This window comes from Tachyglossus aculeatus, chromosome X1, assembly GCF_015852505.1.
Source record: "Tachyglossus aculeatus isolate mTacAcu1 chromosome X1, mTacAcu1.pri, whole genome shotgun sequence".
In the NCBI taxonomy this organism is placed as follows: domain Eukaryota; kingdom Metazoa; phylum Chordata; class Mammalia; order Monotremata; family Tachyglossidae; genus Tachyglossus; species Tachyglossus aculeatus.
The window spans coordinates 134,224,601-134,346,309 of NC_052101.1; the positions used below are offsets into that span (position 1 = coordinate 134,224,601).

A 121,709-nucleotide genomic window follows, 5' to 3' on the forward strand; every position below is an offset into this window, starting at 1 on the left:
TGTGTGCATAGTACCATACTAAGTGTTTGGGGAAGAGTAAATATAACGATATAACAGACACATGAGTACTGTTCTAAGCACTGGGGTAGATACAGAGTAATCAGGTTGTCCCATGTGGGACTCATAGTCTTAGTCCCCAATTTGCAGATGAGGTATCTGAGGCACAGATAAATCAAGCGACTTGCCCAAAGTCACACAGCTGACAAGTGGCATAAGTGGGATTAGAACCCACATCCTCTGACTCCCAAGCCTGGGCTCTTGCTTCTAAGCCACATTGCTTCTCTGAACCTACCATATCTTGGCCCAGATATGCTTCTTTTATACCTACTATACCGCTTGGCACAGAATAGGCACAGAACTATTGCTATTATTAGTATCAGTATCAGTATTACTATTATTGCTATTATGCAACCCCCAAAAGATTGCAAACTCCTTGTGGGCAGGGATCAGGGCTACTAACTCTACTGCATTCTCGCAAGCTTGCTTGCTATACTGCTGTGCAGAAATGCTCTGCACCATTGCTTTATCGATTGAGTGACAGTGTAGGAGCTGGGCTGCGAGGAGCTCTGGGGCTGGGCCTGCCCCGGGGAGGCGCTGCTCGGGGCGCTAGGGGGCGGTAGGGAGCGCTGGGGCTTCCGAGGGCGGCGCGCCACCGTGCGGCCGGAGGGGGAAAGGCAGGGAGAGGGCCATGGCGGCCGGCGGCCGGTAGGGGGCGGTGGGGCGGCCGTTGTCAGGCGGAGGGCGGAAGTGGCGCGCGGGGGCCGGGCCGGGGAGGAGCCCGTTGCGCGGGAAAAGTGAGGCGACGGTTGGGCCGGCGGAGCTGGGTGTGGCTGAGGCGTCGAGGAGGAGGCGGGGCCCTGAGGAGGAGCCGACACGTCCGGGAGAAGCCGGCGGCGGGGAGCCACCACAGTTAGCACGTGAGGCCGCGGGCGCCGAGGGGCCGGAGACCAGGTGGGCCGAGGGGGAGGGGCCGGACATCTTGGGCGGGAGCCCGCACACTCGAGTTTGGCCCCTCCACGGGGCCGGACATCTTGGGCGGGAGCCCTCAGGGTCGAGTTTGTCCCTCCCGCGGGGCCGTTGGGGTGAGGGGCCGGACATCTTGGGCGGGAGCCCTCAGAGTCGAGTTTGTCTCTCCCGCGGGGCCGTTGGGGTGAGGGGCCAGACATCTTGAGTGGGAGCCCTCAGAGTCGAGTTTGTCCCTCCCGCGGGGCCGTTGGGGTGAAGGGCCGGCCATCTTGGGCGGGAGCCCTCAGAATCGAGTTTGTCCCTCCCGCGGGGCCGTTGGGGTGAGGGGCCGGCCATCTTGGGCGGGAGCCCTCAGAGTCGAGTTTGTCCCTCCCGCGGGGCCGTTGGGGTGAAGGGCCGGACATCTTGGGCAGGAGCCCTCGGAATCGAGTTTGTCCCTCCCGCGGGGCCGTTGGGGTGAGGGGCCGGACATCTTGGGCGGGAGCCCTCGGAGTCGAGTTTGTCCCCTCCATGGGGATCGAGGGGCGCTTTGGGCAGAGCCTATCTCCATAGGTCGGGGGGGGGGGAGATTTGGACAGAATTTACCTCTTCTACAGGAATTAGAGGACTTTCATTCATTCAATCGTATTTATTGAGCGCTTACTGTGTGCAGAGCACTGTACTAAGCGCTTGGGAAGTACAAATTGGCAACATCTAGAGGCAGTCCCTACCCCACAGTGGGCTCACAGTCAAGAAGGGGGAGATAGACAACAAAACAAAACATATTAACAAAGTAAAATAAATAGAATAAATATGTACACATTAAATAAATAAATAGAGTAATAAATATGTACAAACATCTATACATATATACAGGTGCTGTGGGGAGGGGAAGGAGGTAAGGTGGGGGGAGGGGGAGAGGAAGGAGGGGGCTCAGTCTGGGACACTTTGGGTAGAGTTTGCCTCCTTCACAGGAATTGGGGGGGTGGGCGGTGTTTTGAGCAGAGTTTACGTCCACGGGGATTGGGGCTACTTGGGCAGAAGTTAGCTCCACCACAGGGATCGAGGAGCGCTTTGGGCAGTGTAATTCTCCTCCACGGGGGAAGGGGGCGCTGTGGGTAGAGTATCCCTCCCCCACAGGGGAAGGGAGAGCGGACGGGGCAGAGTTGATCTCCACAGGAGAGAGAAGAAGGAGCCACTCGTCACAGTTCGGCCGCCATTACACTACACTACACGTTGGAGGGGCAAGGTGGGCGAGCGGCCCGCACAGGTACGTGAGTACACCGAGGCCTCCGCGTGAAGCCCGGGCTGGGACGATCTCGAGGCCGCATTCTCAGGGCGGGCTCCGTGGGAGGCCCCGGGACTCGGGGCGCTGAGGTAAATTCACCGGGTCTAGCGGGTGAGCCGGCGAACCGACTGGCCCCATACACTGAAAGAAAATCCAGGACGGTTGAAGTGGAAAGAACATTTGGAAGGGGAGTGTGGTAAGTGGAAGTAGTCGACAGAGTTTGGAAGGGGAGTGTGGTAAGTCGTAGTCCTCGTCGTAATGGTGTTTATTACGTGCTTACTCTCTGCAGAGTACCATACAAAACGAATAGGTGAAAATTAGACACAGGCCCTGGCCCTCTAGGCCCTCGCACCTAGTAATTGGGGCGGGGTGAGGGTGACACCCCAAAGGAGAAAATGAAACAGCACAAACAGGAAAATGATAGAAAAGACAAGGACAGCGATATACACAATTTAGGGATGTGGATCTGCAGGAGATAGAAATTAAATTACAGGTAGGGGAGGCTACTGTAAGGATATGTATATGAGTGCCCTGTTGGCGGGGGCAGGGAGATTAGAACCCACATCCTCTGACTCCCAAGCCTGTGCTCTTCCCACTAAGCCTCACTGCGTTTCTTACAAGTATAGTTGAATTCACACACACAGACACACAAACACACACAAGTATTGAAGGAAGGTATAAATAAATACACAAGTCTTAGAGGTGGCTGCTGGGTTGATAGAGGTGTTGGGAGTTAGGCAAGGCTGGTGGCAGGAGCTGAGATTTTAGGAGGACTCCAAAGGTGCCAGTGGCTGAGGCCTGGGAGATTGGCAGGCTTTCCTTACCTTTCCATATGTTGAGCATTAAGAAGAGATGCCCATGGGTAAGAAGGGGAGAGATTAGACCACCCCTAGCCCCGCAGCACTTACATCCATGACCTTATAGTCTCTTGTTTTCCTCATCTGTCATTTATTTTATGGTCCATCTCCTCCTCTATCAATCAATCAATCATATTTATGGAGCACTTACTGTGTGCAGAGCACTGTACTAAGCGCTTGGGAAGTACAAGTTGGCAACATATAGAGACAGTCCCTACCCAACAGTGGGCTCACAGTCTAGAAGGGGGAGACAGAGAACAAAACCAAACATATTCACAAAATAAAATAAATAGAATAGATATGTACAAGTAAAATAAATAGAGTAATAAATATGTACAAACTCCTCTAGACTGAAAGCTCTTTGTGGGCAGGGAACATTTCTTCCAACTCTACCATATACTCCGCCAAGTGCCTAGTCACAGTGCTTGGTTCGCAGTAAATACCACCGAGTGATTGAATCCAAGGAACTTTGGCAGACTGACAGGCGGACTATCCATAAGGGCTTGAAAAATTTTTGGAGCCTATGTACCAGACTGTGGGTTGTGTTTATATTGTGATGTTAGTCATATGTAAATATACAGCACTTATTTGTGTTTTTGTGCTTCTCCATGGGTTAGGAAGCTACATGAAGACCAGAATCATATCTTCTATGTCCTTCGTAATTTCCGTAGGACTCATTACAGTGCTTCTCAAACAGCAAATATATTTTTTTGTTGGGGGGGAGGAGGCGACAATTGTCCTAAACCTTTTTATAGGTCCTAGCTTTCAGAGATGTAAATATTAATCCCAAGACATCGTCACAACAGCCCTATTTGACAGAGAGTTGGAAAATTTCCCCACTCCCTGTATTTTGATGGGGGGAAATTCATCTGCAAAGATGTTTTCCAATAAGCCCAGGATCTAAAGCTAGTCCAGGAAATGAATGGCAGAACTGTGATTAGAAAATAGATCTTTGGTTTCCTGGGAAAACATGACCCATATAAGAGACTGAAAAATCAAGGAACCCAGTGAGAAGTATTGTTTATGAAATTTGCTTGCACCCTTGATCTATATTACTGCATTGGCTATGCTCTGAAACTACCTGATGTGAATAATTTGAAAAAACACTTTTCTTGTAGGTAGGAACTAAGAATACACAAGGAAAAACAGAAGGCTCTAAGAACATGGGACTCACTTGTGGTAAAATCTCTTTGAACCAGTTTTCCTCTTTCTTGTCAATGTATTTTTTGTTTAGTGCCCTTAGGTAGGTTTCCCTCCCTCCAGCCTCTGACCCCTTCAGTCTGCATGGAAGAATCAGAATAACAATTTGCAATAACGTGATATCTTTTAGGCTACCCGGCCAGTCTCCACATAGCGCCTGAATACCGTGTCGGTGTTCGGAGCGAAAAACTATTCCTTGCACCTTATCCTCTAGAGCCACCTACCTGTTCTTCTTTATCCACTGTACCCCTCTCCTCATCCTCACCCCCACTCTGAGTTCCATTCCCCCCGTGCCCCATGTCCCGCTTGGCCTCATTCTCCCCTCCACACACACAAATAGCCATTCCCCCTTCCCAGTTGGCCTCTCCCAAAATCACACTCGGAAGCCTCTATGCTTACGTGCATAAATGTAAAAGGACAGTTAAAGCCATTAGACTGCTCTCTAAATTAATTTTGGATCAGAATGTATCACATGATTTCATAATACCTTTTGGGTAGCAGTTATTTACTTAAGAGTTAGAGTCCCCGTCTTAAAGAGGATTGAATATTTGAGTACTGGCTGTTTCTCTCAGGGAAATTAGGCATGACGAAAAATAACTTCAGATGTTAAAATGTTCATTTTCAATGAGGAAAGCGGGTACAACCTTCATTAACTGTGTTGTTTTTTCTTTACTTTTGTTTTTAAACAGCCGATATCAATGTGGGCTTACTGCTGGAGTTCATCAAGCAGGAACTAAACAACATTCCTGCTGTAAAGAGTGCTTTGCTCGTAATTGTGTCAATTTGTCAAGAACACAGTAAGATGTTTCACTGAAATTTGATCTGGGGTTCCTTTTATTTTGCATCGTGAGATCTCATGATGCAAAAATTTATAATTTTTTACTTCTAAAGACGATGGTGGAGCATGTCATTTTCTTGCCTCTAAAAAGACTTTTTTGAAATTGAATAGGTGGGAATGTAAGGGCTTTTTTTCTGTAGGAACTTGGGATAAGATAGATTGTGAGCCTCGTGAGGGACTGGGACTCTAAACAGTGTGATCATCTTGTGGCTACCCCAGCCCTTCTACAGTGCTGGGCACAGAGCCAATGCTTAGTAAAGCGCTTAGAACAGTGCCAGCACTTAGAACAGTGCTTTGCACATAGCGCTTAATAAATGCCACTATTATTATTATTATTATTCTTATTAAATACCCCTATTATTATTCTCAAGGAGTCTCCATTCCTTGGGGTATCTGCTCCTGTGTTAGTTGGGGACGGGCAACAGTTGAGTCAGCAGTTACAGGAGAGTGAGCCCGATGGCTTGTAGGGATGTCAAACATATGTTCCTGAGGTGAGAACAGGCCCCCAGAGGCTTTCACTCAATGCACAGACCTAATCATGATAATAACGGTCATGATAATAGTAGCATCAGTTAAGCGCTCACCAAGAGGGGCAGCCTGGCCTAGTGGAAACAGCACAGGCCTGGAAGTCAGAGGACCTGGGTTCCAATCCCGGCTCTGCCACTTGCCTTCTGAACAACCTTGGGCAAGACACTTCACTTCTTAGTGCTTCAATTTCCTCATCTATAAAATGGTGATTCAATGCCTGACCTCCCTCCTACTCAGACTTTGAGTCCCAAGTAGGACAGAGACTGTATCTGACCTGGCTGTCTTGTGTCTAACCGAGCACTTACTGCAGTTTTTGGCCAATCATAAGAGCTTAGCAAGCACCACAATTGTCATATGCATAATAATGACAGTAATAGCGATGTCATCACCCACCAAGCACTGTACTCAGATCTGGGATAGATGCAAGGCAATCAGATCAGACCCGATTCCCGTCCCACCTGGGGCTCTCAGGGTAAGGTGGAGGGAGATGTGGGTGACTCAGAGTTGCACTGCTCCACTCCCACCCCTCTTCCTTCTCCAGGCCTGGTGTGCAATTCCTAATGCCCCTCCTCCGCTCAGCCAGATTCATTCATTCATTCAATCAATTGTATTTATTGAGTGCTTATTGTGTGCAGACCACTGTACTAAGCGTTTGGGAAGTACAAGTTGGCAACAAATAGAGATGGTCCCTACCCAACAACGGTCTTACAGTCTAGAAGGGGGGCATCGCCTCTGGGTGCCCCTCTGGGCTGCTGGCCAGGATGAACTGTACTTACTGTGCCTGTGGTAGAAGGGTGCCAGGTGGTAGGGTCAAACACTCTAGTGGCCCGTGCAGAGGGAGGAACCAGGAGCCAGGGTGAGAGGCACGCCCTGGAAGAGCTGCCAGAGTTCCTTGGTTCTACAGAGGAGGTGAGGGAGAAAAGAGAGACAGTAAGGGAGACTGTGAATGAGAGTGAGTGAGTGAGTGACTAGGAGAGTGAGAGACTGTGAGGGAAAGCCCCAATGTATGTGGTGGCTGGAGTAGACTGAGGCTGATGTGGACTGCAAGTAGAGGTGACAGTTGTGGTATTTGTTAAACATTTACTGTGTGCCAAGCACTGCACTGAGCTCTGGGGTGAATACAAGATAAGCAAGATAATACAAGACTGTTCCACATAGGGCTCAGAGGCTAAACAGGAGGGAAAACAGTTACTGAATCCTCATTTTACAGATGAGGAAACGGGGGCCTGGAGGAATTGAGTGGTTTGCCCGAAGTCCCGCACGAGGCAAATTCCGAGCTGGGACCAGAGCCCAGTTCCTCTGTTCCAGGCCACTGCTCTTTCCACTGGACCATGCCGCTTCCCAGTTAGGGCTGGCAGGAGCGGGGCAATGGGAGAATTCATAATAATAATAATCAATCAATCAATCAATCGTATTTATTGAGCACTTACTGTGTGCAGAGCACTGTACTAAGCGCTTGGGAAGTACAAGTCGGCAACACATAGAGACAGTCCCTACCCAACAGCGGGCTCACAGTCTAGAAGATAAAAATGATAATAATGATGGCATTTGTTAAGCACTTACTATGTGCAAAGCACTGTTCTAAGCGCTGGTGGGGATACAAGGTGATTAGGTTGTCCCAAGGGGGGCTCACAGTCATAATCCCCATTTTACAGATGAGGTAACTGAGGCTCAGAGGAGTTAAGTGACTTGCCCAAGGTCACACAGCAGACCCGTGGCAGAGCTGGGATTAGAACCCATGACCCCTGGCTTACAAGGCCGGGCTCTTTCCACTAACCCATGCTGCTTCTCATGAGACCTAAAGGAAGGAAAGTGAAGATGGGGTATTTTCCAAGCTGGGTCAGTTGTGCTCAGAGTCAGGCAGTAGGAGGTAGGGGGCTGCAGATGGAGTGACAAACACTTCAATTCTTGGGTTTGATCTCCCCAACCTTGGTTTCGGGTATCCTCCCCTCCCTGGTGCTGCTGGGCTACTCTATCCCCACTCTGAGGGGAGCCATGGAAGGATACCCAAACTGCCAAATGAAAGGGTTTGATTCCCTGATTTTTTGGAATAATTCAGAAACTTTGTTGGGTCTTTCATTTTCCTTTTTGCAAATCCTATAGGCAGTGCGAGTGTTTATTTTCAAGATATTGGTGGTTTGAAGGTGGTACATAAACTTGCAAGGTCAGATGCGTCCAGCTCATTAAAAGAAATCGCCCTGCAGGCAATGGGATCTCTAGCCAATTGTAATGGTAAGATGGATCGTTTCATCACTTATTCCATACCAGTGCACCTGTTGAACCATTTTAGTCTTCTTTTTTCCATTTTCCCCATTTTTGCATCCAGATTTTAGTAATGTGCTGTATTAATCCCCAAATAAATAAATCAATGTAATTTGAACTAAAGAACCCATCATGAACCCAATATTGGCAGTCAGTAAGTTACTCCTCAGCAGTCTTCATGTGTAATTCACTTGAACTGAAACTGAAGTTTTGACTGGTCAGATCAGATGATCATTAACCTTTAAAAGCATCGTAGGTATTCGTCTAAATACAGTTCCAGGTAGCCCAAAATCTGGATGATTAGAAATGATCTTCCCTCTTCAGCTGTTCACCTCATTATTATGGTGATAACTAGAATTCATTGCTAACTCCCCCTACTTTCCCTTGTATCTGTAAAGTTACTGAAGGAACATAGGAAAACAGTCCCAGTGTCATAGGCCCATTGTTTTCCCAAGTGGCGTTTGGAGTCTCAGCTCTGAAAATGGCTTTTTTCCTTTTGCTTTTCTCTTTTGTGTGGTTTGCTTACCACAGAAAATTGTTTCAGTGTTTACCAGTTTGTAGGATTTTTTTCTATTTGAGGGTGGCTGGGGGGGGGGGGGCAGTTTTCCCCAAGTGACTTTATTTTTGAAGGCAGAAAGACCCATTTTTCAACAAGATTTATGTGCCCCTGATATGTAAGGCACCTCTCAGGGTCGCACCTGGAGAGTTTCCAGTACTCTACCAGTCTTGACTATGGGAGGGAGAGTCAAACAGTGACATACCTATTCCATTCCTAGCTTGGGCAGTGGCTAGCAAGTGGAAGGCAATCTGCTACAAGCCAAAACTCACCTGTGCTGGGCAGCAGCAGCATGGGAGAGAGTGGAGGGCAGAGACTCAGGTTAACTGCACGGAAGGAGGCATCGGTAAACTGCTTCCTTATTTTTACCAAGAAAACTCTATGGATGCGTTACCAGAACGATTGCAGACGGAGGTGGTGTGTTCTGGGAGAGATGTGTCTGTGGCATCGTTTATGGGTCAGACACGACTCAGCGGCATAAGACAACAAGACAGGATATGGAAGGAGTTGCTCAATTATGGTGGAATGTGTTAAACGTGGCTCATATGTTCTGGATTATGATAACATTGGTCTTATACACTGCATAGTTCAATTGGAGCCACACACAAGGAGTTTAGGCCCATTTCTGGACCGCAACTTTTTAGTTAGTTGAATTTGTTTTTTAAAGAATTTGTGTTTTTTATAACCATTCGTATGGCTTTTCTTATTTCAGTCCTGTGTCAGCAAAGTCTCTGTACTCCTGAGTTCTTTGATGAAATGATGACAGTCATAGCTGATGAGGACTCCGGCGTGAATTTGCAGATGGAATCTGTCTCCGTTCTGTTGTCCCTGGTTTCAAAGAACAGTAAGTGCAGATTTTCCATGGAGAATAGACCACGAGTACTTCATTTTCTGTTTCATTTTGTCCATGTTATAGGAGCAGCTTTTCTTGGCCCTTTGAATCCAATTTCCACTTCAGTAACTTGAAGGCCATGTGTACATTTCGAGTTACGTGGCTTAGTGGAAAGAGCATGGGCTTGGGAGTTAGAGGTCGTGGGTTCTCATCCCAGCTCCACCACTTGTCAGCTGTGTGACTTTGGGCAAGTCACTTCACTTCTCAGTGCCTCAGTTACCTCATCTGTAAAATGGGGATTAAGACTGTGAGCCCCATGTGGGACAATCTGGTAACCTGGTATCTATCCCAAGCTTAGAATAGTGCTTAGCACATAGTAAGCACCTAACAAATGCCATCATTATTCTAATTATAATAAAAAGTTCTGGATTTAGTGGGATAAACAAAATTAAGTCCAGGTGTTTTGGGTTGTTCAGTATTTTAGAGCTGTCCATGTTGAGAAGCAGTAAAGTGTGGACCGTGCTGCCTCCAGTCTTTCTCCACTGCAGGCCATACTTCACTTGGCTGCCCAGATAATTTTTTTTTAAAGTTTCATCCATGTCTTTCCACTCCTCAATAACCTCCCGAGAGTGAGAGAACTTGGGTTCTAATCCCAGATCTGCCACTTGTCTGCTGTGTGACCTTGGGCAAGTCATTTAACTTCTCTGTGCCTCAGCTACCTCATATGCAAAATGGGGATTAAGACTGTGAGCCCCATATGGGTCACAGATCGGGTCCAACCTGATTAGCTTGTATCTACGCCATGCTTAGTACCGTGCCTGGAACGTAGTAAGCACTCTACAAATACTTTTTTAAAAAGGGCTTAGTATAGTGCTCTGCACTTAGTAAGTGCTCAATAAGTGCAATTGATCGGCTGGTAATTTTTGAAATGTTTGACTCCCCCAGTAGATTATTAGCTTCTCGGGGGCAGGGATAATGTCTGCCAACTCTATTGTATGCTGCCAAATGCTTAATACAGTGCTCTGCTCATCGTGAGTGCTTCATTAATACCACTGATGGATTGACTGAAGTGCTTTCAAGTGAAACTTTTAGGTGGCTCTCTGCCTAGATTGTTTTCTTTGACTCATGCAATTTGCAAGTAACTCAAAATTCTAAATAGATGAAGAGTTAAGGCTCATTTCCTTAGAAGATCAAAAATTAGTTTCACTCTGATTAAAATATCTACCTTTTGAACAATGTGCAAAATGAGCTTTTCTATGTACTGGAAAATTAGATTTGCTATTGCTGTATCGGTGATTGTTATTCATTCATTCAGTCAGTCATATTTATCGAGTGCTTACTGTGAGCAGAGAGCACTGTACTAAGCGCTTAGAAAGTACAGTGCAGCAACAGAGACAATCCCTTGCCCACAACGGGCTCACAGTCTAGAAGGGAGGAGACAGACATCAAAACAAGTAAACAGTTATCAATAACATCAATATAAATAAACAGAGTTATAGATATATACACATCATTAATAAAATGAATGTAATTATAAACATTCAATCATATTTATTGAGCGCTTACTGTGTGCAGAGCACTGTACTAAGCGCTTGGAAAGTACAAGTTGGCAACATATAGAGATGGTCCCTACCCAACAGTGGGCTCACAGTCTAGAAGGGGGAGACAGAAAACAAAACAAACATATTAACACAATAAAATAAATAGAATAAATATGTACAAATGAAATAGAGTAATAAATACGTACAGACATATATACATATATACAGGTGCTGTGGGGAGGGGAAGGAGGTAAGGCAGGGGGGATGGGGAGGGGGAGGAGGGGGAGAAGAGGGGGCTCAGTCTGGGAAGGCCTCCTGGAGGAGGTGAGCTCTCAGTAGGGCTTTGAAGGGAGGAAGAGAGCTAGCTTGGCGGATGTGTGGAGGGAGGGCATTCCAGGCCAGGGGGAGGACTTGGGCCGGGGGTCGACGGCGGGACAGGCGAGAATGAGGCACGGTGAGGTAAATATGTACATATATACACACAAGTGGTTTGGGGTGGGGAGGGGGGTAGAGCGAGTGGGGGCGATGGGGAGGGGGAACAGAAGAAAAGGGGTTTAGTCTGGGAAGACCTCCTAGAGGAGGTGAGCTCTCAGCAGGGCTTTGAAGGGGGGAAGTATGCATGTTTGGTGGATGTCTCTCCCCACTTCAGTCTATACTTCACTCTGCTGCCCGGATTATCTTTCTACAGAAACGTTCTGGGCCTGTCACCCTCCTCCTCAGAAATCCTCCAGTGGTTGCCTATCAACCACTGTATCAAGCAAAAACTCCTTACTATTGGCTTCAACCTCTCAATCACCTTGCCCCATCTTACCTCACCTCCTTTCTCTCTTTCTACAGCCCAGCCCACACACTCCGCTTCTCTGGTGCTAACCTTCTTAATGTGCCTCGTTCTCACCTGTCCCACTGCCGACCCCTGGCCTGAAATGCCCTCCCTCCTCACATCCTCCAAACAAGCACATTTCCCTCAAAATCCTACTGAAACCTCACCTCCTCCAGAAGGCTTTCCCAGACTAAACCCCCATTTTGTCTGCTCCTCCTCCCCTCCCCATTGCCCTGACTCCCTCCCCCTGCTCTACCGCCCTCTCTGCCCCACAGCACTTGTGTATATATGTACATATTTATTATTCTATTTATTTTATTAATGATGTGGATATATCTATAATTCTATTTATATTGATGCTATTGATGTCTGTTTACTTGTTTTGATGTCTGTCTCCCTGCTTCTAGACTGTGAGCCTGTTGTTGGGTAGGGATTGTCTCTTTGTTGCTGAATTGCACTTTCTAAGCACTTAGTACAGTGCTCTGCACACAGTAAGCGCTCAATAAGTATGATTGAATGAATGAATGAGTGCATTCCAGGCCAGAGGTAGGATGTAAGCCAGTGGGACAGGCAAGAATGAGGCACAGTGAGACAGTTAGCACCATCCATTCATTCATTCAGTTGTATTTATTGAGCACTTACTGTGTGCAGAGCACTGTACAAAGCGCTTGGGAAGTACAAGTCAGTAACATATAGAGACCCAACAACGGGCTCACAGTCTAGAAGGGGAAACATACAACCAAACAAGACATGTAGACAGGTGTCAGAATCACACCAGAGGAGCGGAGTGTGCAGCTGGGATGTAGAAGGAGGGAAGGGAGGTGAGGTAGGAGGGGGCAAGGTGATGGAGAGCTTTGAAGCCAATAGCGAAGAGTTTCTGCTTGAAATGGAGGTTGATAGGCAACCACTGGAGGTGACATGCCCATAATGGCCAATCAGTCTGCGCATCAGGCAGAAACTCCTCACCCTGGGCTTCAAGGCTGTCCATCACCTCGCCCCCTCCTACCTCACCTCCCTTCTCTCCTTCTACAGCCCATCCCACACCCTCCGCTCCTCTGCCGCTAATCTCCTCACCGTGCCTCGTTCTCGCGTTAGGGAACATTAGGAGCTCAGTCTTGGACATGTTGAGTTTTAGGTGGTGGGAGGACATCCAGGTGGAGATGTCCTGAAGGTAGGAGGAGACACGAGCCTGGAGGGAGGGAGAGAGAACAGGGGAGGAGGTGTAGATTTGGGTATCATTTGGGGTTTGCCATTCAGTGTCCTATATGTCCATCCTTATTTTTTCCACAAGAGCTGAGTAAGTGGCACTAGATTATGTAAGGTCAAACTGTTAAGGGTTTGTGAATCACTGAGGATCATATGAGAAGCAGCATGGCCCACTGGAAAGAGCATGGGCTTGGGAGTCAGAGGACCCAAATTCTAATTCCGGCTCTGCCACTTATCTGCTGTGTGATCTTGGACAGGTGACTTAATTTCTCTGTGACTCAGTTACCACACCCACAAAATGGGAATTTAATAACCTGTTTTATACTTTAGACTGTAAGCCCCATGTGGGACCTGATTATCTTGTATCTACCCCAGAGCTTAATACAGTACATGGCCCATATTAAGTGCTTAACAAATGCAATTGTTATTGTCCTTATTGTTTGATAGCTAACCAATTTCTGTTATTTTTAGGAACTGGGCAAATGCTTTTGAGAGAAGTAGGCTGTATTCCCATTCTGCTAAAGTTATTCAGGTAAACCTTCGGGGTTAGGGTTAGGTTAGGGTTAGGGTTGAGAAGCACTGTGGCTTAGTGGATAGAGCACAAGCCTGGGAATCAGAAGGACCTGGGCCGTGTCTGCTGTGTGACCTTGGGCAAGTCACTTAACTTCTCTGGACTTCAGTTACCTCATCTGTAAAATGGGGATTAAGAGTATGAGCCCTAGGTGGGACAGAGACTGTGTCCAACCTGATTAACTCATATCTACCCCAGTGCTTAGAACCCCAGTGCTTGGCACATAGTAAGGGCTTAATAAGAACCGTTATTATTATTATTATTATTACATAATGATGATTATAATGATACTGATAATAACAATAATAATAAGTAATAGGAAACTAATCTTTGGTAAGAAAATAACAAACATTTGTGAATTTAAAGCATTTTGACCATTTTAATTATTTCCTAATAGAGAAACTCTCACAAAATCTGAAATTGAGCCCTCGAATGGAAGCTTTAAGGAGAAATGTTCCCTGTGGCATGCAGTGTGCAAAACTCTGGGTGCAGCTGTCAGTAATCCTGTAAATGGTAAGTACTGTACATTTCCTACTGCATTTGTGGCCATGGAAATGAATATAAGAAAAATGAAAAACTAAGTAAATTATTGATAGCTGAGTTTTTCCAGTAGAGTCCCTGTGCCAAGTCAAATGTTTACCTGATTAAGTTTTGGTTTCTTCTCTTGTCAGTGGAAAATCAGAAAATCTGCGGTTCCACTTTGCAGCATATACAGACCTTGTTGGAAGCCCCTATGAATCAGGAGATAATTTGTCCTCTTTGCTTATTCATTGGACTCACATTGCAGGACAACCGTAAGTATTAACTATTTCTTAAGTGAAATTCGTTTGGTGAACCATTCTGTGGAATAGTGAATATACTGGATTCCCTCCAGTGCTTGAGTTTCTCTATGATAAACCTAACCCAAATGGTGATGCAACATGTCAGCACCATCTAGGCTGTGAGCCCGTTGTTGGGTAGGAACCGTCTCTATATGTTGCCAATTTGTACATCCCAAGCGCTTAGTACAGTGCTCTGCACACAGTAAGCGCTCAATAAGTACGATTGAATGAATGAATGAATGAATGACTCTCTGGGGACAGGATATCTTCTTGCCCCTGAGAAGGCCCCAGGGCAAGGAGGTGGAGTTCCCTGGCTTGGAACTCAGTCTCTGTTAAACAAAACAGATGTCTTTCTCTTCCAGAGAAGCAACTGATTAGCAGTACAATACATTTGTTAGTCATCCTGAGGCTGCTTAGTCAGCAAATGGTAAAGGGACATTCATTCATTCATTGAATCATATTTATTGAGCACATACTTTGTGCAGAGCACTGTACTAAGCGCTTGGGAAGTACAAGTTGGCAACATATAGAGACGGTCCCTACCCAACAGTGGGCTCACAGTCTAGAAAGGGGAGACAGACAACAAAACAAAGCATGTGAACAGGTGTCAAGTCATCAGAACAAATAGAATTAAAGCTAAATGCACATCATTAACAAAATAAATAGAATAGTAAATATGTACAAGTAAAATAAATAGAAAATAAATAGAATAATGAATCTGTACAAACATATATATATAATACATATATACCCCCCCACCCCAGACTGTGAGCCCACTGTTGGGTAGGGACCGCCTCTATGTGTTGCCAACTTGTACTTCCCAAGTGCTTAGTACAGTGCTCTGCACACAGTAAGTGCTCAGTAAATACGATTGATTGATTGATATATACAGGTGCTGTGGGGAGGGGAAGGAGGTAGGGTCGGGGGGAATGGGGAGGAGGAGAGGAAAAAATGGAGCTCAGTCTGGAACAGGGACAGGGATTATTCATTCATTCATTTATTCATTCTGTCATATTTATTGAGTGTTTAATGGTATATGTGAAGTTATTCCTAAGAAGATGTATTACAGTCCCTTCTGCAGGCTCATCCACCCCAGAGAGTATTCATTCATTCATTCATTCATTCATTCAATCGTAATTATTGAGAGTTTACTGTGTGCAGAGCACTGTGCTAAGTGCTTGGAAAGTACAATTCAGCAATAAAGAGAGACTGTCCCTGCCTACACCGGCCTTACAGTCTAGAAAGGGGGAGACAGGCATCAAAACAAGTAAACATCAAAAGCATAGGCTAAAATAAGTGAAATGAAAGAAATCATCCCCATCACTCAATCAGTTAATGGGTGGTACTTATTGAGTTCCTACCAATTCAATTCAAATCAGTCATATTGATTGAGTGCTTACTGTTTGCAAAGCACTGTACTAAGCACTTGGGAGAGTATAGTATAACAATGAACAGATAATTCCCTGTCTACAATGAGTGTACAGTCTAGAGACAGTGAGCTTACAGTTGCCATGTGCAGAGTAATACTAATAATAATGATGATGATGGTGTTTGTTAAGGGCTTATTATGTGACAAGCACTGTTCTAGAAGCACTGGGGAAGATACAAGGTAATCAGGTTGTCCCACGTGGGGCTCAGAGTCTTAATCCCCATTTTACAGATGAGATAAATGAGGCACAGAGAAGTTAAATGAGTTGCCCAAAATCACACAGTTGATGAGTGGTCGAGCCAGGATTAGAACTCAACCTCTGGCTCCCAAGCCCATACTCTTTCCACTAAGCCACACTGCTGTTCTAAACACTTGGGAAAGTGCAGCACAATGGAATTTGTAGATATATTCCCTGACCACAAGGAGCTGACAGTCCAAAGAGGGAGACAGACATTAAAATGAATTATGGCTCTATCCAGAAGAGCTGTGAGACTGAGGGTGGGGTGAATATCCAATGCTTAAAGGGTACAGATCCAAGTGCTTAGGTGATGCAGAAGGGAGGGGGAGTAGGGGAAATGAAAGCTCAGTCACAAAGGCCTCTTGGAGAAGATGTCCTCTGAGTAAGGCTTTGAAGATTGGAAGAGTGGTGCTAGTCTGTTGGATATGAAGGGGGAAGGGAGTTGGAAGCCAGAGTGGGGAATTGGGCAGGGGGGTCAGAGGTGAGATAGGCAAGATCAAGGTACAGAGAGTAGGTTGGCATTAAAGGAGTGAGGTGTGCGGGCAGGGTTGTAGTAGGGAATCAGCAAGGTAAGGTAGGAAGGGGAGACCTGATTGAATCTTTAAAGCTGATGGGAAGGAGTTTCTGTTAGATGCAGATTTAGATGGGCAGCTCCCAGCTCCACCGCTTCTCTGCTCTGAAACCTTGAACAAGTCATTTAACTCTTCTGTGTCAGTTATCTCATCTGCAAAATGAGTATTAAGACTTTGAGCCCCATGTGGGCAGGGACTGTGTCCAACCTGATTAGCTTGTAACTACCCCAATGCTTAGTGCCTGGCATATAGTGAGCGCTTACAAATATCATTGAAAACAACCAACCAAACAAAACTCCCTGGAGGTTCTTGAGTGGGGAGACGTGAACTGAACTTCTTTTAGAAATATGATCTGGGCAGCGGAGTGAAGTAAGGACTAGAGCAGGGAGAGGGAGGAGGCTGATGCAGTAGTCAAGACAGGATGTGTTTGGTCTTTGTCTCTGAACTCGATTGAGTCCTGTGATGAGCACTCAGAAAGCATTCAGTAAATACCATTGATTGATTATGTTGGAATTTAGAAGTCTGGCAGCTTGCTGATTATAATAGTGACTCTATTCCATGGGATTCTCTGTTAAATGGCCCGAGCTGGATCAGTCCATTAATTTGCAGTGATAGGAAAACACATTCTTCTAATATGTAAGAAATATATCTGTGATTTATATATCCATAATTTATAACATGTCTGCCAACTCTGTTATATTGTACTCCCCCAAGTGCTTATCACAGTATACTCTGTACACTGTAAGCACTCAATAAGTATGATCGAGATTGACTGATTGAAAAATACTGCTTTAGTGGCACATGGAAAATTATCATTTTATCACAAAAATTCTGCCCTAGAAATGTCCATGTACTTGTGTCCATTTCGTAGGTGGAATAAGAATCAATTTGGTTGATCAAATGATCAGACTACTAACTGTTCTATAACTTTACTCTTGAAGCCCTGGTTCAGAAATTCTTCATATCTGTTGGTGGATTGGATAATTTGGCTGACATTTTTACCAAGCTGGCTAGAGAGTCACCTCGGAATATTTCTAGTGCTAAGATGGCAGTAGCAGTGACAGTTGCCATGGGTGTCTGCATTGCCGATAACCGTGAGTGATTCAAACATTTGCATGTCTAGTATTCCAGTAATTCCATTTTGTATGATTGTTCCACAGTTCGGTATTTGATTTTCTAGAGACTTGATGTACACACAAATGCTGTGAATGACTTATGATGTTTTACCAGTCTTATTATCGCCCTCCCTCTGGGATCATAGACTTAGTACTCTCTACCTCCTGCCTCCACACCCACTGCCACCCTGGGTTCCAGTTTGGGAATGCAAAATACCCCTGGCTGACCTAGGAACCTTTTGGGGAAGAATTTTAAGCCCCCTGCCCAATGCCCTCACCGACTAACACCCCTCTCCATTTGGCCCTGGAAACCAGCTACCTACAAGTGGAGTCACCATCTGGCGGGTCCATTTCCTGTTGGTTTCTCCCCATCTGTCCAAAAGCCTTGGAAACTTTTTCCCTACGGTCCCAACTCTGGGGTGGGGGCAGCTGCCCCCTTACCTGTCCAGGATTGGTACTTCTGTGTCCTGTTCTCCTGAGCTAATCCTATTCCCTACTTAACACCTCCCACTTTTCCCATTTTGGTCAAAGGCACGAGCTGTCCTTTCTGTCCCCACCTCATTTGTAACATTGAAATCATCTTATTTGCCTCCTTCTCATTCTTTGCCCACATTGAAATTATCACCACGACCTGCTGATTCCCTCTCAGTGTCATATCATGGATTATCTCATTCATCCAGCACTTAGAACAGTGCTCTGGTGCTTAGAACAGCGCTTAGCACATAGTAAGCGCTTAACAAATACCATCATTATTATGATTCACTCATTCAATCATATTTGTTGAGCGCTTACTGTGTGCAGAGCACTGTACTGAGCTCTCTTCTTCCCCTCCATGCCTGCAGTTAATGCTCCAACCACACTACATTTCCAGTTTACGTTGCCAACCTTCTTCTTGGTCATTCATTCATTCATTCTTTCAATCAAATTTACTGAGAGCTTAATGTGTGCAAAGCACTGTACTTAGCACTTGGGAGTGTATACTATAACAATAAACAGACACATCCCCTGCCCACAATGAGCTGGTCAGTCAGGGGAGTTTAACTGAATGGGGATGGTCTAGCTACCCTAGGAAGAAAAGGGAAAAACTCTGTGACAACTAGCCACAACTAAAAGGGGCAAAAAATGAGTTCACAAATAGTTGCACGGAAGGAAACACACTACGGCTGTTGGTAGCAGGAAGATGGAAAGATGGATATCTAAGAGTAAATTACTGTAAGTCGAGAATGTGCCTATGTACCGAGGCGATTAAACATAAGGGCTAAGGGCAGCTGTTGGATGAGCTTGAAAGGAATGAGGAGTGCAAGCTGGGATCTAGTGTACAAAGTGAATGGGTGAATGAGAGGCAGAGAGCCATTGGCTTGCCTCAAAAGCACTCTCTTCTGGGACAAGATGGGGCCTGGTGGTGTCAGTGAGCGTGATAGTACAGGTAGGTGGAGGAGCCCTGTGTGACAGCACCGTTGTATGCCGTGTGGAAGTAGCTCATCGTCCAAAGCTCAATAGGCATCAGCTAAACCCTACCCCTACCCTGGGTAGGAAGAATAGCTTCCCAGACGGTCAGCTGTGTGGTAGCATGTATGTGCCAAAGAGGAATCCATTCTTCATTATCCTGAAGATTGCCATCACCGAACTGACTGGTTCCAGTTTTGGAAGAATTTGGAGATTAGCACAGGGGACAGAGGTCAGAATGCTCACCAGGAGGCAGAGGAAGACCTGAAAAGTCTATGTTTGGATTTCATTTTCCACCCCGATGATTTTTAAAATGTTTTTGTCAATAATACATATATTTAAAAATGTTTTATGCTACTAGCTCCTGGTGGTAGAATTCTAGCAAAGCATCACGTTGTGCCCAAACTTCTGATTTTGCTGCTTCTGGAAGGTCTGAATTCTGAAGAGAAAAATGGTGTTCTGCTTACCCTTGGGCATGCCGTAGTATCATGTGGTGAGTATGGGTATTATTTAGTGGGCTTGACCCTACAGTGAGCAGAATACATTTTCCACGTTTTGTTTATAAACTGAAAGAGAAACTGCAAAGTCCCGTGGAAAGAGTGCAGGACTGGGAGTCAGGGGACTTGGGTTCTAATTCTGACTCTGCCACTTGCCCTCTGTGTGATCTTGGGCCATTCATTCATTCATTCAATCAATCAATCATTCATATTTATTCAGTGCTTACTTTGTGCAAAGCACTGTACTAAGCACTTGAGAGAGTACAGTAGAACAACAAATGGACACATTCCTGACCACAACGAGCTCACAGTCTAGAAGGGGAGACAAACAAATACCATTATTGTTATTATTGTTTTTGTTATTATTATGAATAACAATGATGATACTAGTGTAAGTACTTAAAATACTGATATTATCATTGTCTTTCATTATTGATGTTGTTATTATGATATATTATTTGGACTGGTTGCAGATGTCCTGCAAGAAAAGCATTAGCAGTTAGTGGAAATAGAGAAGTCTTTAACTGTAACTTCATTATATTTTGCAGAGCAAAATCTGATTTTACTGATCCAGAACAATGGCCTTAGCCTTATTGCAGATTCCCTATCTGAGTCTCATAATGAGGTTAAAAACCTCATTATTTTTATTGTGCTGCACAACTGTGAGATTTTGGGTAAGTTAATTGTTATTGTAAAAATAATCTCACAAAAACTCAGTTTCAAAAGGCTGTGGTTCATTTTGCATTAATGACTAATGTAGTGTGCTTTAAGCTATTTATTCATGAGCGAAAGCAAATCTGTTCCAAAGGTGGGTAAGCGAAATACCAACCGATTCCTCTTGTGGCCAGGCCCAGGTGCCCTCTGGACTTGTCCTTGTAGAGTTAGCAGGAGTTTTCTCCCTGGGTAGCAGACAGTCAGACATTGCAGCATTTCTCACCTCTCCAACTCTGAACCACCACTCTCAGGCCAGTAATAACCTCATGGCTTGCCTCATTCATTCATTCAGTCGTATTTATTGAGTGCTTATGGTGTGCAGGGCACTGTACTAAGCGCTTGGGAAGTACAAGTTGGCAACATATAGAGGCGGTCCCTACGTAACAACCGCCTCACAGTCTAGAAATGGGCTCACAGTCCCTCACCTCCCCTACCTCACAGGGGCCCCCAAACCAGCTCACGTTTCCCCGTATTCTGAGAGAAGCCTTCTCTGGATCCCACTACACCCTCCAGCGGTCACCCTATCTCCCTGCTCCAACCTGCATTCAAGGTCAGTGTGGGAGAGTACAGCAGAGCAAGCCAGACGTTCCCTACCCTCAAGGAGCTGATGTTCTCTTCGGGGGAGGCAGACCTACAAAATCTGTACCAGTAGTGGGTGCAGTTAGCAGGATGAGGATTGGAGTGGGGAGTAGAGTGAGAGTTGGAATAAACAGTTGGATGGACCATTCAGTCGGTCAATCTATCAGTCATATTTATTGAGCACTTACTGAGTGCAGAGCACTGTAGTAGGTGCTTGGGAAGAGTACAGTCAACAGAGTTGGTAGACACATTCCCTGCCCATAACAAGCTTACAGTTCAGAGGGGAAGATAGGCATTAATTAATACGAACAAATGGATTACAGATATGTACATAAATGCTGTGGGGCTGAGGGAGGAATGAATAAAGGGTGCCAATCCTAGCACTCAGGTGATGTAGAAGGGAACGCAGAAAGAGAAAATGTGGGTTTAATCAGGGAAGGCCTTTGAGAGAAGTTGTGCTTCTAATACAACGTTGAAGGTGGGGACAGTGATCAAGTGTCCCCTTAACAAGAACTATATTCATTATTAATTACTGTTATCTTTTGGATATGAAGAGGGAAGGCACAGTCCAGTGGTGGAATGAAGGTGAGGGATCGATGGCAATGTAGATATGATGGAGGTACAGTGAGTAGGTGGGCATTAAAGGATGTAAGTTTGCAGGCTGGGTTGTTGTAGGATATCAAGGAAATAAGGTAGGAGGGGGCAAGGTGATTGAATGCTTTAAAGCGGATGGTAAGGAGTTTCTGTTTCATATGGAGGTGAATGAGCAGGAACTGGAAGTTCTTGAGGTGTGGGAAAACATGGACTGAACTTTTTTGAAGCAAACTGATCTGGGCAACAGAGTGATGTATGAACTGGAGTGGGGAGAGACAGGAGGCAGGGAGATCACCAAGGGAGGAGAGAATAATGCTTGTATTAACATGATAGTTTGGATGGAGTGAAAGGGCAGATTTTAGCGATATTGTGAAGGTTGAAGTGATAGGAGTTGGAGACAGACAGATTGTGTGGGTCGAATGAGATAGATAACGCCAAGGTTACGGGCTTGTGAGGTGGAGGATTTTGGTGCTTTCTACAGTGATTGGAAAGTAATGGGGAGGACAGGGTTTGGGTGGGAATATGAGAAGTTATCTTTTGGACATTGTAAGATTTTGGTGTTGGTGGGACACTCAGGTAGAGATGTCCTGGAGGCAGGAGGAAATATGAGACTGCAGAGAAGGAAAGAGATCAGGGCTGGAGAGGGTAGATTGGAGAGCCATCCAGATAGAGATGGTAGTTGAAGCCATGGAAGTGAATGAGTTCTCCAAGGCAGTGGGTGTAGATGGAGAGTACTTGGGGACCCAGAACTGAGCCTTGAGGTACTCGCAGAGTTAGAGGATGGGAGGCAGAGGAGGAGCCCGAGAAGGAAACCAAGAATGAACCGCCAGAGAGATAGGAGAAGAACCAGGAGAGGACAGTATCAGTGAAGCCAAGGTTGGTTAAGGTTTCCAGAAGTGGGTGGTTGACAGTGTCAAAGGCAGCTGAGCGGTCGAGAAGGATTAGGATGGAGTAGAAGCAAGAAGATCATTGGCGACCTTCGATAGGGCAGTTTCTGTCCAGGGAAGGGGGCTGAACCAGATTGGAGGGCGTCAAGGAGAGAATTAGAGGAGAGGATGTGAAGGACGTGGTTGTAGCCAACTTGCTTGTGGAGTTTGGACAGGAATGGTAGGAGGGAGATGAGGTGATAACTGGAGGGAGTCATGGCTTTCAGGGATGGGTTTTGTAAGGTGGGGTGACATAAGCATGTTTGAAAGCAGTGGGGAAGAAGCCAATCGAGAGTGAACAGTTGAACATGGCTGTACATCTGTACATTTTTGGCTGTACCATTGGCTGTATATCTGTATACACATGCTAAGTGTAAACACGTTAGGGCTCAGGAATGGGAATGGGGCTGTAATTTGGTAGAGAATGAGGAAGAAATTGTTCTCATCTGTGTTCTGTTAGCATTTTCAGTTGAAGATAACATGAGAGCTAAACAATTTGATACTAAAATACTGATGGGTTCATGATTGGATCCCAAGTGTTATTCTGCATATGATGGACTCCATAAGGATTACCATTGCAGCATTGTGTAGTGAATAGAGCACGGGCCTAGGAGTCAGAAGGTCATGGGTTCTAATCCTGACTGGGCCACTCGTCTGCTGCATGACCTTGGGCAAGTCACTGAACTTCTCTGGGCCTCAGTTACATCATCTGTAAATAATAATAATGATTATTATGGTATTTGTTAAGTGCTTACTATGTGCCAAGCAGTGTTCAAAGCACTGGGATGGATACAAGGTAATCAGGTTGTCCCACGTGGGGCTCACAGTCTTAATCCCCACTTTACAGATGAGGTAAGTGAAGCACAGGGAAGTTGAGTGACTTGCCCAAAGTCACACAGCTGACAAGTGGCAGGACTGGGATTAGAACCCACAACCACTAACTCCCAAGCCTGTGCTCTTTCCAAATGGGGATCAAAACTGTAAGCCTCACATGGGACAGGGACTGTGTCCAAAGCAATTTGCTTGTATCCACCCTAGAGTATAATGCCTGGCACACAGTAAGTGCTTAACAAATACAGTAATTGTCATTATTATAATTATTTTTACTTTCCCTGTTTCCTTTGTCTTTTACTCCCAACATCATTTTTGAAGGAAGACTGGGGTTCCACGACAAGGAATATGATATAGGCTTAGTGTGTTATGTGATGTTTTTTGAATTGAGATTTGGTGACCTTAGAATGGTGGGTGGGCAAGTTTTGTGAATTCATTTTCATGACAATAAAGTCGTAACATTAAAACATTTGTAATAATGTCCAAACTCTCATTACCTCCACCCCTGTCCCTTTCACATAGTTAAGAATTTGGCCGTTCGACTTCTTGAAAATGCTTCTCAAGAGATTCTTGGACTGTGTGAACAAGGAGAAGATTTTGGCCGCATACAGACAATCCAAAACACCCTGCCTGATGAAACAATTGAAAGAGAAGAAGATGAGGTTTGCCTCTTTCTTTCAAAACTTATAAATCCCCTTCCAAAGATTTTAAAGAAGGCCTGATAATTCTTTGTGTGTGAATCATAATTTAGGCAGGGACAGAAAACTGAATTGCTAAAGCTCAGACTGCCCATTTTATTATTTATTAATTCTGTTATTTTCCATATCAATATGAGGTGAAGGAAGATTTTCAAGGATGGGAATCCAGACCATTTGCTGGAAGGGCCAGTTGGGGCAGTTGTTCCACGTCCCTCCTTCCTCCTGGGGACCCCACCCCTCCTGGGGAATAGAGTTCTGGGCAGCTGCTGTTATGCGGGAGAGGTGGACGAAGCCATGCACCTGAGTCCCCAGTGCCCTTCCTCTTCCCCACCATTCTTCACGCGGGTAGCTCTCTGGGATCCCCTGTCCAAGGAGGGTGGAACCACCTAGGGTGATGGGCCTGAGACCCATCAGAAGAGGTGGGGGGTTGGGAGAGGGAGCACATGTGGGAGGCCATGAGCTTTGCCCCTCCTCGGGTGCCCCTGAGAGGAATGAGGGCCAAGAGGGAACGGTGACACTGCTATTGGTTGGCACCTTTAGAGACTCTATGCCATGATAGCGCATGCTGAAGTATAAGGCAAAAATACTCCAGTGTGAAGGATTTAGTCGTAGGTTGGGTGATAATAATTAGGGCCCCATTAACTTGGAGTCAGCGGCAACCGGGAGAAATTTCAAGAGTGAATTTGCATACAGTAAGCACCCAGTAAATACCCTTGATTGATTTATAGATTGATTTGCAGGAGTTTGAAAGGGCGTCTGTGTAGCTGTTCTTACTGTTGGAAAATGAGATTTTGCCCAGGTGTGTGCAATTGTAGAGTGGGAGCTCCTTGAGGGCAGAGATTACATCTACCGACACCCAAGTGGCATCCCCTCCCAAGCTCCTTACATCTGAAGGAAGCCACTCTCTGGGCCTCTGTCATTTACGTACCTTAGCCCTGCTTTTGATTTGGCCTCTTACTGTTGTCATCTTTCCCATAGTATTTATTGTGAGCCTGCTGATCGATCAATCAGTCATATTTCTTGGGTGCTTACTGTGTGCAGAGCACTGTATTAAGTGCTAGGGAGAGTACCATAGAATTAGTCGACCCGATCCTTGCCTTTAAAACTTGTATTTCCTCTAATTAACACCACTCGTTTTCCATATTGTGTGAGGGCGATGCTATGTGGAGCCACAGGCAAACCTGCTTCTTTGGAATTGTTCCTGTGGTGTCTTGTATTGCAGGAACAAGGCCCTGAAATAGATGACATCATTGGAGATTCTGTGCTGAAAGACAGCGACCAAGAAGAGGCCCTTCCAAACCAATGTTCTGTGTTAAGTGCTCAGATTTGCCACCCATCTGCAAACGGTGAGCTCCAGAGTCAGTTAGAGAGTCCTGGAGGGGATCCCACAAGTCCTTTTTCCAGCAAGCATGAACCTGTTGGAAGGTAAACTGTAACCAAGGGTAACACACAGGTTACATTTAATTCAGAATAGCCATACCTTGTGAATATGAAATCCAGATTAAATGAAAATTCAACGAGTTTTAGCATTATGTGATAGTGGGGATAGGGAACCTGCCCCTTTTCTCCTCAATCTGACATGATTGAGCTTTTGAGATGAGTCTGGCCCACGTAGGATCCCAGAAATGGAGGCAGGAACCTTAGACAGTCACCTGGGCCTGCCCTTTGCCCAAACCCCTACAGTCTTACGTGTATCTCCGCATCAGATGAAAACTTATCCTTGGCTTCATGGCTCTACAGCTTTTGGCAGGCAGTGTGTGTCTTGCTTCTGTTGTACATTCCCAAGTACTTAAGTCAGTGCTTAGCTTAGAGAATGCCAGTGATCAGTTGTTTGACTCTGATTGGTTATGTCTCTACATCCACTGTCTCAAATTCTTCTCCTCCAATTCTCTTCTTGACCCCCTCCAATCTGGCTTCCGTCCCTTTCATGCCACAGATAACCACTTTCTCAAAGGTCACCAATGATCTTCTTGCCAAATCCAATGGCGTCTACTCCATCCTAATCCTCCTCCACCTCTCAGCTGCCTTTGACACTGTCGACCACCCACTTCTCCTAGATACATTATCCAATCTTGGCTTCACTGACTGTCCTCTCCTCCTCTCCTGGTTCTCCTCTTATCTCTCTGGCTGTTCATTCTCAGTCTCCTCCACGGGCTCCTCCTCTGCCTCCCACACCCTAACTGTGGGGGTCCCTCAAGGTTCAGTTCTCATTCCCCTTCTATTCTCCATATACACCCACTCCCTTGGAGAATTCATTCGGTCCCATGGCTTCAGCTACCACCCCTATGCAGATGATTCCCAAAGCCATATCTCCAGACCTGATCTCTCTCTCTCTTACTGCAGTCTTGCATTTCCTCTTGCCTTCAGGACATCTCTACGTGGATGTCCTCCCATCACCTCAAGCTTAACATGACCAAAACAAAACTCCTTTATCTTCCCATCCAGATTCTGTCCTCCCCCTAACTTCCCCATCACTGGGGATGGCACCACCACCCTTCATGTCTCACAAGCCTGTAACCTTGGTTCCTCTCTGTCTTTCAACCCACATGTTCAGTCGATCAGTAAATCCTGTCAGTCCCACCTTCACAATATCACTAAAATCCTCCCTTTCCTCTCCTATCAAACTGCTACCACGTTAATACAGTCACTCATCCTATCCCTCCTGGATTACTGCATCAGCCTCCTTGCTGACTGCCCAGCCTCCTGTCTCTGTCCGCTCCAATCCATCCTTAACTCTGCTGCCCGGATTATTTTTCTACAAAAATATTCAGGACATGTCACCCCGCTCCTCAGAAAACTCACTGGTTGCCCATCCACGTCCACATCAAACAAAAACTCCTCACCATTGGCTTTAAAGCATTCCACCACCTTGCCCTGTCCTACCTCACTTCATTACTCTCCTTCCACAACCCAGCCAGCTCCTGTAATGCTAACCTCCTCACTATGCCTCATTTTCACCTAGCTCACTGCCGACCCCTCGCCCACATCCTGCCTCTAATCTGGAATGCGCTCCCTCCTCAAATCTGACAGACAATTACTTGTCCCCACTTCAGAGACTTATTGAAGGCATATGTCCTCCAAGAGGCCTTCCCAGACTAAACCCCCTCTTTTCTCTTCTCCCACTCCCTTCTCCGTCACTCTGACTTGCTCCCTTTGTTCTTCCCCCAACAGCCCCACAACACGTATGTACATATCTGTACTTTATTTATATTAATGTCTGTCTCTAGACTCTAAGCTCATTGTGGGCAGGGAATGTGTCTGTTTATTGTTATATTGTACTCTCCCAAGTGCTTAGTACAGTACAACAATAAACAGACACATTCCCTGTACTGTACTCTCCCAAGCGCTTAGTACAGTGCTCTGCACATAGTAAGTGTTCATTAAATGACTGAATGAATTAATGAATGAATGACTCTTCCACAGGTCTTTTTCAGATGTTTTGTGCCTGGCCAGCCTTTCCCCATTTGATTGCCTTTTTTCCTCCTTACTTATACTGTCTCACACTGTCCTTTCTGACTTCTGATGTCTTTTTATTGGATCATTTGTTCATGGTCACTTGACCGTGTTAGCCACCCTACTCAGTTTTGTATCGACTGTAAATTTGATGAGCATACTCACAATTCGTTCAGCCTGAGCATCAATCAAAATAACTAGAACCACCTTTTATGTTCCTTTAACCTACTGTCCCTTTTCTTTTCGTGAATGCGTGTTTGATCATGCAGCTCCAGAAGATATAAATAGAGTGCAGGAGCCACCGAAGGAAGGTACAGTAGCAAATTTTTTCTTTCCTCTGTGTTAAGCTTAGCTGGAAATTTGGGGGAGAAAATGTGACCACTCTTCACCACCTCAAATGGCTGTTTCAGCTCTTACCTCCCCCCAAAGGTAGCTCCATCACCCAGAACATCATCATCATCATCATCAATCGTATTTATTGAGCGCTTACTATGTACAGAGCACTGTACTAAGCGCTTGGAAAGTACAGATTGGCAACATATAGAGACAGTCCCTACCCAACAGTGGGCTCACAGTCTAAAAGGGGGAGAACAGTCTAAAAGGGGGAATATTTCATCTTCTGAACTATAACCTTACAGCAACAGGGAGATTGGATTGGTAGTTGCGAGTTCAGAGTTAAGAACTTTTTTGAGGTGAAAAGCCTTACCACAATGGCAAGAAAGTTTTATTCATGGGAACGTTGATGAATTTTGAAGGGGAAATGGTTTTAGTCCCGGTCCAGTGTCATTAAATTCGGTGTTAATCCATCAATGAATGGATTTTTTGAGTTCTACCATGTGCAGAAAGCACTAAACCAAGCGCTTGGAAATGTAAATTATAACGGAATTGGTGAGCACCTTCATTACACACAAGGAACATACAGTCTAGGGGCGGTTACAGACATTAAAATGGCTTAAGGCTACGTACATGAATGCTAGAGTTGGCTAAAGGGATGGTATGACTCAAAGTGCTGGGGATTGAATTGGGGAAAACTGGTCAGAGGAGAAAGGCTATAAGGAGGGACTCAAATGTCAGGAGAGCTGTGGTCTGTCTTATGTAGGGAAGGAGGGAGTTCCAAGCCGAGGTAACTGAGTGACTGAGGGGTCAGAGTTGAGAGCCTCAAGAGTGAGGTCCAGTGAGAAAGTGGCTGTGGGGAAATGAAGAGAGTGACTTGGAAGAGTGGGTTGAGAGAGCAGTTAGGCAGGGCCAGGTGGTGGAGAGCCTGGAAGCTGGTGGTGTGGATGGTCTTGTTCGATGACAAGTGATACAGTGGGCCAGTGGAGGGTTTGGAGGAAAAGAGAGGTGCAGGCCTGGGGGTGATGCTTCGGGAAGGTGATCTGTGCAGCAGTTTGTAGCGGGAGGAGTGGTATTTATTTAATGCTTACCGTGTGTGGAACACCCAACTAAGTCCTGGGGGGAATACCCAGGTGGAAATTAGGCACTGTCCCTGATCCTACATTCCCTCACTCAGTTATCTCGCTCATGTCGCTAAGATGTTGAAGGGAAAGGAGCAGGGGGCAGCCATGCGGTTGCAGAATTGCTGGCAGTCCTTTTTTATCATCCCCTATCAGTGTTGTCTGCACTGAGCTCCTTGGAGAAGGTATTGTCCCTCCTCACGCTTGCTCTGCAGAGGCAAGTGTCTTGCCCTTTATGACTTTTTGGGCGACGAGTGGGGGTAGGTGGATGGCAGACAGATGGGTGGATGGATACAAGGCTCGGGAGGATCTGCAATCACGCCAACTGAAAAAGTCTTTCATCTTACATGTGTAATGATTACAGAATAGCCGGAGAATCTGTAAAGAAGATGCCGAAGAGAAAGCAGCTGACATTTTAACTACAGTAAAGAAACTGGGAAACCACTGGAATTGAACATCATGGTCTTACCTAGGAAGGAAGACCACAGTGGATCTGGCCTATAAATACTACTCGTTAGAGAAATTAAGTGATATATAATTCCCGAAAGAGATTTTTTTTAAGAAAGGTGACCGTTCTTCATTTTAAGCAAGTTGTGACCTGCCAATCCCATTTTGTTTCACTGCATGATATTCAAATGGGGGGCAGTGATGTTTCTTAAAGGGGTTTCTGCTAGCATGAGTTCTAGAGACCTTTGTTTCACTTGTTCAAGAAGTAGGCTGAAAAGGAAGAAACACACAAGTAGTCACTGCTTTTAACTGTCTTAGAATTTTCCTTTTGTTTTTCACAAGACAAATGATTAAGAAAGGTAGAGGTCACTAAATGCTTTAATAGGATTTTTGATGTTTTAATTGAGTTTGATTGTTAAAAAATGTTTTTAGCAAATTCAGTTATTCATGGAATGTTAAAAATATCCTTTTGCCTAAGTCAGTGGGAACCTAACTTACTACAAAGGAGTGAGTTATGTACTAGGGAAGAACGTAGCCCATTGTTCAGATACAGTTGTGTCGTCTCTGGCCTCATACACTGAAGAGAATATAAGACACCTTTGATCGATGTGACATTCTTTAGGAAAGTTAAATGAGATGCCATTATTAAATAAAAAGGTTTCTTCCCTGGAAATCTGTTGAAGTGATCTTACTGAGTATTTCTTCTCTCTTGAAACATTTCTGGCTCACAGAAACTATGTGCTCAACTTGGCCCCACAACATTACACATCACTGGTTCTCTTATGATTGAATTGAATTGAATTGAATTTTTACATTGTCATTTCTTTTATTCAACTGCCCCCCTTCCTTTCTGATGTCCTGGCTTCATCATTGAAATACATACACATGACATTACTTCTTTTACCCAACTTGACAAGGAAGGCTTTTAGTAACATAGGCTCAGGGCTCTTAAAGCTGGACTTGAAAGTTTCACCTGATCCAAAAATACCACAGACTCCATATACATGATTCGCATATATATGATCCTGTCACAAAGATGGTGTGGGACCCTCTTGTATCTCTGAAGAATGGTACACGAATTCCAGTGTTTTATACTTCACTGAGGAATTTAAGAGGTCACATCTTCAGCCCTTCGGTTCATTCATTCATTCAATTGTATTTATTGAGTGCTTACTGTGTGCAGAGCACTGTACTAAGCACTTGGGAAGTACAAGTTGGCAACATATAGAGACTGTCCCTACCCAACAGCGGGCTCACAGTCTAGAAGGGGGAGACAGACAACAAAACAGAGCATATTAACAAAATTAATAGAATAGATATGTACAAGTAAAATAAATAGAGTAATACATACATACATATATACAGGTGCAGTGGGAAGGGGAAGGAGGTAAGGCGGGGTGAATGGGGAGGGGGAGGAGGGGAAGAGGAAGGAGGGGGCTCAGTCAGGGAAGGCCTGGAGGAGGTGAGCTCTCAGTAGGGCTTTGAAGGGAGGAAGAGAGCTAGCTTGGCGGATGTGTGGAGGGAGGGAATTCCAGGCCAGGGGGATGACATGGGCTGGGGGTCGATGGCGGGATGGGCGAGAACGAGGCACAGTGAGGAGATTAGCGGCAGAGGAGTGGGATGCGGGCTGGGCTAGAGAAGGAGAGAAGGGAGGTGAGGTAGGAGGGGGCGAGGTGATGGACAGCCTTGAAGCCAAGGGTGAGGAGTTTTTGCCTGATGCATAGGTTGATTGGCAGCCACTGGAGAGTTTTGAGGAGGGGAGTAACATGCCCAGAGTGTTTCTGCACAAAGACGATCCAGGCAGCGGCGTGAAGTATGGATTGAAGTGGGAAGAGACAGGAGGATGGGAGATCGGAGAGGGGGCTGATGCAGTAATCCAGTCGGGATAGGATGAGCGATTGAATGAGCAGGCTATCAGTTTGGATGGAGAGGAAAGGGCGGATCTTGGCGATGTTGCGGAGGTGAGACCGGCAGGTTTTGGTGACGGATTGGATGTGAGGGGTGAATGAGAGAGCGGAGTCGAGGGTGACACCAAGGTTGCGGGCTTGTGAGACGGGAAGGATGGTAGTGCCGTCAACAGTGATGGGAAAGTCAGGGAGAGGGCAGGGTTTGGGAGGGAAGATAAGGAGTTCAGTCTTGGACATGTTGAGTTTTCGATGGCGGGAAGACATCCAGATGGAGATGTCCTGAAGGCAGGAGGAGATGCGAGCCTGGAGGGAGGGAGAGAGAGCAGGGGCAGAGATGTAGATTTGGGTGTCATCAGCGTAAAGATGATAGTTGAAGCCGTGGGAGCGAATGAGTTCATCAAGGGAGTGAGTGTAGATAGAGAACAGAAGGGGACCGAGAACTGACCCCTGAGGAATCCCTAGAGTAAGGGGATGGGAGGGGGAGGAAGAGCCCACAAAAGAGACTGAGAATGAACTGCCAGAGAAATAAGAGGAGAACCAGGAGAGGACGGAGTCTGTGAAGCCAAGGTTGGATAGCATATTGAGGAGAAGGGGGTGGTCCACAGTGTCGAAGGCAGCTGAGAGGTCGAGGAGAATTAGGATAGAGTATGAGCCGTTGGATTTGGCAAGCAGGAGGTCATTGGTGACCTTTGAGAGGGCAGTTTCCGTGGAATGTAGGGGATGGAGGGGGTCGAGGAGAGAGTTGGCGTTGAATTCGGGGCAGTGTGTGTAGATGACTCGTTCAAGGAGTTTGGAAAGGAATGGTAGGAGGGAGATGGGGCTATAACTAGAAGGTGAGGTAGGGTCAAGAGAGGGTTTTTTAGGATGGGAGAGACGTGGGCATGTTTGAAGGCAGAGGGGAAGGAACCAGTGGAGAGTGAGCGGTTGAAGATGGAATGGAGATGGAAGTTAAGGAGGGGAGAAGGGACAGAGCGAGAGATTTCATAAGATGAGAGGGAATGGGGTCAGAAGCACAGGTGGCCAGAGTAGCACTTGAGAGGAGGGAGGAGAGCTCCTCTGAGGATACTGCTGGGAAGGATGGGAGAGTAGCTGAGTGGGTTGAGAGCCGAGGGGGTTGGAGAAGTGGGGGGAGTGACTTTGGGGAGCTCAGACCTGATGGATTTAATTTTATTAATGAAGTAGGAGGCCAGATCGTTGGGGCTGAGGGAAGGAGGAGGGGGAGGAACCGGGGGCCTGAGAAGGGAGTTATATGTACAGAAGAGCTGACGGGGATGATGGGCATGGGTATCAATAAGGGAGGAGAAATAGTTTTGTCTGGCAGAAGAGAGGAAATAGTTAAGGCAGGAAAGGATAAATTTGAAGTGAACGAGGTTGGCATGGTGTTTAGACTCTCGCCAGCAGGTTCAGCAGCTCGAGCATAAGAGCTGAGGCGGACAGTGACAGTGATCCAGGGCTGTGGGTTAGTGGTACGAGAGCATCGAAGGGAAAGTGGAGCGAGCAAGTCGAGCTGAGTACAGAGGGTAGAGTGGAGAGCAGTAATCTGATCATCAAGATTGGGTAGAGAGGAAAGGGAGGCGAGGTGGGATGTGAGGCGCTCAGAAAGATGGATGGGGGCGAGAGAGCAGAGGTCTCTGTGAGGTAGTAATATAGATTTATAGGGGAAAGGAGTGTGAGTGAGGAGGCAGGTGAGAAGGTTATGATCAGAGAGAGGGATTTCAGAGTTGGTGAGGGTGGAGACAATGCAGCGGTGGGAGATGATGAGGTCGAGGGTGTGACCAAGTTGGTGAGTGGGTAAGGTGGGGTGGAGCAAGAGATTGGCAGCATCAAGGAGAGATAGAAGGCGGGCGGCATAGGAGTCACCAGGGATAGCCATGTGGATGCTGAAGTCTCCGAGGATCAGAGTGGGCATGAAAAAGGAGAGAAGGAAGGTGAGAAAAGTGTCAAAATCGTTAAAGAGGGGCCAGGAGGCGGTAGATGACAGCTACAAGAATCTGGAGGCATGGTAGAGGTGAATAATTTGGGCTTCAAAGGAAGGGAAGGAAAGGGAAGGGGGAGGAGGGATAGTGCGAAAGCGACATTGGGGGTGAGAAGGAAACTGACTCCTCCTTTTCCGGTGAGTCTGGAGGAGTGGGAGAAGAAGAGGCCTCCACTGGAGAGAGCTGCAGAAGAGACCGTGTCGTCTGGAGACAGCCATGTTTCAGTTAGGGCGAGGAGGAGTAGAGACTTGGAAAGGAATAGGTCCAGGTTGAAAGGGAGCTTGCTTGTACTCCTCAAGTGCTTGGTACAGTGCTCTGCACACAGTAAGCGCTCAATAAATACGATTGAATGAATGAATGAATGAGTTCTCTTCCTCCCTTCAAAGCCCTAACGAGAGCTCACCTCCTCCGGGAGGCCTTCCCACACGGAGCCCCCTCCTTCCTCTCCCCCTCCCCCCTGCCTTACCTCCTTCCCCTCCCCACAGCACCTGTATATATGTATATATGTTTGGACGTATTTACTACTGTATTTATTTTACTTGTACATATTTGTTTTATCTGGTTTATATGTTTTGTTTTGTTGTCTGTCTCCCCCTTCTAGACTGTGAGCCCGCTGCTTGGTAGGGACCATGTCTAGATGTTGCCGACTTGGACTTCCCAAGCTTTTAGTACAGTGCTCTGAACACAGACTGAGCCCCCTCCTTCCTCTCCCCCCTATCCCCCCATCTTACCTCCTTCCCCTCCCCACAGCACCTGTATATATATATATATATATATATATATATATATATGTTTGTATGTATTTATTACTCTATTTTATTTGTACATATCCTATGTATTTTATTCTGTTAATATGTTTTGTTTTGTTCTCTGTCTCCCCCGTCTAGACTGTGAGCCCGCTGTTGGGTAGGGACCGTCTCTATATGTTGCCAACTTGTACATCCCAAGCGCTTAGTACAGTGCTCTGCATACAGTAAGCGCTCAATAAATGCTATTGAATGAATGAATGAATGAATGAATTATAACGGAGTGGGGGTTCCAGAGGCCACACTTGGCAGCAGCTGTGGAGGGAGGGGAAGGAGAGGGAAGGGTGCGAGGGGTGGGGAGGGTTTGGATTGGGATGAGTTGCCGGGGGCCTGGGTGGGGAGAGGGGGAAGAGGGGTGGTGATGAGAAAGGAGAACTGGGATGGGGTGGGGGTAGGGAGGAGGGGAGGGAGGGGATTATTACAGGGCTCCGCAGAGAGTAAGAGAGAATAAGAGAGTACATGTTCAATATGTGCCACTGATTAACAGATTGATGGACTGACAGTGTAGGAGCTGGGCTGCGAGGAGGTCTGGGGAGGTGTGGAGCAGTGAGCGGAGCGGGGGGCCCTGGGGGCCTCTTCAAAGCCCTGCTGAGAGCTCACCTCCTCCAGGAGGCCTTCCCACACTGAGCCCCCTCCTTCCTCTCCCCCTCCCCATCCCCCTGCCTTACCTCCTTACCCTCCGCACAGCACCTGTGTATATATATATATATACATATATATATATGCATATATATGTGTATATATATGTGTGAGTGTATGTATATATATATATATATATATATATATGTACAGATTTATTACTCTATTTTACTTGTACATATCTATTCTATTTACTTTATTTTGTTAATAGGTTTTGTTTTGTTGTCTGTCTCCCCCTTCTAGACTGTGAGCCCGCTGTTGGGTAGGGCCCATCTCTATATGTTGCCGACTTGTACATCCCAAGCGCTTAGTCCAGTGCTCTGCACACAGTAAGCGCTCAATCAATACGATTGAATGAATGAATGAATGAATGAAAGTGCTGCTCTGGGCGGTAGGGGGCGGCAGGGAGCGCTGGGCCTTCCCAGGGCGGCGCGCCGCCGTGCGGCCGGAGGGGGAAAGGCAGGGAGAGGGCAATGGCGGCCGGCGGCCGGTAGGGGGCGGTGGGGCGGCCGTTGTGAGGAGGAGGGCGGAAGTGGCGCGCGGGGGCCGGGGGGCGGGGCGGGGCCGGGCCGGGCCGGGGAGGAGCCCGTTGCGCGGGAAGAGCGAGGCGACGGTCGGGCGGCGGAGTCGGGTGTGGCTGAGGCGTCGGGGAGGAGCCGGGGCCCTGAGGAGGAGCCGCCACGTCCGGGAGAAGCCGGCGGCGGGCAGCCACCACAGTTAGCACGTGAGGCCGCGGGCGCCGAGGGGCCGGAGACCAGGTGGGCCGAGGGGGAGGGGCCGGACATCTTGGGCGGGAGCCCGCACACTCGAGTTTGGCCCCTCCACGGGGCCGGACATCTTGGGCGGGAGCCCTCAGGGTCGAGTTTGTCCCTCCCGCGGGGCCGTTGGGGTGAGGGGCCGGCCATCTTGGGCGGGAGCCCTCGGAATCGAGTTTGTCCCCTCCACGGGGATCGAGGGGCGCTTTGGGCAGAGGTGATCGCCTCCACAGGGTGTTGGGAGTTCTATGGACAGAGTCTAACCACTTTCACAGGGGTCGAGGGAAGCTTTGGGCAGAAATAATCTCCTCCACAGGACTCGAGGGTCAGTTTGGGCAGAGGGTACCACTTCCACAGGAATCGCGGTGGTCTTCGGGCCGAATTTCCCGCCACATAGATTGTGGGGCGCTCGGGGTAGAGTTTACCTCCTCCACGGGGGAAGAGGGGCAGCAGTGTCGGCAGAGTGCAGCCGCCATTGCGGAAGCCAGGTGAGCGTCAGGCCTTCAAACGGGCACGGAAAGTCCACCCTGGTCGGTGCCCTCGGAGTCGAGCTTGCCCCCACCACAGGGATCGAGGGGCGCTTTGGGTAAAGTCTCTCTCCTCCACAGGAATTGAGGGGCGCTTTGGGCAGAGTTTATCTCCTCCACAGGAATTGAGGGGTGCTTCGGGCAGAGTTTATCTATCTCCCCCACAGGAATTGAGGGGAGCCTTGCGCAGATTTTGTCCATCTCCTCCGCAGGAACTGAGGGGCGCTTCGGGCAGAGTTTACCTGTCTCCTCCACAGGAATTGAGGGGCGCTTCGGGCGAAGTTTATCTGTCCCCTCCGCAGGAATTGAGGGGCGCTTTGGGCAGAGTTCCTGCCTTCCCCAGTGATGTGGGGAGGGGGCGCTGTCGGAGGCGTTTCCGTCCTCCCCAGGGGCAGGGGGCGCCATCGGCCGAGTTGGCCTCCACGGCAGAGGAAGGGGGACGCTCCAGCCGGAACCATCTCCCCTGCCATTCCAGGAGCCCGGGAGGGGCGGCTCGTCCGCCCCGACAACCAAAGGAGAACAAACTCTCACCATCTGGACGGACCTGCCGTCTGTCTGTCTGTCTGTCTGTGTGTGTGTGTGTGTGTGTGTGTGTGTGTGTGTGTGTGTGTGTGTGTGTGTTGGGGGGAGGGGGGCGTGGGGGCCCAAGGGCCTGAGGGGCGGAGGTCTCATGAAGAAGTAGAGGGCCGAATTGCACGTAACTGCTCCGTGCCTCAGCTACCTCATCTGCAAAGTGGGGATTAAGACGACGAGATCGGAGTGGGACAGGGACTGGTCCAACTTGATTATCTCGTATCTACCCCAGCACTTAGTACGGTGCCCGACACATAGTAAGTACTTAATGACTACCACAGTTATGACTTTGTTCAAATTTCCGATTAACCGGGGATCTCAAACTTGCCCGGGAAATGAATGGCAGAACTGTGAAAAGAAGCTAGGTCTTCTGGGTCTTCTGTTCCCTGGGACAATATATCCCACACAAGAGATGGAAAAATCAAAGAGCCGGAGAAGGAGAGTATTGTCTGTGAAATGTGCTTGCACTTGTTATGTATTTTATTGTACCGGCAATGTTGTGAAATAATGATTCTGATATAAATCATTTGAAAATACATTTTTCTTGTAGATAAAAAAAATAGAGCTACAAAAGGAAATATGGACTGCAGTTTGAACAAGGAAATTCCTAATGGTAAAATCTCTTCGGTTATGTTTCTTGAACCAGTTTTCCTGTTTCTTGTCCGTGTATTTTTTGTTTAGTGCCATTAGGTAGGTCTCCCTCCCTCCAACCTCTCATGTCTTCAGTCTATACATCACAATATTCATTCATTTAATCAATCGTATTTATTGAGCGCTAACTGTGTGCAGAGCACTGTACTAAGCACATGGAAAGTACAATTCAGCAACAGAGACAATCCCTACCCAACAAAAGGCTCACAGTCTAGAAGAGGGGAGACAGACATCAAAACAAGTAAACAGGCATTAATAGCATCAATATAAATAAATAGAATTATAGATGATTCATAATAAGGCGGTATCTTTTAGACTACCCATCCAATCTCCAAGGAACACCTGAATGCCATGTTGATGTGCAGAGCAGAAAGGTGTTTTTTGCACTTTATGATGATGATGATGGCATTTATTAAGTGCTTACTATGTGCCAAGCACTGTTCTAAGCGCTGAGGAGGTTACAAGGTGATCAGGTTGTCCTACAGGGGGCTCACAGTCTTAATTACATTACATTTGGGGAAAGCAGCGTGGCTCAGTGAAAGATCATGGACTTTGGAGTCAGAGGTCATGGGTTCAAATCCCGGCTCCACCACTTGTCAGCTGTGTGACTTTGGGCAACTCACTTAACTTCTCTGTGCCTCAGTTACCTCATCTGTAAAAATGGGGATTAAGACTGTGAGCCCCACGTGGGACAGCGTGATCACCTTGTAAACTCCCCAGTGCTTAGAACAGTGCTTTGCACATAATAAGCACTTAATGAATGCCATTATTATTATTATTATTATTATTATTATTATTATTAGTCCCCCTTTTACAGATGAGGGAACTGAGGCACAGAGAAGTGAAGTGACTTGCCCAAAGTCACACAGATGACAATTGGCAGAGCTGAGATTTGAACCCATGACCTCTGACTCCAAAGCCTGGGCTCTTTCCACTGAGCCATGCTGCTTCTCACTGCTTATTCTCTAGAGCCACCTCCCTGCCCTTCCTAATCCATGGTCCCCCCCCCCCATCCTCACCTCCTCTTTACCTCCATTCTTAGCTCCATTTCCTCAAAGCCTACTCCTCCGCCCCACCTCCCGCCACCCCCAGCCTCCTTCTCCCCTCTACACATGCACAAACACCTATTCTCACCAGTTGGCCTCACTCGAAATCTTCTATGCTTATACTATAAGACATCAGTTAAAGCCATTTGATTGAAGGAGTTCAACAGCAAAATGACTACTTTCTGTGCTTTTCGATTTGATTTGGAAACAGAATGTATCATATGACTTAAAAGCACCATTTGTGTAGCAGTTATTTGCCTGAAAGGAAGAGTTCCCCACTTCAGGAGGTCTCATCTGAATATTTTCTATTTCTCTCAGAGATCCTATGCCAGAGGAGAAATGACTCCAATCTATTAAACGGTTCATTTTCAGTGGGGGAAACAGAAACAATCTTCATTAACTGTGTTGCCTTTCCTTTATTTGTTTTTTTCAAACAGCTGAGGTTGAAGTGGATGCACTGCTGAGGTGCATTAAGCAACACCTAGGCGACTTTTGTGATGTAATGAGTGGTTTGCTGTCATTTGTTTCGATTTGTCAAGGAAACAGTAAGACAATTCACTTAAATTTAATCTGGGGTTATATCTATTTTACATTGTGAGATCTCATGATGCAAAAATTTATAATTCTTTGTTTTCCAAGATATTGGCAGATCCTGTTCTTTTCTTGCCTCTGTAATAAAAAAAAAAGAGCATTCTGAAATTGAATAGGTGGGAATGAAAAGTCTTTTTTTCTTGTAGGAATTTGGGATAAGGTAGACTGTGAGCCCCATGAGGGACCTGGACTATGTTCAGTTTGATGATCTTGTGTCTGCCCTAGCACTTCCACAGGGTTTGGCACAATAAATGCTTCGTAAAGAGCACTAGGATTATTCCAAAGGAATGGAGTATCTGTTCCTCTATTACTTGGGGAAGGGTGTCAGTAGGGACAGCAGTTGCGGGAGAGCAAGCATCTAGGCATCCCTGAGGTGGGATCGGGCCCCCAAAGATTTTCACCTTACCCCCTGATCTACTCGTAATAATGATAATAATCAGTCATTCAATCAGTCATATTTATTGAGCTCTTACTGTGTGCGGGGCACTGTAGTAAGCGCTTGGAAGAGTACAATACAACAGAGTTGGTAGACACTTTCTCAGCCCACAAAGAGCTAACAGTCTGGAGGGAATTTACAGTCAAGAGGGAATGATAATAGTCGTATTTGTTAAGTGCTTACTATGAGAGGCAGGACTGGGTTCTAGGCCCAGCTGCGCCACTTGCCTGCTATTTGACTAATCAATCAATGACATTTATTCAGCAGTTACTGTGTGCAGAGCACTGTACTAGGTGCTCGGGAGAGTGTGGTACAAGAGAATTAACAGACACATCCCCTTCCCATAACGAGCTAACATTCTAAAGGTGGAATGACCTTGGGCAAGTCCCTTCTCTCTGCTTCAGTTTCCTGTTTCATTAAATGGTGATTCAGTACCCATTCTCCCTCCTGCTTAGACTTTGAGCCCCATGCGTGACAGGGACGGTTTCTGATGTGATTGTCTTGTAGCTAGCACAGTGTTTAGTACAGTGTTTGGCACCTAGTAAGTGCTTAACATATATTACAATTATCATTATTATCATTATGATAACAACAATAATAATGATAATGATGGTAATTAAAATATTGCTTTGTACCTAACACTTTACTCAGAGCTGGGATAGATATAAGACAATCAGATCAGACCCGATCCCTTTCCCACCTGGGGCTCTCAGGGTAAGGTGGATGGAGACATGGGTGACTCAGGTTTTGCTGCTCCACTCCCACCCCTCTTCCTTCTCCAGGCTTGGTGTGCAGTTCTCAATGTCCCTCCTCTACTCGGTCAGATGCCTTGTTGCTTCTGGGTGTTCCTCTGGGCGGCCGGTGAGGAGGAACTGTACTTTACCTGTGGTAGAGGAGAGCCAGTGGTAGTCAGATAAGGTCCAAAACTTTGGTGCCATCTGTAGGGGGATGAACCAGGAACCAGAGTGAGAGATACGCACTGGGAGGGATGCTGGAATTCCTGGGTTCTATAGAGGAGGTGAGGGAGAAAACAAAGGAAATCGAGAAAGAGAGACTATGAATGAGAGTAACTGAGTGACTAAGAGAGTTAGAGAATTTGAGGGATGTGGCAGCTGGAGTAAACTGAGACTTGCCTGGACTGCAGGTAGAGTGAGTAACTGTGCTATGCATTAAGCATTTACTGTGTCTCAGGCATTACACCAAGCCCTGGGAGTGGATTCCAGACAAACCGGTCGGGCACACGGCACAGGCACATTTCACAGATGAGGAACCTGAGGCATGGGGAGGTTAAGTGACTTTCCCAAAGTCCACAGCATGCGAGTGCAGATCCAGGAGTAGAACTCAGTTCCTATGACTTCCACGCCTCTGCTCTTTCCACCGGACCCTGCTGCTTCCCTGTTAGGGCTGGCAGGAGCAGGGGACATGGGATAATTCATGAGAAAAAAAGGAGGGAAAGTGAAGGTGTGGTATTTTCTAAGCTTTAGGGGGCTGCTGATGGAATGACAGACATTTTCATTGTTGGGTTTGATCTCTTCAACCTTGTTCCTGGGCATCTTCCCCTCCTTGGTGCTACTAGACCACCCTACCCCCATTCTCAGGAAAGTGATGGAAGGATCCCAAAACTGCTGAAAGAAAGTGTTTGATTGCCTGATTCTTCAGAATAATTCAGAAACCTTGTTTGATCTCTCCTTTTGTTTGCAATCCTGTAGGCAGTGCAAGTGTTTATTTTCACAGTATTGGTGGTTTGAAGCTGGTACGTGAGCTTTCAATGTTAGATGTGCCCAATGACTTGAAAGAAATCACCCTGTATACATTAGGAAGTCTGGCCAATTGTAGTGGTAAGATATAGATCATTTTATCTCATAGTGCACACTAATTCACCTGTCAAGCCATTTTAGTCTTCTCTATTTGCCACAGTTTGCTTCCAGCATTTTTTATTTCTGTGCTGTATTGATTCCCAAACAACCAAAATCATGTGAACTAACGAACTCGTCATAGTTCTCTGTGATTTACTGGCAGTCACTGAATATGCGTTGAAAGCACCGTTTTCATATTTCATTTACTTAAACTGAAATTGAAATTTGAAATGGTCAAATCGAATGGATCACTGAGCTTCAAAGACATTGTAGTTATTCGTCTGAATACACGTTCCACATAGTTGAAAATCCAGATGATTAGAAATGATTTTTACTCTAATATTGTTAACGTCGTGATTATGGCGATCACTAGAATTCATTGCTAACTCTTGCTACTATCCCCGTATGTGCAAAGTTATTGAAGGAATATAGAAAAACAGTCCCAATGTCATAATCATTAACATCAATGGGACTTATTGAGGGCTTTCTATGGGCAGAGCACTGTAGTAAGTGCTTGGGAGAGTGCAGTAAAACAGAGTTGATGGACACATTCCCTGCCCACCATGAGCTTACAGTCATGAGCTTATTGCTAAATTGTACTTTCCAAGTGCTTAATGCAGTGTTCTGCACACAGTAAATGCTCAATAAAAAAGATTGAATTGAATTTCCAGAGTAGTGTTTGGAGTTTCATATCTGAAAATGATTTTTCTTTTGTCTTCTCTTTTATGTGATTTGCTTAACACAGAAAATTGTTTCAGTGCCTACCAGTATGTAGGATTTTTTTGAGAGTTCATTCACTCATTAACTCAGTGATATTTATGGAGTGCTTACTGTGTGCAGAGCACTGTACTAAGCGCTTGGTATTAAACAGGTAATTTTCCCCATGTAGCTTCATTTTGAAGGCAGAAAGACCCCAGTTTGAAATGAGAATTGTGTGCCCTTGATGGAGAAGGAAATGCCCAGTTCTGTTGGAATGGGTTAGATGTGACTCATTAGCTCTGGATTATGGTCACATTGGCTTTATACTGTGCACAGTTCGATTGGAGCCACAGAAAATTGGCCCAATTTCTGCAATGCAAGCTTTTAATTTGTTAAATATATTTTTAAAATGCTTGTGCTTTGTAATAGCCATTCTTATGACTTGTGTTCTTGTTTCAGCCCCCTGTCATCAAAGTCTCTGTACTCCTGATTTTTTTGAGGAAGTGAAGATGTTCATAGTTGACGAGAAGTCCAGTTTGGATTTGCGGACAATCTCTGTCTCCCTTCTATTGAGCCTAGTTTCAAAGAACAGTAAGTGTGGATTTTCCAATGAGAATTATCTCCATGGAACATAAATATTTCATTTTCTGTGTGATATGGTCCATGTACCAGAGCAGTTCTTCTCAGCCCTTTTAATCCAGTTTCCACTGAAGCCATGTGAAGGCTGTGTATGCACATCTCCAGTTAATAAATTCTGGATTTAGGGGGGTCATAAAATATCCGGGTGCTTTTGGTTGTTCAGTATTTTAGAACTGTCCATGTTGAAAAGCAGTAAAGCACTGACCTTCCTGCCTCCAGTCTCTTCCCACTACAGGCCTTACTTCACGTGGCTGCCCGGATCTGTTTTTTTTTTAAAAAAAAAACAAACCAACAACAAAGAAACATTTGGTCCGAGTCTCCCCACTCCTGAAAAACCTGTAATGGTTGCTCATCCCTCTCTGCACTCTGCATCAAACAGAAACTCCTTACCATGGGCTTACCTTACCACCAGGAAACTGAGTGGCTTCTTTCCCCCTCCTACTTTATCTCCTACTACAATCCACCCCACACACTTCACTCCCCTATCTGTAATTTTAAAAGTAATAATCATGATGGTATCTGTTAAGCACATATTATGTGCCAAACACTGTTCTAAACACTGGAGTAGATACAGGGTGATCATGTTGCCCCACTTAGGGCTCACAGTCTTAATCCCCATTATACAGATGAGGTTACTGAGGTCCAGAGAAGTAAAATGACTTGCCCAAAGTCACACATCTGACAAGTAGCAGAGCCGGGATTAGAATCCACGATCTCTGACTCCCAAGCCCGTGCTCTTTCCACTAAGCCACAAGACACCCTCTGTTGAGTGTCAGCTCCTTGGGGAAGGGGGCATGCCTGCCTCTCCATTGTACTCTCCCAAGCACTTCATTCATTCAGTCAGTCGTATTTATTGAGTGCTTACTGTGTGCAGAGTACTGTACTAAGTGCTTCAGAAGTACAATTCAGCAACAGATAAAAACAATCGCTACCCATCAACGGGCTCACAGTCTAGAAGGGGGAGACAGGCAACAAAACAAGTAGACAGGTGACAAGTAGACTTAGTACAGTGCTCTGCTCACCGTAAGTGCTCAATAAGTAACATTGATAGATTGACGTCCTTCTGAGTGTAACGTTCAGATAACATATTGCCTAAGTATTTTCTGTGATGCGTGCAATTTGACAGTAACTCGAAATTCTAAGTAATCAATCAATCAGTCAATCAGTGGTATGTGCAGAGCATTGTACTAAGTGCTTGGGAGAGTACAGTACAATAGAATTTGCAGACACATTCCCTGCCCAATAATGAGTTTACAGTCTAGTGAGGGAGACAGGCATTAGTGTAAATAAATGATTTATTACAGATAATTTAAAGACTTGTACCTAAGTGTCATGAGGTTGGGAGGATGTGGAGGGGGAGGGTGTGGGAAAGCGGCCGGCAGTGAAACAGAGAAGGGGGCACAGTGAGTAAACTGGTACTAGAAAGGTGGAATAGTGGGCTGGGCTGGAGTAGGAAATCGTTGAGGTGAGGTAGGAGGGGGCAAGCTGATTGAGTGCTTTAAACCAACAGTAAAGAATTTCTGTTTAATGCCAAGGTGGATGGGCAGCCATTATAGGTTCTTGAAGAGTGGGAAGATTTTGTTGAAAAATGATCTGGGCGGCAAAATGAAGTATGATTTGGAGTGAGGAGAGACAGGAGGCAGGGAGGTCAGCGAGGAGGCAGATGCAGTAGTCAAGGCGGGATAGGACAAGGGCTTGGATCACTCATTCATCCATTCAATAGTATTTATTGAGCACTTACTGTGTGCAGAGCACTGTATTAAGCGCTTGAGAAGTTCAAGTCAGCAATAGATAGAGACAGTCCCTACCGAACAACGGACTCACAATCTAGAAGAGGAGACAGACAACAAAACAGAGCATGTAGACAGGTGTCAAAACCGTCAGAATCAATAGAATTATAGCTATATGCACATCATTAATACAATAAATAGAGTAGTAAATATGTACAAGTAAAATAGAGTGATAAATCTGTACAAATATGTACAAGTGCTGTGGGGAGGGGAAGGAGGTAGGGCGGGGGGATGGGGAGGAGGAGAGGAAAAAGGGGGCTCAGTCTGGGAAGGCCTCCTGGAGGGCTTTGAAGGGAGGAAGAGGGCTAGCTTGGCGGGTGTGTAGAGGGAGGGCATTCTGGGCCAGGGGAAGGAGGTGGGCCGGGGGTCGATGGCAGGATGGGCGAGAACGAGGCCCAGTGAGGAGGTTAGCGGCGGCAGAGGAGCAGATCAGCGTGGTAGCAGCTTGGGTGGGGAGGAAAGGGTGAATTTTGGAGATGTTGTTAAAGGTAGAACTGACAGGATTTGGTGCCAGATTAAATCGATGGGTAGAACAAGAAAGATGAGGGCAACGTCAAGGTTACAGCTTGTGAGATAGGGATAGGGATAGCATCTCCAGGGATGGGAAAAACAGCAGGTAGACAAGATTTGGGTGGGAAGATAAGGAGTTCAGTTTTGGACGTCTTTATTTTGAGGCGTCTGCGGGACATCCAGGTAGAGATGTCCTAAAGGGAGGAAGAAACACGAAATTGTAGGGAAGGATAGAGGTCGGGCCTGGAGATGTAGATTTGGGGATCATCTGCATAGAGATGGAAGTTGAAGCCATGGGACCGAATGAGTTCTCCAAGGGAGTGAGTGTAGATGGAGAATAAAAGGGGACCCATAATTGAACCTTCAGGGACCCTCTCTGTCAGAGGGTGGGAGGCAGAGGAGGAGCCAGCAAAAGAAACTGAGAAGGAGCAGTCAGAGAGATAGGAGAAGAACCAAGAGGACAGTGTCAGTGAAGTCAGGGTTGGATAAAGTGTCAAGTAGAAAGGGGTGGTCTGTAGTGCCTAAGGCAGTGGGGCAGTCTAGAAGAATTAGGATAGAGTAGAGGCCATCAAATTTGGCAAGAAGAAAGTCATTGGTTACCTTGGAGATGGGCTGCTTCTGTGGAGTGAAGGGGGCAGAAGCCAGATTGGAGGGGGTCGAGGAGAGAAAGGGTAGACAACGGGTATAAACAACTCTCTGAAGAAGTTTTTAGAGAAATGGTAGGAGTGAGATGGGGCGGTAATTGGAGGGAACCATGGGATCAAGAGAGGATTTTTTTTGTTTTTTTTTTAGGATAGGGGTTACATAAGCATGTTTGAAAGCAGTGGGGAAGAAGCCATTAGAAAGTGAACAGCTGAAGATGGTGGTCAAGGAGGGAAGAAGGGAGGGGAAGAGTGGTTTAAAAAGGTATGAAGGGATGGGCTAGATTTAGAGGAGGTGAGAGCTCTCATTTTATGTTACTGCAGAGAATAATGGAAGAGTCAAAGAAGGTGGAAGAGGAGCAGCAGCATTGGAGAGGAGCAGGGGGGATTTTAGGGAGATCATGCCTGATGGTTCCAATTTTGTTGATGAAGAATGTAGCCAGGTCATTAGGGGAAAGAGGTGGTGGGGATGGGGGATCAGGAGGTTAGAGGAGAGAGTTAAATGTTTGGAACAGCTGGTGAGGGCAGTGGGTGTGGGAGTTTCTTGGTTTATTGTGTTTTCCCCAGCGCTTGTTCCCGATTTGTACTTCCCAAGCACTTAGTACAGTGCTCTGCACACAGCCCTCAATAAATATGATTGAATGAATGAATGAATACACTGCTCTGCACACAGTAAGCACTCAATAAATGCAATTGACTGACAGACGGAGTGAATTAGGAAGGAGCAGTACTGTTGTCGGGCAGTGGAGAGGGCCTAATTGAAGCAGATAAGAATGAATGTCAGGTGGACAAGGTCAGAGAGATGTCTGGATTTCTGCCAACAGTGCTCCACAACTCAGGCACAGGAGCAGAGGAAGCGAACTGTGGAAGTGATTCAGGGTTGTGGGGTTAGAGGTATGAGATCGGTGGAGGTACAGGGGAAGCGAGGGAGTTGAGTTTGGTGGAGTGGGTGGCGGTGTGCCGATTCGTGTTTCCAGAGAAGTTAGTTGGGGAATGGAGACCAAATGGGGGTAGGGTGGCTGTAGAATATTGGAGGTGGTCAAAAGAAAAGGACAGATTTGTGTGGGATGGGGGGAATGGGAAAGAGGAGATCGTATAGATTGTATATTGCATGAGTGAGGAGTTTGTGGTCTGATAGAGGAATTTCAGTATTGGTGAGGGGAGAGATTGTACAGTTCTAGAGATTAGAAGATAATAATAATAGTGGCATTTATTAAGCACTTACTATGTGCAAAGCACTGTTCTAAGCGCTGGAGAGGTTACAAGGTGATCAGGTTGTCCCATGGGGTGCTCACAGTCTTAATCTCCATTTTACAGATGAGGAAACTGAGACCCAGAGAAGTTAAGTGACTTGCCCAAAGTCACACAGCTTACAAGTGGCAGAGCCGGGATTTAAACCCATGACCTCTGACTCTAAAGCCCATGCTCTTTCCACTGAGCCACACTGCTTCTCTAATCAAATATGTGGCCAAGTTGATAAGTGTGTGAGGTGAGATGGAGCAGCAGGTCATTGGAGTAGAGAAGTGAGAGGAGATGGACAGTGAAAGGATCGTCGGGGACATGCACATGGATATTGAAGTCCAAAAGGATCAATGTAGGGATGGAGAATGAGAGAAGGAATGTAAGAAAAGGATCCAAATGATTCAGAAAGTCGGAGGTGGGGCCGGGGGGTGGAGGCGGGGGCGGTAGATGACCGTGACTGGTAATCAGAATGGGTGGTAGAGGCTGATGATGTGGGCTTCAAAGGAAGGGAAAGAAATTGATGGGAGAGGTGGAATGGTGTGAAAGTGGCATTGGGGAGTGAGAAGGAAGTTGACTCATTGCCCTTCTGTACCCAGTGAGTCTGGGGGAGTCTGAGAAGTTGAGGGCCCCCTCTCTAGAGAGAACAGCAGAGAAGACAGTGTCATCTGGCAAGAGCCAGGTTTCAGTGATGGCGAAGAGGAACAGTGAGTGGGTCAGGAATAGGTCAAGGATTTACTCTGTCATTCATTCAATCGTATTTATTGAGCACTTACTGTGTGCAGAGCACTATACTAAGCACTTGGGAGACTACAATACAACAATAATAAATAAACACATTCCCTGCCCACAACGAGCTTTCAGTCTAGAAGTCTGAGGCTGTGTGGAGGGTGCAGGGGGTAGGACTGGTGTTAGAGGTAGCAAGGGGTTGAATGAGAGTGAGCTGGCGGGGGTCAGTGCTGTTGGAGGGAGATGAAGGGCGGTGCCCCACAGCACTTGTGTATATTTGTACTTATCTAAAATTGTATTTATTTATATTAATGCCTGTTTACTTGTTCAGTTTATTGATATTGATACTATTCTTGCCTGTTTGCTTGTTTTGATGTGTGTCTCCCTCCATCTAGACTGTAAACCGGTTGTGGGTAGGGATCACTGAATTGTTTTATTACTGAATTGTACTTTCCAAACGCTTAGTAAAGTGCTCTGCATCCATTAAGTGCTTAATGAATACGATTGAATGAATGAATGGAGTAGGGGGCCAGGGATGAGGCTGAGGAAGAGTTGGATGGAAGTGAATTGAGCAGGACCAGTGTGTGGGGTAAGCGACGAGGAGAGGTGGTAGGCTAAGGGGGCAGGGGTGGAGGAATTCATTCATTCATTTGGTTGTATTTATTGAGCACTTACTATGTGCAGGGCACTGTACTAAGCTCTTGGTAGAGTACAATATAACAATAAAAAACACATTCCCTGCCCATAACGAGCTTTCAGTCTAGAGTGGGGGAAATAGATATTAATAACTAAATAAATTACAGACATGTACCTTCATTCAATCATATTTATTGAGCAATTACTGTGTGCAGAGCACTGTACTAAGCACTTGGAAGGTACAATTCAGCAATAGAGACAATCCCTGCCCACATTGGGACCTAAGTGCTGTGGGGCTGGGAAGGGGGGAAGAACGAAAGGAGCAAGTCACTGTGACACAGAAGTGAGTGGGAGAAGCAGAAAGAGGGGCATAGTTAGGGACTTGAAGACCTGGATTCTAATCCCGGCTCTCCCACTTTGGGCAAGTGATTGAACATCTCTTACACTTCACGTAATCACATCCGCAAATAGGGGATTCAATACCTGTTCTCCTTGAACTTAAAACTGTGAGTCCCTTATGGGACCTGATTGTCTTGTATCTACCCAAGCACTTAATACAGTGCTTGACACATAGTAAGCACTTAATGAAATACTATCGTTATTACTATAATTACAATTATATGATGTATAATCAATTTTGGGTTATTTTTAGGTGTTGGACAAGTGCTTTTGAATGGAACAGGCTGTATTGATGTTCTGCGAAAGTTATTCAGGTAAACAACTAGGAAACTAATCTTTGGTCAAGATAGTAGGGAACAAAGGTTTGTAAACTGAAAACATTTTGAGCACTTTACTTGTTTCCTAATAGGGACACTCTCACAAAATCTGAAATTGATTCCTCGAATGAAAGCTTTAAGAAGAAATATCCCCTGTGGTATATAGTGTGCAATACTCTAAGTGCAGCTGTCAGCAAACCTAAAAATGGTAATTATTGTCAATTTTCTATGGTATTTGTGGCCATTGAAATGAGCATAAGAAAAGTTAGAGACTCTATGAATTGTTGAAAGCTGAATTTTTTCAGGAGAGTATCTGTGCAAAGTCAAACTTTTACCTTCTTCGGATTTGGTTTCTTTTCTTGTCAGTGGAAAATCAGATGATTTGCCGTGACATTTTGCCACGTGCACAGACCATGTTAGAAGCAAGTATGAAGCCTGAGATAATACATCCTCTTTGCCTACTTATTGGATTCATAGTGGAAGGAAACTGTAAGTATCTACCACTTCATAATTGAGATTCATTTAAGAGAACCATTGTCATGGAATAATCAGTATACTTGGTCCCTGCCAATGCTGGAATTTCTCTACGATAAACCTGACCCAGATGGCGGTAGCAGCTTATCAGTGCTTTATGAAGTATGTTAGAGTGACGGCCTGATGTAAATAAAGCCACTGTGCCAGTATTGCTTGGGGAGCTTGAAAACGAGATGTTTCCTCTTCTCCCATTCCCTTCCTTCAGCATAGCCCTTGCACTTGGATTTGCACCCTTGATTTACTCCTTTCTCAGGCACACAGTACTTATGTAAGTATGCAGTATTTATTTAGTTATATTAATGTCTGTCTCCCCCCGAAGACTGTAAGATCATTTTGGGCAGGGAATGTGTCTGCCACCTCTGTTATATTGTACTCTCTCAAGCGCTTAGTACAGTGCTCTGTGCACAGTAAGGGCTCAATCAATACGATTGACAAGTTTGATGCATTTCATTGAAAAGTCTGCTTAAATCATAAAATAGAGTGAGGTCAGAATATCGAACCTATTTAAGAAGTTTAATCAATCCATCACTCAGTTGTATTTATTGAGCTCTTACTGTGTGCAGAGCACTGGACTGAGCTCTTGGGGGAGTGCAGTGTAACACAGTTTGTAGACTCGTTCCCTGTCAACACTGAGTTTGCACTCAGAAAGGATGTCTGATTCCCAAGTTGCAGTCAGTGGAATTCTAAGGAAAAGATGGGAAAATTCAGGGCCACTGAGAAGCGTGGATCAAGTGATAGAACACACCATTTCCCATGTCCCTTGATATAAAGCATATTAATCAGTGGAATTTGTTGAGTACTTACTCTCCATCAATCGATGGTATTTATTGAGCACCTATTATGTGCAGAGCACTGTACTAAATGCGTGGGAGAGTATAGTACAACAGAATTAGTAGACATGTGCCCTGCCCATAACGACCTTATAGTCTAGATGTGGAGACACACAGTAATATAAACAAGTGAATTATGGATATGTACATAAGGGCTGGGGCTGAGGGAGGAATAAATCTTTAACACACGATTTTCTCATTTGCAATTCAATACAACATTCCTCGCTTTTCTACCTGTCCTTGGAAATATTTTGCATTAGAAGGGGTTTCTCAAATAACTGGATCCATCACTGAATGGTATTTTTGAACTCTTACTGTGCACAGAGCACTGTACTGAGCACGTAGGAAAGTTCAGTACAACAGAGTTGGCAGACATGATCCCTGCTCACAAGGAGGTTGCATTCTCCAAATATCTAGGAAACCTATTGATGGAACGAGCATTGGATTGGGGGAAATATAGTTTCGAGGCTCCACCCAAAATGTGAACCTGTGGAGGGGTGTCCATCTCTGGGGGCAGGATATCTGCTTGCCCCTGAGAAGGCCCCAGAGCAAGGAGGCGGAGGACTCCGGTTTGGAGTGATCTTTGTGCTCTGTTAAAAAAAAGCAGGTGTATTTCTCTGTTTGGGAAGCATCGTCTAGCAGCACAGTCCAGTAATCATCATAAGGCTAATTGGACAGCAATTGGTTAGGGAATAAAGGTTTATATGAAGTGGTGCCTCAGAATGTATATGGTTAGGGCCTGCTATATAGGGGCATACATCCCAGAAAGTAACCAAAGCATGGATTAGATTAAGTGAAATGAAAGGAACCAACTCCATCAAACAGTCAATCAGGGGTGTTTTTTGAGCGCTTGTGGTGTTCTAAATATTCATTCAATATGGTGCTAAGCACTTGGGAGAACACAGTACAACAGAATTGGTGGACTGTGTCCCTGCCCACAACAGGGAGTTTCCCATTCCGAGGTGGAGATAGACACTCAGAGAAATTATGGCCATGTCCATAAGTGCTGTGGGGCTGAGGGTGGGGTGAATATCAAATGCTTAGGGGTACAAATCCAAGTGCGTAGGTGGTGCAGATGGGAGGGGAGAAGGGGAAATGAATGCTTGGTTGGGGAAAGCCTCTTGGATGAGATGTGATCTGAGTAAGGCTTTGAAAGTGGGAAGAGAAAATTGGCAGCCTGCTGACTCCAATATCAGTGAATTGATTCCGGGAGATACTCTGTTCAATAGCCTGAACTGGATCATGCCATTGATTTGTACTAACAGGAAAGACACGTTTTTCTAGTGCACAAGAAGGAAACTTCTTCAGATGCACATGGAAAAGTATCATGTTAACACAGAAATTCTGTTCTAGAAATGTTGATGTAGTTGGATCCATTTTGTAGATGGATGCAGTAAGCCCTTTGCTTTATAAAAAGTACTGACTGTCCTGTAACTTTATTCTTAAAGCAGGAATTCAGAAATTCTTCACATCTATTGGTGGATTGGATGCTTTGGCCTATGTTTTTATTGAGTTGGTCAGAGAGTCACGTCAGAATATTTCTAGTGCTAAATTGGCAGTAGAGGTGACAAGTGCCATGGGTAACTGCATTCACCATAACCGTGAGTGATTCCAATGCATGCTTTTATAATATTCCAATGATTTCATTTTGTATGATTATTCTTCAGTTCAGTGCTTGATTGTATAGAGAGCTGATTTACACATAAGTGCTATGAATGGCTTTATGATGTTTTATTATTCACAATGCTGCTGTCCCTCTGATATTACAGATTCAGTACTCTCACCACCTCCCGCCACACCCGCTTCCACCATATTTTCCAGTGGGGATGCAAAATGCCCCTGGAAGACCTAGGAGCCCATTGGGAAAGAGACAAGCCCCCTGCCCAGTCGTGTCACCAGCCGATGCCTGCCCACCCTGCCTCACAAACACACACTCTGCCTGTCTCAGGAAGCGAGCTACCTATGAGTGGAGCTGTCACCTTGTGTCTCCTTTTCCTGTCGTTCCCTCTCCATTTGCTCAGAAGCCTTGGAAATTTTTTCCATCCAATCCCAACTCTGGGGGCAGTTACCCTGTTCACTGCCCTGGATTGGTGCTTCTGTGTCCTGTTCTTCTAAGCTAACCTTATTCCCTCCTTAACTCCTCCCATCTTTCCCATCCCTATCAAAAGCACTAACCATCCTTTCTAGTCTCCCACTCCCATCGCTCATAACACTGGAGTCATCTTAGCTCCCTCATTCTGGTTCTTTTCCCACACTGAAATCATCACCATGACCCACTGATTCTATCTTGGCGTCATATCACGGATAATCTCCTTCCTCTCCCTTCCTCCAGTTACTGCCCCAACCACACCGTGTTCCCGGTTTACTTTGACAACATTCCTGTTTGTCAGTCAGTAGCATTTGTTGAGTAGAGATGGACTATCTACCATGGGAAGCAACTAGCCACAACAAAAAGGGGCAAAAATATGAATTCACAGATAGTGGAGAAGAGACAGCATTATGGTTGTAAATAGCAGGGATATTGAAGGATGAATAGATAAGGGTAAATTACTACTAGTCGAGAATGTGCCTAAGTACTGAGGCAAATAAGCTTAAGGGCTAAATGCAGCTGTTGGATTTACACAACCGGGGAAGCTTGCTTAATCATAAAAGTCCTCATGAAGGAGGGGGGATTTCAGGAAAGACTTTGAAGATGGGGATGGGGAGAGCTCTGTTTGGGCGGGTTGGGACGGGGAAGAAGTTCAAACAGGGGCAACAGTATGAGCAAGGGCTCATAGACCAAAACGAGACACAGTAAGTGAACTTGGAAGGAATGAAGAATGCAAGCTGAGGTCTAGTGTGAAGAAAGTGTGGATGAGTAAGAGAGAGGGAGCTTACGGCGTGCCTTGAAATCGCTTCCTTCCAGGACAAGGGGGCCCGGTGGTGTCATCGAGCGTGATAGGACAGTTAGGTGTAGGAGCCCTGTGTAATAGCATTGTTTTACGCCATGTGAAAGTATCACATCGTCCTCAGCTCGATAGGAATCCGCGTGTCGTAATGATGGCATGGCTAAACCGTGGGTGAGTGGAGTAGCCCCTGAGACAAGCAGTCATACGGCAGCACCCATATGCCTAAGGAATCCATTCCTTGCCGATGATTGCTGTCATCGAATGGTCCCAGTTTTGGAAGAGTTTAGGTAATAACATGGGGGACAGTGGTCCGAATGATCATGGGGAGGCAGAAGAGGATCTGAAAGATCTCTATTTTGTTTTGTTTTTCATTTGATTTTGTTTTTCACCCTGATGATTAAAAATGTTTATTTCAATTATATTCTTGTTTAAAAATATTTTATATTACTAGCTCCTGGTAGTAGAATTCTGGCGCATTATCAAGTTGTGCCCCAAATTTTGACTTTGCTGGTTCTGAAGAGTTTAAGTTATCAAGAGAAAACGATTCTACTGATTACCCTTGGGCGTTGCATGCAGACATGTGGTAAGTAGGTTTATCATTTAGTGGGCTTGACTCTACAGTAAATCAAATACATTTTCCACTTTTTATTTATATACATTGTGTGTGTGTATATATAGACAGCTCCTTCTTGCCCGAAATGGACACCTCTGCCAATGAAGTTCACCTGTGGGGAGGATGGTAATCTTGTTTCGCTAGTGTAATCCTGATACAGATGTCACAATTCCTGTTTAGGAAGGAAATGACTATACTTCCTAGGATCAGGACCAGTGATCTTCTCACGATGTCAAGATTTAGAACTTTCTAGAGAAATAAAGACCATAAAAATAATTCTAAATTCAATGGTCAGAAAATGTATTTCATCATTTTCAGGGGAATCTGTTGTATGATTACTAGACCAGCTAGCCGTATGTCAATACTTGGAGGAAATGTGATTTTGATAAGGCTTGAAGGAGGGAGAGAGTAGTCGGTTGTGTACGAGGGGGAGGGAGTTCCTTTTGAAATTATGTTTACAAATGATTTGGTCAAAAGGAAACAGCCACAATATCAAGTTGTCATTTGGCAACTTCTGGAATGCCAGTTGAATTTTCCTAAAGTCTGATTAGATGCTGTTTGAGTCACCGATTGCCTATTGGTTCATAATTCTGTGGTGCTTGATCTGCCATCACACTGAAGACATTTAAAGAGTAACATTTACTTGTAGACAAGCAGTCCAACAATTCGGAAAGATCGAGGAGGCAAGATTCCAGCAATAAAACCAGTTCAGCAGTATTTTTCCTCACTTGCTAGGTGATGATACTAATTTTGATAATAATTTAGGTGTCTATGAAGCATTTACTTTGTACCAAGCACTGTAGTACACACTGTGGTAGATATAGGAGAATTGGGTCACAGTCTCTATTCAACATAGGGCTTGTAGTACAGAAGCAGCATGGCTTAGTGGAAAGAGCACAGACTTGGGAGTCAGAGGTCGTGGGTTTTAATCCCGGCTCCACTACTTGTCAGCTGTGTGACTTTGGGCAAGTAACTTAACTTCTCTGTGACTTGGTTACCTCATCTGGAAAATGAGAATTAAGACTGTGAGCCCCACGTGGGACAACCTGATTACCTTGTATCTACCCCAGTGCTTAGAACAGTGCTTGGCACATAGTAAGCACTTAACAAATACCATTGTTCTCCTAGACTGTGAGCCCACTGTTGGGTGGGGATTGTCTCTATTTGTTGCTGAATTGTACTTTCCAAGTGCTTAGTAAAGTGTTCTGCATTCAGTAAGCACTCAATAAATACAATTGAATGAATGAATGGGTATCAAATCCCCTGTTTACTGATGGGGGATCTGAGGCCCAGAGAAGTGAAGTGACTTGCCCCAGATGCCCCAGCAGGCAAGCGGCGGAGCTGGGATTAGAACCCAGGTCCTGGAACTCTCAGGCCTCCAATCTTTCTGGTAGGCCATGGGCCTTCTTTAGATGCAACTCTTTTATCAATCAGTATGTCAATCGATAACACCATTAAAATGACCCGAGTCATTCCCACTATGCACCCGTGGAAACTGAAGGGAGGCAGGTGGGTTTTGGCTTCTGTAGTTGAGCCCAAGACAGGACTTTGAATAATAATAATAATGGCATTTATTAAGCACTTACTATGTGCAAAGCACTGTTCTAAGTGCTGGGGAGGTTACAAAGTGATCAGGTTGTCCCACGGGGGGTTCACAGTCTTAATCCCCATTTTACAGATAAGGTAACCGAGGCCCAAAGAAGTTAATTGACTTGCCCAAAGTCACACAGCTGACAATTGGTGGAGCCGGGATTTGAACCCATGACCTCTGACTCCAAAGCCCGTGCTCTTTCCACTGAGCCACGCTGCTTCTCTGTCTGCACCTCAGGTCTGGGTCTGCAACAGCAGCTGGAAATATTTTTCATCCAATGAACTCTATTTTATCAGCAAATCATTCTACCATATGGAAACCTTTTCCCTGTATCATCATATGCGTGTTCTCCTGCCTAGATGAATACAGCATATTTGATCTAGATAATAATAAGAATTATGGTACTTGTTAAGTGATTACTATGTGCCAATCTCTGTTCTGAGTGCTGGGGTAGATTCAGGTTAGTCAGGTTCAGTCCCTGTCCCACATAGACCTCACAATTGTAATCCCCATTTTACAGCTGAGGTAACTGAGGCCCAAAGAAGCGAATTGACTTGGTCAAGGTCACCCAGTAGATATGTGGCAGAGCTGGGATTGGAACCCGTGACCTTCTGACCCCCAGACACATTAGTGAAAGGACTTTTATACATTTTCAGTTTCCAAATGAAAATCATCCTCTCCCCCTACTGAGCATTGACATTTGATTCATTCATTCAGTCAGTCGTATTTATTGAGTGCTTACTGTGTGCAGAGCACTGTACTAAGCGCTTGGGAAGTACAAGTTGGCAACATTTAGAGACGGTCCCTACCCAACAGAGGGTTCACAGTCTAGAAGGTGGGCTAGCTATCACCTCTCTAGCATCTGTATTTGGCATTACCAAATAGCATTCCAATCCTATCGATCGGTCAGTCACCAAGGTTTTATTGAGCACCTATTGAGTGTGCAGAGTGCTGGACTAGACACGTGGGAGAGTGCTGTAGAATCAGTAGCCACGATCCCAGCCTTGAAGGAGTTTGCAATCTAGGCAGACATTAAAATCAATTCCAGGGAGGGGAAGCAATAGACAATAAAGTTGTGTATGTCAGTGCTACAGAGGTAGGGGAGAGGAAGGGGAAGATCTTGGAATCGCAAGTGGAAACCGTCTGGGTCAGTCAGTAGCTTGAATGTGAGAGTTGAAAGGTAGCAGAAAGTTGAGAATGCCACCAGGCTCGCAGGCCCTCCATCGACTTCTCCCCCTCGTGCCTTACGTTACTGATCTCCTACTACAAACCAGCCTTCATGCTCTGTGCTTCTATCACCATCCTACTCAATGTACATCCATCTAGTCTATCTCGCCAACCCCTTGCCCACATTCTCCCTATGGCCTGGAACTCCCTCCCCCTTCATATATGACAGGCCACAAGTCCCTCCACCTTCAAAACCCTCCAAAAACCCCATCTCCTTCAAGAGATTCTCCCTGACTAAGCCCTCATTCCCCTTCCTCCACCTCCCTTCTTCATCACCTGTGCATTTGGAACCAATCCCGTCACCATCTAGTCAGCCTGAATAAACACTGGCCGATCTTAGCATCCCATATATCTAAAAATGTATCTCTAGGTATGAACAGAACAGGATTGATACATCAGCACCGAAGTAGACATTTCTCCAGTTATAGTTGGGGAAGTACTGAAAACACATCTCCAGGAGGCTTTCCCTGAGTGTTTACTCATCTCTCCTGGTTTGATCCCAACCACCACCACCTCAGCACTTTTGCAGCAACCAGGCATTTATCTACTCAAAACCACCCGATGCACTTTTGTACATCCCCTCCTACTTAAGCACTCACTCACATGTCCACTTTCCTTCTTCCTCTTGTTTTTATTCCCCGCTAGTTGTGTCTACTACCTCTGTTGTACTCTCCCAAGCATTTCCTAGTATGCTGTGCACATGGTAGGCTCCCATTAAATGTCGCTGCTGGTAATGATGGAAGATGCTAACGAAAGGGGAAATTTACAGCAAGAGACAGGAAGAGAAGCAAAATTCCCAAATTAGCCACAGAAAAGAAGATCAGCTTGAGAAGAATCTGGAAGAATTCACTACAAATTCATTTTCAAATCAGGAAAGAGAACATTCTGATAGTAGCTGGAATTGCAGATAATCATTTAAAAAGCTTTCAAGGCTTGGGAGGAAAGAGTATTTCCTGAATGGAGAATGCATTTAAGCCAACTGTTTCCATTTCCTTTCTGCCAACCCTCCTGCATCCCCCCGCCACAGCCCAGCCCCTGAAGATCCTCTATAGCATCTCTTTCTGAGTAGAATCAGTGATTAGAATTATTTTGGGAGGTTTCTTCTGAAAGGAAAACAGTAAAGCCTGGTGGAAAAAGCACAGGACTGGGAGTCAGGGGACTTGGGTTTTAATCCTGGCTCTGCCTCTTGCTTGCTGTGTGATCATGGTCCCATCACTTCACCCCACTGTGACTCATTTTTCTCATTTTTAAAATGGTGATTCAGTACCTGGTCTCCTTCCCCCTTATACTGTGAGCCCCATGTCAGGCAGGGACTCCATCTGACCTGATTATGTCATATCAATCCAAGTGCTTCATATAGCATTTGGCCCATAATAAGCACTTAACAAATAGTATTATTATTATTAGTAGTAGTATTAGTTATATTCTTGTTATTATTATCATTATTATCAAAACTTTTTTGAGCTGGATGCAGATGTCCTGCAAGAAAAGTTTTAGTGGTTGATGGAAATAGAGAAGACTCTAATTAACTTCATCATATTGTGCAGATGAAAATCTGGGACACCTGCTCCAAAACAATGGCCTCAAACTTATAGAAGATTCATTTTCTGTGTCTCATCATGGAATTGTAAGCGTCATTGTTCCTTTTATCCAGGTCAAACGTAAGATTTGGGGTAAGTTCACTGTTATTGTTGGAAAAATGATCCCACATAATTTCCGTTTCAAAAGGCTGTGGTTCTTTTTAATGGTTAATGCCTTGTGTGGTGTGCTTTAAGCTATGTATTCATAAGAGAAAGCAAATATTCTCGAAAGTTGGGTAAGGGAAATACCAGCTGATCCCTCTTGTAACCAGCCCCAGGTACCCTCTGGACTTGTCGACATAGAGTTAGAAGGAGTTTTCTCCCAAGGTAGCAGACAGTCGGACACTGTGGCATTTTTCAGCTCTCCAACTCGGAATCGCCCCTCTCAGGCCAATGATAAACTCATGACTCGCCTCCTGGTTCACATCCCCGCACCTCCCCTAGCTGTCCTTGGTACCCACAGGGTCCCCCAACCCAGCTCAAGTCTCCTCTCTTCTGAGAGAAGCCTTCTCTGGGTCCCACTGCAAACTCCAGCAGTCGCCCCTTCTCCCTGCTCCCACCTGCATCCAAAGTCAGCTTGGGAGAGTACAGCAGAGCAAACTAGACGTTCCCTACTCTCAAGGAGCTGACATTCTCTTGGGGGAGTCAGACCTACAAAATCTGTAGCAATAGTGGAAGCAGTTGGCAGGGTGAGGATCGGAGAGGGGAGTAAAGTGAAAATCGGAATGAACAATCAGATAGTTCCTCGGCAGTCCATCTCTATACACATGCTATGGATGGGTATAAACACCTAATGTCTTAGCCGTGGCCGTTGGGTCGCTCTAACTTGAAGTGCAGGGAATTGATCAGGGAAGGCATGATGGAGGAGGCAGGGTTTTAAGTGGGCTTTGAAGATGGGCAGGGCTGGAGATATGGATTTGGCTGGGGAGGGAACTGGAGGTCGGGGTAAGAGCATGAGCTGAGGGGATGGTATTGGGTGAGCTGAGGGCAAGGGACAATAAGCTTGTGGGCTGGGCAGTGGTGGATGGAGGGGACTGATTTGTAAGATGGAGAAAGTTGGCAATGGCAAGAAGCCATTGATGGCTTGAGGGAAGGGAGGTGGATGGGTATTGGAAGAGCACGGGCTTTGGAGTCAAAGAGCACGGGCTTTGGAGTCAGAGGTCATGGGTTCAAATCCCGGCTCCACCAATTGTCATCTGTGTGACTTTGGGCAAGTCACTTAACTGTTCTGTGCCTCGGTTCCCTCATCTGTAAAATGGGGATGAAGACTGTGAGCCCCCTGTGGGACAACCTGATCACATTGTAACCTCCCCAGCGCTTAGAACAGTGTTTTTCACATAGTAAGTGCTTAATAAATGCCATTATTATTATTATTATTATTATTATTATTATTATTATTATTTTGAGGAGTGGAGATAGGTGTGCTTAGCTATCTTTCAGGAAGATGAAACAGATAGCAGCAGGTAGAATAAACTAAAGGGGAAGGATGCCCAAGGCAGAGAGGATCAGGACAGATCTTGAAGGAGAGTGGTGTCTAGAGAGGAAGGGGTAAATCTAGGCAGTGTTTTGGAAGAAGTATGGCGGGACTTAGCCATTTGGAGTGACTTATATTGACTTTTGGAAAAACAAAGGTTAGTGGCCATAATCGTTGGCTTATTTCAAAGAATGGGCATTGGCATCTAGAATTGGGACTCCCAGTGAGGTCAGAAAATGAGGGAAAAAAAGTTCTCATCCCTGTTCTGTTAGCATTTTCTGTTGAAGAGAACATGGGAACTAAACGATTTGATAGTAAATTTCTGACAGGTTTGTGACTTGGATCCCAAGCCGCCTTCTGCAAATGATGAAGTGACTCAGGATTACCCTTCTTACCTTCCCTGTTTCCTTTAAGGAGATTGTGTCTTCTACACCCAATGTTATTTCAGGAGGGAAACTGGGGTTCCGTGACAAGGAATATGTTATAGGGCTTAGTGTGTAATGTACTATTTTGTGAATTGAAGTTTGGTGACATTTAAAGTGGTGGGTGGTCAGGTTTTGTGAATTACTTTTATGACCATAAAGCATTAGCATTGAAACATTTGTAATAATCTCCCAACTCTTTTTTTTCCCCTAATGTTACTTAGTTGAGCAGTTACTTGCTAAATTTCACGGGTATATTTCAAAGAAAAAAAAAACAAGGAAATGTCTTGCCCACTTGAAGAAAACCAAAGAAACCCTGACTAAGGAACAGTGGGAAAATGAAGAAGAGGAGGTTTGCTTATTTCTTTCAAAGATTATAAATCCCCTTCCAAAGATTTTAGGGAAGATCTGATAATTCTGTGTGTGTGAATCATAATTTGGACGGGGGCAGAAAGCTTAATTGCCAGTGTGCCTGAATTCATTCTTTCATTCTCCGCATAGAGATATGAGATGAAGGGAAACTTTCAGGGAAGGGAGTCCAGGTCTTTCCTAGGGAAGAGTCAGTGGGGGCAATTTCTCTACGTCCCTCCTTCCTCCTGGGGACCCCACCCCTCCTGGGGACCCCACCCCTCCTGGGGAATGGAGTTCTGGACAGCCGCTGTTGTGCAGGAGAGGCAGACGAAGTCACACACCCGAGTCCCCGGTGCCCCTTCTCTCCTCCACTGCTCCTCATGTGGGTAGCCTTTGGGATCCCCTGGCCAGGAAGGGTGGACCCACTTAGGGTGATGGGCCCGAGACCCATCAGAAGAGGGGGGGAGTCACGGGGAGCACAAAACACTTGGGGGGCCATGGGCTCTGCCCCTACTGGGGAGCCCTTGAGAGGAATGAGGGTCAAGATGGAAGAATGATACTGCTATTGATTGGTTCCTTAAGAAACCCTCTGCCACGATAACACATGCTGAAGTATAGGGCCAAGTACTCCAGTGTGAAGGATTTAGTCCTAGGATGGAGGGTGATAATTAGGGCTCCTTTAACTTGGAGTCAGCAGTAGCTGGGAGATACTTCAAGAGTGAATCTGCACCCAGTAAGTGCTCAGTAAATACCCTTGGTTGGCTAACTGATTGCTTGATTTACAGTAGTTTGAAGGACATCCCTGTAGTTGTTCTTACTGATCCTGAGATCCTGATCAGGAGTTTGCAAGCATAGATTATAAGCTCCTTGTGGGCAGGGATCGCATCTACCGACACCCAAGTGACGTCCTTACATCTGAAGGAAGTCCTTCTCTGGGCCTCTGCCGTTGTCATGGCCTGGCCCTGCTTTTGATTTGACAGGCATACCTGTCTATTTGGAATTGTTTCTGTGGCGTCTCGTACTGCAGGAACAAAGCCCTGAAACAGTTGGCGGTGTTGAAGATTCTGTGCTGAAGGACAGCGACCAAGAAAAGGCCCTTCTAAAGCAACGTCCTGAGTTAGGTGCTCAGTTTTACCACCCACCTGCAAACGATGAGCACAAGAGTCAATTAGAGAGTCCAGGAGGAGATGCCACAAGTGCTTTTTACAGCAGGCGTCAACAAATTGGAAGGTATACCATAACCAAGAGTAATGCAGTGGTTATGTTTCATTTGTCTCTGTCTGTGGCCGAATTGTACTTTCCAAGTGTTTAGTACAGTGCTCTGCACACAGTAGGCGCTCAATAAATGCCATTGAATGAATGAATGAAATTCAGACTAGCCATACCTTGTGAATAAGAAATCAAAATTAAATGATAATTCAGCGAGTTTTAGCAATGTGAGATCATCATCAATCGTATTTATTGAGCGCTTACTGTGTGCAGAGCACTGTACCCCACATAGGGAATCTACCTGGCCCCTTCTTCCTGCCCATCAAAACCCCTACAGTTCTGACGTGATTGAGTTGAGTCTGGACCCTGTAGAATCACAGAAATTGAGGAAGGAACCTTGAGCAATCACCTGGGCCTGCCCTTTCCCCAAATCCTCTACTGGCTTCCTGTGTCTCTCCGCATGAGATGAGAACTCACTGTTGGCTTCATGGCTCTACACCATCTGGCAGGCAGTGTGTATCTTGTTAACGTTGTTCGTTCCTGAGTGCTTAGGACAGTGCTTAGCTCAGTGAATGCCATTGATTGATTGTTCGATTATGGTTGGTTATGACACACACCCCCTCCTCTTCACCCCTGCCCAGTCTTTTTCAGATGTTTTGTGCCTGGACAGGCTTTCCCCATTGGATTGCCCTATTTCTCCTGAAGTCTACCATCTCACATTGTCCTTTCTGACTTCCATTGTCTTTTTACAGGATCATTTGTCCAGGGTCACCTGGCCTTCCAAAATGTCAGTCACCTTACTCAGTTTTGTATTTACTGTAAATTTGATGGGCCTACTCACAATTCGTTCATCTCAAGCATTAATCAGGATATTAACTAGAACCATCCATTATATTATTTTAACCTACTGTCCCTTTTCTTTTAGGAAACATGTGTTTGACCATCCAGCTCCAGAAGGTGAAAATAGAGTGCAGCAGCCATCCAAAGAAGGTACAGTAGCAAAAGTGTTCTCTGCTCTATGTTAAACCTAGCTGGAAATTTGAGGGGAGAAAATGGGTCCACTCTTCACTGCCTCAAATGACCGTTTGAGCTCTTATCTCCCACTGCGGGTGGCTCCATTGCCCAGAACCTTTCATCTTCTGAACTATAGCCTTTTAGCAACAGGGATACTGGATTGGTAGTTGCGAGTTCAGAGTCAGGAACATTTTTTCAGGGTTACAAGGCTTACCACAATGGCAAGAAAGTTCTATTCATGGGAACGTTGATGAACTTTGAAGGGGAAATCATTTTTGTCCCAATCTGATGTCATTATGTTCAGAGTTACTCGATGAGTCAATCAATGGTATTTATTGAGTGCTGCCATGTGCGGAGAGCACTAAACTAAGCACTTGGAAATGTAAACTATAATGGAGTCGGTAGACACCTTCACTGCCCACAAGGAGCTTACAGTCTAGAGGCAGAGACAGTCTTTAAAATGAATTAGGGCTATGTACCTGAATGCTAGAGTTGGCCAAAGGGATGGTGTGACTCAAGGTGCTGGGATTTGAATCAGGGAAAACTGTTTGGAGGAAGAAGGATTTAAGGAGGGATTTGAAAGTGAGGAGAGCTGTGGTCTGTTGATGTGGGGAAGGAAGGAGCTCCAAGCCAGAGAAACTGGGTGAGTGAGGGAACAGAGGCGGGAGACTCAAGAGCAAGGTCCAGTGAGCAGGTTGGCTATGGGGGAATTAAGAGTGCCATTTGGGGGATAGCAGGTCGAGAGAGCAGTTAGGTCAGGCGGGTCCAGATGGGGGAGAGCCTGGAAGCCGGTTGTATGGATGGTCTTCTTTGATATGAAGTGACTCAGGGAGCCAGTGGAGGGTTTGAAGGACAGGAGAGATGTGGACCAGGCAGTGATGCTTCGGGAAGATGATCTGTGCAACAGTTTGTTGTGGGGGGCGGGGGAGTGGTATTTATTAAGTGCTTACCAGGTTCAGAACACCGAACTAAGTCCTGAGAGGAATACACAGATGGGAACTAGACACAGTCCCCTCACAAAGTTTTCTTGCACGTGTCACTAAGCTGTTGAAGGGAAAGGAGTGGGGGCAGCTATGCTAGTTGCAGAATAGCTGGCGGTCCCTATTTATCATCCCCTTTGGTGGATGGTGCTCCCTGGTGTTGCCTGCACTGTGCTCTGTGGGGAAGGCATTGTCCCTCTTCATACTTGCTCTGTAGAGGCACGTCTGTCAGCTCTGACAACCATCCAAGTGAGGGGTGGAGGCAGGTGGATGAATGGATAGATGGCTCAGGAAGTACTGCAGATATGCAGGCTGAGAAAGCCCTTCATTTTACATTTTTATGTAATGATTACAGAACAACCCAAGAATCCCTAAAGAAGGTGCAGAAGAAAAAGTAGCCTCCATTTTGACTCCAGTAAAGAAACCAGGAAACCATTGGAATTGAACTTCATGGTCTTACCCAGGAAGGAAGACTAAAGTACATCTGGCCTGGGAATACTGCAAGTTAGAGAAATTAAGTATATATAATATACTTAATTAAGTATAAGTATAAGTATTTCATTAAGTATAAGTAATAAGTAATTAAGTATATATTATTCCCGAAAGAGCGGTGGGTTTTTTTTGTGTGTGTGGTGAGATTTTTTTAAAAGGTAGCCATTCTTTGTTTTAAGTGATTTGTGCCCTGCCAATCCCGCTTCATTTCACTGCATGATATTCAAATGGGGGCAGTGATATGGTTTCCTAAAGGAGTTTGTGGTAGCATGAGTTCTGGAGACCTCTGTTTCGCTTGTTCAAGAAGCAGGCCGAAAAGGAAGAAACACACAAGTATTCACTGCTTTTAACTTTTTTTTTAGAATTTGCCTTTTGTTTTTCCTAAGATAAATGATTAAGAAGGGTGGAGGTCACAAAATGCTTCAGTAGGATTTTTGATGTTTTAATTACATTTCATTGTTAAAAGATGTTCTTAGTGAATGAAATAATTTGTGGAATGTTAAAAATATCCTTTTTCCTAAGTCAGTAAAAGCCTAACTTACTACCAAGGAGTGAGTTATGTACTAGGGGACACCTTAGCCATGCAGTTGTGTCATCTTGGGCCTGATACATCGATCGATAAGTGAAATTTTTTTGGTAACTTAAACGAGATGCCATTATTAAATAAAAAGTTTTTTTATTCCTGTAAATCTTTTGGGGTGGTTCTATTATTTCTTTGCTCTTTAGTCATATCTGACTTGCAAGAAGTGTACCTGCTCGACTTGGCCCCACAACATTATACATCACTGGTTCACTTAAATTTTTATGTTCTCAATCCTTTTATCCTACAGCTTCCCATCCTTTCTGATGTCCTGTATTCATCACTGAAATACATACACATGGTATTACTTCTATTTCCTGATTTGACAAGAAAAACCTTTAATACACATAGGCTCAGAATTCTTAAAGCTAGAATTGAAAGCTTTACCTGATCCAAAAATACCACGGTCTCCAAAGTGCTTAGTACAGTACTACAGTACTTAGTATAGTGCTTGTACTTCCCAAGCGCTTAGTACAGTGCTCTGCACACAGTAAGCACTCAATAAATACGATTGATGATGATGTTGATGATACAGTGCTCTGCACACAGTAAGCGCTCAGTAAATACGATTGAATGAATGAATGAATTTCACCTAAGCATGGCAGTGTCAGAAAGACGGTGTGGGAAACCCAGCTGCTTCTCCAAAGAATGGCACACATATTCCTGTGTGTCATACTTCCCTGAGGAATGTAAGAGGACACATCTTCAGTCCTTTGGTTACAAATGTTGTTTCCCGATTCTGAACTTCTGGCTAAAACAAGCAAAATGGCAGCCTCCACCTCCCTCTAATGAAGCTTGTGTGAAGCCTGAAGCCATTCCAATGAAACAAGAACTCCATAGTCAGTTGAACATCAAGCATCTGACGATTAGGTTCCTTAGAAAGATGGATATGATGTAAGACAGATGGTACCACGAGACAAGTTCTTCTTTCAACTTGGGCCAGCACTCTCCATTGTTCTGGCATTTGTTGTCCATTGCGTAGTTGGGTTCTGTAAAAGAAGTCACAGCAACACAGCACAAGGGTTTTATTATTGCAGTGGTAATACAGATTTGTATGAATGAAGATAGAACCTGTTGCTCTAAAAGCGAGCTCAACCTCACCGCCGTACAGGTGGAAAGCACAGTCCATTATAGTTTGGGGTGAGACACTTGGTAGGAGTCACAGGAGAGCAAATCAGTTGCGAGTCCTCATCACTGACATTGTTCTAATACTTGTGTCTCCCCTCCCCGTTTCTGATAAGGACCAATGGATGATTCTCCACTTTTGGTTTTCTGCTGCTCTAGTTGGATACTGCATGATTCTGTCTTTCTTTCCCCGTTTCTCATGGTTGGGAAAATTAGGCAAGGCGGGGGGCGGAGGGCAGAGGAGGGCACCTATGCAAGGTTAAGGTTGTTACAGCACACCAAATGGATTCCAGAAAGCTAAAATGGAGTTGTCTGGTCTTGGGTCAGTTTCCACATCAGGGAATAGCTATGCTATCATTCCCCCTCTCTCAAGCACTATTCATTTAGAATGTTTTTGATGACAACCCAATTCCAGATCATCGGCCTCATTAAAACACAGCTAAAGACAAAGAGTATAATTCTAGTAAAATGCTCGTAGGTCATTTGAATATTCCCCAATTTAATTTTCTGACCCTTAGAACATGCTAAGCCCTTTCCTGCATCAAGGGTCAAGAGTAATAAGTAATCTACGTGTTGATCTAAGGGCACCATGGAAGGATGGTCCCTGGGGCTCTTTCCACTCGCCACATTAATTGCCATTGTATCGGTATCTGAGGCACACAGCGACGAAGGGAGGCAGCAGGTGAGACCCACTCCTCTGCCATGTTGGTCCATGGTACGGTTCCTCTTTATGATGGATAAGGCCTCTGAGCCTTTTTTCCCCCTGCTAAGGACATGAAGCGTGGGGCATTGTGTTTAGTTGTTGGTGCCATCGTATGTGGGGATCCCAAGTTCTCTTTCCTTGCTTTCCTTTTCTCACACCTACACCAGCCTACCCTACTTAATCAGTGGTATATATTGAGCATTTACTGTAAGTGGAGCACTCTACTAAGCACTTGGGAGAAAACAGTATAATATTGGGTAGAAATGATCCCTGCCCTCGAGGAGCTTATGGTTCAGTTGGGGAGGCAAACATTAAAATAAATTACAGAGGGGGGAAATGGGAGCATGTAAGGATAAATAGAGAAGCAGCGTGGCTCAGTGGAAAGAGCACGGGCTTTGGAGTCAGAGGGCACGGGTTCAAATCCTGACTCTGCAAATTGACAGCTGTGTGACTGTGGGCAAGTCACTTAACTTCTCTGAGCCTCAGTTACCTCATCTGTAAAATGGGGATTAAGACTGTGAGCCCCCCGTGGGACAATCTGATCACCTTGTAACCTCCCCAGTGCTTAGAACAGTGCTTTGCACATAGTAAGCACTTAATAAATGACATTGTTATTATTATGATTGTTATACAGACATGCTGTGGGACTGGGGGTGGGGTGAGTATCAAAGTGCTGAAGGTGTAGAGACCCAAGTGCCCAGGTGACACAGAAAGGTGGAAAAATAGGGTCGGGAGATGAGGTGTTAGTCAGGGAAGGCCTCTCAGAAGTGATAAGATTTTAGTAGGGCATTGGAGGAGGGGAGAATGGTTGTCTGTTGGATGTGAAGAGGGGGTTCCAGGCCATAGGGAAGATGTGAGCAACTGGTAGGTTGTGTGAAGGATGAGATCGTGGCACCCTGAGTAGGTTAGTTATTAGAGGAGCAAAGTGTGTGGGTTGCATTGTAGTAGGGGAGTAGTGAGGCTAGGTAGTATAGAAGAAAACTTCAAGGACTCTGCGTTGTTTTCAAAAGGGTATGGAAGAGACAAGCTGATTACCATCAGTACTTCCTGTGCTAGTAGGGCATGGTGGTTGACGGGCAGAGTTTCCTCTGCCAGTCAAGTCCAGCTCAACTTCACGGAAACTTCATGGGAAGCAATGGCCTAGTGGATAGAGCCCGGGAGTGGAAGTCAGAAGGACCTGGGTTCTAATCCTCGCTCTGTCACTTGTCTGCTTGTTTGACCATGGGCGAGTCACTTCACTTATCTGCACCTCGACTACCTCATCTGTAAAATGAGGATTCCCCTCTCAGGGTCGCACCTGGAGAGTTTCCGGTACCAAGCGCTGGGGCAGGTACCGGCAAATTGGGTTGGACATAGTCCTTGTCCTACGAGGGCCTCACAGTCTCCGTCCCCATTTTCCAGATGAGGTCACTGAGGCTCAGAGAAGTGAAATGACTTGCCTGAGGTCTCACAGTGGATAAGTGGCGGAGCCAGGATCAGAACCCACGACCTTCAGGAGAGTCAAGCAGAGGCCTACCCATTCCATTCCTAGCTTGGCCAGTGGCTAGCGAGCAGAAGGCAATCTGCTATAAGTCAAAACTCAAACTCGCCCATGCTGGGCAGCAGCAGCATCAGAGAGAGTCGAGGGTGGAGACTCAGATTTACTGTGCAGAAGGCGGCAATGGTAAACTACTTCTGAATTTTTACCAAGAAAACTCTATGGATACACTACCAAAATGATTGCAGGTGGAGAGAGGTATGTTCTGGGAGAGATGAGTCCATGGTGTCGCTATGGGTCGGATACGACTCCATGGTGTAAGACAAGAAAATGAGAATTAAGACTGAGCCCCATGTGGGACAGGGACTGTGTCCAACCAGATTTTCTTGTATCCACTCCAGTGCTTAGAACAGTGCTTGGTACATAGTACGTGCTTAACAAATACCATAATTATCATTATTATTAGTAGTATCCTAGCTTCACATGTGATCGGAGGGCACAAATCATTGCATATACCTTAATACAAACAGCAGTGAATTCTACTTGGGATCATTATTAGGCCCTGCCTGGTCCTCTCCATTATAAGGATCTGGTGGGCAAATAGTATTGGTAAGCAGGCTAGGAATCTTGATTTGGCTTCTCCCTGTTCTCAAGACTTTGACAACCCAAACTTCCTGATAGGCAGATAGACGAATGTTTAGATAGGACAGAACAAAGGATAGAGGAGGATATGCGATGTTCCCATTTTGAGTAAATGGAGGTTTGGCCAGGCAAAATGGAGTCCAGGCCAAAAGGCCCATCATGTTCCCGCTCTTGGTATTTTACCCCTCCTCTAGTCCCTGGAGCTACTCTTGTTCACTTGAGATGGCTAGGAGACAGTCAAACACAGGTCTAGGAACAAAGCAGCTCAGAGGGAACAGTTACTGAGTAGGTAGTAATGCAAGGCCTAGACCACTGCGCTTCCACAGTAGGAGGGGAAGAGCTCATTTGGGTACCGTGGTTTTTTTATGGGATTTGTTAAGCACTTACTATGTGCCAGGCACTGTACTAAACGCTGGGGTGGATTCAAGATAATTGGGTTGTATTAAGCCTGTGTCTCACAAAAGGCTCACAGTTTTAGTCCCCGTTTTGCAGAGGAGGTAACTGAGGCCCAGAGAAGTGAAGTGACTTGCCCAAGCTCACGCAGCAGACTAGTGGCAGAGCTAGGATTAGAAACCAGGTCCTCTGACTTAGAGCCAGTGGTAAGAAATTTCTTTTTGATATGGGTCACCACTGGAGGTTTTTGAGAAGTGAGGAAAAATAGACAGAATGGTGGTTTTAGAAGAATGATGATGGCAAAAGAGTGACAAATGGATGGGCGGCAGAGAGGTCAGCGAGGAGGCTGGTGCAGTAATTGAGGCGCGATAGGCTAGGTAGCAGTTTGGATGGAGAGGAAGGGATGAATTCTAGAGATATTGTGATGGTAGGTCCAACAGGATTTGGTGACAGACCGAATGTGGAAAGAGTGTCAAGGGGGCAAGATCAATCCATCAGTGGTATTCGATTGAGAGAAAACAGGGCCAAAACACTAAATACATAGTCGGTGCTCAATGAATGCACTTGATGAATTGGTCACAGGGTGATTGGGTATGAGTGTGAGTGTGGATAGCTCAGTCCAACCCTTCACTCCCGCTGGAGAAACGAGTGGGATGCCCCGTTCCCCCACCCCTTAGTCAATCAATCATATTCATTGATCACATACTATGTGCAGAGCACTCTACTAAGCTCTTGGGAGAGTAAAAAACAACAAAATTAGCGGATTCATTCCCTGCCCGTAATGAGCTTACACATGCTCTCTTTTCAGCATGGAACATCTTCCCCCATCCTGTCTAAGAGATTGCCACTTTCCCCATCTTCAAAGCCCATATATATGTTTGTACAGATTTATTACTCTATTTATTTGACTTGTACATATTTACTATTCCATTTATTTTATTGATGATGTGCATTTAGCTTTAATTCTGTTTGTTCTGATGTCTTGACACCTGTCCACTTGTTTTGTTTTGTTGTCTGTCTCCCCCTTCTAGACTGTGAGCCCATTATTGAGTAGGGATCGTCTCTACATGTTGCCAACTTGTACTTCCCAAGCGCTTAGTACAGTGCTCTGCACACAGTAAGTGCTCAATAAATACGATTGAATGAATGAATGACTGAATGACACGTCCATTCCTGGTCTGAACAAAGTCTCCCTCCAGTAGGCGGCCCAGCGGATGGGTCACCTGGTGGCTGACGTCGTACAGGCCGCCTTCCTGTGCCACCGGAGAAGCCATTTGCTCTGAGACACGAGACGAGGCTCCCACAGCCCAAGGGCAAATGTACTGCTTGGCAAGTATTGAACCCTTCAGTGGTATTTACTGAATGCCTCCTGTGGGCAGAACACTGTACCAAGGGATTGGAGAGAACAGTTGCAGAAAGTAGTCACAACCCCTGCCCTCGAGGAGCTTAGAGTCTACTGGTGGAGGCAGACTGTAATAAAAATGTCGCATAGGGGGAGGCACTTCAGTGTAAGGCCATGTGCTGTGGGGTGTAGAAGCAGCCCTTAGAGCCCTCGAAATACTCCCTTCGGCCCAGAGGGGACCCGGCTGCTGGGTGGTTGCCCTGGTGGATGGAGTGCTCCGCGTCTCATGTTGCCATGGCTGCCCCACAGCTCCCCACCAGGATTCGGCGCTGGGTTGGGGGGTGACCCCTCTGAGGCCAGGGAGTGGTGAGGATGGGCCTGGTGGTGCCAGGGAGGAGAGAAATGCCTATCATGCCCAAACAGGAGGAGGCTGGGGCAGGTCTGAGGCGGGGGGACTGGGGAATCACAACCTCCCCCCCAAGCCCCCTCACCTGGACCTGCTTCCCCATTCACATCTGACAGACCTCCGCTCTCCCCGTTGTCAGAGCCCAAATAAAGTCCCATCTCATCTCCTCCGGGAGGCCTTTCCTGACAAGTCTTTCATCTCCCCACCTTATCTCCCCATCATATACCATATTACCCGTGAACCTGAGTCCATTCTCCCTAAATATTTGGGCACTTAGGAGAAGTAGCATGGCCTAGTGGATAGAGCAGAGGCCTAGGAGTTAGAAGGACCTGGGTTCTAATCACCGCTCCTCCACTGGTCTGCTGTGTGAACTTGGGCAAGTCACTTCACTTCTCTTTGCCTGTTACCTCATCTGGAAAATGCAGATTAAGAACGTAAGCCCTATATGGGACATGGACTGTGTCCAACCTTGGATCTACCCCAGCGCTAAGTACAGTGCCTGGCCCATAGTAAGGGCTTAACAAATACCTTTACAAAAAAACAAAAAAAACAGTTCCCATTCACTACCCCACAGCACTTGCGTCTGTATCCTGACACATTGCTGCTGCCCCTCATTGTATTGTATTAGAGAAGCACTGTATTGTGGCCGAGTGGGAAGAGCCTGGGATCCGTGAGTCAGGAGAACTGGGTTCTAATCCTGACTCTGCCACAATTTCCCCCTCTTCTCTAAAATGGGGATTAAATCCCACTTCTCCCCTCCCCTTCTACTGTGAGTCCCTTGTGGGAGTGGACTGTGTCTGTTCTGATTAACTTGCATAAATCCCAGTGCTTCAATCAATCGTATTTATTGAATGCTTATTGTATGCAGGGTGGTTTGGATGTGTATAATTCTACTTATTTATATTGATGCTATTGATGCCTATTTACTTGTTTTGATGTCTGTCTCCCCCGTTCTAGACTGTGAGCCCTTTGCGGGCAGGGATTGTCTCTGTTGCTGAATTGTACTTTCCAAGCGCTTAGCACAGTGCTCTGCACACAGTAAGCACTCAATGAGTACTATTGAATAAATGAATGAACTGTACTAAGCGCCTGGGAGAGTACAACACAACAATATAACAGACACATTCCCTGCCCATAAGCACAAGACGCCTATTATTATTATTATTATTAACGTGGTAATCAATATCATACCTCCTCCACTCGAGACAGTTGCTTCTTGAAGTCAGGGATTGGGTCCACTAACGCCATTGCCTTCTCTCCATCAGGTCCGACCTCCCCAAAGTCACTTCCCCCCCTTCTCCAACCCCCCCGGCTCTCAACACTCTGCTACTCTCCCATCCTTCCCAGCAGTATTCTCAGAGGAGCTCTCCTCCCTCCTCTCAAGTGCTACTCTGGCCACCTGTGCTTCTGACCCCATTCCCTCTCATCTCATGAAATCTCTCGCTCCATCCCTTCTCCCCTCCTTAACTTCCATCTTCAACCGCTCATTCTCCACTGGCTCCTTCCCCTCTGCCTTCAAACATGCCCATGTCTCTCCCATCCTACAAAACCCTCTCTTGACCCCACCTCACCTTCTAGTTATCGCCCCATATCCCTCCTACCATTCCTTTCCAAACTCCTTGAACGAGTCATCTACCCGTGCTGCCTCGAATTCCTCAACATCAACTCTCTCCTCGACCCCCTCCAGTCTGGCTTCTGTCCCCTACATTCCACGGAAACTGCGCTCTCAAAGGTCACCAATGACCGCCTGCTTGCCAAATCCAACGGCTCATACTCTATCCTAAATCCTCCTCGACCTCTCAGCTGCCTTTGACACTGTGGACCACCCCCTTCTCCTCAACACGCTATCCGACCTTGGCTTCACAGACTCCATCCTCTCCTGGTTCTCCTCTTATCTCTCCGGTCATTCATTCTCAGTCTCTTTTGCAGGCTCCTCCTCCCCCTCCCATTCCCTTACTGTGGGGGTTCCCCAAGGTTCAGTGCTTGGTCCCCTTCTGTTCCCGATCTACACTCACTCCCTTGGTGACCTCATTTGCTCTCACGGCTTCCACTATCATCTTTACGCTGATGACACCCAGATCTACATCTCTGCCCCTGCTCTCTCCCCCTCTCTCCAGGCTTGCATCTCCTCCTGCCTTCAGGACATCTCCATCTGAATGTCTGCCTGCCACCTAAAACTCAACATGTCCAAGACTGAACTCCTTGTCTTCCTTCCCAAACCCTGCCCTCTCCCTGACTTTCCCATCTCTGTTGACGGCACTACCATCCTTCCCGTCTCACAAGCCCGCAACCTTGGTGTCATCCTCGACTCCGCTCTCTCATTCACCCCTCACATCCAAGCCGTCACCAAAACCTGCCGGTCTCAGTTCCGCAACATTGCCAAGATCCGCCCTTTCCTCTCCATCCCAACCGCTACCCTGCTCGTTCAAGCTCTCATCCTATCCCGTCTGGACTACTGCATCAGCCTTCTCTCTGATCTCCCATCCTCGTGTCTCTCCCCACTTCAATCCATACTTCATGCTACTGCCCGGATTGTCTTTGTCCAGAAACGCTCTGGGCATGTTACTCCCCTCCTCAAAAACCTTCAATGGCTACCAATCAATCTGCGCATCAGGCAGAAACTCCTCACCCTGGGCTTCAAGGCTGTCCATCACCTCGCCCCCTCCTACCTCACCTCCCTTCTCTCCTTCTCCAGCCCAGCCCGCACCCTCTGCTCCTCCGCCGCTAATCTCCTCACCATACCTCGTTCTCGCCTGTCCTGCCATCGACCCCCGGCCCACGTCATCCCCCGGGCCTGGAATGCCCTCCCTCTGCCCATCCACCAAGCTAGCTCTCTTCCTCCCTTCAAGGCCCTGCTGAGAGCTCACCTCCTCCAGGAGGCCTTCCCAGACTGAGCCCCTTCCTTCCTCTCCCCCTCGTCCCCCTCTCCTTTCCCCCATCTTACCTTCTTCCCTTCCCCACAGCACCTGTATATATGCATATGTTTGTACATACTTATTACTCTATTTATTCATTTATTTTACTTGTACATATCTATTCTATTTATTTGATTTTGTTAATATGTTTGGTTTTGTTCTCTGTCTCCCCTTTCTAGACTGTGAGTCCACTGTTGGGTAGGGACCGTCTCTATATGTTGCCAACTTGTACTTCCCAAGCGCTTAGTACAGTGATCTGCACACAGTAAGCGCTCAATAAATACGATTGATTGATTGATTGATTGATAGGGCGAGCGGGGGCTTCCGAGGGCGACGTGCCACTGTGCGGCCGGAGGGGGAAAGGCAGGGAGAGGGCCATGGCGGCCGGCGGCCGTTGGCAAGAGGTGGGCGGCCGTTGGCAAGAGGTGGGCGGCCGTTGGCAGGAGGAGGGTGGAAGTGGTGCGCGGGGCCCGGAGGGCGGGGCCGGGCCGGGGAGGAGCCCGTTGCGCAGGAAGAGCGAGGCGACGGTCGGGCCGGCGGAGCCGGGTGTGGCTGAGGCGTCGGGGAGGAGCCGGGGCCCTGAGGAGGAGCCGCCACGTCCGGGAGAAGCCGGCGGCGGGCAGCCACCACAGTTAGCACGTGAGGCCGCGGGCGCCGAGGGGCCGGAGACCAGGTGGGCCGAGGGGGAGGGGCCGGACATCTTGGGCGGGAGCCCGCACAGTCGAGTTTGTCCCCTCCACGGGGCCGGCCATCTTGGGCGGGAGCCCTCAGGGTCGAGTTTGTCCCCTCCACGGGGATCGAGGGGCGTTTTGGGCAGAGGTGATCGCCTCTACAGGGATTGGCTGGTGGGGGGGGCGATTTGGACAGAATTTACCTCTTCTACAGGAATTAGGGGACCTTCATTCATTCAGTCGTATTTATTGAGCGCTTACTGTGTGCAGAGCACTGTACTAAGCGCTTGGGAAGTCCAAGTCATTCATTCATTCAATCGTATTTATTGAGCGCTTACTGTGTGCAGAGCACTGTACTAAGCGCTTGAGAAGTCCAAGTCGGCAACATCTAGAGATGGTCCCTACCCAACAGTGGGCTCACAATGTAGAAGGGGGAGATGGACAACAAAACAAAACATATTCACAAAATAAAATAAATAGAATAAATATGTACAAATAAAATACATAAATAGAATAATAAATACGTACAAACATCTATACATATATACAGGTGCTGTGGGGAGGGGAAGGAGGTAAGGCTGGGGGGAGGGGAAGAGGAAGGAGGGGGCTCAGTCTGGGACACTTTGGGTAGAGTTTACCTCCTTCACAGGGATTGGGGGGTGGGCAGTGTTTTGAGCAGAGTTTACCTCCACAGGGATTGGGGCTACTTGGGCAGAAGTAAGCTTCACCACAGGGATCGAGGAGCGCTTTGGGCAGCGTTATTCCCCTCCACGGGGGAAGGAGGTGCTGTGAGTAGAGTATCCCTCCTCCACAGGGGAAGGGAGAGCGGATGGGGCAGAGTTGATCTCCTCCAGAGGAGAGAGAAGGGGGACCCCCTCGTCACAGTTCGGCCACCATTACGCTACACTACACATTGGAGGAGGGACGCGGGCCCGCCGACGCCTCCGTGTGAAGCCCGGGCCAGGATGATCTCGAGGCCGCATTCTCGGCGGGCTCTGTGGGAGGCCCCGGGACTCGGGGCGCTGAGGTAAATTCACCGGGTCAACCGGGTGAGCCGGAGAACCGACAGGCCGCCGACGCCGAAGGAAAATCCAGGTTGGTTAATGTGGTGAAAACGTTTGGAAGGAAGAGTGGTAAGGAGAATGGTAGAAAAGCATCATGGTCTAGTGGAAAGAGGCCAGGCCTGGGAGTTGGAGCACCTGGTCTCTAATCCCCACTCTACCACTTGTCAATGTGTGGCTTTGGACAACTCGCCTCACTCCTCTGTGCCCGTGTTACCCCTAAAGCCAATGATGAAGAGTTTCTTTATGATAATAATAATAATGTTGGTATTTGTTAAGTGCTTACTTACTTAAGTGCTTGATGTGGAGGTGGACGGGCGTGGACGGGCAACCCCTCGAGATTTTTGAGGAATGGGGAAACAGGGACTGAAAGTTTTTATAGAAAAATGATCCGGGCAGCAAAGTATTGTATATTATAAACCGTTATTCACATTAACGTTGCTCTCCCCCTCAACTGTAAGTAACCCTGAGGGCAGGGAACATGTCTACCAACTCTGTTGTATTCTTATCTGTAACATGGAACCAGCCCACTATTTACCAGTTTATTCCCACGAGAAAATTTGTTCTACCTAAAATTGTTTGTACTTGACTCGTCTCAGGAACCAATTGTGTCATTCATCTGAAGACTGCCTATAGGAGCAGTAATAGTAATAGTATTTGTTAAGCACCCAGTGGAGGTCTCTGTGGATAGGGGAATCATCTGCCAAATTTGTCGCGTTGTACTCACAGTTAAACACTCAAAAAATGCCATTGATCTTGATGAGCGAAATCTGAACTGGAAAGGGGGAAGGCTGGAGATAGGGAGGTCAGTGAGGAGAGTGACATAATAGTTGAGATGGGACATAAGTGGTTGGATCAGCCTGGTGGTTTTCAATATAAATTCGTGAATGTAGCTGTATTACACATATGTAATGAAGTAAAAAATTCTTACTGATTTTGGTTAAAAACAAAGTACCTCATCGTGGAAGCAACCCTCTGTTTATAAGTTTATTCCTGTAAGAAAATTGATTTCATTAAAAATTGTTTCTGTTTAACACGTGACTTTTAGGAACCAATTGTGTCATAAGTTGGAGTAGTGGTAGTAGTAATAACTATTTATTAAGCACCACTAGGGGTCCATATTGGCAGGTGAAGTATCTACCAACTCCTTGGTGTTGTCTTCTCCAAAGTGCTGAGTACAGTGCTCTGTATACAGTAAACACTCAATAAATACCTTCCATTGATTGATTAAGGACATTAGAAAAACAAAACACAGCCTGGCCTAGTGGAAAGAGCACAGGCCTAGAAACCAGAGGATCTGGGTTCTAATCCTGACTCCGCCACTTGTTTGCTCTGTGACCATGGACAAGTCACTTAACTTCCCTGCCTCAGTTACCTCATCTGTAAAATGGTAACTAAATCATTCAATCATGTTTATTGAAAGCGTACTGTGTGCAGAGCACTATACCAAGCATTTGGCCGAGTTCAAGGTAAGAGAGATAAAAATAATAATAATAATAATGGCATTTATTAAGCGCTTACTATGTGCAAAGCACTGTTCTGTGCGCTGGGATGGTAGACATGTTCCCTGCCCATAATGAGCCAACAGTCTAGAGGGAGACAGACATTAATAGGAATAAATAAATAATTTGATACAACGAGAGGTGTTGGGAGTTAATTAGGGAAGGCTTGTTACAGGAGCTGGGATTTTAGGAGGGCTCTGAAGGTGAGGAGGGCTGAGGTCTGGTAGATTTGGTTGATTGCTTTTTTATTCTTTGATAAGCGATAAGAAGAGATGCCCATGGGTAAGAAGGGGAGAGGTTAGCCCATTCCTAGCCCCATAGCACTTATGTCCATGACCTATTATGCTCCCATTTTTCCCATCTGTAAATTATTTTACTGTCTCTTGCTCCAGACTGAAAGCTTGTGGGGAGGGAACATGTCTTCCAACTACTGTTTTGTATGCTGCCAAGTGCCTAGTACAGTGCTTGGTACATGGCTAGCCCTCAATGAATACCACTGACAGATTGAATCCCAGGAATTTCGGGGGGAGAGGGAATATTTGTAATATAAAAAGGGGGGCGTGAAGGTTTGGTTTTTCTTGAATCTATCAGGCAGTGGGTTGTAGCTCTATTTTTATGTTTATCATGAGTGACACATTATGTTTTCCTGTCCCTCCATGGATTAGGAAGCTACATGAAGACTGGGATTGTGTCATGTATGTCCTTTGTAACTTCCATAGGACTTATTACTGGGATCCGCAAAGAGCGAATGATGTGGGGTGGAGGACGGGGTGGGAACTGATTGTCCTAAACATTCATATAGGACCTAGAGTTCAGGGAGCATATCCCAACATATCTTCACAACAGGTCTATTAGGTAGTTGGAAAATTACCTGACTTCATGTTATTCCTTGGGGAATAGCACAGATAAAGTTTCCGATTAACTGGGGATCGAAAGTTTGTCCAGGAAATGAATGGCAGAACTGTGTAAAGAAGCTAGGTCTTCTGTTTCCTGGTAAAATATGCCCCATAAAAGGTACTGAAAAATCAAAGAGCCCGGTAAGGAGTGTTGTCTGCAAAATTTGCTTGCACCGTTCATGTACTTTATGTTATTGGCAATGTGCTGAAATTAACTGATGTAAATACTTTGAAAATACACTTTTCTTGTAGATAGAGAATAGGACTACAAAAGCAAATATGGAAGAAGAGAAGAGCAAGGAACTCACTTGTGGTAAAATCCCTTCAGTTATGCTCCTTGAACCAGTTTTCCTCTTTCTTGTCAATTTACTGTTGTGGGGGTTTTTTTAGTGCCCTTAGGTAGGTCTTCCTCCCTCCAACGTCTCACCCCTGCAGTCCAAGTATGAGAATAAGAATGATGATTAATCCTAAAGGTGGCATTTGCTAGACCGCCCGGCCATGCTTGCCTCACCTTCACCCCGACATTACCCCTATTATCAGTTCCATTCCCTCACTACCCCCCCAGCCCCAACTCCTTGGCCTCCTTCTCCTGTCCACTCACACAAAGAGCCATTCCCCTCTACCCTGGGCCTCACTCCAAATCTCACTCAAAAACCTCCTCGCTTATGAGCATAAATAGAAGAGAATGGTTAAAGCCATTTGAATGAAGTAGCTCCATAGAAAATGACTGTTTTCTGTGCTTTTCAGTTTAATTCTAATCCCCATTCTCCGGAGAGTGACGGAAGGATGGTGTGAAACTGCCGAATGAAATTGTTTCATTCCTGTAGTCTTAATTAATTAATAATGGCATTTATTAAGTGCTTACCATGTGCAAAGCACTGTTCTAAGCACTGGGGAGGTTACATGGTGATCAGGTTGTCCCACGGGGGGCTCACAGTCTTAATCCCCATTTTACAGATGAGGGAACTGAGGCCCAGAAAAGTGAAGTGACTTGCCCAAAGCCACACGGCTGACAATTGGCAGAGCCAGGATTTGAACCCGTGACCTCCAACTCTAAAGCCCATGCTCTTTCCACTGAGCCACGCTGTTTTAACCACATTCCCTTTCCTTCTTTCTGAACCGCAGCTGGCATACGGTTTTGCATTAAAGGAAACTCAGGCCCCAGCACGTTTAAACCTGTCGTCCTAGCTCAGTCTAAGGAGAAATAGGCCCAGAGAGGAGGTATAATCAACAGCCACCCTGCCCTTGCCACCACCAAATAGCTGTGTGGAGACTCCACCCCCCACCCACAAGGCTCTGGTCACAGGAACCAACATGACTAAGAAACCCTACTCCCCACTCTTACCTTCTTCCCTTCTCCCAGTTCCCCATTCAGGCTCCAACGTGGCAATCGATGGTTCCAGGACTGTTTCTTATAGAAAATTGCTTTGCATTGAAAGGGAAAAAGCCTAAGGAATGGGATATGTGGTAGCCTTAATTTGAGCCCAGCTCCTAGCACGTAATAAACACTCACTGAATGCAAACAACTCATTGACTGCCCATTTCTTCAGAATAATTCATAATTCTGCAATCTTGTTTGATCTTTCATTTTGCGTGCAAATCCTGCAGGCAGTGCAAGTATCAACTTTGAAGAGATCGGTGGTTTGAAGTTGGTACAACATCTTGCAAGGTCAAATGCACCCAGCTCATTAAAAGAAGTTGCTCTGTATACTGTAGTATCTCTAGCTAAATTTAATGGTAAGATAGATCATTTGATGACTTGTTGCACTCTATTGCACCCCTTGAACCATTTTAGGCTTATTTTCTCTCCTTTCCCCATTTTTGCATTCACATTTTATCCAGGTGCTGTATTAATCCCAAAACAAATAAAGCCATGGCAGTTATACTCAAGTGCCCATTATAATACTCTGTGATTTATCTGCAGTCAATACTCAGTAACAGCACAGTTTTCATGTGTAATTCACTTGAGCTGAAGCCGAAAATGTAATTTGTTAAATTGAACTGATCATTAAGCTTCTAAAGCATTCTAGTTGCTTGTCTGAATACTGTTACACGTAGCTCAAAATCCTGATTATTACAAATGATTTTCTCTGTAGAACTGTTAACCTCGTTATTATGGTGAAAACTAGAATTATTTGCTAATTCTCACTACTATAACCCTGTAAGTGTAGTGTCATTGAAGGGATGTAGAAAAACAGTACCAATGTCATTTGCCCCATTTTTTATGGTATTTCTTAAGAGCTTACTGTGTGTCGGGAACTCTACTAAGCCTGGCCTCGAAGTCAGAAGGACCTGGGTTCTAATCACGGCTCCTCCACTTATCTGCTGTATGACCTTGGACAAGTCACTTCACTTCTCTGGGCCTCAGTGACCTCTTCTGTAACATAGGGATTAAGACTGTGAGCCCCATGTGGGACAGGGATTGTGTCCAACCCAGTTAACGCATATCTATGCCAGCACTTAGTACAGTACCTGGCACATAGTAAGCGCTTAACAAAAACCATTTTATAAAAGAACAAAAAACTGGAGTTGATACAACGTAATCAGGTTAGACATAGTCCCTGTCCCAGGTGGGGCTCACAGTCTTAATTCATTTTGAAAAGTATGTGTGCTTCCTAATTATGACTTCTGTTCCTGTTTCAGTCTTCTGTCAGGAAAGTCTCTGTACTCCTGAATTGTTTGGTGAAATTACAAAGTTCATAGTTGATGAGGAGTCCAGTGTGAATTTGCAAACAGTATCTGTTTCCATTCTATTGGCCGTGATTTCAGCGAACAGTAAGTTTGAATTTTCTTTAGAGAATTATCCCTCTGGAACCTGAATACTTTGTTTTCTGTTTTATTTGGTCCATGTACTAGAGCAACTCTTCTCAACCCCTTTAATCCAATTGGTACTTCAGTCATCTGGAGGCTGTGTGTATATACCTCCAGTTAATGTAATGTTCTGGATTTAGTGTAGGGAAAACAGTTCAACCCAGGTGTGTTTAGTTGCTCAGTATTCTAGAGCTCTCCATGTTGAGCAGCAGTAGAGTGCTGACCTTCCTGCCTCAGGTCTCCCCCAACTGCAGGTACTCGGTTGCCTGGAACATTTTTCCTCAGAAATCTCCAATGGTCACTCTTCCCTCTCTGTGTCAAACAGAAAATCCTTACCACTGGCTTTTAGGCACTTAGTCAGCTTTCCCCCCTCCTACTTAGGTACCACGCTGATTCATTCATTCATTCATTGTCGTATGTATTGAGTACTTACCGTTTACAGAGCACTGTACTAAGCACTTGGGAGAGTGCAATACAACAATAAACAGACATTTCCCCTGCCCACAGCGAGTTTACAGTCTATCCAGCCTGTGTGCTTTGCCCCCCTATCTGTAATTTTTTAAATGTCTGTCTCCCCCAGTAGACTGTAAATTCTTCAAGAACAGGGATCATGTCTGCCAACTCTATTGTACTCTCCCAGGCACTTATTACAGTGCACTGAGCACCATAAGGGCTCAATAAATACAACTGATTGATTCATTGAAGTGCTTTGGAGTGTAAGGTTCCGGTGGTGTATTGTTTCGGTTATTTTCTTTGCCTCAGACAATTTGAAAGTGACTCGAAATTCCAAGTAGATGAAGAGCTAAGGGTCATTTTCTTAAAACGATCAGATACTAGTTTTACTCTTTCATCAAAATATGTACCTTTTGAATATGGACAATACACAAAATGAGCTTTTTCATGTATTGAAAAATGAGATCCTTACTTTTTCCATAAGCTCAAGCAGTTGTTAAGAATATGTAGAGTCACTGAGGGCTTAGTGAAATTCGTATTATGACATCTAACTGATTTTTGTTTTTTAGGGACTGGACAAATGCTTTTGAGAGAAACAGGCTGTATTCCTGTTCTGCAAAAGTTATTCAGGTAAACAAATAGAGAACTAGTCTCTGGTCAAGGTAATGAGTAACATACGTCTGCCAATTTAAAACATTTTGACCATCTCAATTGCTTGTTTCATAATAGAGAAACTCTCATAGAATCTGAAATTGACTCCTCGATCAGAAGCCGTCAGGAGAAATATTCCCTGTGGTATACGGTGTGCAATGCTCTGAGTGCAGCTGTCAGTAATCCTCCAAATGGTAATTATCTTGAATTTTCTATGGAATTTGTGGCTATTGAAATGAACATGACAAAACTGACTGCTTAATTTTTCCAGTAGTGTACCTGTGACAACTCAAACTTTTACCTGATTCAGTTTTGGTTTTTTTTCTTGTCAGAGGAAAATCAGAAGATTTGCAGTTCCATTTTGCCATATGCACAGAACTTGCTGGAAACACGATTGAAGCCTGACATAGTTCATCCCCTTAGCTCGTTTATTGGCCTTGTAATGGCAGAGAACCGTAAGTGTCAACTATTTCTTAATAGAGATGCATTTAGGAGAACCATTTTCGTGGAATAATAAGCATACTTGATTCAGTCCGATGCTTGAGTTTGTCTGGGGTAAACTTAACCCAAGTAGTGGTACCGGCTTGTAAGCACTTTATAAAGTACAGTGCAATGACACCGACTGGTTTCCGTCCCCTTCACTCCATAGAAACAGCCCTCTCTAAGGTAACCAATGACCCTCTTCTTGCCAAATATGACGACCTCTACTCCATCCTAATCCTCCTAGACCTCTAAGCTGCCTTTGACACTGTCAACTACCCGCTTCTCCTTGAAACTATCCAACCTTGGCTTCACTGAGGCTGTCCTCTCTTGGTTTTCCTCCTCTCTCTCTGACCACTCCTTCTCTGTCTCTTTTTCTGGCCCCTCCTCTGCCTCCCACCCTCTGACAGTAGGGATCCCTCAAGGTTCAGTTCTAAGTCCCCTTCTGTCCCCCTACACCCAAATAATAATGATAATATTAATAATGGCTCTTGTTAAGTGCTTACTGTGTGCCAAGCACTTTTCTAAGCACTGGGGTAGATCCAAAGTAGGCACTTAGAACACAGTCCCTGTCCCTACTAAAATACTTCTTTATATGCACATGGAAAAGAATCCCATTAATACAAAAGTATCCTTTTAATACAAAAATTCTGCCCTAGAAATGTCAGTGTAGTTGTATCCGTTGGGTACATGGTCGTGAGTGATACTCATGTAAAATTAGCTTAGTGAAATGAGTGCTTCAGAACAGCAATGATCCCTTTGCTTGATAAAAGTATTGACTCTTTTATAACTTTATTCCTGAAGCACCGATTCAGGAATTCTTCATATCTGTTGGAGGACTGGATGGTTTGGCTGAGGTTTTTACCAAGCTGGTTGGTGATTCAAGGGAGAATATTCCTAGTGCTAAGATGGCAGTAGCAGTGTCAAGTACCATGGGTGTCTGCATTGCCCATAACCGTGAGTGATTCAAACATTTGCATGTTTATCTAGTATTCCAGTAATTTCATTTTGTATGATCATTCTATAGTTCAGTATTTGGTTTTATAGAGACTTGATTTACACACAAATGCTGTGAAGGGCTTATGATGTTTTATCATTCATACTGCCGCTTTCCTTTTGGGAATCACAAACTCAGTATGCTCCACCTCCTGTCGCCACAACTGTCGCCACCCTAGGTTCCAGTGGGGATGCAAAATACCCTCGAGAAGACCTAGGAGCCTGTTGGGAAAGAGTCAAGCCCCTTGCCCAGTCACCTCACCGACCTCCCTCCCCCACCCCCCAAATCTGGCCCTGGAAGCCAGCCACCGACGAATGGAGTCTCCATCTGGTGGCTTCATTTCCTGTTGGTCCCTCCCCACCCATTTAGAAGCCCTGGGAACTTTTTCCTTACAATCCCAACTCTGGGGCAGGGAGTGGTCACCCCCTTATCTGCCCTGGGTTCGTACATCTGTGTCCTGTTCCACCGAGCTAGTCCTATTCCCTGTTTAACTCCTCCCACCTTTCCCATCGCTGTCAAAGGCATTAGCTGTCCTTTCTGTCCCCACTCGCTCGCAACATTGAAATCATGTTAGCTTCTTTTTCATTCTTTGCCCAAATTGAAATCATCACCAGGATCTACCCACTGATTCTATCTTGGTATAGTAGCACAGACCATCTCCTTCCTCTCCATTGCTCCAGTCACCACTCCAACTGCACGGTGTCCCTGTTTTCATTCACTCATTCAGTTGTATTTATTGAGCACTTACTGTGTGCAGCACTGTACTGAGCGCTTGGGAGAGTACACTACAACAATAAAAGGACACATTCCCTGCCCACAAAGAGCCCTTGACACCTTTCTTGTTGATCAGTCAGTGGTGTTTGAGTGGGGATGGTCTTTCAGGGGAAAATCATTGTGACAACTAGCCACAAAAAAGGGGCAAAGAATGAATTCACAAACAGTTGAGAAGAAAGAAGGGCAGGGAATGTGTGTGTTATATTGTTATATTGTACTTAGTGCTTAGTACAGTGCTCTGCAAACAGTAAGTGCTCAAAAAATTCAGTTGACTAATTAAGGCTGTTGGTAGCAGGAGGATGGAAGAATGAATAGATAAGGGTAAATTACTATAAGTTAAGAATGTGTCTATGTACTGAGGCAAATAAACAGGAGGGCTAAGGGTAGCTGTTGGATGGACACAACCTGGGAAGCTTGCTTAATCAGGAAAGGTAGAAAAGGCCTCCTGAAGAAGGGGGGATTTTAGGAAAAACTTTGAAGATAGGGAGAGCTGTTATATGACAGATTGGAAGGGGGAAGGAGTTCCAGGCAGGCGAGATGATATGAGCCAGGAGAGCCAAAAATGAGGCTCAGGGAAACAGTCAGTTTGGAAGGAATGAAGAGTGCAAGCTGGGGTCTAGTGTGACAAGAGAGTGGATGAATGAGAGAGAGAGTGCATATCACATACCTTGAAAGCATTCCCTTCCGGGACAAGAGGGCCTGGTGGTGTCGTTGAGCATGATAAGACAGGTAGGTGGAAAAGCCCCTTGTAATAGCACCATTGTATGCCGGCTGGAAGTATCTCTTCGTCCGAAGCTCGATAAGAATCAGCATGTCGTAGCAACAGCACAGCTAAATCCTGGGCGTGTGGAATAACCCCCGAGACAGGGAGCTGTGTGGCAGCGCCCATGTGCCTGATAGGAATTGATTCCTTGCTGAAGATCGCTGTCATTGAATGGTTCTGGATTTGGAAGAGTTTGAAGATTAATGCAGGGGACAGTGGTCTGAATGCTTGAGGAGTGGCAGAGGAGGACCTGAAAGATGTCTATTTGGATTTTGTGTTTCACCCTGATGTTCAAAAGTGTTTGTGTCAATTATACTTATGTTGAAAAATATTTTGTACTGCTAGCTCCTGGTAGTAGAATTCTAGTGAAGCATCAAGTTGTGCCCAAACTTTTGACTTTGCTGTTGCTGGAGAGTCTGGATTCTGGAGAAAAAACGAATGTTCTGGTTACCCTTGGGTGTTGCATAGAGTTATGTGGTAAGTATGAACATTAATGAGTGGGCTTGTACAATCCCGTTTCCATTTTTTATTTTTATATAGTGTATGGGTGCATGTATTTGTATACACTTCCTTCATGCCTGAAAATTACAGCACTGCCAAAGAAGTTCACCTGTAGCGGTAATGGAAATCGTGTTTAGTGTTATCCTGATATAGATGTCACAAGTTCCTCTTCAGGAAGGAAATTATGAATGGTTCTTATGATTAGGGCCATGTTCCTTTCACAACATCAAGATTTAGAACTTCCTAGAAAAATGAAGAACAGAAAAATATTTATAAATTAAAAGGCGAAAAATTGTAGTCTCAATTTTGAGGGAGTCTGTTGTGTGATTGCTACAACAGCTGTATGTCAATACTGAGCAGAGTGAAAAACTCAAAATAATCATGCAGATTATTTGAATCGATGATTTGGCCTTGACAAGTTTATCGCTTTCTTCCTAATGAGCATTCTAATCCTGTTCAGTCAGTCAATCACCATGGTTTTATGAAGCACTTTATGAAGTGCTGGACTAAGCACATCGGACAGAGCGGTAGAATCTGTAGCCATGATCGCTGCCCAGAAGGAGTTTGTAACCTACAGTTTGTCATCTAGCCAGGGGTGACAGACACTGAAGTACATTTCAGGGAGGTGAAGCAATACCTGACAAAGAGATGTTCTTAACTGCTGCAGGTGTGGTGGGGGTGAGTCCTCAAGTGCTTAGGGGACTGGGAAGTGCTCAGGTGGCTTTAGGCAGAGAAGTAAATTGGGTGAGGAGTTGACAGGTGCTTCAAGGTAGGCCTCCTGGGAAAGGTGTGATTTCAAAAGGGCCTTGAAGATTGGACTGTCAGATGTATTAGTAGTAGCAGCATTCATCAAGCACACACCTGGGGCGGTGCACCTTTACCAGGTAGGCTCTCGGGCCCCACAGAATAGCCAAGTGACCCTGTGGTGACCAGGGCCTTGCACTAACGGGGGGCAGAGACAGAAAATTATTTTCAACTACAGTGGTCAGAATACATCAGCGGAGTTGACACATACAAATAATGAGTGCTAAGTGTATGTGTCGGGGTGGGGGTTGCGTGTTGGGGAAGAGAAGAAATGTAAATGAACTCCCAAGTGCTAGGGTTGGCCGAAGGGATGATGCGGTGAACTGGGTAAAGCCCATTGGAGGTGGCATTTTAGGAAGGATTTGATCATGGGGAGAGCTGTGGTCTGTCAAATGTGGGGAAGGAGGGAGTTTCAAGCCAGATGGACAAGTTGAACGAGGAGACGGAGGAGGGAGAATAGAGAGTGAAGTACAGGTAGTACTTCCTTTCTAGACTGTGAGCCCACTGTTGGGTAGGGACCGTCTCTATATGTTGCCAACTTGTACTTCCCCAGCGCTTAGTACAGAGCTCTGCGCATAGTAAGCGCTCAATAAATACGATTGAACAAATGAATGAATGAAAGGTAGTAGGCTGGCCGAGGAAGAATGAGGAGAGCGAGGTGGAGGACAGCCTGGAGAGAGAGCAGGTAGGTCAGGCGGGGCCATATGGTGGAGAGTCTGGAAGCTAGCTGTGTGGGCCTTTGTGCCTGATGGGGAGAGATGCAGGGAGCCAGGGGAGGGTTTGGAGGACAGGAGAGATGTGGGCCGAGTGATCGATCCACCAGTCAGTCCATCAGTGGTATTTATTGAGCGGTTATTTTGTGCAGAACTAAGCTGAGGAGGTGTGAGGGGGTTCCCTGCTGGGAGCAGGGCTTGAGCCAGAGGGCTGCGGCAGAAAAGGCAAGAACGAGGCGTGGGGATCCCAGTTAGCTCGGGAGGAACGAAGCACGCAAGCTGGAGTGGAGTGGGAGGAAAGAGTGGTTAAGTAGGCTAGAGGGAGCTGATTGAATGCCTTCAAGACAATGGCAACTAGTTTCTGCTCTGGACAAACTGATCCCACCACCATCTAATAATAATGATGGCATTTGTTCAGCGCTTACTCTGTGCAAAGCACTGTTCTAAGAGCTGGATCTAGTCAGCGCTAGTCAGCATAAATATACACTGGCTGATCGTAGGGTCCCATATATCTCTAGGTATATCTGTATCTCTAGGTATATGAACAGGACAGGGTTGATACATGAGCACACAGGCCCACGTCCTCCCGCTGGCCTGGAATGCCCTCCCTTCGCACATCCGCCAAGCTAGCTCTCTTCCTCCCTTAAAAGCCCTACTGAGAGCTCACCTCTTCCAGGAGGCCTTCCCAGACTGAGCCCCCTTTTTTCTCTCCTCTTCCCCCATCCCCCCCCACCCTACCTCCTTCCCCTCCCCACAGCACCTGTATATATGTTTGTACAGATTTATTACTCTATTTATTTTACTTGTACATATTTACTATTCTATTTATTTTGTTAATAATGTGCAGCTAGCTTTATTTTTATTTATTCTGATGACCTGATGCCTGTCCACATGTTTTGTTTTGTTGTCTGTCTCCCCCTTCTAGACTGTGAGCCCGTTGTTGGGTAGGGACCGTTTCTGTATGTAGCCAGCTTGTACTTCCCAAGTGCTTAGTACAGTGCTCTGCACACAGTAAGCACTCAATAAATACGATGAATGAATGACTGAATGAAAGTAGACATTTTTCCAGTTGCTGTAGCTGGGGGAGGACTGAAATCGCATCTCCGGGAGGCCTTCCCTGACTGATTTCTCCTCTCCCCTGGTTGAAGTCACTTCACTTCTCTGTGCCTCAGTTACTTCACCTGTAAAATGGGGATTGAGACTGTGAGCCCCATGTGGGACAGGGACTGTGTCCAACTCGATTTGTTTGTATCCTCCTCATCGCATAGTACAGTACTTGGCACATAGTAAGCACTCAACAAATACCCCTATTTTATCATTATCATTATTATTTTAAACCCTCGCCTCAGCACTTCTGCAGCAACTAGTCACTTATCTATTCACAACCACCTGATGCACTTTTCTCCATCCCCTCTTAAGCACTCGCTCACTCGAAAATCCATTTTCCTTCTTCCTCCTGTTTGTTTTCCCCACTGGTTGTGTCTACCACCTCTATTGTATTCTCCCAAGCACTTCCTAGAGTGCTCTGCACATGGTAGGCTCTGCTAGTGGTGATGGAAGAGGCCAAGGACAAGGGAAATGCACAGATATCATTGCAAGAGGCAGGAAGAGAAGCAAAATTCCCAAATTAGCCACAAACAAGAAATTCAGCTCTAGAAGAGTCTGGAAGAATTCACTATGTAGTCGTTTTCAAATTAGGGAAAAGAATATTCTTAGAGTTAGTAGCTGGCTTTGCAGATAATCATTTAAAAAGCCTTCATGCCTTGGGAGGAAAGAGTGCTTCCTAAATGGAAAATCTATTTAATTGAGCCATTTCTGTGTCCCTTCCCCCCTCCACCTCCTCAAGTCTTTTCTGGCATCTCTTTTGGAATAGAATCAGTGATTAGGAGAAGCATTTAAGGAGAATTTTTCTGAAAGACAAACAGCAAAGCCTGGTGGAAAGAGCACACGACAGGGAGCCGGGGGACTTGGGTTCTCATGCTGACAATGCCACTTGCCTGCTTTGTGATCTCGGGCAAGTCATTTCACTATGCTGTGACTTATTTTTCTCATCTTTAAAATGGAGATTCAATACCAGTTCTCCCCCGCCTTTAGACTGTGAGCCTGATCATCTCGTGTCAAACCGAGTGCTTTGTATAGTGCTTGGTACATAGTAAGTACTCAACAAATACCACTACTAATATTACCGTCATTATTGATAATACTGTTATCATCAATTGTTTGAACTGGGTGGAAACGTCCTTCTAGAAAACTGTTAGCAGTGGTAGACTTAGAGGAGATTTTAACCATATCTTCATTATATCCTACAGAGCAAAATCTGAATAGCCTGCTCTGGAGTGATGACCTTAAATTTGTCATCAACTTATTAGCTGATTCTCATTACGAGGCTTTAAGCAACGTCATTTTTATTGTGCTGCGCAACTGTACAATTTTGGGTAAGTTCATCATTATTGTTGGAAAAATGATCCTGCATAATCTGTTTCAAGCTGCTGTGCTTATTTGTACATTGACGACTAAGAATTGTGGTGCACTTCGAGGCTGTATATTTTTGATAGAAAGCAAATTTGCTCCATAGGCAGATAAAGGAAATACCAGCTGATTGCTCATGTAACCAGGCCCAGATACCCTCTGGACTTGTCCTCGTAGAGTCAGAAGGAGTTTTCTCCCTGGATAGCAGACCATTGGACACTGCAGCATTTTTCTCCTATCCTACTCTGATTTCCACTTCCTGGTCTGAATCATCACTCAACTCATTGATAACCTCACGATTTGCCTCCTCGTTCATTCATTCATTCGTATTTATTGAGCGCTTACTGTGTGCAGAGCACTGTACTAGCTGTTCTAGCTGTTCTAGTTGAAGGGCAGGGCTGAGGGAGTGGTAGTGGGCAAGCCTAGAGGAAGGGACAGTTGATTTGTGGGCAGGGTAGTGGAAGATGAAGGGGACTAATCTAAAGATGGAAAAAGCGACAAAGGTAAAGAGTTCCGGCTTCATGCGAAAGGTGATGGGCAGCCATTGGAAGGTTTTGAGGAGTGGAGATAGGTGTGCTGAGACGTGTTATATTGTCCTCTCCCAAGCGCTTAGTACAGTGCTCCACACACAGTAAGCGCTCAATAATTACGATTGACTGGCTGACTGATGGATAGCAGCATGTCGAGTCTACTGAAGGGGGATGATGCTGAAGGCAGGAAAACCAAGGAGGAAATTATATGAAGAGAACTTGAACCACTTTGGTGACTGGTTGAGGAGGAAGGGGCACGTCCAGGCAGCGTTTTGGAGGAAGAGTGGCGCGTTTAGCAGTGTTAAGGGTCTCTTCCCTCTTCCCCACTTTGGGGAAAACAAGAGTTATTTCCCATAATCACTGGCTTATTTCAAAGAACAGGCATTAGGCATCTAGAGTTGGAATTCCAGTTAGGTTAAAAAATGAGAGGAAAACGTTCTCATTTGTGTCGCGTTAGGATTTTCAGTTGAAGGTAACACGTGAGCTAAACCATTTGATACCAAATCATTGACAGGTTAGTGACTTGCATCCCAAACCTTATTCTGCAAATAATGTACTGAATAAGGATCACACTCCAATAAATCATTTGTACTTATGGAGTACTTAATGTGTGCAGAGCACTGTACAAGTGCTTCCTTGTTACTTTCCCTGTTCCCTGTAAGGATACTGTGTCTTTTACTCACATTGTTATTTCCAAATGAAAATTGAGGATCTGGGACAAAGAATAAGATATAGGCTTAGTGTATTATGTGATGTTTTGTGAATTGAAATTTGGTGACATCAGAGAAGTAGTTGGGCAAATTTTGTGAAATTTATTTCAAGACAATAAAGCATTAACTTTACAGCATATATAATAATGTCCCAATTCTTTTTTCCTCCTTTTGCATAGCTGAGAATCTACTCGAAAAGCTTCTGGCATTCATTCCGCAAGATGCTTCTGAAAAAGAAAAACAAAGAAAAGCCCTTGAATGCTTGAAGAAGATGAAAAGCACCCTGCTTGAACTATTTAAAAAAGAAGAAGATGAGGTTTGCCTGTTCCTTTCAAAGATTATAAATCTCCTTCCAAAGATTTTAGAGAAGGCCTGAGAGTTTCACTGTGGGCAGGGAACGTGTCTACCAATGCTGTTATGTTGAGAAGCAGCATGGCTCAGTGGAAAGAGCACGGGCTTGGTAGTCAGAGGTCATGGGTTCTAAACCTGCCGCTGCCACTTGTCAGCTGTGTGACTTTTGGCAAGTCACTTAACTTCTCTGTGCTTCAGTTTCCTCATCTGTAAAATGGTGATTAAGACCGCGAGCCCCACGTGGGACAACCTGATCACTTGGTATCCCCCCAGCACTTAGAACAGTGCTTTGCACATAGTAAGTGAGAGGCCTTCCCAGACTGAGCCCCCTTTTTCCTCTCCTCCTCCCCATCCCCCCTGCCCTACCTCCTTCCCTTCCACACAGCACCTGTATATATGTTTGTACAGGTTTATTACGGTATTTATTTTACTTGTACATATTTACTATTCTATTTATTTTGTTAATGATGTGTGTCTAGCTTTACTTCTGTTTATTCTGATGACACCTGTCCACATGTTTTGTTTTGTTGTCTGTCTCCCCCTTCTAGACTGTGAGCCCATTGTTGGATAGGGACTGTCTCTATATGTTGCCAAGTTGCACTTCCCAAGTGCTTAGTACAGTGCTCTGCACACAGTAAGCTCTCAATAAATATGACTGAATGAATGAATGAAGTGCTTAACAAATACCATCATTATTATTATTATTATTGTTATTATTATTATTATTATTATTGTACTCTCCCAAGCATTTAATATGGTGCTGTGCACACTGTAAGCGCTCAATCAGTAATTGACTGATTGATCATTCTTCACATGTGAGTCATAATTTTGGGAAGGAAAGAAAATTGAATTGCCATTTCTCCAGACTTTTCATTCTGTTATTTTCTTCATGCGGTAAAGGGAGACTTTCAGGGAAGGAAATTGGGGCCATTCGTAGGGAAGGGCCAGTTGGGCAAATGGCTCCAAGTTCTTTCTTCCCCCTGGGGCCCCACCCCTCCTGGGGAATGGAGTTCTGGGCAGCTGCTGTTGTGCTGGAGAGAGGGACAAAGGATGAAGCCACGCACCCGAGTCCCTGGTGCCCCTTCTCTCCCCTGCAGCTCCTCACACGGGTAGCACTCTGGGGTCCCCCTGGCTGGGGAGGGTGGAACCCCCCAGGGTAATGGGCCCAAAATCCATCAGAAGAGGCTGGGGAGAGCGGGAAAGAAGGACAGCACACATGGGAAGCCACGGGCCCCGCCCCTCCTGGGGTGCCCCTGAGAGGAATGAGGGCCAAGATGGAACAATAAAGCTGGTATTGGTTGGCTCTTTAAGAGACCCTCTGCCACGGTTGCACATGATGAAGTGTAGGGGAAAAATACTCCAGTGCTAAGGATTTTGTCCTAGGATGGAGTGTAATGATTAGGGCCCCATTAACTTGGAGTCAGCAGCTACTAGGAGAAACTTCAATCATGAATTTGCACCCAGTAAGTACTCACTAAATGTGCTTGATTCATTCATTCAATCGTATTTATTGAGCACTTACTGTGTGCAGAGCACTGTACTAAGCGCTTAATAGATTGATTTGCTTGTAGTTCGAAGGACATCTATCTAGTCATTCTTCATGTTGGGAAATGACCCTCGTCCCCCTCTCCATCCCCCCCATCTTACCTCCTTCCCTTCCCCACAGCACCTGTATATATGTATATATGTTTGTACATATTTATTACTCTATTTATTTATTTTACTTGTACATATCTATTCTATTTATTTTATTTTGTTAGTATGTTTGGTTTTGTTCTCTGTCTCTCCCTTTTAGACTGTGAGCCCACTGTTGGGTAGGGACTGTCTCTATGTGTTGCCAACTTGTACTTCCCAAGCGCTTAGTACAGTGCTCTGCACACAGTAAGTGCTCAATAAATACAATTGATTGATTGAATGACCCTGCCTGCGATGAGATTTTATTCAGTTGTGTGCAAGTATAGATTGTAAACTCCCTCTGGGCAGGGACTGCATCTACCGACACCCAAGGACGTCACCTCCCAAACTCTGTGTATATGAAGGATGTCCTTCTCTGGGCCTCAGCCATTGGCACGTCCTGGCCCTGCTTTTGATTTGGCCTCTTACTATTTTGAGCTTTTCAATAGTATTTGTTGTGAGCCCACCGGTTGGTCAGTCAGTTGTATTTATTGTGCCGACTGCATGCAGAGCAGCGTGCTAAGCACTTGGGAGAGTACCATAGAATTAGCAGACCCAATCCCTGCCTTTAAAACTTGTATTTCCTCTAGTTAACACCACTCATTTTCCACATTGTGTCAGGGCAATGCTACATGGATCCACAGGCACACCCACCTCTTTGGAATTGTTTCTGTGGTGTCTTGTATTGCAGGAACAAGGCCCTAAAACAGAAGGCGTTGTTGGATATTCCTTGCTGAAAGGCAATGACCAAGAAATGGACCTTCCAAAGCAGGATCCTGAGTTAGGTGCTCAGATTTACCACCCACCTGCAAATAATGAGTTCAAGAATCCATTAGAGAGTCCTGGAGGGGATCCCGCAAGTACTCTTTCCAGCAAGCAGGAACCAGTCTGCAGGTAAATTGCAACCAAAGGCAGCACAACTGTTTCATTTACTTCAGTGTTATCTTGCCGTGTGAAGATAAGTCAGATTAATTCTATGATAAAACTTGTATTGTGTGATAGAGGGGATAGGGAACCTAGGGATAGGTCCCCTACCTGTCCCCTTCCTCCTCAATCTGACCTGATGGAGCTTGTGAGATTAATATGTCCTTTGTAGCATCACAGAAATGGGGGAAGAAACCTTGAGTGGTTCCCACCTGGGCCCACCCCCTCACAAGCCTCCCATGTCTCTCCACATCAGACAAAAACTCACCATTGGCTTCGAGGCTGTTCACCTTCTGGCAAGGCACTGTGTGTCCTGCTTCTGTTGTACGTTCCCAGGCACTTAGAACAATCATTTGCTCAGCGAAGGCTATTGATTGATTGATTGATGGATCATTCGATTGGGGTGGATTATGACCGCCGCCACCCCCACCCCCACCCCATCCCATCAGTTGTTTTGTGTCTGGCCAGGCTTTCCCCTTTTGATTGCTTTTTTTTCTTCCTCAAGTGTACTGCCTCACACTGTCAATCAATTGCATTTATAGCTTGGGAGAGTACATTGTTACCGAGTTTGTCCTTTTTGACTTTTCTTTTAATAGAATCATTTGTCTGGGATCATTTGGCCTTCCAAAATGTTAGCCACCCTACCCAGTTATATATTGACTGTAAATATGATGAGCATATTTTCAATTCCTTCATCCCGATCATTAATCAAGATACTGACCAAAACCAGCATTATGTTATTACAGCCTACTATCCCCTTTCTTTTAGCGAACCTATGGTGGAACATCCTGCTCCAGCAGTTGAAAAGTCGAGCACTGCAGCCACCAAAAGAAGGTACAATAGCAAATATTTTCTCTCCTATTTGTTGAGCACAGCTGGAAATTTTAGGGGAGAAAATGGGTCCACTCTTCACCATCTCAAGTGGGAGTCTCAGCTCTTACCTCCCACTGCATGTGGCTCCGTCTCCTGGAATTTTTCCACTTCTGAACTAAAGCTTTCAGCAATGGAGTGACTAGATGGGTAGTTGTGAGTGAATAATTAGGAACAGTTTTTCATGGTGAAAAGTCTGAAGACAGTGCCAAGAAAATTCTACTCATGAAACCTGGGTGAATTGTGGTGGGGAAATTGTTTTTGTCCTGATCCAAGTAATAATAGTGGGAGTGGTGGCAGCAGTTGTGAGCGCCCACGTTGTGGAGTGCACCATACTTGGTGCGTGCCCTTGGGAAGTTCAGGATAACCAAGTGACACATTCTCTGGGCACAAGGAACTAATGCTGAAATGGGGGATCAAGACTGCTAGACTGAAAACTCCTTGTGGGCAGGGAATGAGTCTACCAATTCTGTTGTATTGTACTCTCTCAAGCCCCTAGTACAGTGCTGTGTACACAGTAAGTGATTGCTAGTGGCTGTACATAAATTCATAGCTGCTAGAGTTGGCCAAAGGGATGGTATTACTCAAGGTGCTGGGAAATGAATTGGGGAAACCTGGCCTGAGGAGGTAAGATTTCAAGAGGGATTCGAATGTGGGGAGAGCTGTGGTCTGTGGGGAAGGAGGGAGTTCCAAGTTGGGGGAACGGGGTGAGTGAGGGATTGGAGGAGGAAGAGTCGAGAACAAGGTGCAGTCGGAAGGTTGGCTTTGGGAGAAGGAGGAGAGCAACTTGGGGGTTAGCCAGTAGAGAGAGCAGTTAGGTCAGGCAGGGCCAGTCCTGGGAAGAATGCACAGGTGGGAATGAGACACCGTCCCTGCTCTGTGCTCCCTTACACAGCTCTCTCAAGTGTGCAGTAAGCTGTTGAAAGGGAAGGAGTGGGGGCAGCCATGCTGGTTGCAGAATTGCTAGAGGTCCCTATATATCACCCCCCTTGGTGGATGATGCTCCCTAGCATTGTCCGCACAGTGCTCCGTGGGGAAGGTATCATCCCTCCTCGCACTTGCTCTGCGGAGGCAAGTCTCTCAGCCATTACGACCATCCAGGTGAAGGGTGGGGACAGGTGGTAGAACGGACAGACAGACGGCCCACGGAGGTACTGCAAATATGCAGACTGAGAAAGCCTTTCATATTACGTGTTTTTGTAATGATTACAGAGTGACCCGAGCACCCCTAAGGAAGGTGCAGAAGAAAAAGTAGCCACCATCTTGATTACAGTAAAGAAACCGGGAAACCATTGGAATTCAACTTCATGGTTTTACCCAGGAATGAAGACTGAAGTGGCTCTGGATCACAAACACTATGAGTTAGATAAATTGAGTGATATATAATTCCTGAAATAGTTTTTGTGTAGAGATTTTTAAAAAATATAACTTTTCTCTGTTTTAGGCAATTCTGTTTTAAGCAAGTTTTATCTTGTCAATCCAGGGATGTTTCAGTGCATGATATTCAAATGCGGTGTGGGGTGGGCAGTGGCGATGATATTGTTTCTGAAAGGGTCTTATGGTAGCAGGAGTTCTGGAGACCTTTGTTTAGCTTGCTAAAGAAGCATGCCAAAAAGGAAGAAACACAGGAGTATTCACTGCTTTTAACTGTTTTTGAATATTCCTTTTGTTTTTTCCAAGACAAACGATTAACAGGGGCATAGTTCAGTAAATGTTTAAATGGGATTTTTGATGTTTTCTTTGAACTTGATTATTAAGAAGTGTTCTTAGTGAATAAAATAATTTGTGGGATGTTAAGATGTCATTATGCCTAAGTCATTGAGAACCAAACTTACCACCAAGGAAGAAGTTATATAGCCCATTGTTCAAACACATTTGCATCACTTCTGGCCTGATGGGCAGAAGAGAATGTAAGGCACTTTTGATCAATGTGTACTTTTTAAGTAAGTTAGATGAAATGTTGTTATTAAATTAAAAGGTTTTTTTCCCCAGAAAATGGTATTTGAGTCGTCCTTTTGAGTATTTTTTTTTTGTTCTAGAGATTCTGGGTTGCAGAAATTGTACGTGTCCCCCTTGGCCCCCACACGATTATACATCACTGGTTCTCTTACATTTTTAAGTTCTTATTTCTTTTATTCTGCTGTCTCCCATGCTTTCAGATGTCCCGACTTGATCCTTGAACTACATACATATGGCATCACTTCTTTTACGTCACTTGACAAAGAAAGCTTTTAATACTCATAGGCTCAGGGCTCTTACAGCTAGAATTGAGAGCTCCACCTAATCCAAAAATACCACCGACTCCATATACATGATTCATTTAAGTATGGCCCCGTCAGAAAGACGGTGTGGGAAATCCAGTTGTTTCTCTGAAGAACTTGCTCAGGCATTCCCGTGTGTTATGCCTCCCTGAGGAATGTAAAGGGGCACATCTTCGGCCCTTCGGTTGGTTACAAATGAGATGTAACCTGACAGTGAGCTTCTGGCTAAAAAGAGTGAAATGGCAGCCAACACCTCCCTCTAATGGAACATGTGTTAAATCTCATATCATTGCAGTGGAATGAGAACTCCATAGAGTTGGTAGACACCTTCCCTGCCCACATCGAACTTACAATCTAGAGGGGGTTATACTCTGCACTTGGATTTGTACCCTTTATTCACCCCTCCTTCAGCCTCACAGCACTTAAGTACATATCCGTAATTCATTCATTTATATTAATGTCTGTCTCCCCCTCTAGACCACAAGTTCATTGTGGAAGGAAACGTGTCCATAGTAATAATAATAACTGTGGCATTTGTTAAGCGTTTACTGTGTGCCAGGCACTGTACCAAGCGCCGGGGTGGATGCGAGCAAATTGGGTTGGACAAAGTCCCTGTCCCACATGGGGCCCATGGTCTCAAGCCTCATTTTACAGATGAGGTAACTGAGGCCCAGAGAAGTGAAGTGACTTGCCCAAAGTCACCCAGCAGACAAGTGATAGAGCAGGATTAGAACCCATGACCTCCTGACTCCCAGTCCTGAGCTCTAGTCACTGTGCCAGGCTTCTTCTCAGTGTCCACTACCTCTTGTTATATTGTACTCCCCAGCTCTTAGTACAGTGCTCTGCACACTTTAAGTGCTCAATAAATATCATTGATTGATCGATTACAGACAGTAACATAAAGAAATAAATTACAGATGGATATATAAGTGCTTATTGAAGGCACAGCTCCTCCAAGAGGCTTTCCCTGGCTAAGCCTTACTTTTCTCTTCTCCCACTCCCTTCTACATTGCCTTGACTTGCTCCCTTTATTCATCCCCCCCTCCTAGCCCCACAGCACTTATGTATTCATTCATTGATTCAATCGTATTTATTGAGCACTTACTGTGTACAGAGCAGTGTACTAAGTGCTTGGGAAGTACAAGTTGGCAACATATAGAGACGGTCCCTACCCAACAGCGGGCTCACAGTCTAGAAATGTGCAGATGTACATATCTGTAATTTTATTTATCTCTTTATATTGCTGTCTGTCTCCCCCTCCAGACTCTAAGCTCGTGGGCAGGAAATATGTCTGTTATTGTTGTATTGTACTCTCCTAAGCACTTAGCACAGTGCTCTGCACACTGTTAAGTTCTCAGTAAATATGATTGACTGCTGTGGGGTTGAGGGAGGGGTGAATAAAGGGAGCAAATCCAAGAGGAAGGGTGATGCAGAAGAGAGTGGGAGAAGAGGAAATGAGGGCTTCGTCAGGGAAGGCTTCTTGGAGGAGATGTGCAGTCAGTCAGGCTTTGAAGGTGGGAAGAGTAATTGTTGGCTTTGAGGAGGGAGGGTGCTCCAGACCAGGGTCAGGACGTGGGTAAGAGGTAGGCAATGTGATAGACAAGACCAAAGTACAGTGAGTAGATTGGCATTAGAGGAGCGAAGTGTGCAGGCTGGGTTATCGTAGTAGAGGAGGAAGGTGAGGAAGGAGGGAGTACGGTGATTGAGTGCTTTACAAGCTGATGGTGAGGAGTTTCTGTTTGATGCAGAGGTGGGTGGGCAACCACTGGAGGTTCTTGAGGAGTGGGGAAACATGAACTGAATGTTTTTGTAGAAAAATGATCCCGGCAGAAGAGTGGCGTATGGATTGGAGTAGGGAGAGACGGGGGGCAGGGAGGTCAGCAAGGAGGCTGATATAATAATCGAGGTGAGATAGGATATATGCTTGAATTAACGTGGCAGCAGTTTGGATGGAGAGGAAAGGGTAGATTTTAGCGATGTTGTGAAGGTTGAACTGATGATATTTAGTGATGGATTGAATATGTGGGTTGAATGAGAAAAAGGAGTCAAGGATAACGCCAAGGTTACGAGCTTGTGCAACAGGGAAGGATGGTGGTGCTGTGTGCAGTGATGGTAAAGTCACGGGGAGGACGGGGCTTGGGTGGAAAGATAAGGAGTTCTATTTTTGACACGTAAAGTTTTAAGGGTTGGCGGGACATCCAAGTAGAGATGAGGAGAATGGCTGTTTGTGCAGGGGAGAATGAGGTCAAGGGGGTGAGTAGGGGGGCATAGAGGGAATGAAACTGAGAATGGGGGTAAAGCAGGGTTAAGGGTGAGGAGAGCTTCATGTGGTCTAAAAATATGACAATTATTATCTATCAATCAATCTTTCATATTTACTGAGCTCTTACTGTATGCAGCACTCTGTACTAAGTGCTTGGGAGAGTAGACACAGAGTTCATAGACATGTTCCCTGCCCACAGTGAGTTTACAGTCGTGATTCTTATTCTTATTCTAGGATACAGACTGAAGGGGTGAAAGGCTGGAGGGAGAAAGACCTAGCTTAGTGGCAAGAGCACAGGCTTGAGAGTCAGAGGGTGTGGGTTCTAATCCCAGCTCTGCTCTGCTGTGTGACCTTGGGCAAGCCACTTAACTTCTCTGTGCCTTAGTTTCCTCATCTGTAAAATGGGGATTAAGACTGTGAGCCCCACGTGGGACAACCTGATTTCCTTGTATCTACCCCAGTGCTTAGTACAGTGCTTGGCACATAGTAAGCATTTAACAAATACCATAACTATTATTATTACCTAAGGGTGCTAAATAAAATTACATGGACAAGAAATAGGAAAATTGGTTCAAGGAATATAATCCAAGAGATTTTACCATAAGTGAATCCCCTGCTCTTTTATAATCTTCTATATTTCCTTGTGTGATATTATTAATTATCTACAAGAAAAGTGTATTTTCAAATTATTTAAATCGGCTAGTTTCAGAACATTGTCAGTACAGTAAAATGCATTAAGGGTGCAAGAACATTTCATTAACAATACTCCTAATAGAGTCAGAAGATGCATTCCCTGCCCACAAGGAGCTTTCAGTCAAGAGGAAAAGTTCATAATAATAATAATAATAATAATGGTATTTGTTAAGTGCTTGCTATGTGCCAAGCACTGTTCTAAGTGCTAATCAGGTTGTCCCACGTGGGGCTCAGAGACTTAATCCCCATTTTACAGATGAGGGAGCTGAGACACAGAGAAGTGAAGTGACTTCCCCAAAGCTACACAGCAAAGTACAGGTGGGGAAAATGGGAGATTCCCCTCCTCCTGCCCCTTCTTCAACTCTCCTATTCTTTCCCAGCAGTATCTCAAGAGGAGCTCTCCTGGCTTTTCTCAAAATCCATCCCCTCCACCTGTGCATCCGACCCCATTCCTTCGCACCTTATCAAAGCATTTGCCCCCTCCCTTCTTTCCTCACTGGCCTCCGTCTTCAACTGTTCACTCTCAAATGACTTTTTCCCCACTTTCCAACATGCTCATGTCTCCTCTACCCTAAAAATGCTCTCCCTGGACCTCACAGCTCCCTCCAGTTATCGCCCCATCTCCCTCCTACCCTTCCTCTCCAAACTCCTTGAGCGAGTTGTCTACACCCGCCGTCTGTCTCAAGTTCCTCCTCCTCCGGTTCCCTCCGTGACTCCCTCCATTCTGGCTTCCTTCCCCTTCGCTCCACAGAAACGTCCCTCTAAAAGATCACAAATGATCTGCTTCTTGCCAAATCCAACGGCCTCTACTCCATCCTGATCCTCCTCGACCTCGGGGCTGCCTTTGACACTGTGGACCACCCCCTTCTCCTGGAAACATTGCCCAACCTCGGCTTCATGGATACTGTCCTCTCCTGGTTCTCCTCCGATCTTTCTGGCCTCTCATTCTCAGTCTCTTTTGCAGGATCCTCCTCTGCCACATACCCCCTAACTGTGGGGGTCCCTCAAAGTTCAGTTCTGGGTTCTCTTCTGTTCTCCATCTTCACCCACTCCCTTGGAGAACTCAGTCACTCCCATGGCTTCAACTACCACCTCTATGCGGATGATTCCCAAATCTGCATCTCTAGCCCTGATCTCTCTCCCTCTCTGCAGTCTTGCATTTCCTCCTGCCTTCAAGACATCTCTACTCGGATGTCCTCCCATCACCTCAAACTTGACATGTAGTCAAACATGACTTCTAATCCTGGCTCCACCACTTGTCTGCTTTGTGACCTTGGGCAAGTCACATAGCTTCTCTGTGCCTCAGTTACCTCATCTGTACAATGGGGATTAAGGCTGTGAGCCCCACATGGGACAACCTGATGACCTTGTATCTACCCCAGTGCTGAGAACAGTCCTTGGCACATAGTAAGTGCTTAATAAATACCAGCATCATCATCATTACTATTATTATTATTATTATGTGCAAAATAAGACTCCTTCTCTTTCCACCCAAATCTTGTCCTCCCCCTGACTTTCCCATCACTGTAGACAGCACCACCATCCTTCCTGTATCACAAGCCCATAACCTCGGCATTATCCTTGATTCCTCTCACCCATTCAACCCATCTACGAATGAATTCATTCAATCGTATTTATTGAGCACTTACTGTGTGCAAAGCACTTTACTAAGCACTTGGGAGAGTACATTATAACAACAAACATATTCCTGCCCACAGTGAGCTCACAGTCTAGGGGAGGAGACAGACATTAATATAAATAAATACATAAATAAACAGATTAAATAAATAAATTACAGATATATACATATATGCTGAGGGGATGGGAGGGAGGATGAATGAAGGAACAAGTAAGAGTGGCACAGAAGGGAGTGGGAGAAGAGGAGAGGAGGGCTCAGTCAGGGAAGGCTTCTTGGAGGAGATGTGCATTCAATAACGTTTTGAAGTGGGGGAGAGCAATTATCTGTCTGATATGAGGAGGGAAGGTATTCCAGGCCAGAGGTAGGATGAGGGCAAGAGGTTGGTGGCAAGATAGGAGAGATTCATTCATTCAATCGTATTTATTGAGTATTTACTGGGTGCAGAGCACTGTACAAAGCACGTATTGAGGTAGACTGTAAGGTACCCATTGTTGGGTAGGGACCGTCTCTATATGTTGCCGATTTGTACTTCCCAAGTGCTTAGTACAGTGCTCTGCACACAGTAAGCACTCAATAAATACAATTGAATGAATGAATGGCTTGGCATTAGAGAAACGAAGTGTGCGTGTTGGGTTGTAGTAGGAGAGTAGCAAGGTGAGGTAGGAGGTGGCAAGGGGATTAGAGAAGTAGTGTGGTTTAGTGGAAAGGGCATGGAATTGGTAGTCAGAGGACGTGGGTTCTAATCCCGGCTTTGCCAACTGTTTGCTGTGTGATCTTGGGCAGCCGCTTTCGCTTCTCTGTGCCTCAGTTACTTCATCTGTAAAATGGGGATTAAGACTGTGAGCCCCACATAGGACAACCTGATTACCTTCTATCTACCACAGCACTTAGAACAGTGCTTGGCACATCGTAAATGCTTAACAAATACTATTTTATTATTATTAAGTTCTTTAAACCCAATGGTGAGGAGTTTTTGCTTGATGCAGAGGTGGATGGGCTTGACTCCTCTCTCTCACTAAATCCATCACTAAATTCAGTCCATCACTAAATACTGTCAGTTCAACCTTCACAACATCACTAAAATCCACCTTTTCCTCTCCATCCAAACTGCTGCCACATTAATCCAAGCATTTATCCTATCCCACCTCGATTACTGTATCAGCCTCCTTGCTGACCTCCCTGTCTCCTGTCTCTCAACTCTAGTCTAAACTTCACTCCGCTACCCGGATCCTTTTTCTACAAAAACGTTCAGTCCACGTTTCTCCACTCCTCAAGAACCTCCAGTGGTTGCCCATCCACCTCCTCATCATACAGAAACTCCTCACCATCGCCTTTAAGGTGTTCAATCACCTTGCCCCCTCCTACTTCGCCTGGCTACTCTCCTACTACAACCCAGCCCTCACACTTTGCTCCTCCGATGCCAACCTACTCACTGTACCTTGATCTCATCTATCTCACCGCCGACCGCTCTCACATGTCTTGTCTCTGGCCTGGAACACCCTCCCTCACTCATCATATCCCAACTGGATTACTGCATCAGCACCCTTTCTGATCACCCAAACTCCTGTCTCTCCCCACTTCAGTCTATACTTCACTCTGCTGCCCGGATTATCTTTCTACAGAAACGCTCTGGACATGTCACCCTCCTCCTCAAAAATCTCCAGTGGTTGCCTATCAACCTTCAAATTGAGTAAAAACTCCTCACTATTGGCTTCAAAGCTCTCCATCCCCTTGCCCCCTCCTACCTCACCTCCCTTCTCTCCTTCTCCAGCCCAGCCCACACACTCTGCTCCTTTGCTGCTAACCTCCTCACTGTGCCTCGTTCTCGCCTGTCCCACTGTCAACCCCTGGCCCACATCCTACCTCTGGCCTGGAATGCCCTCCCTCCTCACATCTGCCAAACTAGCTCACTTCTCCCCTTCAAAACCCTACTGAAAGCTCACCTCCTCCAGGAGACCTTCACAGGCTAAGCCCCCCTTTATCTCTGCTCCTCTTTCCTTCCCCATCAGCCCTACTCCCTCCCTCTGCTTTACCCCCCTGCCCCACTCCCCAGCACTTGTGTATATATGTACATATTTATTATTCTATTTATTTTATTAATGATGTGTATATATCTATAATTCTATTTATTTAAATTGATGCTATTGATGCCTGTCCACTTGCTTTGTTTTGTTGTCTGTCTCCCCCTTCTAGACAGTGAGCCTGTTGGGTAGGGATTATCTCTGTCACCGAATTGTACTTTCCAAGCGCTTAGTACAGTGCTCTGCACACAGTAAGCACTCAATAAATACGATTGAATGAATTAATGAATAACCAACAGACAATTACTATTGCTCCCTTCAAAGCCTTATTGAAAGCACATCTCCTCCGAGGCCTTCCCTAACTAAGCCCTCTTTTCCTTTCCTTCCACTCCCTTCTTCATTGCCCTGACTTGCTCCCTTTATCCATGCCCCTAGCCCCCAGTCACACAGTACTTACGTACATATCTGTAATTTATATATATTAATGCCTGCCTCCCCCTCTAAGCTGTAAACTCACTGTGGGTAGGGAACATTTCTGTTATATTGTTCTAATGTGCTCTCCCAAGTGAGAACATACGATTGAATGATTGATCACAGAGATGAAAAAATACAGAAGTGGGCCCCCAGGCGTTCCCTACTTTCCCACGAGTTGTATAAGCCAGGCCCCCAAAAAGCAGAAGTCCAACTTGACCGGGAGGGACTGTAAAGAGGGTAAACAGACCATAAAACCCCACCCTGAACTTCATCTTTCTGCAGCTTAAATGACAGCTACAGTACATTCTGCCTATCCAAGTTCCTGGGAAGCTGAAAGGGTATAGATAAGACAGAGCATCAGGCAAGCCAACGTGGGAAAAAGCAGCTCAGGTTCCTGTCTGGAGAAAAATTGTGTGGTCTGAGCAAGTTGGGGGAACTCATGTATAAGACTGATTTTGAATCTATGTGAGGCCTGAGGTAACAGCTCTGATCAATCAATCAGTTGTATTTATTGAGCACTGACTATATGCAGAGCAATGGACTCAACGCTTGGGAGAGTACAATGTAACAGAGTTGGTAGACACGATCCCTGCCCTCAAGGAGCTTACAATCTGGTTGGGGAGACAGATATTAAATTAAATTACAGATTTATAAGAGTATAAAGGAGTGTAAGAATATGTAAGTGCTGAGGGAGTGAGGGTGGGATGAGCACTCCAGTGCTTAAGGGGTGCACACCCAAGTGTGTAGGCAACACAGAGAGGGGGTGAAATAGGGAGGGGAGGTGAGTGGGTAGTCAGGGAAGGATTCCTGGGGGAGGTATGGTTTTAGCAGGGCTTTGAAAATGGAGAGAGCAGTGGTCTGATGGATACGAAGGGGCAGGGAGTTCCAAGCAGGAGGAAAAGTGTGAGCAAGGGCCTGTTGGAGAGAGAGATGAGATTGAGGTGTAGTTGCTGCTAGAGGAGCAAAGTGTCCAGGCTTGATTGTAGTGGGAGAGGAGCAATTCATTCATTCATTCATTCATTCGTATTTATTGAACGCTTACTGTGTGCAGAGCACTGTACTAAGCGCTTGGGAAGTACAAGTTGGCAACATATAGAGACGGCACCTACCCAACAGTGGGCTCACAGTCTAGAAAGGGGAGACAGAGAACAAAACAAAACATACTAACAAAATAAAATAAATATAATAAATATGCACAAATAAAATAAATAAATAAGAGTAATAAATTCATACAAGCATATACATATATACAGGTGCTGTGGGGAGGGGAAGGAGGCAAGGCAGGGGGCGTTGGGGAGGGGAGCAAGAATAGGTAGGCGGGAGAGAGCTGATTGAGTGCCTTAAACCCAATGGTCAGGAGTTTCTGTTTGATGAGGAGATGGATGGGCAACCATTGGAGGTTTTTGAGGAGTGGGGAGGCTTGGACTGAGGTTTTTTTTAGAAAATGATTCAGGCAGCAGAGTGAAGTATAGACTAGAAAGGGGAGAGACTGGAGACAGGGAGGCCAGCAAGAAGGCTGTCACAGCAATTGAGGTGGGATATGACAAGTGCTTGGGCCAGCGTGGTAGCAGTTTGGATGGAGAGGAAGGGGCAGATTCTAGATGGTGTGACAGGAGAACCGGCAGGCTTTGTGACAGACTGAATATTCAGGTTGAATGAGAGAGATCAGTTGAGGATAACGCCGAAGTTACAGGCTTCCAGGGCAAGGAGGATGGTGGCACTGCCTACGGTGATGGGCAAGTCTGAGGGAGGTCAGGGTTTAGGTGGGAAGATGAGAAGCTCTGTTTTGGACATGTTAAGCTTAATGTTTCAGTGGGGCATCCAAGTAGAGATGACATGAAGGCACGAGCAAACATGAGACTGCAGAGGAGAGAGGTCAAGGATGGAGAGGTAGATTTGGGGAATGTTCCACGTAATTGAAGCCATGGGCATGAATAAATTCTCCAAGGGAGAGGGTGTGGATGGTGATTAAAAGGGGACCCAGAACTGAGCCCTGGAGGGATCCCCACAGTTTGAGTGTTGGAAGCAGAAGAGGACCCCACAAAAGAGACTGAAAATGATTGGTCAGAGAGCTAGGAGGAGAACCAGGAGAGGACAGGGTCACTGAAACCAAGGATAGCTAGTGTTCCAAGGAGAAGGGGGTGATCCGCAATGTCAAAGGCAACTGAGAGAACTAGGAAACTTCAGATTGGGTGGAGTCCATTGGATTGAGCGGTTTGGGGAGGGCAGGTTCAGTAGAGTGGAGGAAGAGGGAACCAGATTGCAGGGGGTCGAGGAGAGAGTGGGATGAGAGGAAGTGGAGGCAATGGGGGTAAACCACTCACAGTCTAGAGGGGGAGTCAGACATTTCGTATGAATTAAATAATTTCACATCCATTGCCTAGGCCAGGGGATCTCCTAAGGAAGCATTTCCTCTCCCAGAGAGTGGCCAAGCTGTGTCCTACAGAAATGCTTCCACCCCTGGAGGATGCCACAGCGGGTGGCCAAGAGAAGTATTTCCCATCCCAATGGCCAGGACATACCTAGAAAGACATTTCCTCCCCCAGAGAATGAATCAGCAGGTGCCCTAGAGAGGCACTTCCTTTATCAGAGAGGGGACACAGGAAGTGTTGTAGAGAGTCATTTCCTCTCCTAGAGAGTGTATCAGCAGGTGTCCTATGGTGATGATGATAATGATATTTGTTAAGAGCTATGTGCCAAGCACTGTTCTTAGCACTGGGGTAAGTACAAGTTAATCTGGTTGGACCCGGTCCCTGTCCCACTTGGGGCTCACAGTGTAAGTAGGTGGGAGAGCAGGCGTTGAATCCCCATTTCCCAGATGAGGAAACTGAGGCACAGAGAAGTTAAGTGACTGGCTCAAGGTCACACAGCAAACAACTGGCCAAGCGGGAATTAGAACGCAGGACCTCTGAATTTCAGGTCCATGCTCTTTCCACTAGGCCATGCTGCTTCTCCAGAGAGGTATTTCCTTGTTCAGAGAATGGCACAGGAAATGTCCTAGAGAGGCACTTGCTCTCCCAGATAGTGTACAGTGGGTGTCGTAGAGAGGCATTTCCTCCTTAGGGAGTGGGCAGAAGGAATCCTAGAGAAGCATTCCTCACAAAGAGAGTGGCCCAACAGGTGTCCCATGGAGGGAGTTTGTCTCACAAGAGGAGCCTGAAAGGTGTCTTAGAGAGGCATTTCCTCTCATAGAGAATGGTCCTGCAGGTGTCCAAGTAGTAATAGTACTACACTGTGAGCTCGTTGTGGGCAGGGAATGTGTCTGTTTCTTGTTATAGTGTACTTTCCCAAGCACTTAGTGCAGGGTTTTGAACACAGTGAGCACTCAATAAGTACGAGTGAATGAATAATAGCATTTATTAAGCACCCACTGTGTGCAAAGCAATATATTAAGCATTGGGAGATAATGCACAGGCTGGAATTAAACACAATCCCTGTCCCTTGTGGGGCTCACAATGTAAACGAAAGTCATTTCCTTTTCCCAAGGTTTACCAAGAGAGTCCATTCCTACTCATCAGAACACCTTGAAATGCATGGTAAAGAATACAATACGACAGAGTTCGAAGGCACGATCGATCAATCGATCAATCAATCATTTCATGGTGTATCCTAGGGAGACATTTTCTCTCACAGAGAGGGGCCAAGCAGATGTTCTCGAGGGGAATTTCCTTTCACTGATATTGGTCCTGCAGGTGTCCTAGTACTAAGAGTATTTATCAAGTGCTTGCTGTATACCATGCACTGTTTTAACTATTGCAATAAAATATGCAGGTTAGAAATAAACACAGCTCCCATCCCTTATGTGGCTCACAATCTAAAAGACAGGCTTTTCCTTTTCCGAAGCAGGTGTCCAAGAGAAGCATTTCGTATTTATCACTCAATCTAGCTGTGGCATTTAAAGAGCACTTGTGTGCAGAGCACTGGATGAAGCAGTCCTCTAGACTGTATGCTCATTGTGGACCAGGGAATGTATCTGTTTATTGTTGTAGCATACTATCCCAAGCGCTTAGTACAGTGCTCTGCCCACAGTAAGAGCTCAGTAAACACGACTGAATTGGATTGAAGCACATGGGAAAGAGTGCAAGCGCTTTCCCAAGCGCTTAGTGCAGTGCTCTGCACACAGTAAGTGCTGAATAAATACTATTGATTGATTGATTGATTGCAATATGATAGAGTTCAAAGTCACGATCAATGCCCAGAAGGAGGTTACAGTCAACAGGAGGAGGTAGACTTGAGAAGCAGTATGGCATAGTGGACAGAGCACGGCCCTGGGAGTCAGATGGTCAATGGTTCTAATCCTGGCTCTGCCACATCTCTGCTGTGTGACCATGGGCAAGTCACTTCACTTCTCTGGGCCTCAGTTACCTCATCTGGAAAATGGGGATCTAGATTGTGAGCCCCACGTGGGACAGGGACTGTGTTCACCCCAGCGATTAGTACAGTGTCTGGCACAGAATAAGCACTTAACAAATGCAATAATAATATTAATAACTTCCAAAGAAAATACTGATAGGAGAAATATATGTACATAAGTGATGTTGGGCTGGAGTACCAAGTGGCTTAAGGGGAAGACAACCAAGTGCATAGATGAGGTAGAAGGGAGGATCCAGATGGTGTTTTCAAGATGCATTTCCTCTCCCAGAGAGTGGCCAAGCTAGTGAGCTTCAGAGCCATTTCTTCTCCCAGACAGTGTCTCAGTGAATATCCTAGAGAGGCAGAAGCAGCATGGCTCAGTGGAAAGAGTCCGGGCTTTGGAGTCAGAGGTCGTGGGTTCAAATCCCGGCTCCGCCATTTGTCAGCTGTGTGACTTTGGGCAAGTCACTTAACTTCTCTGTGCCTCAGTTACCTCATCTGTAAAATGGGGATTAAGACTGTGAACCCCATGTGGGACAAACTGATCACCTTGTAAACTCCCCAGTGCTTAGAACAGTGCTTTGCACATAGTAAGCGCTTAATAAATGTCATTATTATTGTTATTATAGAGAGGGCCAGAAGGAATCAGAGGAAAACATTTCCTCTCCCAGAGATTGGCCTAGCGGGTGTCCCAGGCAGACATTTTCTCTTCCAGAGAGTAGGCCAGGGGATCTCTTAGGGAGGCATTTATTCTCCCGGAGAGTAGCCAAACCGTGTCCTACAGAGGCATTTTCACTCTAAGAGAATGGGACAGCAGGTGTCCAAGAAAAGCATTTCCAATCCCTGAGGCCAGGCCATATTTTAAAAGGCATATCCTTACTTCCTTCCTTCATTCATTCAATCGTATTTATTGAGTGTTTATTGTGTGCAGAGCACTATACTAAGTGCTTGGGAAAGTACTATATAGCAATAAAGAGAGACAACCCCTTCCCACAATGAGCTCACAGTCTAGAGGGCAGGAGACAGATATCAATACAAGTAAACAGACACCAATATAAATAAATAAAATTACAGATATATACATAAGTGCTGTGGGGTGGGGAGAGGAGGAAGAGCAAAGGGTGCAAGTGACGTAGAAGGAAGTGGGAGATGAAGAAAAGTGGGGCTCAGTCTGGGAAGACCTCTTGGAGGAGATGGGCCTGCAACATATAGAGACGGTTCCTACCCACCAACAGGCTCACAGTCTGGAAGCGGTAGACAGACAGCAAAACAAAACAAGTAGACATGTGTCAATACCATCAAAATAAATAGAATTATAGCTATATAACATACCATTAATAAAATAGAGTAATACATATGTATAAATATACACAAGTGCTGTGGGGAGGGGAAGGGGGTAGGGCAGAGTGAGATGGGGGGCGATGGGGAGGGGAGGAGGAGGAGAGGAAAAGGGATGGCTCAGTCTGGGAAGGCATCCTGGAGGAGGTGAGCTCTCAGTAGGGCCTTGAAGGGAGGAAAAGAGCTAGTTTGGTGGATGTATGGAGGGATGGCATCCCAGGCCTGAGGTAGGACGTGGGCTAGGGGTCGACAGCAGGATAGGCGAGAACAGGTGAGGCACAGTGGGGAGGTTAGTGGCAGAGGAGCAGAGTGTTCAGGCTGGGCTGTAGAAGGAGAGAAGGGAGGTGGGGTAGGAGGTGGCGAGGTGATGGAGAGCTTTGGTAGTGGTTTGGATGGAGAGGAAAGAGCAGATTTTAGCAATGTTGTGAAGGTGAGATCCACAAGATTTGGTAACAGATTGGATATGTGAGTTGAATGAGAAACACCAAGGTTAAGGGCTTGTGAGACAGGAAGGGTGGCTGTGCCATCTACAGTGATGGGAAAGTTCAGGAAAGGACAGGGGTTGGGAGGGAAGATAAGGAGTTCTGTTTTGACCATGTTAAGTTTGAGATGATGGGAGGACATCCAAGTAGAGATGTCTTGAAGGCAGGAGGAGATGCAATCCTGGAGAGAGAGAGAGTGATCAGGGGAGGAGATGTAGATTTGGGTATCATCTACATAGAGATGGTAGTTGAAGCCGTGGGAGTGAACAGTGCTCTGCACATAGTAAGCGCTCAATAAATACGATTGATGAATGAGTTCTCCAAGGGAATGAGTGGAGATGGAGAATAGAAGGGGGCTGAGAACTGAAACTTGAGGGACCCCCACACTTAGGGGGTACGAGGGAGAGGAGGAGCCTGCAAAGGAGACTGAGAATGAACAGCCAGAGAGATAAGAAACTCCTCACCCTGGGCTTCAAGGCTTTCCATCACCTCGCCCCCTCCTACCTCACCTCCCTTCTCTCCTTCTACAGCCCAGTCCGCACCCTCCGCTCCTCCACTGCTGATCTCCTCACCGTACCTCGCTCTCGCCTGTCCCGCCATCGACCCCCGGCCCACGTCATCCCCCGGGCCTGGAATGCCCTCCCTCTGCCCATCCGCCAAGCTAGCTCTCTTCCTCCCTTCAAGGCCCTGCTGAGAGCTCACCTCCTCCAGGAGGCCTTCCCAGACTGAGCCCCTTCCTTCCTCTCCCCCTCGTCCCCCTCTCCATCCCCCCCATCTTACCTCCTTCCCTTCCCCACAGCACCTGTATATATGTATATATGTTTGTACATATTTTTTTACTCTATTTATTTATTTATTTTATTTGTACTTATCTAGTCTATTTATTTTATTTTGTTAGTATGTTTGGTTTTGTTCTCTGTCTCCCACTTTTAGACTGTGAGCCCACTGTTGGGTAGGGACTGTCTCTATATGTTGCCAATTTGTACTTCCCAAGCGCTTAGTACAGTGCTCTGCACATAGTAAGCACTCAATAAATACGATTGATGATGATGATAAGAAGAAAACCAGAAGAGGACAGTCAGTGAAGCCAAGGTAGGATAATGTATCCAGGAGGAGGGGATGGTCCACAGAGTCAAAGGCAGCTGAGAGGTCGAGGAAGATTAGGATGGAGTAGGAAGCATTGGATTTGGCAAGAAGGAGGTCATTGGTGACCTTTGAGAGGGTGGTTTCAGTGGAGTGAAGGGGGCAGAAGCCAGATTTGAGGGGTCCAGGAGAGAGTTGGAGGAGAGGAATTGGAGATAACGGGTGTAAACAACTTGCTCAAGGAGTTTGGAAAGGAAAGGTAAGAGGGAGATGGGATGATAACTGGAGGGAGCCATGGGGTCAAGGGAAGGTTTTTTTTTAGGGTTCGGGGAGACATGGGCATGCTTGAGGGCAGTGGGGAAGAAGCCATTGGGGAGTGAATGGCTGAAGATGGCTGTTATGGAGGGAAGGAGAGAAGGGGAGAGAGTTTTTATAAGGTCCGAAGGAATGGGGTCCAGTGTGCATGTGGAAGCGTGGCATTTGAGAGGAGGCAGGAGATCTCCTCTGGAGATACCGTTGGGAAGTGTGGGAAAAGTTGAAGAGTGGGCTGGGAGGAGGGGGGATTGAGGAGGGGGAGAGGTTTCCTTTACCAGGGAGTGGCCCAGTGGGCATCTTAGAGAGTGATTACCTCTCACAAAGAATGGACCAGCAGGTGTCTAGAGAGGCATTTCCTCTCCTGGAGAGTGGACCAGCCAGCATCCTGGAGTTGAATTTCCTTCTCCAGAGAGTGGATCACCAGATGTCTTAGAGGGGCATTTCCTCTCCAAGAAAGCGGCCATGCTACCGAACTACAAGAGGCATTTCATCTTGCAAACAGTGACCCTTTGAGTATCCTAGAGAGGCATTCCCTGCTATAGAGTGGGCCTGGAGGAGACCTGAAGAAGCATTTCCTCTCACATAGAGTGGCCTAGTTCCTGGCCTAGAGAGCCACTGTCTCTTCCAGAGAACAGGCTATGGTGACACCTATGGAAGCATTTCTTCTTCCAGAGAGTGGCCAAGCTGTTTCCCACAGAGGCATTTCCTCTCCCCAAGAATGGCTCTGTGGATGTCCTAGAGAAGCATTTTATTTGATAAAATTGAAGCCCTCAGGCATGACCTCCCTAAAATCTCCCCTGTTCCTCTCCAGTCCCTCCCTCCTCCTGCCCCTTCTTCGACTCTCCCATGTTTTCCAGCAGTATCTCCAGAGGAGAGTTCCCCCTTTAGACCGTAAACTCATGAATCCCCATTTTACAGACATGGTAACTGAGGCACAGAGAAGTTAAGTGACTTTCCCAAGGTCACACAGCAGGCACATGGCAGAGCTGGGATTAGAATCCAGGTCTCCTAACTCCCAGGGCCATGCTCTTTCGACTAGGTACCCCTGTCTTTGCTTCCAGAGACTAGCCCATGGTGGGTCCTGGGGAGACATTTACTATTTTAGAGAGTGACCAAGTGAGTATCCTAGAGAGTAATTTCCTTTCCCAGAGAGTGGGCCAGTTGTGTCCTAGAGTGGCTTTTTCTCAGAGGGGGCCAGAAGGCATCCTAGGGAAGCATTTCCTCTCACAGGGAGAAGGGCAGCATTTTTCCTGGACAGGCAATGTCACCATCAATCAATCAATCATATTTAACTGAGCAATTACTGTGTTCACAGCACAGTACTAAGCACTTTGGAGAGTACAATCTAAAGGAGTTGGTAGACATATTCTCTGCCCATGATGAGTTTACAGTCTAGAAGAGGAGGACAGACATTAATATAGATAAATTACGGATATGTACATGAGTGCTCTGGGGCTGAGGGTAGGGTGAATAAAGGGTGAAAATCCAAGCACAAGGGCAACCCAGAAGGTAGTGGGATAAGAGGACATGAGGGCTCAGTCAGGGAAAGCTTCTTGGAGGACATGTTTTTAATAAAGCTTTGAAGGTGGGGGAGTGTTCTTCTGTCAGCTATGAAGAGGGAAGATGTTCCAGGTCACAGGCTGGACATTGTCCAGGAGTCAGCGACGAGATCAGTGAGATAGAGATAGTGAGTAGGTTAACATTAGAGGAGTGAAGTGTGCGGGCTGGGTTGTAGTAGGAGAGTGGTGAGGCCAGGGGGAGGGGGCAAGGTGATAGAGTTCTTTCTCTCTCATCCTAATCTCTCTCTCTGCAGTCTCTCATTTCCTCCTGCCTTCAAGATATCTCCACTTTCATGTTCCCCCGTCAGTCCAAAACAGAACTCCTCATCTTCCCATCCAAACCATGTCCACCCCCTGACTTTCCCATCACTATTTACAACACCACCATCCTTCCTATATCACAAGCCCTTAACCTTGGCATTATCCGTGACTCCTCTGTCTCATTCAACTCACATATTCAATCCATCACTAAAACCCGTCAGTTCCAACTTCGCAACACTAAAATCCGTCCTTCCCTCTCCTCCAAACTGCTACCACATTATTCCAATCCCTTATCCTAGCCTGCCTTGTTAACTGTATAGGTCTCCTTGCTGACCTCCCTTCCTCTTGTCTCTGCCCACTCCAGTCCATACTCCACACTGCTGGCCAGATCATTTTCCTAGAAAAAACATTCAGGCCACGTTTCCCCACTCCTCAAGAACATCCAGGGGTTGCCCATCCACCTCCCCATCAAACAGAAACTCCTCACCATTGGCTTTAAAGCGGTCAATCACCTTGCCCCCCTCCTACCTCACCTCACTACTCTCCTACTACAACCCAGCCCACACACTTTGCTCCTCTAATGACAACCTACTCACTGTATCTCGATCCCATCTATCTCGCTGCCAACTTCTCACCCTCTTCCTGCCTCTGGCCTGGAATGCCCTCCCTCCTCATATCAGACAGACATTTACTCTCCCCAACTTCAAAGCTTTACCAAGGGCACATCTCCTCCAAGAGGCCTTCCCTGACTAAGCCCTCCTTTCCTCTTCTCCCACTCCCTTATGCTTCACCCTGACTTTCTCCCTTTATTCATTCCCCCTCTCAGCCCCACAGCACTTACGTCCATATTTGTAACTTGCTCATTTATATTAATATCTGTCTCCCCCTCTAGACTGTGAGCTCGCTGTGGGCAGGCAATGTGTCTGTTTATTGTTATAGTTTATTCATTCAACAATGCTGTGCACACAGTTAGCACTCAATAAATGTGTTTTACTGACTGACTGCTTTAAAGCCAATGGTGAGGAGCTTCTGTTTGATGCAGAAAAACAGGGACTTAATGCCAGCTTTCCCTTCCACTAAGGCTGTGAGCCCCATGTGGGACAGGGATTATGACCCCCTTTTCCTCAGCTCCTCCTCCATTCCATGTCACCTCGACTCGCTCCCTTTTGCTCCACTTGAAGATTGTTACTTTACTGCCACTCCTCATCTGAGCACTCAATACATCCTGGATCCAAGCCCTAGAGGTCTCACCTGCTATTGTGTCCACTCCATCCTATATGACATGCAGCCCTAGCTGCCACCACCTATGGGAGAGGAAGCACTGCCGTGCCGCTGTACCCAGAGGTGGTCTGCCATAATGATTGACTCTCTGGCAACCCAGCTCCTCCCCCGACTCCAAATGAGAAGTTAGCACCTGTACGCTCTTCTGCAGAGACAAAGAGAAAGTGCAGAGAGGGCTCTGAGTCCCAGTGTAGGAAACGCTCCTTGCTGTCTGACTCGGTCTCTCTCTTCTCCACCACTCCCTTCATCTGGTTCTTTGATTCCAGCTTTGGTGTGCTGACCTGCTGCTGTTCTCCTTCCCATTCTAGACAGGCTACTTTCCGGGTGACGGTCTGCACCAAGCACCCACTTTTAGGAGAACAGCTACGAGCCTCCCCGATTCCTCCGACTCGCCCAATGTTCCCTCATCTAGTCTGTCTCTGCCTACTCTTCTCTGAGAGGAAATGCCTCTTTAGGATACCTCTCTAATAAAGCCATCCAATCCTTAAGCACTTAGTATTGAACAGCAAGAGGCTCATCATGACCCAGCTCCCAGGAGAAAAGGAGAAAGGCGTGAGACCCAAGGGAACAAGATATAAAGTGGGAATGCTGAGTGAGTATACGGATGTGTGTGTGAGGCAAAGGGAGAATATGTATAATAGGTGGGGAGCTGAAGGACCATGTCCCTTCTTTTGGCTTCTTGCACTGATGTATGCTGGCTTTGGCTTCAAAGTTCAGGAATAAAATACCCTTGATGCCAAGGTTCCCTCCAGTTATTATCCCATTTCCCGCCTTCCATTCCTCTCCAGACTTCTTAAGTGTAGACCACTCACCTGCTACCTCCACTTCCTCTCCTCCAATTCTCTTCTTGACGTCTTCCAATCTGGCTTCCACCCACTTCACTCCACCAAAACTGCCTTCTTAAAGGTCATCAATGATCTCCGTCTTGCCAAATCCAGAGACCTCTACTCCATCCTAATCCTCCTTGACCCCTCAGCTGTCTTTGACACTGTCGACCATCCACCTCTCCTGGAAACAGCTAAGCTTGGCTTCATTGACACTGTCCTCTTCTGATTCTCTTCCTATCTCTCTGGCTCTCCTCCTATCTCTCATTATCAGTTTCTTTTTCTGGCTCCTCTTCTGCCTCCTACTCCCTGTCATAGTCCCCCAAGGCTAGGTTCTCGGGTTCCCTTCTCTTCTCCATCTATGCCCACTTCCTTGGAGAACTCATTCACTGCCATGGCTTCAACTACCATCTCTATGCTGATGAGTCCCAAATCTACATGTTCAGTTCTGATTTCTCCTTCTCTGAAGCCTCGTATTTCCTACCTGGACATCTCTAACTGGATGTCCCGCCAACATCTCAAACTTAACATGTCCAAAACAAAACTACTCCTCTTCCCACCCAAACTGTCATCCCCTAGCCTTTCTCATCAAGGTAGACAGTACCACCATCCTCCCTCTTTCACAAGCCCAAAACCTTGGCAATGTACTTGACTCATCTCTCTCACTCAACCCACGTAGTCAATCTATCACCAAGTCCCGTTGTTTCTTCCTTCCCAACATTGCTAGAATCTGCCCTTTCCTCTTCATCTGAGCTGCTGCTAGGCTGATCACTTATTTATTTATGCTATCTGTTAAGCGCTTACTATGTGTCTAAAACTAAGTGCTGGGGTAGGTACAGGTTAATTAGGTCAGATACAGTTCCCGGCCTGCATGAGGCTCATAGTCCAAGTAAGAGGGAGAACAGATATTTAATCCCCGTTTTACAGTTGAGGAAATTGAGGCATAAAGAAGTTAAATAACTTGCTCAAGGTCACACAGCAAGCAATTGGCAGAGCTGGGATTAGAATTTAGGTCTTCTGACTGCCAAGTCCGTGCTCTTTCCACCAGGCCCACTGCTTCTCCAAATACTAATCTTATCCTGCTTTAATTAATAATAATAATAACAATGGCATTTGTTAAGCGCTTACTATGTGCAAAGCACTGTTCTAAACACTGGGGAGCTTACAAGGTGATGAAGGGGAAGCAGCATAGCTCAGTGGAAAGAGTGAGGGCTTCGGAGTCAGAGATCATGGGTTCAAATCCCGGCTCCATCACTTGTCAGCTGTGTGACCTTGGGCAAGCCACTTAACTTCTCAGTGCCTCAGTTACCTCATCCGTAAAATGGGGATTAAGACTGTGAGCCCCAAGTGGGACAACCTGATCACCTTGTAGCCCCCCACCCAGCGCTTAGAACGGTGCTTTGCATACAGTAAGTGCTTAACAAATACCACCATTATTATTATTATCAGGTTGTCCCACGGGGGGCGCACAGTTTTTTAATCCCCATTTTATAGATAAGGTAACTGAGGCTCAGAGAAGTGAAGTGACTTGCCCAAAGTCACACAGCTGACAGTTGGTTGAGCCAGGATTTGAACCCATGACCTCTGACTCCAAAGCCCAGGCTCTTTCCACTGAGCCACACTGCTTCTCATAATTACTGCATCAGCCTCCTTGCTGACATCCCTACCTCCTGTCTCTCCCCTCTCCAGTCCATACTTCCCTCTGCTGCCCAGATCATTTTTCTAAAAAAACATTCAATCCTTGTTTTCCCACTCAAGAACCTCCAGTGGTTGCCCATCCACCTCTGCACCAAAGAGAAGCTCCTTGCCATTGGATTTAAGCACTCAATCACCTTGACTTTTCCTATCTTGCCTCGCTCATGGTGTGACTTAGTGGCAAGAGCCCGGGCTTGTGAGTCAGAGGACGTAGGTTCTAATCCTGGCTCTGCCACTTGTCTGCTGTTTGGCCTTGGGCAAGCCACTTCACTTCTCTGTGCCTCAGTTACCTCATCTGTAAAATGGGGTTTAAAACTGTGAGCCCCATGTGGGACAACCTGATGACCTCATCTCTACTTAGAAACAGTGCTTGGCACATAGTAAGTGCTTAACAAATACCATGATTATTATTATTATTTAATGCCAACCTACTCACTGTGCCTCGATCTTGTCTATCTCACCTCTGATCCCTCACCTACATCCTCCCTCTGGCCTGTAACTCCCTCCATCTTCATATCTGACAGACCACAACTCTCCCCACCTTCAAGATCATCCTAAAATCCCACCTCCTCCAAGAGGCCTTCCCTGACTAAGCCCTCATTTCCCCTACCCCCTCTCCCTTGGGGAGACAAACAAACAGATGGTGCCTGGCCTAGCCCAACTTTGAATGAATGATGTGGGATGAGATAATAATACTAATGATGATGGTATTTGTTAAGCGCTTATTCTGTGTCAAGCACTGTTCTAAGCACTGGGATAGATACAAGGTTATCAGGTTGTCCCACGTGGGCTCACAGTCTTAATCCCCATTTTACAGATGAGGTAACTGAGGCACAGAGAAGTGAAGCGACTTACCCAAAGTCGCACAACTGACAAGTGGCGGAGCCGGGATTAGAACCCACAACCTCTGACTTCCAAGCCCGGGGTTTTTCCATTAAACCACGCTATTGTGCCATCCTCCTCCATGGCTTCTCTGCCTCCAGTCAATCCCCTCTCCTCTCCAAACTTAATTCTGCTGCCTGGATGATTTTTCTAATATATCATTCTGCAAAGGCCTCCCCAACTCCTCCCAAATCTTCAGTGATTATCCATCCATCAATCTCCACATTCATGCATTCATTCAATCGTATTTATTGAGCACTTACTGTGTGCAGAGCACTGTACTAAGCACTTGAGAGTGTACAATGCAACAGTAAACAGTCACATTACCATCCCACAATGAGCTTAAAGTCTAGAGTGGGGGAGACAGACATCAATACAAATAAATAAAATTACTGGTATGTACGTAAGTGCTGTGGGGCCGGGAGAGGGGAAGAGCAAAGGGAGAAAGTCAGGGTGACATAGAAGGGAGTGGGAGATGACGAAAAGTGGGGCTTAGTCTGGGAAGGCCTCTTGGATGAAGTGTGCCTTCAATAAGGCTTTGAAGAGGGAGAGAGTAATTGTCATCGAGCAGAGACTCCTGACCATCAACTTCATGGTACCTCATTATAATAATAATAATAATAATAATAATTGTGGTATTTATTAAGCACTTACTATGTGCCAGGCACTGTACTAAGTGCTGGTGTTATTATTATTATCAAGTGCCATCAAGTCATTTCTGATTCATAGCGGCTCTATGGATATATTTTCTCCAGAATGTCGTGTCTTCTGCCATAATCTGTAACCTTTCTAATGGTTTTTTATGGCATTTATTAAGTGCTTACTATGTGCAAAGCACTGTTCTATGTGCTGAAGCACTGTTCTAAGCGCTGTTCTTCCATTATCGTTGTTATGCTCTCTATCCATCTAGCTGCTGGTCTGCCTCTTCCACATTTTTCTGGACTTTTCCTAGCATTAGTGTCTTCTCCAGATAATTAGTCCTCCTGATGATGTGTCGAAAATATGCTAATCTAAATTGAGTCATTTGGCATTTCAAAGACCACTTTAGCTTAATTTGCTCCAAAATCCATTTGTTCATTTTTCGGGCAATCCATGGTATTCACAAAAGCCTTCTCCAACACCACATTTCAAAAGAATCGATGCTCTTTCTATCCTGTTTTTTCACTGTCCAGCTTTCGGATCCGTATATTGTCACTGGAAACACCATAGAATTGACAATTTGTATTTTTGTGGCAATCGTTACATCAGCACATTTCATGACTTTTTTCAGACTCTTCAAAGCAAGTCTTCCTAACATTAATCTTCGGCATATTTATTGGTTTTATCATTCATTATCGATCCCAGGAGAGAAAAATTGCCAGATCTTTCGATCGTCTCTCCATCCACTACAAATGTGTTAAAACTTCCAGTTGTCCTGACCTCTGTTTTCATTCATTCATTCAATCATATTTATTGAGCACTTACTGTGCACAGAGCACTGTACTAAGCACTTGGGAAGTACAAATCGGCAACATTAGAGACGGTCCCTACCCAACGGGCTCACAGTCTAGAAGCGGGAGACAGACAACAAAATAAGCGGCAGTTTCAGAGCTGTCACCTGGGGTGTGCGGTAGAAGTGACCTGTGGCAGAAACAGGCATTCACCCAGGGGGTGGGGAAGCAGGTGCCTTCTGCGGGACTGGAGTGATGAGTTGTTTGTAGAAAGTGGAGAGCAGCATTATAACTGGCCCGTTCACTTTCTCTCTCTCCATCTCTCTCTCCCTCCCCTCCCATTCATTCATTCAATCGTATTTCTTGAGTGCTTACTGTGTGCAGAGTGCTATACTAAGCACTTGGAAAGTACCACTGGGCAACAGAGACCGTCCCTACCCAACGACAGGTGACATTCAAATGTAGGCCCATCTTTTTGCTCTGTTCCTTAACTTTTAATAATAAGCCCGTCAAATCTTTTTCACTTTCTGCTAGTAGGGTAGCATCATCAGTATAACAAAATGCTGGAGTAGATACAAGCAAATCGGGTAGGGCACAGTCCCTGTCCCACATGGGGCTCACGATTTTTATCCCCATTTTACAGAAAAGTGAAGTGACTTGCCCAAAGTCACACAGCAGACAAGTGGTAGTGCAGGGATTCATTCATTCATTCCCTGATCACCTTGTATCCTCCCCAGCGCTTAGGACAGTGTTTTGCACATAGTAAGCGCTTAACAGATACCATCATCATCATCATGTGCAAAGCACTGTCCTAAGCGCTTAACAGATACCATCATCATCATCATCACTTGTCAGCTGTGTGACTTCGGGCACGTCACTTCACTTCTCTGTGCCTCAGTTCCCTCATCTGTAAAATGGGGATGAAGACTGTGAGCCCCATGTGGGACAACCTGATCACCTTGTATCCTCCCCAGCGCTTAGGACAGTGCTTAGTACAGTACTCTGCACACAGTAAGCGCTCAATAAATACGATTGATTGCTTGGCACATAGTAAGCACTTAAATTCATTCATTCAGTCAGTCGTATTCACTCATTCAGTTCATCATCATCAATCGTATTTATTGAGCGCTTACTATGTGCAGAGCACTGTACTAAGCGCTTGGGAGAATACATTTGAACCCAAGTCCTTCTGACCCACAGGGTTGTGCTCTATCCACTAGGCCATGCTGCCTTAGAGAAGTAGCATGGCTCAGTGGAAAAGAGCCCGGGCTTTGGAGTCAGAGGTCATGAGTTCAAATCCCAGCTACGCCAATTGCCAGCTGTGTAACTTTGGGCAAGTCACTTCGCTTCTCTGTACCTCAGTTACCTCATCTGTAAAATGGGGATGAAGACTGTGAGCCCCCCATGGGACAACCTGATCACCTTGTATCCTTCCCCAGCGCTTAGAACAGTGCTTTGCACATAGTAAGTGCTTAATAAATGCCATTATTATTATTATTAGCAACCTCCCTCCTGCATATCTACTCTCTTCTCCCTCTGAAACACCCCAGTTCACACTCTTTGTTCCTCTTGAGGGTAACCTACTCACTGCTTCATTCCCTCCTTAGAGTGGCCCCTTTTTCGCGGACTCTCTCCAGCCTGGAATTCCGTCCCCCTTCACGGCCAACAGAATCTAGAGCAAGCCCCATGTAGGACAGGGATTGTGTCCGACCTGATAACCTTGCATCTACCCCAGTGCTTAGTACAGTGCTTGGTATATGGTAAACGCTTAACAAATACCGCAATTATTATTACCATTATTATCCAACAGGCCACGGCTCTTCCCATCCTCCCATCTTCTGCCATCACACCTCCTCCTGGAGGCCTTCCCTGATCGATTTTGAGTCTCCCCACTTTATATCACCAACTGCCACTTCTACACTTCCCTGTCATTTGTTCATTCAATCGTATTTATTGAGCGCTTACTGGGTGCACAGCACTGAACTAAGCGCTTGGGAAGTACAAATCAGCAACATATAATAATTATGGTACTTATTAAGCGCTTACTATGTGCCAATCAATCAATTGTATTTATTGAGCACTTACTGTGTGCAGAGCACTGTACTAAGCGCTTGGGAAGTACAAGTTGGCAACATATAGAGACGGTCCGTACCCAACAGTGGGCTCACAGTCTAGAAGGGGAGACAGAGAACAAAACAAAACATATTAACAAAATAAATAGAATAGATATGTACAAGTAAAATACATAAATAGAGTAATAAATACATACAAACATATATACATATATACAGGTGCTGTGGGGAAGGGAAGGAGGTAAGATGGGGGGATGGAGAGGGGGATGAGGGGGAGAGGAAGGAAGGGGTGAGGAGGTTAGTGGCAGAGGAGCGGAGGGTGCGGGCTGGGCTGAAGAAGGAAAGAAGGGAGGTGAGGTAGAAGGGGGTGAGGTGATGAACAGCCTTGAAGCCGAGAGTGAGGAGTTCAAGGAGTTCCCTTCAAAGCCCTACTGAGAGCTCACCTCCTCCAGGAGGCCTTCCCAGACTGAGCCCCCTTTTTCCTCTCCTCCTCCCCATCCCCCCGCCCTACCTCCTTCCCCTCCCCACAGCACCTGTATATATGTTTGTACAGATTTATTACTCTATTTATTTTACTTGTGCATATTTACTATTCTATTTATTTTGTTAATGATGTGCACCTAGCTTTACTTCTATTTACTCTGATGACTGGACACCTGTCCACATGTTTTGTTTTGTTGTCTGTCTCCCCCTTCTAGACTGTGAGCCCACTGTTGGGTAGGGACCGTCTCTAGATGTTGCCAACTTGGACTTCCCCAGCGCCTAGTCCA

The 121,709-nt window shown here is 45.8% G+C and overlaps 3 protein-coding genes and 1 non-coding gene across 5 annotated transcripts; all 4 read left to right on the forward strand.

Annotated features, from left to right (window-relative positions):
- Positions 1 to 856: 856 nt before the first annotated feature.
- Positions 857 to 29,918, forward strand: LOC119919580 (telomere repeats-binding bouquet formation protein 1-like). The gene is made up of 16 exons (XM_038740121.1): positions 857 to 951; positions 2,125 to 2,215; positions 4,209 to 4,269; positions 4,980 to 5,087; positions 7,760 to 7,888; positions 9,187 to 9,318; positions 13,345 to 13,405; positions 13,842 to 13,957; positions 14,116 to 14,238; positions 17,446 to 17,598; positions 19,427 to 19,558; positions 20,111 to 20,236; positions 23,729 to 23,868; positions 25,127 to 25,250; positions 27,627 to 27,668; positions 29,176 to 29,918. The coding sequence occupies exons 3-16, from the start codon at positions 4,254 to 4,256 to the stop codon at positions 29,178 to 29,180; spliced, it is 1,407 nt and encodes a 468-aa protein (XP_038596049.1). The 5' UTR covers positions 857 to 951; positions 2,125 to 2,215; positions 4,209 to 4,253; the 3' UTR covers positions 29,181 to 29,918.
- LOC119920473 lies at positions 8,599 to 8,736 on the forward strand. The gene has a single exon (XR_005448216.1). It is a non-coding gene; the product is annotated as a small nucleolar RNA SNORA7 (small nucleolar RNA).
- Positions 29,919 to 35,225: 5,307 nt separating the features above from the next.
- On the forward strand, positions 35,226 to 63,816 carry LOC119919705 (telomere repeats-binding bouquet formation protein 1-like). The gene is made up of 15 exons (XM_038740323.1): positions 35,226 to 35,344; positions 36,992 to 37,054; positions 38,576 to 38,683; positions 40,875 to 41,003; positions 42,180 to 42,311; positions 48,557 to 48,617; positions 48,713 to 48,828; positions 48,987 to 49,109; positions 51,433 to 51,585; positions 53,324 to 53,455; positions 57,851 to 57,976; positions 60,004 to 60,131; positions 61,158 to 61,360; positions 62,265 to 62,329; positions 63,689 to 63,816. Exons 2-15 carry the CDS (start codon positions 37,021 to 37,023, stop codon positions 63,706 to 63,708), a joined length of 1,530 nt encoding a protein of 509 aa, XP_038596251.1. The 5' UTR covers positions 35,226 to 35,344; positions 36,992 to 37,020; the 3' UTR covers positions 63,709 to 63,816.
- A 10,132-nt stretch (positions 63,817 to 73,948) lies between these two features.
- On the forward strand, positions 73,949 to 95,966 carry LOC119919659 (telomere repeats-binding bouquet formation protein 1-like). 2 transcript variants are annotated; one of them, XM_038740247.1, is made up of 14 exons: positions 73,949 to 74,081; positions 77,791 to 77,851; positions 79,147 to 79,275; positions 80,182 to 80,313; positions 81,372 to 81,432; positions 81,532 to 81,647; positions 81,786 to 81,908; positions 82,738 to 82,890; positions 84,813 to 84,944; positions 88,795 to 88,920; positions 90,374 to 90,510; positions 92,911 to 93,113; positions 93,912 to 93,977; positions 95,226 to 95,966. In XM_038740247.1, exons 2-14 carry the CDS (start codon positions 77,818 to 77,820, stop codon positions 95,266 to 95,268), a joined length of 1,455 nt encoding a protein of 484 aa, XP_038596175.1. In that variant the 5' UTR covers positions 73,949 to 74,081; positions 77,791 to 77,817; the 3' UTR covers positions 95,269 to 95,966. The 2 variants fall into 2 exon arrangements, with proteins under 2 accessions (XP_038596175.1, XP_038596176.1); XM_038740248.1 differs by lacking the exon at positions 73,949 to 74,081 and adding an exon at positions 75,088 to 75,174.
- The last annotated feature ends 25,743 nt before the right edge of the window (positions 95,967 to 121,709 follow it).

Coding starts and splice junctions, on each gene's coding strand:
- LOC119919580 (XM_038740121.1), top strand. Junction 13,406..13,841: donor ATTCTGCTAAAGTTATTCAG/GTAAACCTTCGG, acceptor ATTTCCTAATAG/AGAAACTCTCACAAAATCTG. Junction 13,958..14,115: donor TGTCAGTAATCCTGTAAATG/GTAAGTACTGTA, acceptor TTCTCTTGTCAG/TGGAAAATCAGAAAATCTGC.
- LOC119919659 (XM_038740247.1), top strand. CDS start 77,818: ATGGAAGAAGAGAAGAGCAAGGAACTCACTTGTG. Junction 93,114..93,911: donor AAGCAGGAACCAGTCTGCAG/GTAAATTGCAAC, acceptor CCTTTCTTTTAG/CGAACCTATGGTGGAACATC. Junction 93,978..95,225: donor ACTGCAGCCACCAAAAGAAG/GTACAATAGCAA, acceptor TAATGATTACAG/AGTGACCCGAGCACCCCTAA.
- LOC119919705 (XM_038740323.1), top strand. CDS start 37,021: ATGGACTGCAGTTTGAACAAGGAAATTCCTAATG. Junction 42,312..48,556: donor GAGCCTAGTTTCAAAGAACA/GTAAGTGTGGAT, acceptor GGTTATTTTTAG/GTGTTGGACAAGTGCTTTTG. Junction 57,977..60,003: donor GGTCAAACGTAAGATTTGGG/GTAAGTTCACTG, acceptor AATGTTACTTAG/TTGAGCAGTTACTTGCTAAA.